We start from the raw sequence: 121,896 nt of genomic DNA on the forward strand, positions 1-121,896 counted from the left end.
AGGAGCTGCGGCGCATATTGCAGCCACTGCCAGAAACACCAGGGCAAACCCTTTCTCTTAGCGATAAGCGTTACTGGGTTCTTTAACGTGCATTACACAACACACGGGACCTACGGCTTTACGTCCCATCCGAAGGACGAAGCAATAATGGTAAAGTGCCTTGCTTAAGAGCACAAGCATCATGTTCCCACGGTCAGGATTCGAACCCATGTACCACGGCACACGAGTCGAACACCGTAACCATTGGACCACAGCAACCTATGATTTTCTTTTCTTAGGACAGGACAGCAAGTGGAAGAAAAGGACCAACTTTAACTCCTGAAAATGGGGGGAGACTCTGCTGCAAATTAAATAAAGTTTCAAATAAAAAAATAAAAAATTTAAACAATTTACTTCATCAGTTGTTTTCTCCTTTTCATAGTACAGCACCGTTGCGTAGGTGACAATTCCCCCAACAGTGAGAGGAACGATGAATTGAAGGACGTCCGCCAGGGTTTTCAGAAGGAACGCCGCCACTTGCCAGCCAAGATAAGCCCTGAAGAGGACACGGTATAAGGAGAAGTGCTCCGGACCACCCAACTTGGCAGCTCTCTCCTGCCAAAAAAAAGGCGAAAGAAATGTAATTCTAACTTCCTTGACTCTTTTGCTAGGATGTAGCATCAATCCTGCAAAATCTTGCAATTGGCCTCAATAGGCCTATTAGCCTCAATCCTGCAAATTCCTCCATTATTTCTTGAATATAGTCCATGGAGGGGTGACCACTGCCTGAATCCTGCAAAATCCTGCGGCAGTGACTGTCAATATGTTGAGGCTTGACCAGTGACATCCTGGAGCAGTACGGAGGATTTCAAGCATAATCCAGGCCTATATTTATGCATGGCTGAGCAAAAACAACACAAGGTTTGGCCCAAAACCTTGACAAATTGAATCCTAGGAAATCAGTAACGCACTTTTGCCATGTAACCTCAATCCTCCAAATTCCTCTGCCTTGGCAAAAAGGTTTTTGAAGGATTCAGGACGATTAGGGTTAATCATTAAATGTGAAGTTGCAGCATTCTGTGACCACTAGCAGTCCAAAATATTAATACTGTCAATTAATTAACCTTAGCTCAAGAGCTGGCCTAGGCTGTGGAAGTTGGGGTGGGAGGGGACATATTGCCTCTCCCCCCTCCCTCTCCTAAACTGAATATTTTTTCTTCAACAATCTACTGTAACGGAGATATATAAATAGCGTCCCTTCCTCCCCCCCCCCTGTCAAAAATGTTCCATCTACACTGCCCTACACTGGCAACTTTTGCTGAGAAACGTCTTGAGTCCTCCAAAATTCAGCACTAATGTGAAGGGACCCATTGGTCTATTCTTTGCACTAACATCTTTCAAGGGCCATCAAAAAAAAAAAAAAAAACTAGCAATGGTTCCTTGGGCTGCCTTCCTCCATCCTGAAAAAAAAATCCTCCCCAAACCTCCTAGCGTTTTTTTGGGGGCGGGGGAGGGGGGCATTTGGATGATATATGATTAATTAGGGAGCAAAGTCTCATCCCTCTACAGGTATAAAGCTAAGGCATTTTTGTCGAATGTATCGAAAATAATATAAAAATTGTTTGCAGTTTATGAAGGCCTCAGTCAGAAATGAGTGCCTGGATTTGTAAATAGTTCGGAATATTCACTTCAGATGCATGTAATTCCAAAATGATACTTTGGGCCTTCACATACATCTCTGCAGGAGTGCTACAGGGCGATACCCTCGCTCCTTATCTCTTCATCATTGTGCTGGATTATGCTTTGAGGAGGGCCATTGACGGGAGAGAGGTGGAGTTAGGTTTCACCTTGACACAGCGCAAGAGCCGGAGAGTGCCTCCAGTAACAGTCACCAATCTGGACTTCGCCGATGACATAGTACTGATCTCAAACACTGTGGAACAGGCTCGTACCCTTCTCCTCTCAGTGGAGGAAGAATGTTTGAAGATGGGATTACATCTCAACACTGAGAAGACCAAAGTGCTGGCATACAACACGACTGACGCTACCATCCACACCAGAGACGGCACGCTGCTGAAGATCGTTCCGATTTCAAATATCTTGGAGCGTATGTCGACTCAAGCGGAAAAGACATCAAGACCAGACGAGGATTGGCGTGGTCAGCACTTCACAGCATGAAAAAGGTATGGATGTCAGCCATCAGTACGATTGAGTACGTTCTGCTCTATGGTGCAGAGACGTGGACCCTCACAACCAAGGAGGAGAAGTCACTGGATGGATGCTACACTCGCATGCTACGTATAGCCCTCAACGTATCGTGGCAGGATCGTATGAGGAATGATGACCTCTACAACGGCATGCAGAGAGTGACTCACAAGATCAGATCTTGCTGGCCACTGCGTCCGCCACCCTGAACTTGCTGCTCACCCAACCATACTGTGGGAGCCCACCCAGGGCACTGCCTCAAGACGGAGAAGAAGTCTGACCTTTGTGGACCAGCTCAAGAGGGACACTGATCTCACATCTGCAGAGGAGCTGCGCACCTGCATGGTAGATCGAGACAGCTGGAGGAAGAGGACTCAGGGACTGGCTCGTGATGTCGTCACAACCCAGGCGATCCTGACATGATGATGATGATGATGATGATGATATGTGATGCGATCCAGCTAAATGAGTTGCTTGTTGACCCTGGTAATTTTCTTTTTACAGATTTGAAAAAAGCACAATCTCAGCATTACTGCTGTGAAAACTGCATGCTGGTACCATCTTTACTTCAAAATTAATGGAAGTCGGAACACCAAAAGATGTGATGAAGCGATACGATGAAGTGGCCCTATTTTGGCCTGTATCTCCAAATGAAAGTTCCTGACAAACGACTCATTTAGCTTGATCGCATCACATATGGTGTTTTACATGTACATGTACTTTGACTTTAAGATGCACTTCAACATTACATAAACCTTGGTATGGTTTTCGCACAGATCAAACAAGTGACACTGGTGATGTATGAAATACATTCATCAGAAAAAATGGAATGATCTTTTCAAATGTTGAAATCATGCATGCATGTAAAAAGAGTCACTTTACAGTCCGAAAAGCATATACATGTATACCTTTTCTTTCTGCAGATAAAACTCAAAGTTTTTCTCATTGGAGCGGGAGGTACTCATTTCGGGCAAACTGCCTAAATCTTTTATCTCCAGAGGGTGTTGGTAACCCACACGTAACAGCCAACCCGGCCAGGTGAAGAATATCAGCGACGGAAAACTCACATATCTGTCGGGAAAAGTGAATTTGAATTCAATGGTATAAATCTGATTAATAACCACAAACTTCAATAATGAGGTAAGAGGGGAACGCAAAATAAAAGAGGGGGCGGGGGAAGCAGTTACTGGGAGGGGGCATTATTATCATTCATTTACCTCATGTAATATTTCATGTCCGGCTTCAACAGATCATCTGGTAGACTCTTGTGTTTGGATCGCCTCAGAAACTGATTGACAAAATTAAATGCAAGTTAGATATAAAAAGCCTGAAGAAAGGAGAAAAATACAAGAAAAGATTAAAATACTCGTGAAGATGTACATGTACGTACAAGCATAATTTCGTCGTCTCAGTTCTAAAAGGTCCTTGGTTCAAATGTTTTGGGTTTTTTTAATCAAATACAAATAAAAAGGAGAAAAATTGCTGCATTGAGAATTTACGTAAGTGTTTTCATCACTGCAACAGCAAATCGAGAAGGGAACTTGTAATCGCATAGGGAACTTCTAAAAATAATGGATGTTTCTAGGAATAGTATTTTTGACGTAAAAGGTTGCTGAAAGGCGTTTGGGAAAACAAAACAAAAAACAGGATTTTTTTTTCAATTTTTTTTTTTTTTTTAAGTCGCCGATAAACATTTTAGGGTCGCAGTCGTAAAAATAGGGTAGGTCAGGTAACCGTAAGCAGAAATATGTAATATTTTGTGGGCTTTAGTGAATCACTGACCCTAGCACTTACCATCGTGACTATCATTGCACATAGCTCAACAAGAAACAATACTGCATATGTAGAAACCATAAATACGATAGCATCAAAGCGAACGATTCTAACGTCGATGTTGTCAAGGTCTTCCATCCAGCTAGACAGTCTGAAGCCTTCCCAACTAGAGCAAGCCCCCAGTAAGCCAGCAAGAGCCAGGCGAACCCTGGTCTCAACCAGGCCTCTGCATGATGGTAGTACACACAGGCCAGCGCAACCGCCAGGAAGGCACAACTTGCCGGAAGGTACAGGTGGGGCTGGGTTTGGCTTCGGGGGGACTTGAAATCCGACAGCACCCCTTCCAGGATGAAGAACGTCAAGGCGAAGAGGAGGGTGAACAGCAGGAGCCAGCGGGTGTGGTGGCAGGGGTAGTGGAGGGTGTACGGTGTCTTGTCCCGTCTGAGTCTGGGAAAACATCCGTAGACAAGCAGGAGGATGGAGGTGAGGAGGATGAAGCCAAGATGCGGGATGCAGCTCAAGTAGTCTGCCCGGCAAACTGAGACGCTGTACCATGACGATGCATTCCCTACTTGGCCAGGGCACAAGTAAGATGCCATGTCCTCTATAGCTGCTTCATTCATCTTTGAATGCTGCGTGGTAAATGTACATTGTAAATATGAGGTGTTAAAGGGAATATACATCATTTGCTTTTGCTGTAATTTTCAGAAATGGATGGAATTGGGGGGTTGGAAATATATAGCAAATATAGTTACACTGACTTTTTTTGAGGTTTTGGGTTCGAAAATGCTATAAAAACCAAGAAAAACGATCATTTTCCTGTAGTCTGGTTCCCTGACTCCATATAAGAAGAAACAGAGCAGTTTACATACATTGGGGAATTGTAAGGTCAGGGAACCAGTCTAGCTGGCTCGTACCCGTTCATAGGTTTGTAATCGATTGCAAACAAGTGCAATGGTCAATTGGGGCCAGTATTTGAAAAAAAGCCAGTTGTTTCCAACGCTGATCGGCCGATCAGCGTTGGAAATGGATACAAAAATACCACTTTTCTTGAAAATTACAGTATACCAGGTGCCATAATTTTACAGGATGCTTTAGACTGTCATTTACCAACATCCTATTAAGGTATTTCGCCAAAACTTGGTAGTTTTATTTTTCGATGTTTGCAAATGTTGTATATTCCCTTTAAATGAAGAGGATAGATACCGTAAATGTTCAGGATGCATCAAATTGAAGGATGGCAAAGAATTGGTATTGAACATAAGAAAATACAGCAATGTTAGCACTTTCAAGACTCACTAAAAAAATTTCAAAAATAGGCCTACTCAGTTCAAGTTCAAGTGCGTCAAGTTAAAGCATGTTAAGAACACTCAGCTGATTTTGGGCTGAATTTGGCAATGATATAAAGCAGGAAAAGTCACTTTATGTCTTTGGAATCATCTGAATAGTTCACTTAAGATAACACACTGAATATCAGCAAGCTTAATTCTGTGGAAAGAGGGCAGGGTTTTGATATACATGTAATTTAGAGGAAAATTATGGGGCTAAAACTGCAATGAAGACAACCTGCCTGACCCGGAAAAAAAAGATGGAGACTATGTCCACGCCGTTTGTAAACACGCTGCTCATTGGCTAAAACAAAACTTTAGTGACAAAATGCGAAAATAACGTGGTTTTTGATTGGTTGAGAATAACAGGGAGATAGGGTTAGAATAGCCAATGCCAATAGCCAATAGCCAAATGACCATGCTTTTACATGAATATTGTATGAACGGCCATGAAGGCTTTTTTTCATCATTTGGGCGATTATAAGTTTACATTTGTAGGGAACACTGTTTCTGATTACTTTAATTGGGAGTAATGTTAATGAACAGAATTAATTTTAAAATGTACACATTTCATGGGAATAAAAATCAGGCTGTCCAAAAATGTTCTTTTGTGTCTGCACATGTTTTTCGGGGAGTGTTCCACAACATGGAACAGCAGGCCCGTGCGGTCTCACATAAAATGTTGAGAACTTTTGGAACTCGCACGTCTCTGGCCTTGGTGCAAAAAAGGTAAAGAAGTCTCCATTTCTCCATCCATCTGTTTATATACATGTAGTCCGTCTGTCCCCGTACTCGAGGGTTGGACTCCATGATGATCAAAGAAGTCTCATTAACTTCAAAAGTACTTATCAAAATTACAAAAAACATGATTTAAGGCCGAATAAAAATTTTTAAAAAAAAAACATGGCTTGTCCGGGGTTTTTAAAAAAAAGGAGGAAGCGGGGCTTTTTATTTTCTATTTTTAATTTTTTTTCAAGGTGGACGCCATTTTAAAATTTCCTACAACCGTTGGTGTTCCACTGTTCAAAGACACTTCTTAAATGAAAGACAAGTTGGACAAGAGAACCGAACATATTTACAGTGTCATTTAGAGTTGTATTGGTATTTTTTGCCGATGAATTTGTGGACTTTTTTGGTGTTTTTTTACTGCATTTTTCAAAAATAAAAAATAATAAAAAAATCCAGGCGGCCTCCAAAAAGGAAGCAGGCGGGGACGAGAAACATTTTTTTTTTTACTTCGCCTAATCTACAGAGAAAAATGAGTGCTTGAGGCTGCAAAAGTCATTTTGGAATTAACTGTGATTTGCAAAAATCATTTTTGAATGCAACATGTAGAAAACAGAGGTTTCCTACAACTACAGTGTTATAGGGAACCGGGCCAGTGACTACACGATTGCCCCAAATTGACATTGACCATGTTGACAAAGATATGAAACTTGAAAATGAAAGAGGTTTGGCAACACTGTATGCGAAAGTCCAGGGAAATGTCAAAGTACAGTGCGCGTTAGCCAATAGCCACATACTGTGTTACTACATAAATATCCTCGATCTTCCTATTTCTGCGCAGATAAGGCTTTGCAACCAAGTACATGCTTAAAAATAGCAAAGCAACCACTCTTTTCCTCAACAAAACTTATATTGTTGGCTTAATTACGATCATCCACTATACCAAAAAGGCAACAAAAAAAAGCTTCTGCTTCCGATTACATGGCATTTGAAAATAGGGTAGGTAGGTAGGGAAACTTTTTTTTTTGCCAATTTTTAGTGTGTACGATCATATGGATGCATCTGCATGTAGTCAAGGGTAAAAGATAGAAATTGATGGTTTTGGGATATTTTTTTCTCATTTTCCCCATAAAAAAATGAGGGTAGGGACCTGTCAGAATAGGGTAGGTACATGTAGGGAAACCGGAAGCAGAACTATTTTTTTTGGGGGGGGGGGCGCCTTAACAAAGCGAAATCTCTTTATTTGTGGCAGCAAGCGGGATTTTCTAAAGCGTGCAGTTTTGGCGCGGTAGAAAAAAATCCTGCCTAATTCTACACAGGGGACGCTTCATGAAAACTCTGTGCTGCAGTGCTGTCCGAGCTATGTAAAGTTCTCAATATAATTTTTTTTTTTTTTTAAACGAGTTAGACTCCTTGGTTTAAGGAAAATTGAGCTATTCAAACATTTTCTTTCTTTTTCCTTTTTTTTTATGCCAATACACTTTTTATAATTTCAAGATTAATTTCGGCAGGCCTATATTGACATATTTACATAAATACATTTTATACATATTTACCTATTTATTGTAGATCCCACTTTTACATTGTTATTTTGATGATCCCAATAAACAGAGACAAATGTCAAGATGTCAGATTTTAATAGTTCCGACAAAAAAAAATCCAAAATAATATAAGAAACGAGTCTTTTTGGTTGCACCGTAAGTTTTTACACCCCTGTAAAAATGCAAAGTATTATCTATGATATATAAACTTTAATACTGACGACAGTGGGAGACCAAGAAAGGTCATCGTATGGTCATATTTTCAACTTCTGCCAGGCCCGGAAGCATCGATCTGCCTGCATTTGTTGTAGTAGCTGTACAAAGCAAATTTTTTTAATTATTTTTTGCCTGAAATCCCGGTAAAACCTGCACTTTCCTAATGCCTTTTTTTCGCCTGCTGGTTAAAGGTCGTGCATCAAAGGATACGATCCGAGTGAAAGTATGTCATTTTTAGGATGCATGCGTTGCAAAATATAAGCTAAACATGAGTGCGTAGAAATAGGAGCGCGTAGTTTTTAGCTAGTCTGCTAAGGACTTTTAATTGTCTGACGATATCACTATTTATTTAGGCCTATTTATTTATTTATATTTCATTTTCCGGGATATTACAAACAGTGAACTACAGACAACACAACTACATGTACAAATAACACTGAGTAGTAAACATAACAGAAAACATAACAGAAAACGGAAAGATTTCCATATACTAGCTGGAGTTACCCAGCCCTAAATTTTATCATTGGGTTGTACAACCCAATGATAAAATTTAGGGCTGGGTAACTCCAGCTATCCATATATACAAAGTTCACTAATTTTCCTCTGTATTACTATTAACAAGCCCCCAGATAGCAATTTCATGTCATCAAAGTCAATTTGAGCAGTGAGAAAATACAAGCATTTTCTTAGAAAACACTTACAATTTTTCAGTCCAATCTCATAGGGTTTGTACACAGGGTGTTGAGTGAACTTCGTCATGTTCGTACATGGAAATCTTTCCCAGAAAACAACACCCAAAAAGCTCCCGCAGCTCAGGATTACCCAAAAGAAACAAGTTTCTGTCGAGGGGCTCTCCAAACTAGGCCTAGGCCTAATTGGATATCAGTTTTATGCAATGGTTTCACAACTTACAGGCACCCTTTCTAATCAAAGGAAAGGATTCTAATCAGCGATACCGCGTAGTCAGCCGTCTCACAGTGTATGAAAACCTCTTTGTGATCAGACATTACATAATGCAGCAGGGCGCAGCCATCTTGATTTATTGATGGACACGTGATTGGAGTGCGTTTTCCAAAATTCGGTTTCGTTTCAGTTACAATACTTTAATCCTGAGCTAGGAGCGTGCCCAATACTCGCAACTAGCCCAGCAGACTCCGTTGTGTACAGTCGTAATGCAATGAAGACGTCGTCCAACCTGGGCTAACTCGCAACATACAATTAAATGTATTATCTGGAGTCTGAAGCCGAAACCAATATTTGGAAAAACGAGTCTTAAGATTTTGTTTTCACTAAAAATAAGTATTAATATTAGTGAAAAAAAGTAAAACTGCTGCAAACTGCTTACTGACTGGATGGACCTGAAATATATAAATCTTAAAATTAATGTGGCCTGACGTTGCGAACTTAGCAAGTTCTTCTTCAGAGGCTAAAACAGAAATGACAGAGATACATACATTAACATGGGGGTGCACACAAACATGCAGGGCTGAAAGAAGAAACACAAAAGGAGGATTAGGTGCGAAAGGTGTGGAAAGATGCAGGGGAGGGTGGATGAGAGAACAAAGAAACAAAGGGAGATGGCAAACCACAAGGGGTCTGGTATGAACAGGGGAGGGACCAGAAAGGGGAAGGATCAAAGGTCACAGGGAGTGGGAACGGACAAAAGAGTGTGAGAGTGAAGGGATGATGCGGGGGGGGGGAACAGTATGGAGGTGGAAAGGGATGAAAGATGGCGGGAGATGTGTAAACACAAACAAGGAAGACCAGATGGATTATCTGTAACAGAGGACAATGGAGGAAGAAAAGGATTAATCATTTCCAAGTTGGATGTTGAGACCATGTGGTTGAATAGTTCGAAGACGATTCATCCACACCTTCTCTCTGCTGAGGCGAACTGACTCTTTGCGATGGCCAAGAGATTCAATGCCCTGCAAAATCATATCAGAAATGGAGTGGTTAGGCAGGTTGAAGTGATGACCAACAGGGGTGTCTAGTTTCTTGGTGTTGACCGTTGACCGATGGGCATAGAAACGCTTCTTGAGCGTATTCTTAGTCTCACCTACATACTGCACTCCACAGACCCTGCAAGAAATGAGATATATGACATTAGAGGTGTTACAAGTGATGTTACCAATGGTTCTGTGGGTAGTGACAGAAGAGTGGCCAGAAAAGGAGTCAGACTCCTGGATATGAATCTGGCAGACAACACATCTGGAACTGCACTTGAAAGTACCATGCTGGGTGGGAGGGGATGCATCTAAGGAAGGGACTTCAGCTCGAACAATCAAGTCCCGTAGATTTCGAGGACGCCTGTAAGCCAATGTGGGGCCGTTGGGGATGGCGCGGGCAAGGCGATCTGAAGTATGGAGGATATGATGATTGTCATTAGTGATTTTGCGGAGGGGAGGGAGATTGGGGTGAAACGTGGTAACCAAGGGAATCATGGGTTTGGCCATGGCATCAGGGGCCTTTCCCGTGAGAGCTAGATTTCTGGGGATAGCTTTAGCTCTGGCAATGGCACGATGAACTTGGCGAGAGCTGTGACCCCTGGCCACCAAGTTGTTCTTCAGTATCTGTGTATGGCGGGAGAAATCGGAATCATTAGAACAAATTCTTCTGAGTCTGAGTGCCTGGCTAAACGCTATGCCAGTTTTGCAGTGCCTGGGGTGACAGCTGGAGGAGTGGAGGTACTGGTGGGTGTCTGTGGGTTTGGAATACAGGTCAGTGGTTAGTGAGTTGCCTTGCTTGCGGACGGTGACATCCAGAAAGTGGGTTTGGTGAGCCGAGAACTCCGATGTGAATTTGATGGTTCTGTGGAAGGAATTGATGTGGTTAGTGAAGGTCAAGAGACTGTCCTCATCACTGGTCCAGATGAAGAAAACATCATCAATATATCTCCACCAGATCCAAGGGCGACATGGGGCCGAGGCAAGAATGCGTTCTTCGAGGTCACCCATGAAGAGGCAAGCCATCGACGGGGCCATGCGAGTGCCCATTGCAGTGCCGTGTACCTGTAGATAGTGTTCACCAAGGAAGGAAAAATTGTTCTTCGTTAGTATAAGTCTCATGAGGGTGGCAACATCACTGATGGGAGGAGTCGTGTGTCCTGCCTTGGCCAGAGCCAAGGAGCAAGCACGAACACCCTCCTCATGTGGGATGTTGGTGTACAGAGATGAGACGTCGAAAGTCCCAATGATGGCTGTGCTGGGAATCTGGTCCTTGATTCCTTCAAGCTTGCGTAGGAAGTCTGGGGTGTCGTGAATGTATGACGAAATCTGTGGGACAAGGGGTTTGAGAAAACTGTCAATGAACAGGGAGATGCGTTCCGTGGGTGAGCCATTACCGGAGATGATGGGTCTACCGGGGTTGCCAGCCTTGTGAATCTTGGGTAGAAGGTAAAATCTGGCAGTCCTACAATCACAGGGAGAAAGAAATTTGTGAGCTTTCTTCGACAACTGGTCACGTGATCGCATATCGTCAAGTACCTGTTGTATATCTTGACAGAAAGTGCCTGTGGGGTCAGAGTCAAGGCGGGTATAGTTAGTGCGATTATCCAACTGGCGGTGGGCCTCATCAATGTACTGCTGACGATCCATGATGACCACAGCTGAACCTTTATCTGCTGGCTTGATGATGATGTCGGTGCGAGATGATAATCTCCCCAGAGAGGAGCGCCTGGCTCTCAACTCCTTGCGCTCTCGCACCGACATCATCATCAAGCCAGCAGATAAAGGTTCAGCTGTGGTCATCATGGATCGTCAGCAGTACATTGATGAGGCCCACCGCCAGTTGGATAATCGCACTAACTATACCCGCCTTGACTCTGACCCCACAGGCACTTTCTGTCAAGATATACAACAGGTACTTGACGATATGCGATCACGTGACCAGTTGTCGAAGAAAGCTCACAAATTTCTTTCTCCCTGTGATTGTAGGACTGCCAGATTTTACCTTCTACCCAAGATTCACAAGGCTGGCAACCCCGGTAGACCCATCATCTCCGGTAATGGCTCACCCACGGAACGCATCTCCCTGTTCATTGACAGTTTTCTCAAACCCCTTGTCCCACAGATTTCGTCATACATTCACGACACCCCAGACTTCCTACGCAAGCTTGAAGGAATCAAGGACCAGATTCCCAGCACAGCCATCATTGGGACTTTCGACGTCTCATCTCTGTACACCAACATCCCACATGAGGAGGGTGTTCGTGCTTGCTCCTTGGCTCTGGCCAAGGCAGGACACACGACTCCTCCCATCAGTGATGTTGCCACCCTCATGAGACTTATACTAACGAAGAACAATTTTTCCTTCCTTGGTGAACACTATCTACAGGTACACGGCACTGCAATGGGCACTCGCATGGCCCCGTCGATGGCTTGCCTCTTCATGGGTGACCTCGAAGAACGCATTCTTGCCTCGGCCCCATGTCGCCCTTGGATCTGGTGGAGATATATTGATGATGTTTTCTTCATCTGGACCAGTGATGAGGACAGTCTCTTGACCTTCACTAACCACATCAATTCCTTCCACAGAACCATCAAATTCACATCGGAGTTCTCGGCTCACCAAACCCACTTTCTGGATGTCACCGTCCGCAAGCAAGGCAACTCACTAACCACTGACCTGTATTCCAAACCCACAGACACCCACCAGTACCTCCACTCCTCCAGCTGTCACCCCAGGCACTGCAAAACTGGCATAGCGTTTAGCCAGGCACTCAGACTCAGAAGAATTTGTTCTAATGATTCCGATTTCTCCCGCCATACACAGATACTGAAGAACAACTTGGTGGCCAGGGGTCACAGCTCTCGCCAAGTTCATCGTGCCATTGCCAGAGCTAAAGCTATCCCCAGAAATCTAGCTCTCACGGGAAAGGCCCCTGATGCCATGGCCAAACCCATGATTCCCTTGGTTACCACGTTTCACCCCAATCTCCCTCCCCTCCGCAAAATCACTAATGACAATCATCATATCCTCCATACTTCAGATCGCCTTGCCCGCGCCATCCCCAACGGCCCCACATTGGCTTACAGGCGTCCTCGAAATCTACGGGACTTGATTGTTCGAGCTGAAGTCCCTTCCTTAGATGCATCCCCTCCCACCCAGCATGGTACTTTCAAGTGCAGTTCCAGATGTGTTGTCTGCCAGATTCATATCCAGGAGTCTGACTCCTTTTCTGGCCACTCTTCTGTCACTACCCACAGAACCATTGGTAACATCACTTGTAACACCTCTAATGTCATATATCTCATTTCTTGCAGGGTCTGTGGAGTGCAGTATGTAGGTGAGACTAAGAATACGCTCAAGAAGCGTTTCTATGCCCATCGGTCAACGGTCAACACCAAGAAACTAGACACCCCTGTTGGTCATCACTTCAACCTGCCTAACCACTCCATTTCTGATATGATTTTGCAGGGCATTGAATCTCTTGGCCATCGCAAAGAGTCAGTTCGCCTCAGCAGAGAGAAGGTGTGGATGAATCGTCTTCGAACTATTCAACCACATGGTCTCAACATCCAACTTGGAAATGATTAATCCTTTTCTTCCTCCATTGTCCTCTGTTACAGATAATCCATCTGGTCTTCCTTGTTTGTGTTTACACATCTCCCGCCATCTTTCATCCCTTTCCACCTCCATACTGTCCCCCCCCCCCCGCATCATCCCTTCACTCTCACACTCTTTTGTCCGTTCCCACTCCCTGTGACCTTTGATCCTTCCCCTTTCTGGTCCCTCCCCTGTTCATACCAGACCCCTTGTGGTTTGCCATCACCCTTTGTTTCTTTGTTCTCTCATCCACCCTCCCCTGCATCTTTCCACACCTTTCGCACCTAATCCTCCTTTTGTGTTTCTTCTTTCAGCCCTGCATGTTTGTGTGCACCCCCATGTTAATGTATGTATCTCTGTCATTTCTGTTTTAGCCTCTGAAGAAGAACTTGCTAAGTTCGCAACGTCAGGCCACATTAATTTTAAGATATTAATATTAGTATTAGAGCATACTTTTTTTATATATATCTTTGGTTCTCATTTCCGACCGATCCTATTTTGGGCTCTCGACCAAAGAAAAAAACTTTATATTCATTTCCGCCGAAATGGACTCAATTTACAAAAACACAGCAAATAAAAAAACCCATAATGCTCTGTGTAGTGTGTTTATTTAAAAAGCTATATTGAAAATGAAATATTGCAATCCGGCGTTGGTATAGAAACCAGTGGCATCTCAGGAGGTATTTAAAAAGTTTTTTTCAGGGGCAGATTTCTCAAATTTGAGGAGACATATTCAACTTGTTTAGGGTATTCCGACTATTCAAGATCTTGGTGGTATACGGTGCCAAACTGCGTTGAAAATAAGGCTGAAGTTAAGAAATAGCGGCCATTTACAAAAAGATGGTCAAAACTTGGTAGTTCAGTGTCCACGCATACATTTATGGCATGTTGCATGTTCTTTGTGTTGTCTAGCTCCGTGCACCATGTTCACCATAGACTTGCGTGTGGCCCGGGTTTTTAAACACCATCACCACTTTATTTAGACTTTATTTTCAGCGCCGTTTTGACCATATAAAGATCATAGGAATATCTTAAAACAATGTTAACATAATTATATCCCCAATCTGCCTCTGAAAAAAGTGTAAATTTCGATTTTCTTTTCCTGCAACACATACATTTGCTTGTTTAGTTTTGCAGGCCTTTATACAGTTTCAAAAAGTGGTTTTAAATGGCGCGGCGCGCTCCAGTTCAGAAATTGCGCACACTATTCAGAACGAGTTGGGAGCGTCCCGCTCTTTAGTTGACATTAATTAATTGAATTCTTGTCGTGGGCTGATTTTTTCTTGCGATGTCTCATTGGAAAGCTCATAACTAATGTAATGCTAGAAAATTATAAATTCAAACCATTTTTCAAGGCGCCACACCCAAAAAGCATGTATGCCTACAGATACACTAACTTTAACCATCTATTCGGGTGCAACTGCGCCATTTTCTTTTCTTAAACAGGCACCTAAACATGAACCTGAAAAGGGGTGGGGCGGAACGAGGATGTCAGAGATTGGTATGGGTGCATTTAATCTGCTTTTCTCAAATAACAACCCCACCAGATACCCTTTCCTTATTTTGCCTCCCATCTAATCATTCACTACATTAAATGAAACAAAATTCTCCAAAAATCCACATCCTGAGTCTTAGTTTGAGACATGAACGATTTTATTAACTTCGCAATAGGAAAAAAATATATCTATAATTAACTACTAGAGAAAGAGGTTTTTTGACACTCGAGAAACAGAGCTTAGAATTTTTAATGTTAGTCCAGCAAGAAACAAATGAAGACTACCCTGACATTTTGGTGACAGTTATTGACACTCCAAAAAAAATGCAACCAAAATCAATCTTGCGGGAAAGATTTAAAGTTGGCGTATACGTGCTTTTTTGGTGTGGCACCTTGACAAACAGAGTTTCAAATTGAATTGATTATTGTCTAGTACATTAGTTATGAGCTTTCCGATCAATTCCACTTTTTAAGACTGTATAGAGACCTGCAAAAACAAAAGCAAATTTATTTGTTACAGGGCGTTATATTCCTTTAAATTTCGTTTGGAAAAAATAAACAAAATTTTGAAAAAGCATGTACATACCCACTTAAATCAATTTAAAAAACAAAAACAAAAGGAATGTACAATTTGAAAAGCATGTATTCCGACACAGCGAAATCCTACTCTTTGATTCGTTGGACAAGGATCCTTGCCCCTGCATTATAAAATTAAACCTATGGCAAGGACGATTATTAACTTAATTAAATATTTTGAAAGAGCATTCAGTTAAGAACATCATAACTGAATGCCGTTTTCAAAATAATTTTGGTCGTTGATTAATTTTGTTGATTTAAAGTTGTTAATAATCATTGTCATTATCGTCAAACTACAAATTTGCAAAAATGGCTACTCTCCTCAAAACTTTTCAAGTAGATGACCCTAATAGAAACCGAAAAACCGATCCATCCAGTTTATGGTATTGTGACGTGTCATGCCAGCTCTCCTGCGTCAGGCTGGTTCGGTTCACTGATCTCTATATAAAGACTGGATAGCGGATATGCATACGACATTCACACAGTAGACTTTGCATATTGACCAATTCGCCCCCGGTCTCACGAAGATGGCCGCGTATATACGAACGTTCTACGCGTAAATACGCGCGCGTTGTATCAACAGTTGACGCGCATTTTGGTCACGTACACATATTATGATGTTCTAAAAAGGACACATTTCCGTAGTGATTATTATTTCAAAAACGCCGAAAAAGTGATTTGCGGCATTATAAAAGTAACCACGACGTTAAAAAAATTGTAGTAAACCTTGGTCAGTTGGTCAGTGGTGGTGGCCAAAATATAAGTTGGGTGAACCGCGACGTTACAAAATAAATCATGCTGTCTATAAAGACGGCAACTTGTCCTTTGTAGATCACCAGCCGGTCTCACCAATATGGCGTCAAATTCGTACATTGCGCGGCTCTTTATTAGCTATCCAGTCTTTATATAGAGATCAGTGGTTCGGTTGGTAGCGTGCCGTCCCGATGGTGTCCTATCCCTGCATTGGTGGGCCACAGCACCAGGCTATCCCCTCTTCTCGGTTGACCGGATCAGCCAGCAAGGGCGGATCCAGAACACAATTTCTTGGGGGGGGCAAAAAAAAATTTGGTCCCCCAAAAAAGTGGGTCAAAAAAATTACGGCGTGGGGTTCGGGGCCCGTTTAAGCGATCTGGGGCAATTTCTGACCACTTTAACCAATGGATTTTTGAGGAAAAGATGGTGGTGTACTCATTGCCTGCCTTTATTGCGATGTCACATAAAAAATAAAAAAAATTGGTTTCGTTTTTTTTGGGGGGGGGGGGGCATGGCCCCCTTTGGCCCCCCTGGATCCGCCCTTGTCAGCCAGTAGTGGTCAGGGCAGTGGAATGGGAGTGGGAACCGGGAATCGGAATGTGGAGTCGTAGGAAGTGGGTGGAGTCGGAATGTGGGTGGAGTAGGAATGGGGCGGAATAGGCGGAGTCGGAATGTAGGCGGAGTCGGAATGTGGGTGGAGCCACTTATCTTCTTTGGGACTTTGCCCTGGACTTAGTCCTAAGTCGACTCTATACCCTAAGACAGACTAGTAATTGGTGAACAGAAACAGTAATCAAGTACGGTGGTCATGCCTTTAACAGAGTTGCTGACTCGAGTCATGTGACTTGTACTCGAGTCGGACTCGAGTCGCTATTTTTGTGACTTGTGACTTGACTTGTAAATACCAGCTTTGACTTGTGACTTGACTTGGACTTGCAAACAATGACTTGTGACTTGACTTGGACTTGCAAAAAATGACTTGCTGCCACCTCTGGCCTTTAATCATCATCATCCATCATATGTCATTCCACTTAATCAAGAACCCTAGCAATTATTCTAATCATTGGAGAATCAAGCAATCAGGAGACTAAATCCTAGCCCTGCAACCCCTTTTATAGACTTTGGCCCCATAAGCTAGTGTACAACTTCTCTTTGCCATACAACAGTGCATAAACTCAATTGACCAATCAGAAACAAGGATTCCTTACATGCAAAGTGTGGGTGATTCAGTGTGCTAGTGTATTTAAAACGTACAGTTGGTGACTTAATTCCTATTCCGTCACAGTTATAAATCGAGGATTTTCTTTTGTTCCCTTAACTTTTTCTCAACAGCTCTCATTTGCTTTGTTTATACACGTTTTCTAATCGAGGTCGTCTTCGATTTGGTTTCTGTCCTCGATTCATCGATGATGTTGCACGTTTGTGTCCTCGATTTACACCCTACACTCCAGTGGCGTAGCACGGTCATTTTTATTGGAGGGGGGGGGGGCCGGGGGGGGGTAATTTTTTTTGAAAAGGGCACTTGCACATTCGTGGTGAAATGTAGACAGGTTTTTTCCCCCCGGACACTTGGCCTCCGTAAAATCAAAAACCGGGGGGGGGGGGGGGGGGGGGGGGGGGGAGGGGGGAGGGGGAGGGGGAGGCGGGAGTACCATCTGTCGGTGGCGGCGCTGTTCAAAACCGACGATTATGCACACCAACGAGTATATGGTGCTTTTCAGGGCGATACATGTGCGAAATTCAGAAAAAGGCACCCAAAATGGCAGATGCCAAAAATAGGGCCCCACTACTTTTTTTTTGAAAAGGGCACTAGTTCAGAAAAAGGCGCATCTTAAAAAAAAGGGCACTCTTCACAAATTATTTGGGGGTAAGCCCGTAAAAAAAAAGGTCATTTGAATGGAAAAGGCAGTCTTTACAAAATATTGGGGGGGGGGGGTAAATACCCCCTTACCCCCCCCCCCCCCCGGTTACGCCTATGCACTCTTGTTCCCAACCCTAACCATACCCCCCCCCCCCCCCCTCACAATTTGGAGAGACAGAAATTAGCTTTTTATCGTTACAATTAATCGAGTGCACCAAATGAAAATGAGGCCACCTTTAAGTGCATTTTTTTGGGGGGGGGGGCTAAAGCTCCCCCTAGCACCCCGTAGAACCGCCACTGCCTAAGTGCCCCCATGCAAAAACTTACAAAAGCGCAAAAACGTACAAAGACACAATTACTCTGTAGCGACCGCCTGTCATCCGGCTTGTATTAAAACCTAGTGCTGTGCTAAACCATCAAGAAATGCGCACTTTAATGGAAAGGATATGCGTTTTGCCATTCCTATAAAATTAATACATTGAGGTATTGAATCGAAAATTCGTAGGGTGTAACAAAATGTAGCATCTTTCAGACGTTGAATTGGATTTGTTTGTCATTCGTCATCATTTGTGACCTACTGAGGCAAAATGAGGAATGTCCCCCAAACCTTGTTTTGAGTAGTCGACGCCTGAAGTCGGAAATTCATGCGTGTGTTTTTTTAAGCCGTTTTTCTCGAAATGAGGTTAGCGAAACTTAACAGGGCACTGTTGAAGTTCCTGCGTCACATCTTTGGAATAAATTAAGCCACAGAAATAAATTTGGTATCATTTGAAAGCCAATTCTTTGAGCTTTATGATGATGTACACATCTACAGTCAAAGGTGGGGGTTATTCCTCATTATACCATGGCAGGTTACATTTTTCCGTTACAGGTTCTTCTGTAAATCTCCCTGAACTGAGCAGGATAAAAGTATATCCTACCCTACACAATGTTAAAACATTTCCACAGCAGAAAAAAAATGGGTAAACATTTGTGGAAAAGACCGTTAAAACCATTCAGGGTAGGTTTTTGTTAACAGAAAATGTACTCTCAAATATATCACATGAAAACTTAAAATGACATAATAAGAGTGGGTTTGTCTGGCTCGATAAAATGACCACCTACTTAATATTGTAAAAATATGGCGATATTAAGTAGGTGGTCATGTAATTACAACTGGCTTCATGATAAGCTTAACGTGCAAAGCTGCCATGCATGCTTTGGAACCTGACCAACTTATAGATGAGCCTGCATTGGCCAAGCATTGCTCCTCCTTTATAGGTATTGGGTCATATGATATTTCGGGCGTATTTTCAAGAGCTTAAAACCATACAGCAAAGAATAGTTCATTTTTGTGTGTTCACGGCAACCAAATAAAAATGTTTGAGTATGAAAATTACACTTTCAAAACGAGCTGCTCAGTTGGAGCAAATTTGCAAAAGATATTTATGTAAGCTTTAATAATAAACTAAGTTTTAATAATAAGGAGCGGCTATAGGCCTACGAAGTTTCTACCTCTGACTAATAACATCGCTGCTTTATGGCTTTTTTTGGCAGAAGCTGAATCCATCTTGATGAATCCAGCCAAACCATATTGCTGATTTTCCAAGATAAATCCAAATCACAGATTACATCAAATGCGACCTAAAGCTTTAGTTACTACGGTATATTTGGGCTCAACAGCTAATCATGCATGCTATTCAGCTATTATGACAGATCCAGAACTATTTCTCTCTTTTGCTTGAAATTATGAAATAACGACCAATATCGAGCATTATGGGGAATGTAGTTCATTATTCTTGGATGTTAAAATGACTATACAACTCTACTTTCAGGTTAACATATCCAACATTAGTATGGGCCAAGCAGCGGCCAAGCTCCCTGGCTTGGGTTGGTCCGTCCTTGCCTCCACGCAGCTCATCACGCCATTCAACCAGCATCTCGTAAATCTGCATCGTTGCGTCACCGGGGTATTTCGCAGCTAAAGTGGCCAGACGTGCGTTTGAGAACCCCAGCAAAAGACCCAAGGGGATCCTGCGCTCCGGACCAATGTTCCGGGCAAGGTCATTGAGGTAGACGTTGTCCAAAGACACTGGAAAAAAGTTGGCAGATTTATACACAGTTGCATTTATGAATATCACAAAAGGGAAAAAATATCGAATAGGGCCTAAGCTTCCGTGGTTTGCGATGGCGTGAACTGTTTCTTTTACCTTGAATGATTCGAATGCGTGAAACACCCTTACAAAAATGTCCCATGACCCCATGGTGAACCCATGGGAATCAAAGGGATACACATGGTGGTCTCTTAAAACACCATGACGATCTTTTAAAACACCATGGTGTCGCATGGGAACACCATGGACAGCTACAGAAACGCCATGTTGCCCCATGGGAACACCATCAGCAGCTACTGTAAACCCATGGCACCCCCATGTGGTCTCATGGTGGTCTTTTTAAATACCATGGTGGTCTTATAAAACACCATGGTGGCCCATTTGAACGCCATGTCTAGTCAAAGTAACGCCACTGTCCCATGTGAACATAACATCATGGCACCATGAGGTTTCAAAACCACCATAAAAGTACCAACGTGAAATGTTGGGGTGACCACCATGGGGGCCATGAACAATTGCATCGCCACGGAAAAGCTTTTCTATACTCAACGGAATATGCACGCATGGGGAAATACCATGGGGATTAACACCATGGGATCGATGGACACCATGGAGATGAACACCATATGGGGATGAACACCATGGGGATGAACACCATGGAGATGATTACCATGGGGATGAACACCATGGAGATGAATACCATGGGGATGAACACCATGGGGATGAACACCATGGAGATGAACACCATGGGGATGAACATCATGGGAACACCATGAAACCTTTTTTTGAAGAAATGTGTCAATTATGAGTGGTATGGAAGCCGGATACATCTTTTTAGTCGTAGAGTGGTTCGACACTCCCCTAAATGCCGTACGTGGGAAAATCATGTACATTCGGAGTCCAATGATGGCCACTCCCCAATGTGTGATTATAATTGACATGGGGTAAAACCATAATGCAGATATTGGACGCTGCTATGGAAAAAGATACCAGGGAAATATAATAAGGTATGTTCTGAAACAAGCCATGGGGAAAACCCCACAGTGAAAATTCCATGGGAAGAGTCCCATGTGCATGTGGTACATGGGGGTAATTCCATGGGGAAAATCCCATGTGATACATGTGGTTAATTCCATGGGAAAAGTCCCATGTGGTACATTGGGTCCAAAACCCCATGTACCACCGTGGGAAACCGCCATGGCGATCCCATGGGAATTCGCCATGGCGATCCCATGGGAAATCACCTTGGCGATCCCATGGGAAATCGCCATGGGACATTTGTGTAAGGGACATGTATCGTGTGAATTGATTATTTCATGTATTGTGATTTTAGGTAACTTGTAGAGCTTTTAAAATTCAGAACTAATAAAGTCGATAAGTTTTATATGCCTGGATCAATCCCCAGTCAATCAGTTAAAAAAAAAGAACGGTATTCTGTTAATTTCTGCATTTTTACCCAGTGTATCACGTATGGCCTATTGTGAGTCCTACCCCTTAATTATATCCATTTTTCTTTATGTAACTCAAGACTACAAATATCATTTGAGTACTTTCGTATTTTCGGAGCATGTCTGCAGAAAAAGAATTATTTTCATTTTTCACCCACATATTGGCAGATCGGGGTGCCCTTTACATGCCCTACCAATGATTGTCATATAATTCAATATCACCCCCTAGTCTGGTTCCTATTCTCACCCTGCTGTTGGTTCCTTGGTGGTATGTTCGCTTCAGCCATAACTATTGCCTATACTCTTTCACAACTGCGAATAAAGACAAAGCGGTAACGTGTTACTGATACCAGTTGGGTAAAACGGGGGTTGTACGGTTGTCTAGTCACTCTTCTTAGTAGCTATATATTTATACTCAGTCTAATGGTTGCGAGGGCCGATTGGTAAACCCTTACATGTAAACATGTAAATAAAGGGTAAGCTATAAATAACGCACCCACTTGGCAGTTGGGCCTTAGCGACCCCTAAGACATTATTATTTTTAAGATGAAGTAATGGGTGTATTCGAGTAGCTGACCCGGACCAGGTAAAGGCAGACGGGTTAACTACGACAGCCGGGCTAATCGAACGCTAGTTTGTCAACTTCCAATACCTCGGGAAGCAAGTCGACTGTCCACCCTCAAACCATGTTATATTTGTACACATAACCAGCTTCTAACAAAATTGCAATGTCGCTGTGCATGCAGTGCATGACTGTGGTTTTCATTGATTATGTTTTCCGCCATTGATATTGATAGCGTATTATATGCAATAATGTAATGTTGCCTAATTTCCTTCAACATCATGAGTATTATGTTGTAGTTAACGTTTTTTATGACTTGTTCGAAAAGGCTGATTTCAGACAGACGATCCCGGGCTCCTCTATCGTGACAAAAATTACAGAAACAAACTAAATTTTCTATTAAAAAATCACTATGCAGTACGTTTGAAATTCAAAACATAAAAGTGGAGAGGCGGAAGGATAATTAATGTCGTGGACCTTGCCCTGCTATATACTAATACATGTACTATGATCATCATTGTACTCCGCGCTTTCACATGGAGACGTAAGAAAAAATGATAAATTGATTTTTCAAACCTTATTTTAGTCGTATAGTTCGTCAGGGAGTCTAGCCTGATGTCCGCGGAGTGGTATAGTTGTTTTTTCAGTCTTTGGTATAAAAACATGTAAAGGGTGCGCCTTTTTTGGCGTGTACACTGCGGCGTAACAGACCTGGTCGAACTGGTATACCAGGTCCCGATTGTTTTTCATACAACATTCGCTGTGTGGGCGGATGGGTACCAGCCAGCTAGACTGGTTCCCTGACATTACAATTCCCCAATGTCTATGACTTGCTCGTTTCATCTTAAATGGAGTCAGGGAACCAGACTATAGGAAAATTGTTGGTTTTCTTGGGGTTTTTTTTATAGGTGCACCTACGAACCCAAAATGTCAACAAAGTCAGTGTAACAATATTTGCTATATCATTACCAACCCCCAAATCCATCCATTTCTGAAAAATACAGCAAAAGCGAATGATGTATATTCTCTTTAAAGCATTTGTGGACCATGAACTTGAAGGTTTGTTTAAAAAAAAAAGGAACTTGTATGAATCGTTGGGCCTAAAATGGCTCTATTTTGCCGCTGTGGAGCGTAGGCGTCCTTTTTATAATGGTGATGGGCATCAGGACTTCTTTCAGGGGCGATCATCTTTGGGTGGAAATTTCTCCCGAAGTTCATGGGTTAACCCCAAGCAATTGAACAGAAAAGGAAAGATGATGAAATAAGCTTTAATTTGATGTGTGTCTCAAACACATTGGAGAGTTGAGAGTATTGTAAATAATGTTGGGGTTGAAGTGCGCGTTATTATCACTGAGGTCTATGAAAGTCTATTTTTGGTCTGCAACCCTAACGAATCGAGGCTGAAAGAAAGCAAAGATGGGACAGGGCGCCCATATCGTCAAAATAGGTCCTCGACCAACCACATCCAAACTCTAAGGCGGTGTCCGAATTATTTGGCATGCGGCTTGAAAATCACACACGTGTCTATATGCAGCGGCTGCAGCCACTTCACATAGACGCGTGTATAATATCAAGCCGTAGCCAAGTAATTCGGACACGGTTTTACTCTCATTGGATGTAGGTGATTCCATAAATGCGGGGCCACTGAATATTGGTGTCCCTCTGTACATTGTGATATTTGTTTTCCTAGCATTATACCAATAGTGAAGCAAAGCGACACGTGTGCGTCGGTTCACTGTGGTACGTGCGTAGTTAGCCCACGTGGGTTGAGGTCTTACTCCTCGGTAATGAGGAAGACTATACATGTATATCATGACACAACTACTATAAGGACATTTTACTGGGGCTTTATTCCACCAAACGATGACAAGAAAATCCCAGCAAAAAGGCGAAACAAAATCACAGCAAGATGAAATTCCACCAAGATAAAGTCCCAGCAGAAGAACATTTCCAGTAGAAAGAAAATCCCGAATAGACAATCGACATGTGTTTATAAAATAATTAACCATAATCAATACAATAATAAATACACGCGGTTTGAATTAAATTTTTAAGATATTTTCAGTGGGCGATAAGTAACTTACCCAGCATATCGTCTCCACAGCTAGCTACAGGGAACGGTACCGGTAGGTAGGCTACATGTACATGCACATGTATTCCAGCGCTGCCTTGCGATCAGTTTGGTATTAGATGCCAAAATAGCGGGTTGTCAAAGACCATCCTCCAAGGTACAGTGCAGGGAAGGAGGAGACGGGGCAGACAGAGGGAAAAGTGGACAGACAACATCGCCGAATGGACCAGGGAAAGCTTTGCCACAACACAGGCCCTTGCTCACAACCGTCAGAGGTGGAACCAGTTGATCCAATGCTCATCCATGCAGCGCCCCTACGACCCCGGCGGGTTACGGGACCAGTAAGCAGTAAGTAAATAGTTTACAGTTTCAATATACTGATTAACATTAATTAACGTTTGTTATGCTTAATGGGTTAAAACCGGAAAATGCGGTTAAACTGCGTGTAAACTGCCTGCACACCACGTCAAAAACGGGTTTTGCGTTTTCACGATATAGCACAAATGTCACGTGATATGTGCGACTCAATTCTGGCGTTTTCACGTAGTCAGTCACGGGTAGCGTCACTTCGTGAAAACTCGAACGCAGCGTTATCTGATACGTTTTCACGAAGTGTACTTAATGATTAATTAGTTTGATAACTCATGAATAAATATCTTTGCACAATGATAATCATACATTAGCGTGTCATTCAATATCCCACCTTTAAGACAATGCAACAAAATATGAATTTTGAGGCTAAAACGATATTCAGATCACCGTTTCAAAACATCGTCAACTTAAACCGCTTGTAGCTCGAAACACACACACATTTTCCACTTTGCGGGGGTTAAGGTCACTTCGTGGTGACGGTGACGAAATGTCACAAGTTGGCACCCTATTATTTAAGGAATTCTTTTCTTAAACAGGCACCTAAACATGAACCTGAAAAGGGGTGGGGCGGAACAAGGATGTCAGAGATTGGTATGGGTGCATTCAATCTGCTTTTCTCAAATAACATCCCCACCAGATACCCTTTCCTTATTTTGCCTCCCATCTAATCATTAATCACTACAAATAAAACCAAATTCTCCAAAAATCCACATCCTGAGTATTAGTTTGAGACATGAACGATTTTATTAACTTCGCAATAGGAAAAAAATATATATCTATAATTAAGCTACTAAAGAAAGAGGTTTTTTGACACTCGAGAAACAGAACTTAGAATTTGTAATGTTAGTCCAGCAAGAAACATGTGAAGACTACCCTGACATTTTGGTGACAATTATTGACACTCCAAAAAAAAATGCAACCAAAATCAATCTTGCGGGAAAGATTTAAAGTTGGTGTATACGTGCTTTTTTGGTGTGGAACCTTGAAAAACAGATTTTAAATTGAATTGATTATTGTCTAGCACAATAGTTATGAGCTTTCCGATAAATTCCACTTTTTAAGACTGTATAAAGGCCTGCAAAAATAAAAGCAAATTTATTTGTTACAGGGTGTTATATTCCTTTAAATTTCGTTTGGAAAAAATAAACAAAATTTTAAAAAAGCATGTACATACCCACTAAAATCAATTTAAAAAAACCCAGCAATGTACAATTTGAAAAGCATGTATTCTGACACAGCGAAATTCTTCTCTTTGATTAGTTGGACAAGGATCCTTGCCCCTGCATTATAAAATGAAACCTATGGCAAGGACGATTATTAACTTAATTTTAAAAAAATAGTTTGAAAGAGCATTCAGTTAAGAACTTCATAACTGAATGCCGTTTTCAAAATAATTTTGGTCGTTGATTAATTTTGTTGATTTAAAGTTGTTAATAATCATTGTCATTATCGTCAAAATACAAATTTGCAAAAATGGCTACTCTCCTCGAAACTTTTCAAGTAGATGACCCTAATAGAAACCGAAAAACCGATACATCCAGTTTATGGTATTGTGACGTGTCGTGCCAGCTCTCCTGCGTCAGGCTGGTTGGGTTGGTAGCGTGCCGTCCCGATGGTGTCCTATCCCTGCAGTGGTGGGCCACAGCACCAGGCTATCCCCGCTTCTCGGTTGATCGGATCAGCCAGTAGTGGTCAGGGCAGTGGAATGGGAGTGGGAACCCGGGAATCGGAAATGTGGAGTCGTAGGAAGTGGGTAAAGTCGTAATGTCTTTTGAGTCGGAATGTCAGTGGAGTCAGAATGTGGATTCGTAGGAAGTGGGTAAAGTCTTAATGTCATTTGAGTCGGAATGTCAGTGGAGTCAGAATGTGGATTCGTAGGAAGTGGGTAAAGTCTTAATGTCATTTGAGTCGGAATGTCAGTGGAGTCAGAATGTGGATTCGTAGGAAGTGGGTAAAGTCTTAATGTCATTTGAGTCGGAATGTCAGTGGAGTCAGAATGTGGATTCGTAGGAAGTGGGTAAAGTCTTAATGTCATTTGAGTCGGAATGTCAGTGGAGTCAGAATGTGGAGTCGTAGGAAGTGGGTGAAGTCGTAATGTCATTTGAGTCGTAATGTCAGTGTTTTTTTTTTTTAAAGGGCACTAGTTCAGAAAAAAGGCGCATCTTAAAAAAAGGGCACTCTTTACAAATTATTGGGGGTAAGCCCGTTAAAAAAAGGTCATTTGAATGGAAAAGCAGTCTTTACAAAATATTGGGGGAGGGGTAAATACCCCCTTACCCCCATCCCCCCCCCCCCCCCCCCCCCCCCGCTGGTTACGCCTTTGCAAAATTTGCTTTATTTTGCAAAATTATTGCTTTATTTCCCAAAATTATTGCATTATTTTGCAAAATTACTGCATTATTTCGCCAAACTATTGCGTTATTTCACAAAACTGAGTTAGTTTTTTTTTTTCGCTTTTAAAACCTAGCACGAACCGGCTTTCGTATATATTAAATAATAAATATCGACAATTGAAAATATGTCTTCGTTATTTTTAAAGAAGTGTTGGACGAGTTGCACGTTGAAATCATTAGTGCCGGCGTGGATGGTACCTCGAAGCACACGGTTATTTCTTGGCACTCGTGCAGAAAGGAGCTCTGCTATTTTCCGCGGACCTCGTACGCACGAGACGAAGAAAAAGATTTTATTTTGTACCAAAAAAAAACCACTTAGACCAAAAAATAATAGAGATGTCGATTTCAGGGACTTTTTCCAAAGACAAATGGGACAAATCCTGGAGAAATTAACAGAAAATGACAAAACTATTTAGACCCCTGCAGTGTACATTTTCAATGGCCGCTTTCGCTCGCGTATGCACATGCGTGCATTAATTTGAAGTTATACGTGAACTGAGTATAGCATATAAACTCATCTACAGTGCTAAAGGTCACGATCACAGCGAAACAATTTCTCTAACAAACACTCTTAGGCGAGATTTTCAAGCCTTATTTTGATATTAAAGTACACTCAGGTAGATTTTAATTTTCCACGACCAGTAAGACTTGATTTGCTTACACATTTGTTGCTTTGATTTGATTTGATTTTGTAAATAAGGACTGGTTGTTTCATTTTAGAAAGTAGGCAGGATTAAACTTGTCAAATCTATAAATTCTTTGATTTTGCTATACATTTGCCGCTTTAATTTGTAAAAGCAAGCTGGATTCACCATGATAAATTCTTAAAATCAAAACCATTGGGGAATGCGACGGGGGAAATAATGCAACATAAATATTTCATATAACTCTGTCGTTAATGTAAAGCATAAATTGGCACGTGATTTGTACAAGACTAGGTCTATTATGGTATTTTTATGCCCAATGTTACACAGTATAATGTAAATAACAGTCGCCTTTGTTTACCTTAGTTCGGATTTTATTAATAAACATTGCAACCGCAATATAGAGTTAGTTCTCTTAACTGATAGCTATAGAAATAGAATAGTTAATCGTAGTGGACATAATTTTCAATCATGTCAAAACGAAACTGTCAAAAATTTATGAAATGTCCTAAATGATTGTACTTAAAAAACGGGATCAAGCGTTCTGTGAAATCATCGCGGCTATGTTATGTTGTAATTTCAAGAAAAGAAAGTACTATCATATCCTCGCGATTATTAGGACTTAATCGTCTAGAGAAAGAAGGTTTTGTTAAATATTGCTCCCTGCTCACCGAATTTAGTTAAGCCTGCTATCCGTTACATATCCGTGAATGATAATTATTATCCCAAGCAACAAATTGGGATCCTACTACTCAGAGGGTGCAAGTGAACATTTTGGAAGGGAGGGCTTTCATCGGAACCACAATTTGCGTCGAGAAGAATTTTATGAAATATCGTGGCGATGTATCGTGGCGATGTATAATAATAAAGGGAGCTGTGATCAGTGTATCCTAAGGTATAATTCATGACGGCACAATGTCTCCTTAATGTACCTGTACAGGTGTAATACAAGCATTTATAAAGCGAAGTTTTCAAAGGTTGCAATGTGTTGATGTATTCACATGATAGTATACTTTACTGTTCAATGATGGGTGACATACATGTATTCTATATTCTGTATTTTATTTCTCGGGATACATCAACAAACACACAGATCACCAATATCAAAAGGAATACATAAAAAGAAAGCCTCAGATACCAAAAACAAAGACAAGACCAAAATACCATTGAGCTCCGGAAGGATTACCCAGAAGAAACACTGTTTCTGTCGAGGGGTTTTCCAACTGAAGCTGGTTGAAAACAGTTTTGCTCCTGAATATGTTTATGGACCATAAGCGTAAAATAAACAGGCATTCAAAAACCCTGGAAAATAGCAATAAGAGGATTAAAAGGAAAGTTCTCAGAGAAACGTTTTCAATCATTTCATTAAAATAGGTTTAGTTTTATTTCCTTATTAGATGATGTAAATACTATATTATTATTGATTTAGAAATCTACGATGTGGCGAAAAGGTGTGTTTGCTTAATGGATGACAATTCTGTCTTGCTGAAGAGTTTTGTGTCATCGTTATATTTGCTATGTACAATAAATGTGCAAGATATGTTTGTCATGGGATATTAATTAATAGCAATTATCATTAATAATGATAATTGCTGAAGGATGAATTTACTTTCTTTTAACTTGTCTACACAATAACATTTTCAATTTGTGTAACATGGATCTGGTGACCTTCCTAAGATGGCACCCAAAGTTATACTGCAGTTTTGGGTTTATACAACCTGCTCCAAGGTTGCATTCTTATTGTAACTTTGTTCTACTCCTTTTATGTAACCCATGCACACACAGCAATTTTTATTGAAACTCTTTGTTTTAGAATTTATGTAACAATTATGTGAACTTTTACATAATACAAAATAAGGCTATATAAGTGAGAGCAAACTGAGTCTAAGGACCGATTTTGAGAACCTTGGCCGGAAAGGACTGAATCAAGATACCAGAATCTTCAATTCCTGCTGGCAAGATTGCCAGACAGTTTCTGCCAATGGACCAAGACATGGAGATCGACCATCGAACTCAAAACTCAGCTTCAATTTCTGTAGCTGAAGTTTTGGATCTTGGCATGCTAAAAGCCAAGACTCATCTGTGCACAAGGCAGTGTCATCGCTTCACTCAAGGCAAGCAGTCCAAGACAAGAGTTCACAGCCAAGTCAAGTCAAGAGCTATAGCAACGAGACAGCATCTTGAGGAGTCGTCTCTTCACCAGTTCAAGCAAGCAAGCAAGCAAGCAAGCAAGCAAGCAAGCAAGCAAGCAAGCAAGCTCAGCTAAGTGCATGTACATGAACATGAACTCAAATGAACAATCTAACGTCGGCTCTTGCTCTCAATTCAATGACAATGTTTCTACAATGCTTTGTAAACTGTAATCCGATTAATGTACAATTACTGTAAATATGTAGTAGAAAAGGTTAAAACAATATATAACCGATAGTAATAGCAAAGTACCTTTCTTTTGTTTATGTGTGATGATTTTGTTGTTGATTGCCAAGCGCAGTCGTTAGTATTCATACGTAACAATGTTCTACAATAATTTAGTACGGTGATGGTCTTCTTTGCAAAATAGACTTTATGTGTAACGGGCATCGTAGAGGGCATCTTTTTTAGTGGTCTTTTTTGAGTGGTCGGGCACAACCCGACGATTGATATCCTTTTTATAATTTTTTGTTTCTTTTCCCGGACAATAATTCTCCGTGGGTTTTCTCCTAGTAAATGGTTTATGGTGTAAATGTCAACATATATCTACCCTTGGCCTCATTCCGAGTGGTACATATTACTCTGACGTCATAATGACGTTATCAAGTATCAAATTACATTCGATTTTTTTCTCTCTCAAAATGGGACATTTATTTGGTCATTTATAACTCAAGAACAATATGAACGATCACGTTCATAATTTGTAATCTAGTGGACCATACCTTGATAAACATTTTTGAAGTCTGACCTTTTCCTTCCGGGGCTACCTGAAAGTCAAAGTTAGGTGAATTCAAAATATAGAAATGAGCCTTAATAAAAAGAAAACAGTATTTCTTCCTAACGGTTGACGTGGTGATAATAAAACATAGTATGAACTTCGAACCCAGTACGAAGATGTAAACAATTTTTGTGACGTCATGATAAAAAAAATACGAGGGAGAGAGTATCGTGATGTTGTAGACGGTGCCTTGGGCAACATGTCTTATTCCCAGGCACAAAACCGCTTGACCTTCACATCCGGTGTTACCGGAAGTGCAATAAAAATTAAATATAACTCCCAAGAGGAAGCAGTTACTATAGACAAATACAAAACACAAGTGTTGAGTGAGGAATGCCAGCGGCACATCAAAAAGAGTCTGCTTTATCATTTCGACAGCATTGTACAGTATAGAAAGTATCATCCTTATTTAGGTATCCCTGCGTGCAGCAGCAACCGAGCATGATGGCCCAGTGTTTTATTTACAATCGTTCAATATTTTGAACCTAACAGACTTGATGTAAGCATACTTTACATAAGTATCGTTCAGGCGTAAGAGCCTTTCCAATGTTCCTTTTCAGTATTTGCGTAATACCCCCGTCACACCGGAGGCGCGGTGCCACTACGGTTTTTGGTCAAAACCGCCATCACCGTAGTGACACCGGCAGTAGTTTTTCATAGTTTTCCCCTACCCGTCAATACCCCCGTCACACCGGAGGTGCGGTGCTTGTACGGCATAAACCGTAGTGGCACCGCCATGATCGCCGTGGTTCCGCAGTGGTTCCGTCATTGATCGCCGAAGCACCGCGGAAAACTGTCAAAACCGCGGACCTTCGCGATTGCACGGCGGTTGTACTGCGGAGGCACGGCGGTGATAGAGGTCCTACTGCGGTCCTTGTACGGTGCCACGGCGGTCATGGCGGTGCCGCGGCGATCCCACTGCGGATTGGCCCAACCCGCGGTGGCACTGCGGAAGTTTTGAACATGTTCAAAGTTTACGCCGTGCCACCGCGAAGGTCCGCGGTTTTGACAGTTTTCCGCGGTGCTACGGCGATCAATGACGGAACCATTGCGGAACCACGGCGATCATGGCGGTGCCACTGCGGTTTGTGCCGTACAAGCACCGCAGTGGCACCGCACCTCCGGTGTGACGGGGGTATATGCAATTCGTTATTCAGTTTATTTAATTCATTAAAAGCATTTTGTTATACAGAGTATTAAAACATGAGATATCACTCTTCTTTACGGTTGTTATTAATAATCGTACAACGTTTGATGTTTCGTTTGATCACATTGCTGTGTTGACTGCCGGATACGAAAAACCACCAAAAAACCCACATTTTTGGAAAAGTGGAAACGTTCACCTGAGCTTAGCCTTTCGCCAGGGCCATCGTGGCTTAACTTGTCGGCATTAGACAAAGCATATCACTGCTAAAGTAGATTTATTCTAATTCGCTCCAGTACTTAACCAAATAATCAATATTGTTTTAATTTTAAAACCATCCGTGCATATTTTACCAAATCGCCCCTTTATATTCTTTGATTAACCACAGATAAGTTTTAAAAATCATGACGTCGTCAAACCGGAAGTTACTGTAGGGAGAATTTGAAAACGATCTTTCTTTATTTAATTATATCATTTGATCCTTGTCTTATGACTATGTTCGTAGCCCAAATAATGATGATATAGGTTACAATGTTGACCTTTGGATCCCTAATGCTGCGACGTCATCAAACCGGAAGTTAGGTGCTATTAATACATACACTTATATTTTCCATATTTTCATACGTTATTTCTACTTCATAATAAACATGTATCCTCTCCGAACTAAATCAGCATTCACTTCCCCATTTTGTGACTGACAACTTGTTCATTTACATAAAATGTATACTAAATATTAAAATACCATAAAAATGCATTATTTTTTTTCAAAACACAAAAAATGTACTGGAAAGGTTCAATTTCGTGATCCATGATTCTGACATAAAAATATTTATAACTTAATCTAATCTAATCTAATCTAATCTAATCAAATCTAATCTTGCACCATGTCCCGAAGGACGGTTGGCTCCATGATTTTTCGCTCTCCACTCCTGTCTATCTTGCGCTCTACGGAGTTCCAGGTAGAGGGCGCTGTCAACCATGATGTCATTTTCCCATCTCGTCCTTGGCCTACCCCGTCTATTTTTCCCAGTCACTGTTTCTATTAATGATGTGCAAAACCGAACCGAAACCGAGCCGACCCGACCCGAAACCGACTTCGGGTCAAGTCGGGTCGGTTTGTTCATCTTTTCAGTCGTGTCGAGTCGGTTTCGGTTTAGCATTTACATTTTCGGGTTGGGTCGGGTCGTTTTAGCCATCTTTTGAAAAACCGAAATAAACCGAAATAAACCGAAACAGTTGAGAAATTCAGGTGATGCAATATTATTGATAGTCACTGTGACCGTAGCCCTAGTGTGGTGTGGCCACCGAGCCCACTATCATGTTCCCACGGTATTAATTTCTCCAGTCGGATCGGGACTTACAGTGAAATGGATAGATTGTAACAGTTTTCATGATACCCACTGAGTATGACAGAGAGAGAGAGAGACGACGGTTTTGCAAAAGAATTCATGCCACGTGGGTGAGGGCAGGCACAAAAAAGTGATCACTTTGTCAAGCCAGGTATTCGGGGGGTTTTTCGGGGTTTTTTTTACGGATTAGCCATCTTTGGAATATATATATATTTTTCGGTTTATTTCGACCTGACTGAAAAGATGGACGAACCGACCCGACCCGACCCGAAGTTGGTTTCGGGTCGGGTCGGTTTTGCACATCATTAGTGTAAGGTGATTAACTCAAGTGGCATAATGAAAAGTTTGGGGCCCAAACGCGCTAAAGATCAATGTGTGTGAGACAGCTCCACAGCTTGCCCAATTGACCTTGCAGTTTGCACACCACATGCAACACGCTGGCCACGTGCACTCACACAACTGACCTCTGCAAGAAATCCAGTCATTGGGGGAAAACTTTGACGAAAAAAATGAGCAGTGGTTTCTTAACCAATGAAATCGAATCTTATATGAATGGAAAGAAAACTTCATCCTTTTTACAAAACGCTACCCCCAGTGTTCTCTGACATTGGGTTCTCAATATACGTTGAGATAAACAACCAAAGGTCTGTCACAAACGGTCATTTTCTGTTCCACTCCATAGGCAATTGCCTCATACCCAACATTTTCAATAAAAAAACGATCAGGGTTTTTTTTGCCTTTCCAAATCAGACATAGATAGACTTAAAGCCAGAAGAATGAATTTTCATAATCTGCAACCCCCAAATATATGTACGACCGTCCGCTCTTAAGATGGGCCTACAAGGAATTTAGTGTACTGTGAGATATCTTTGTGGTCATTTCCCCACGTTATAAAGCTTGTGTGGACATTTCCGGTTGAGCAGATGCGGGCTACTTTTTATTATGTTGCCGTCAACCGAAATTCTCCTCCACACCTCGTCATTTCGTACCTTGTGTTCGGGGTTTTACGATAGCAGCACATCTGGAAAGCTTCTAATTCCTTTTCTTCGGCCTTCCTTATGGCCCAGGCTGCTGAGCCATATAGGAGAACAGAATACGAGTGCATTTACAAGACGCAGCTTTGTTTTCTGTGAGACATCTAACTTAACTGGGCAGTGTTTAACTTAACTGGGCAGTGTTTAATGAAATAGTTGTCTGCCCGACCACTCTGCGTTTTTAACTCAACAAATGCGAACCTCTTATTATTATTTGGTTTTTGTATTACATTGCACTTTATTTGTTTATTATGAGTTTTTTTTTATTAGCGCACGACAGCAATTGCCTAAGATGAGCTATACATTTTAAGATTATTTTTCACTTTGTGTAAACAATTACTGCTTATAGTTTTATTTACAGCCATGATTTTCCTATAATATAGGGTGGCAAGTAAAAAGCATGGTTGTTGAGAAAGATTTAGAAATAAAATAAAGAAAAACTAAATAAGTTGGGGAAATGTTTCTCGATACCTTTTAGTCTTTAGTTCGCGGGATTAACATTGGGAATTACTCTATTGCGAGTTTTCTTTGCGACATTCTTTCTTGTAACTCTAAAGGCCAAGTACGAATCACTTCGCACTACCAGTGGCGGATCTGGGAGGGGGTAGCACCCTCCCATCCCCCGTTCAGCCGCTGACTAATGTTATGATACTGATAAAATGGGGCCAAAATAATAAATGCAATGAATTTCAAATCTATTCCCAAATTGCCTTAGAATGCAGCAGAGAGCACCGTATAGATTTCAATGTTCTGTGGGTATGCCCTGGATGCGGCCGTCAGCCTTCACTGAGCCCCACATCTTCACTCCCGCCCCCCCCCCCTTTATATCATCCCCGCCCCGTGTCCGGGACAGCTAGAATCACCCCGGACTACGTTTTTAAAACATGCCCTTCACCTAATTTTATAATTATTCGATACTAATTGTTTTTGACACTTCGGGAAAAGGACGTCAAGACCTTTTACAATGTAACCCTTTCACTTTCAGATATACCTTGAGCTTATGACGCTTTGTTTCTGCGACTCCATCCCCCGTTTTAGGTCAATACACGTTCAAACACTAATTTATACATTTGAAAAAGATCTGATCGGAATTTGTGGTTTTTTTTTAAAAATCGTCATTTCTTCAAAGTATTATTCTATCGCCAAGATAACATTCTGCCGCTGACATTACCTTCTTTTGTTGTTTTCTTCAAAATGACATCATGCCAGAAATAATAAGTTCACAGTGAGTTTAGTGCCATTACTATCTTTAAACCAAGTAGGTATGCATTTCAACAACCATTTCGTCAGTTACTTATCGCTGCAGATGGTCTACTCTACCTTTCAGCCTTGGTGTAGAAACAGCTACACTTCTCGTTTAATATATCATGGCGACGTCAGGAAAGTTCACATCATTTGCGCATTCAGGGGCGGCGGAACCGGGGGGGGGGGGGCTGGGGGCATTGCCCCCCCCCCCCGATTTTCCCAAGTGCCCCTTTTGCGGCCATAAATGTGCCCCCTCGCGCATAAAAGTGCCCCTCAGAAAATGCCCTTAAAGTATCTTACTATTTCTTAAAGTAACCAATAATGGTATAGATAGTTTTGATATAAATGAGGAATATGAAAACCAATCCCCAAAACCCATACAATACGCCCTGAAAATGGGCACATAATGTATAGTTAGCATATAGGCCCCTAATCACCAGTTTTGAAGAGCGCCCCCTACGTTTGAAGATGGTACCCCCCCCCCCCCCCTTTTTTTCGGAGGCCAAGTGTCCGGTGAAAAACACGTGTCGACCTTTCAGCACCGATGTGCAAAAAAAAACCAAAAGGCTGAGCAAGTGCCCCTTTTTGGTGATGCCCCCCCCCCCCCCCGTTTCAAACCTGTTCCGCCGCCGCTGTTTGCGATGACTGAAATAAATCTAGCCCTTTCCTAAAAAAAAAATAACCCAACACCTTATTTTTTTGTTCAGTTATATGTAGATTATATGTAGAAATCCGAGTTTTGTTCACTTTAAAGTTGCATTGGTATTCGCTGATGCATGCCGTGCTGCTAAAGCGCAGCCTGTTCAGGTCACCTATACTGTAGTAATAAAATCGAATAAATGTACAAAGACCCCGATTATCGTTTCTGGCGCTCAGTCATACGAAACGGCACGGTGTCTCATGCCGAATCTGAAACTATTGTGGACCTTTCAAAATACTTAAATATACATGTACCTGGTTGACGGTATACAGCTTAGTTGTGTACGGGTATTCTGACGGGTTTGCTGAATTCTTAGACGCCAACTTAGTTCCAATGACTGCAGAGAAATCGAAGCACTAGACTTGAGGGCAACAAAGTTGAAAGTGGTTTGATGGAATGCCGAGCTGACGATTCTTGATTATTAATGGGTCGGTGTTGATGTTAGGCCTACATGCGTTTGGAAATTGTTGAGTTCTTCCAAGTCGTCCATCGTGCTATGAGTGCATTGATATCAGGATGAAGAATGTATTGAAGGTAAGGTCTACAGCTGATCAGTGCCTGTTGTTAAATTATTTTGTATTTCAGCAAATTCAATGCATACTTTTTACGCCAAATAAATCTAAACGATATTTTGATCGTAACCTACAATAAGGCATCATTTTCAGCAAAGTTTTTGCATGACGTGTCATTGGCGGATCGGGGGTGCGTATAGGCGGTTTTAATCCCATCCGCACCCCTTAGGCTGCAAAAGGGAAAAACAGAAAGCTCATGTGGCCTAGTGGTTAGGGTTCCTGATATCAGAAGGTTAGAGTTAGAGTAAAGTCTTAATGTCATTTGAGTCGGAATGTCAGTGGAGTCAGAATGTGGATTCGTAGGAAGTGGGTAAAGTCTTAATGTCATTTGAGTCGGAATGTCAGTGGAGTCAGAATGTGGATTCGTAGGAAGTGGGTAAAGTCTTAATGTCATTTGAGTCGGAATGTCAGTGGAGTCAGAATGTGGAGTCGTAGGAAGTGGGTGAAGTCGTAATGTCATTTGAGTCGTAATGTCAGTGTTTTTTTTTTTAAAGGGCACTAGTTCAGAAAAAAGGCGCATCTTAAAAAAAGGGCACTCTTTACAAATTATTGGGGGTAAGCCCGTTAAAAAAAGGTCATTTGAATGGAAAAGCAGTCTTTACAAAATATTGGGGGAGGGGTAAATACCCCCTTACCCCCATCCCCCCCCCCCCCCCCCCCCGCTGGTTACGCCTTTGCAAAATTAGCTTTTTATCGTTAAAGTTAATCGAGTGCACCTAATGAAAATTAGGTCACCTTAAGTGCAGGCGCAGTTCTAGAGCCAATATTTTTTTTGGGGGGGGGGCCTAGCAGGGTGGATCTAGAATTTTTTCCAGGTAGGCGTGCTGAAATGTAGACCGGTTATTTTCTCCGGACACTTAGGCCTCCGAAAATCAAATCAAGGGTGGGGGGGGGGGGGGGGGTCCTGCCATATTTTCAATGGGGAGCGCTGATAAAATCCTTCAATCACGCACACTATATTAACTAAAAGTGTACAAATGCACCCTTTTCACGACTATTTATCTAGGGGGGACCGTTCGTATGTGCGTCACATTCTTACATTTTGCTAGTGCTATTTTTTTTTCTGCTGGGGGGGGGGCTAAAGCTCCCCTTGCCCCCCCCCCCCCCCCCAGAACCGCCACTGCCTAAGTGCCCCCATGCAAAAACTTACAAAAGCGCAAAAACGTACAAAGACACAATTACTCTGTAGCGACTGCCTGCCATCTGGCTTGTATTAAAACCTAGTGCTGTGCTAAACCATCAAGAAATGCGCACTTTAATGGAAAGGATATGCATTTTGCCATTCCTATAAAATTAATACATTGAAGTATTGAATCGAAAATTCGTTGGGTGTAACAAAATGTAGCATCTTCCAGACGTTGAATTGGCAAAATGAGGAATGTCCCCCAAAACCTTGTTTTGAGTAGTCGACGCCTGAAGTCGGAAATTCATGTCAAATTCGATATTGATTGTTTTGTATTTTTGAGTAGCCGAGGTATCAAAGATTCACACTATATGCATTTTCGTTTGGAAAAAAATACCCACCAAAGAGGACAAAATTGAAGAACGTTTTTCACTGCCATTAGCGGCGCAATGCGTGTTTTTTTAGGCCGTTTTTCTCGAGGTTAGCGAAACTTAACAGGGCACTGTTGAAATTCTGCATCATATCTTTGGAATAAATTAAGCCACAGAAATAATGTTGGTATCACTGGAAAGCCAATGCTTTACGCTTTATGACGATGTACACATTTACGTTAAAAGTCAAAGGTGGGGGTTATTCCTCATTACACCGTGGCAGGTTAAATTTTTTCGTTACAGGTTCTTCTATAAATCTCCCTGAACTGAGCAGTATAAAAAGTATATCCTATCCCACTCAATGTTAAAACATTTCCACAGCAGAAAAACAATGGATAAACCTTAATTGGTGGAAAAAAAGTCGTTAAACTATTCAGGGTAGGTTTTTGTTAACAGAAAATGTACTCTAAAAAAAAATCTCATGAAAACTTAAAATGACATAATAACAGTGGGATTGTCTGGCTCGATAAAATAATATTAATTCAGTAAAAATATGGCAATATTAAGTAGGTGGTCATGTTATTACAACTGGCTTCATGATAAGCTTAACGTGCAAAGCTGCCATGCATGCTTTGGAACCTGACCAACTTAGATGAGCCTGCATTGGCCAAGCATTGCTCCTCCTTATAGGTATTGGGTCATAGGATATTTCGGGCGTATTTTCAAGAGCTTAACATCATAAGGCCAGAAAAAAAGTCTCCGGTTTCTGGTATGGAGCTTGCCCAAAAAGTGGTGCGGCAACGCGGCTTTTTTTTTTTTCTTACCAGTTTTTTTTTTTTGTTCAAATGTCGGCTGATGACTGCAATGGTGCCCGACTAAACTTAGTGCAAATGTATGGGAGTCCAGAGAGGCCACATAAAGCTTATTCTTGATCATAACCCCATCTAGAAACACGTTAAAATTGCGCAGCAGCAGGATTCAAGTCAAACCAGTGAGTTTGGCGGGTTTGAGACATCATTTTTTATTGAAAAAAAAACTTTTTCATTTTGCCAACGCGCATGGCTACGGCGACGCGCGCACATACCAGAAACCGGAGACTTTTTTTGGCCTAAAGCAAAGAATAGTTCATATTTTTCTGTGTGTTCACGACAACCAAATAAAAATGTTTGAGTATAAAAATTAGACCTTCTAAACGAGTTGCTGAGTTGGAGCAAATTTGCAAAAGATATTTATGTAAGCTTTAATAATAAACTAAGTTTTAATAATAAGGAGCGGCTATAGGCCTACGAAGTTTCTACCTCTGACTAATGACATCGCTGCTTTATGGCTTTTTTTGGCAGAAGCTGAATCCATTTTGATGAATCCAGCCAAACCATATTGATTATTTTCCAAGATAAATGCAAATCCAAACATAAATCACAGATTACATCAATCAATCAATCAATCTTCACTTTATTTCCAATTCCAACGCTGAACAATAAACATGTGTAAAGAGATAGTATGGATAAGAGTATAACATAAAATAATAAGAATGAAAACAAAGCTTGGAAATGGAGGGGGTCCATAAGAAGCACAGCTTGTCAAGTATGGGCCCCCTTAAAGTTGTGCTGTTTGTAGATTGGGTGCACACAATGATAGAAAGGACCCAAGCTACAAGCAACACAACAAAGTAAACATAGAAGGAATCAAACGAGACATATTAAGGCAAACAATAGGATGGCCAAAGAGAAATGCATAAACTTAGAATATTAAACATAAGGGTAAACAAACAAAAACAAAAGTGTAAATCATGTGAACATGCAAAAATATTGGATAGGTAAATCAAAATAAACACGTCAATAATAATGAACGCAAAAGATGCGACTGACAGATACATTATATATATAAATAAATATATAGTCAGGATACAGGACAACAGGCATAAAAAATTAATGAGTAATAAGGCCAAGGAAGAACATAAATGACATTAAGACATATTAAAGTTATTAAGAACGTGACGCTTGAACTTACTTTTAAAATGACTAAGGGAACGAGCAGTATGAAAAGATATGTCTAAAGAATTCCAGAGTTTGGGACCTGCAAACTTGACGGTATTATATGAGAGGCTGGTACGGGTAAGGGGAAGATGGTATTGTAGAGCTTGGCGAGTGGAATGAGAGTGGATGGAACCATATCTAGTAAACAAAGAGGCAAGGCTATTCGGAAGTTCGTTATGAGCCATTTGAAACATGAATGCACCCAGCTGAAGATTGAAAAGGTCAGCGACCTTTAAAGCTTGATGATGGCTGAAGACAGGATCGGTATGGGCTAGATAATGAGAATTACTAACAACACGGATAGACCTTTTCTGTAGAAGAAGAATTCTATTAGTTGTGGAGCGGGAAGCATTACCCCAGGCTAAAATGCCATAATTAATGTATGATAAGACCAGAGTGTTATACAAAGAAAGTAGAATGTGTTGAGGAAGAAAAGATCTAAGCCTATTAATAATACCAATATTACGAGCAATAATTTTACATAAATAATCAATGTGAGGTTTCCATGAAAGCTTGTTATCAATGAACAGACCAAGAAATTTAGTACAATAAGTATAGTTAATAATGGAATTACCAATAACAATATTGCTGGGAGGAACATCGTACACATTACTAAATAACATACATTTGGTCTTATGGATATTGAGGAAAAGCTTGTTAGATTTGATCCAGTTACAGATAAGTACGAGTTGAGAGTTCATTATTTCGACCAGCGTATTAATGTTTTTATGACTGTAAAATAAGTTAGAGTCCGTCTGCAAAGAGGATAAAAGAGACGACATCACTCGATTTGCAAATATCATTTATGTAGATAAGGAAAAGAAGCGGCCCAAGAATCGAGCCCTGGGGAACTCCACATGTAAGAGGACGTTGGGTGGAAGCATTGCCGTCAATGGAGACATATTGATTCCTGTTAGAAAGATAACTTCTAAACCACTCTAGGCAACTTCCTCGAATACCATAATAATTCAGCTTGTACAACAGTATATAGTGGTCCAAGGTATCAAAAGCTTTAGAAAAATCAAGGAAGATGCCCAGAGTGTGTTTAGAGTCATCCAAACCATTCACAACTTTGTCAATTAGATGAAGAATAGCATGAGTAGTAAGTGTTTGGCCCGAAAGCCAAACTGTGAATTAGAAAGGATGTTGTGTTTTTGAAGAAAGCCAGTGGTACGGGTGTAAACCAGTTTTTCGAGTATTTTGGAGAAACAGCGAATGCGACCTAAAGCTTTAGTTACTACAGTATATTTGGGCTCAACAGCTAATCCTGCATGGTATTCAGCTATTATGACAGATCCAGAATCAGTCCTCTCTTTTGCTTGAAACAATGAAATCACGATCAATATCGAGCATTATGGGGAATGTAGTTCATTATTCTTGGATGTTAAAATGACCATACAACTCTACTTTCAGGTTAACATATCCAACATCAGCCAAGCAGCGGCCAAGCTCCCTGGCTTGGGTCGGTCCGTTCATATCTCCATGCAGCCGACGCCATTCAACCAGCATCTTGTAAATCTGCAGCGTTGCGTCACCGCGGTAATTCGCAGCTAAAGTGTCCAGCCGTTCGTCTAAGAACCCAAGCGCAAGACCCAAGGGGATCCTGCGCTCCGGAGCAATGTTCCGGGCAAGGTCATTGAGGTAGACGTCTTCCAACACTGGAAAAAAGTTTTATGAATATCACCAAAGGGAAAAATATCGAATAGGGCCTAAGCTTCCGTGGCTTGCGATGGCGTGAACTGTTTCTTTTACCTTGAATGATTCGAATGCGTGAAACACCCTTACAAAAATGTCCCATGGTGAAGCCATGGGATCCCCATGGGACCCCATGGGGAACCCATGGGAATCAAAGGGATACACATGGCGGTCTCTTAAAACACCATGGCGATCTTTTAAAACACCATGGAGTCGCATGGGAACACCATGGACAGCTACAGAAACGCCATGGTGCCCCATGGGAACACCATCAGCAGCTACTGTAAACCCATGGCACCCCCATGTGGTCTCATGGTGGTCTTTTTAAATACCATGGTGGTCTTATAAAACACCATGGTGGCCCATCTGAACGCCATGTCTAGTCAAAGTAACGCCACTGTCCCATGGGAACATAAAATCATGGACAGCTGTTGTAACACCATGGCACCACCATGAGGTTTCAAAACCACCATGAAAGTACCACCGTGAAATGTTGGGGTGACCACCATGGGGAACATGGTGAACAATTGCATCGCCACAGAAAAGCTTTTCTATTCTCAACGGATATGCACGCATGGGAAAATACCATGGGGATGAACACCATGGGGATGAACACCATGGAGATGATTACCATGGGGATGAACACCATGGAGGTGAATACCATGGGGATGAACACCATGGGGATGAACACCATGGAGATGAACACCATGGAAATGAACACCATGGGGATGAACATCATGGGAACACCATATGGGGATGAACACCATGGGGATGGACACCATGGGAACACCATGAGACCTTTTTTGAAGAAATGTGTCAATTATGAGTGGTATGGAAGCCGGATACATCTTTTTAGTCGTAGAGTGGTTCGACACTCCCCTAAATGCCGTACGTGGGAAAATCACGTACATTCGGAGTCCAATGATGGCCACTCCCTAATGTGTGATTATAATTGACATGGGGTAAAACCATAATGCAGATATTGGACGCTGCTATGGAAAGATACCAGGGAAATATAATAAGGTATATGTTCTGGAACAAGCCATGGGGAAAACCCCACGGTGAAAATTCCATGGGAAGAGTCCCATGTGCATGTGGTACATGGGGGTAATTCCATGGGAAAAATCCCATGTGGTACATGGGGTCCAAAACCCCATGTACCACCGTGGGAAACCGCCATGGCGATCCCATGGGAAATCGCCATGGCGATCCCATGGGAAATCACCATGGCGATCCCATGGGAAATCGCCATGGGACATTTTTGTAAGGGACATGTATCGCGTGAATTGATTATTTCGTGTATTGTGATTTTAGGTAACTTGTAGAGCTTTTAAAATTCAGAACTAATAAAGTCGAATAAGTATTATATGCCTGGATCAATCCCAATCAATCAGTTAAAAAAAAAGTACGGCATTCTGTTAATTTCTGCATTGTTACCCGGTGTGTCACGTATGGCCTGTTGTGAGTCCTACCCCTTAATTATATCGATTTTTTTATGTAACTCAAGAATACAAATATCATTTGAGTACTTTCGTATTTTCGGAGCATGTCTGCAGAAAAAGAATTATTTTCATTTTCTCCCCACATATTAGCAGCGATCGGGGTGCCCTTTACATGCCCTCACAATGATTGTCATATAAATCAATTTCACCCCTAGTCTGGTTCCTATTCTCACCCTGCTGTTGGTTCCTTGGTGGTATGTACGCTTCAGCCATAACTATTGCCTATACTCTTTCACAACTGCGATAAAGACAAAGCGGTACGTGTTACTGATACTAGTGGGGTAAAACGGAAGTTTCTCGGTTGCACTGTAACAGTGACGACATCAGAATCCACCATTGAAGACCCGTTAACAGATGCACAGTCCAAGAAGAGCAGGTCTATGTTCTTTCAACTCTTCAATTACATCTCAGGCAAGAATGAAAAAGGTAAGAAACTTCTGTTGTTTTCGCAGTCATTTCTCATTGTGAGTCAGGTTGGCGTAGCGGTACTTGCTCGCTTTCCACCGCTGTGACCCGGGTTCGAATCCCGCCTGGGCCAATATGTGGATTGGGTTTTCAGTCCCTGCCTGATTCCGTGGGTTTTCCCCAGAATATTCTTCTGGGCTTTTCCTCCCACCTCTAAAAAATGTAACTTCTTCTCATTGTCTTCTCTCCATAGGTTTTTTCAGGCTTGCGAGCTACAGTGCCTAGGGCGCTTTTGAGGAATCCTTGGTTTCATAACCAGAATAATAATAGTACGGTTGTATAGTCACTCTTGTTAGCAGCTATATATTTATACTCAGTCTAATGGTTGCGAGGGCCGATTGGTAAACCCTTACATGTAAACAGGTAAATAAAGGGTAAGCTATAAATAACGCACCCACTTGGCAGTTGGGCCTTAGCGACCTCTAAGACATTATTATTTTTTAGATGAAGTAATGGGTGTATTCGAGTAGCTCACCCGGATCGGGTAAAAGCAGACAGGTTAACTACGACAGCCGGACTAATCGACCGCTAGTTTGTCAACTTCCAATACCTCGGGAAGCAAGTCGACTGTCCCCCCTCAAACCATGTTATATTTGTAAAATAACCAACTTCAAACAAAATTGCAATGTCGCTGTGCATGCAGCGCATGACTGTGGTTTTGATTGATTATGTTTTCCGCCATTGATATTGATAGCGTATTATATGCAATTATGTAAATATGCCTAATTTCCTTCAACATCATGAGTATTATGTTGTAGTTAACGTTTTTTATGACTTGTTTAAAAGGCTGATTTCAGACAGACGATCCTGGGCTCCTCTATCGTGACAAAAATTACAGAAACAAACTAAATTTTCTATTAAAAAATCACTATGCAGTACGTTTGAAATTCACAATATAAAAGTGCAGAGGCAGAAGGATAATTAATGTCGTGGACCTTGCCCTGCTATATACTAATACATGTACTATGATCATCATTGTACTCCGCGCTTTCACATGGAGACGTAAGAAAAAATGATAAATTGATTTTTTCAAACCTTATTTTAGTCGTATAGTTCGTCAGGGAGTCTAGCCTGTAGTCCGCGGAGTGGTATAGTTGTTTTTTCAGTCTTTGGCATAAAAACATGTAAAGGGTGCGCCTTTTTTGGCGTGTACACTGCGGCGTAACAGACCTGGTCGAACTGGTATACCAGGTCCCGATTGTTTTTCATACAACATTCGCTGTGTGGGCGGATGGGTACCAGCCAGCTAGACTGGTTCCCTGACATTACAATTCCCCAATGTCTATAACTTGCTCGTTTCATCTTAAATGGAGTTAGGGAACCAGACTATAGGAAAATGGTTGGTTTTCTTGGGGGTTTTTTTTATAGGTGCACCTACGAACCCAAAACGTCAACAAAGTCAGTGTAACAATATTTGCTATATCATTACCAACCCCCAAATCCATCCATTTCTGAAAAATACTGAGCAAATGATGTATATTCTCTTTAAAGCATTTGTGGACCATGAACTTGAAGGTTTGTTTTAAAAAAAAAAAGGAACTTGGATGAATCGTTGGGCCTAAAATGGCTCTATTTTGCCGCTGTGGAGCGTAGGCGTCCTTTTTCAAAATGGTGATGGGCTTCAGGACTTCTTTAAGGGGCGATCATCTTTGGGTGGAAATTTCCCCCAAAGTTCATGGGTTAACCCCAAGCAATTGAACAGAAAAGGAAAGATGGTGAAATAAGCTTTAATTTGATGTGTGTCTAAAACACATTGGAGAGTTGAGAGTATTGTAAATAATTTTTGGGTTGAAGTGCGCGTTATTTTGTTTTCCTAGCATTATACCAATAGTGAAGCAAAGCGACACGTGTGCGTCGGTTCACTGTGGTACGTGCGTAGATAGCCCACATGGGTTGAGGTCTTACTCCTCGGTAATGAGGAAGACTATATCATGACACAACTACTATAAGGACATTTTACTGGGGCTTTATTCCACCAAACGATGACAAGAAAATCCCAGCAAAAAGGCGAAACAAAATCACAGCAAGATGAAAGTCCACCAAGATAAAGTCCCAGCAAAAGAACATTTCCAGCAGAAAGAAAATCCCGAATAGACAATCGACATGTGTTTATAAAATAATTAACTATAATCAATACAATAATAAATACACGTGATTTGAATTAAATTATTAAGATGTTTTCAGTGGGCGATAAGTAACTTACCCAGCACATCGTCTCCACAGCTAGCTACAGGGAACGGTACCGGTAGGTAGGCTACGTGTACATGCACAAACGGTATTCCAGCGCTGCCTTGCGATCAGTTTGGTATATGAGATGCCAAATAGGTTCCTGGAAAAAGCATAGTTTTTGGCAGATACTTTTTGAAGCTGTGGACGTCGCTTATCAAGACGGGAAAAGTGGGCGAAGCGTCCGGTGACGGCTTATCAATTCAATTCATGAGCCCTATATATATACACATGATTTTTGTTGCTCAAAGTACGTACTTGTATCTGGTAGCAATCCAGTACGTCCTTTGGCTACAGGCCTATCGTTATAGTTTCGATGCGTTCAATTCTGTATACCTTCCCGTTGTCGGTGTGGTTATCCAATAGCGCATAAACAATAGTCTGTTTACAATTCCCAGCAATCTTAAACTTCTTTAAGTTAATTTCAATGATTGTTTAACTTCTCTGGGAAAGTACGAAGGCGAACAGGTTCCCAAGTAGATACGAAGTGTAGAGGCTACATGATAAAATGTCGGTTTTATAGCGCCCTCAGTGACCTCAAGAGGGTCAGTACCGTATGTCGTGATTGGATGCACACACTAACGTCATAGGTTCATCAATGCCGCTGCAAGTTCATTTGCTCTGACAGTCGTTCATATCTGGTCAGGCTTATTTCCTCGACAGAAGTCCAGTATTAAACTTACCGGTGCCGTCATGCGAGAGCAGCTAGTGATAGCGTACTGCTCAACGCCATTGCGACGAGGTTGCTCCTACGCGCCACATGTCCAAGGGTGACAAAATCTTGTAAACCGCTGACGTATACCGTCACAAAATATTGTGGGTACAAGGTCTATAAGTCTAAGCGCCATTTTGTATGGGCTACGGCAGGCATTTTATTAAAGCCGTGGTTGGCAACATAAATTATTGTTTTTCCCAAAAAGTCCTCATACACCATCATTACTGAAGAAAAAGGCATTTAGACAGTATTTTGTTGCGGTTGTGGATTATTTTGTATTTTCCACAATCTCTCTCCTCAAGTGCAGCTGCCCGAATGTTATTTGCCAATGGTTGTCTGGCAAAGCCTAGCCACATCACCGCTGAGAGCTGAGAGGCTGAGAGGCCGCATTGGAACTGCCGATCAGAGGCAATTTACTCAAGAAGAGTCAGGTTAAACCATGCCAAAGCTAACTACCTAGAAATGGGATAGAAATTCAGAAGCATAGACTGTGACTCCAAGCTTGAATCTGTGAAATGCGAGGAAGCATGGGAAACTTTTAAGGAGGACTACCAAAGAAGAGAAAACCCAAACAACGGAAATGCATGCAAACCACTTTGGATGAAAGCATATCATGTTAAGAAATCAGTAAAAAGGAAGCAAAAGCTGTATATACGAAGTACAGAAAAACACAGCGATACAAAGATTACGAGGAGTATGCAAAACGGAGAAACAAAACAGAGAAACTTGTTGACAAAGCCCAAGCCACCTATACGAAGAGAAACTGGTGAAAGAATTTAAGCAGAAACCAAAACAGCTCTTTAATTACGTTAGAGCCAAGCAAAAAGCAAAAGTTGGAATCTCCAGATTAGAGAGAGAGAATGGAGAGTTGACAGATACAGATGAGGAGGCAGCAAACGTCTTGAATGGATTCTTTGACTCTGCCTTCACTAAAGAACCAGCGGGAAACGTTCCAGAGCTACAACCAAGACACGGAGGAGTACTTTTAAATAATTGTGAGTTCACTGTGGAGGGTGTAAAAGAGCAGCTGAAAAATTTGAAGGTAGACAAATCCCCGGGGTTAGATGGTATCCACCCTGCATGTGCTGAGCATGTGCGCTGATGAAATGGCAAAACCACTGTAACTTAATCTATAGAAAATCTCTGGATGAAGGTAAACTACCAAGAGAATGGAAAAATGCTCGAGTTGTTCCTATCTACAAGAAAGGCTCCAAGAAATCTCCAGGGAACTACAGGCCAGTCAGCCTCACATCAATTCCATGCAAAATGATGGAAGGCATCATCAGGAAAAGTATCCTAAATCACGTTGAAAATCTTGGTCTACTATCAGAAGAACAAAATGATTTCATGAAAGGCCGCTCATGTCTCACCAACCTGTTAGAAACCCTTGAAGATATCACAAGAATGTTGAATGAGGGAGGAGGCGTAGACATGATCTATACCTCGACTACTCGAAGGCATTCGACTCTGTCCTACACAGGAGACTAATGACCAAGCTGAAGTCATATGGAGTGGAAAGGAATATATGGAGTTGGCTTGAAGATTTTCTTGTTCGAAGGATGCAGAAAGTTTCGGTGGGAGACGCCGAGTCTATGGGCCGATGTGAGCAATACAGTGCCCCAAGGCTCAGTCCTAGGTCCGATTTTGTTTGTCCTGTACATAAATGACTTACCCGATAATGTGGATTCAGAAGTTAAGATGTTTGCTGATGACACCAAGTTATAGGTATATAGTCAGCGAAGAGGACAGCAGAATTCTTCAGGAGGACCTTCATGCCTTACAAACCTGGTCCGATACCTGGCTGCTTAGGTTCAATGCGGGGAAGTGCAAAAGGATGCACATGGCCCACTCAAACAATGGAACAGAATTCCACCCGGGAGATGAAGAGATACCACATGATACTGAAGAAAAGGATCTGGGTGTGATTATTACTGAGGACTGCAAAACAAGTAAGCAATGTGCAGCAGCAACAAACAAAGCCGGCCATGACCAAGCTGAGAATAATAAAGAGAACTTTGAAGTACTTTGACAAGAGCTGTTTCACGACGCTGTACAAGACCTATATACGCCCTCAGCTCGAATACTGCATCCAAGCATGGAGACCAAGCCTCAAAAAAGATATCGAGATGATGAAAAAAGTTCAAAGAAGAGCAACCAAGCTAATCCCTTGTCTCAAGTCCAACCCGTACCCAGAAAGGCTAACGGCCGAAGCTAAAGCTGTATATCCTGGAGGAAAGAAGGGTGAGAGGAGACTAACTGAGGTCTTTAAGATCCTAAATGGGCTGGAAGGAATAGAAGCAGGAAAGTTCTTCCAAAGAACTTAAGCCATAACCTGGGCAAATTAAGGGGCCACGCTGACAAATTATCATAACCAGCCTTAAAGAAAGGACTAAACATCAGAAAGAATTTCTTCTCAATCAGGGTCATCAATGAGTGGAACAGTCTCCCCTGCAGTAGCTGTGAAGGCTAGATCAACAAATGTATTCAAGAACAATGATGCATACTGGAACAAACAAAGATATGGGGTCAAAAAGGCTTAAGCCTATTATATTACCCATCAACCTAGGTCATGATAATAAATTACCCAGAATGCCAACACCATTTCCTTCACAAGATTCTGTGAAGCTCATCTGCCCTTCAATTTCAAAATGGCGCCTTCCATCGTTTGTTGTCAAAATAATGTGTGCGCCTGCGCTTTACATTCCACGACAGTGGTTTTTTTTTTCAGGGGGGGCGGGACCTGGGGGAGGGGCAGCGTTTCAAAAGGGGTCACCAATGGCGATTCCGCAACAAATGCGCCCAAAATCTGAATGGGGCCGATGGACCGTCGTCCGATCACAGCAATTTCGAGCCAACAAGGGGGGGGGGGCGTAATTTGGGGTTGGGAGGAGCAAAAACTCAATTAATTCCCGTTGGGGGCGCCCTACAGCAAGGCAGCCGCAAACAGAGGGCTTGTTTTCAGGCCAGAAATCGCAGTCAGAGATTTTTTTTCTCGCAATTTTTTGATGAAATATGAGTCATCCATCCTTCCTCGTGCCGTACAAGTGGTTTGGGGGAAGTTTTCAAAACCTTGCTTCTTTATAGGTTGCAGACCAGTAAATCGGTCCGAAATTGCCTACGCCGGCCAAATCACGATTTGCATGCCCTCAAAATCTTCTGTATTTCAGCATGCTGTGGGCCATGAACTTAAGGGTTTGTAAAAAAATATTTGTGGAAGCCGTGCATAGGACTGTGAGCTTGTAGTTCCGTTCAATTTGGATGAAATTGGGGCCCTTAAAGCGCTCTATTTTGAAATGGAGTGCATCGTTTTTCAAAATGGCGATGGGCTTCAGGACTATTTTCAGGGTTGATCATCTTCGGATGGAAATTTCTCCTAAAAGTCATTGTTGACCCCCAAAAAAATTGAAAAGAAAATTAAAGATGATGAAATAAGCTTTAATTTGATGTGTGTCTCGAACACCTTGGAGAGTTGTGAGTATTTTCCCCGAATTTCTGTTGGGGTCTATGGAAGTTTACTTACTGGTCTGCAACCTTCAGCGCCTGGTTTGCAGGGCGGGGGGTACGAACAAAGTACAATCTTTTGCCACAGCGACCACATGAGGGCGCTGTAAAAAGTACCCTGTAACTACATGACGATGACGTACCATTAAAAATAAATGTTAAATCAACCTTTCGCGTCACTTCAGTTGATTACAATGACGTTAGGTTTAATCAAAACCCAGGATCACCGAGCAAATACAAAATTAAAAGAGAACTCAAAGAATCGGAGCACACAGGGTGGTACCCGCGGGCATGACATGATATTTGATTCCAATTTGTGTACATTAACTGTACAATCCACCCTATGGGCTTAAAACGCGAAAAAAAAAAATCCACAGAGAATGCTGTTATTATTAAATCTTAAGAATATATGTTGTTTCATTACATAAAACTTGCATAGTGGCAAACACTTTGTTTTTGTGCGGTTTTACATTTCCATCTTTTCGATTTAATGAGCATACAGTGTATACAGACTGATCCGCTATTACGTTTCATCTTGAGATGAAAAAAGGGCCAGCTATATAGAAGTCCTTCATCAATCTTCAAAATTTGTGTTACACGTACGTCACTCACTCATATATTTATATTTCCCCGATTTATCACATGTCTTTTAGTGGACTTCGTAAATGTAAAACACCTGCACTCCGTTTTGTTTTTGCTGGTATTGGGAGTATATCCTTCCGCGAAAACAAAAGCAAAGTACTTTTGGTCGACATTTCGACATTCGTGTTTTCTATTTATTTGGTAATGGAACATTGAACAAAAAGGTACTCTATCAGCCATTTCGTTTTATTTTAATGGATTAATTGTTTACAAAAGGGAACTATTTTCTTCTTTAACCATTGAAGGTGGGGGACCGGTAGCAGCCATCTTGGATTTTCCAAGGCAAATCAGGAAGTGGGCAGAGACGGGATTTTCTAATCGAATAAAACTGTTTTGTGCTCCACCCCTTGCTTTAGCCAAAAACGAACGCGATTCTCTGACACAATGGATGAAGAATATGACGCTATCATTTTGGGTACTGGGCTGAAGGTAAGGGTTTTGATTGATTTTCCCTTAGCTTTTAATTTAGTTTTATCCATTTAAAAAACCTTCGGTTGTCATGCATGTGTGCCCGTGCAAGTGCAACGTAGGCGGACCGGCATGACCGGCCCCATATTCCACACGTCACGGTCATTGTATCATTTTATTGGAAATATTTCCATATACGAAGTTCACTCAACACCCTGTGTACAAACCCTGTGAGATTGAACTGAAAAATTCTAAGTGTTTTCTAAGAAAATGCTTGTATTTTCTCACTGCTCAAATTGACTTAGCCCTAGCTGGAGTTACCCAGCCCTGAGTTTTATCATTGGGTTGTCATCTAGGGCTGGAGCGCATTTTTCTCAAAACTTGTAGTATTTGCAAAAAAAATTTGGAAAATGTTCAATTTTGTCCCCGTTACACACTAATTGCAACTGCAACTCACCCCAAACTTGCCTGGAATAACCATTACACAGGTCCTTGAAGTAAAAAACGATCCACGATGAAGATTCAGCCTACAATTGCAGTGAAAACAGGAGGAATAACCGCTAACTTGACAACCTTGCTGGATTGGCCAGGACCGCTATTGGTTTGTGCACAAAAAAAAATGTGTACAATGAATGGCGGTCGATTAACAGGCACAGAGAGCGATCGCTGTCAACTACTCGTTTTTGCCGGCTGCGCTGGCTGTTGGCGCATGACGTCACGCGGAAGCGTAACACCCGATGACTGTTTCATGCACTAGTAATAAGGTTTACCACTCGCATCACAGCTTTGGTACTGGAACCGCAACCAATAGTGCATGAAACAGTCATCGGGTGTTACGCTTCTGCGTGACGTCATGCGCCAACAGCCAGCGCAGCCGGCAAAAACGAGTAGTTGACAGCGATCGCTCTCTGTGCCTGTTAATCGACCGCCATTCATTGTACACAATTTTTTTTGTGCACAAACCAATAGCGGTCCTGGCCAATCCAGCAAGGTTGTCAAGTTAGCGGTTATTCCTCCTGTTTTCACTGCAATTTGTAGGCTGAATCTTCATCGTGGATCGTTTTTTACTTCAAGGACCTGTGTAATGGTTATTCCAGGCAAGTTTGGGGTGAGTTGCAGTTGCAATTAGTGTGTAACGGGGACAAAATTGAACATTTTCCAAATTTTTTTTGCAAATACTACAAGTTTTGAGAAAAATGCGCTCCAGCCCTAATAGACAACCCAATGATAAAACTCAGGGCTGGGTAACTCCAGCTAACTTAGCCCCATAAATGTGGCCTATTTTATACTGGACTGCCTCCGTGAACATAGGCCACACATCCACCTGTACAAAAACGTGTCGACTTTGCCAAATTTTGATTTTCACATTTAGGCTTACTTTGTAGGTTTTTTTTGCTTTAGAAGCATTCTCACCCTCTATATACATGTAGGCTAATCAGAAAGTGCTGCCTTTTTCAGATGTCCATTTTTCGTGAAATTTCCAGATAGGCCTACATTTGCACACATTTGCGTATCAAAATTTCAACATGAAATTTCACAAAAATTAGACATCTGAAAAAGGCAGCACTTTCTGATTAGCCTATATAGAGGGTGAGAATGCTTCTAAAGCAAAAAAACCTACAAAGTAAGCCTAAATGTGAAAATCAAAATTTGGCGAAGTCGACACGTTTTTGTACATGTGGATGTGTGGCCTATGTTTACGGAGGCAGTCCAGTAAATAGGCCACATTTATGGGGCTAAAATTGACTTTGATGACATGAAATTGCTATCTGGGGGCTAGCCCCATAAATGTGGCCAATTTACTGGACTACCTCCGTAAACATAGGGATTTTCCAACATAGGCCACAGGTCCACATGTACAAAAACATGTCGCACTTTGTCAAATTTTGATTTTCACATTTAGGCTTAGTTTGTAAGGTTTTTCTGCTTTAGAAGCATACTTACCCTCTTTATAGGCTAATCAGAAAGTGCTGCCTTTTTCAGATGTCTATTTTTCGTGAAATTTCCAGATTCATTTGCACACATTTGCGTATCAAAATTTCAACGTGAAATTAAAAAAAATTAGACATCTGAAAAAGGAAGCTCTTTCTGATTAGCCTATAAAGAGGGTAAGTATGCTTCTAAAGCAAAAAAACCTACAAACTAAGCCTAAATGTGAAAATCAAAATTTGGCAAAGTGCGACACGTTTTTGTACATGTGGACGTGTGGCCTATGTTTACGGAGGTAGTCCAGTAAATTGGCCACATTTATGGGGCTATCTGGGGGCTTGTTAGTCAATACAGAAGAAAATAAGTGAACTTCACATATGGTAATCTTGCCGGTGAGTATGCTTCTAAAGCAAAAATAACCTAAAAAATGAGTCAAATGTGAAAATCAAAATTTGACAAAGTTCGACATGTTTTTGTAGGCCTACATGGTGGAAGTGTGGCCTTTATTTACGGAGGTAGTCCAGTTAGTCCCATAAATGTGACTGAAATACTTGACTACCTCCGTATATCAGTCACAGAGCCACGTACGGCCTGTGAGCGGAGCTTCCCGTTGCTAGGGGAGCCGAAAATTAATTAAAGATCAAAATTATTTTGTCAGCAGAAAATCAACCCAGCTATAGTATGACTGCTAAATAGCACAAAATCGTTAAATTCTGTACCTTCAGAGGTCTAGTTATCCAAAAATTATGGTAATTTGTCAAAGAATGCAGACGGTTTTGAACAAGCATGGCATCTCTGCTATTTACCAGACTGTGCCCCGGCCACCCTAATAATAGTCAAGAGGCCAATGGGGTCAGGGAACCAGACAAGAGCTTTAATCATCTACTGAGCGTGCGTCAACTTTGGCAAAGCGTACCGCAGCTGTTACCTGTCATTCCAAAATCTTTGAAGCTCTCCGCAGTGAAGCGCGCCCTCTTGTGTGTGCTCTTCATCCGCGGTTGCGTATTGCATCCGGGCACTTCACAGAGCGCCAAAGATTTTGGAATGACAGGCAACAGCCGCGGTGCGCTTTGCCAAAGTTGACGCACGCTCAGTAGATGATTAAAGCTCTTGTCTGGTTCCTTGACCCCTTTGGCCTCTTGACTATTACGCATTCTAAATTGACAAAAAAGGCATAGAACTGTTAACTTTAGACTTAAAAAAAGGATTTTAAAGCCTGGCAGCGACTTTTGAAGCATGGCGGGTGCCGCAGAAGGCATGGCGAGACACTAGGTCTGTTTTACAGGTTGGAAAAATACTGGTTTCACCAACCAATCAGAAACAGGTTTCCATAACAGGTTTTGCACTGTCACCATTAGGCGAAGTAAAAATAAAACCATGTTTTTTGTCCCTGCCCGCTTCCTTTTTGGAGGCTGCCTGGATTTTTTTATAATTTTTTATTTTTGAAAAATGCAGTAAAAAAAACACCGAAAAAGTACACAAATTGGCGGTTAAAGCAAATGCATCTAAACCTGTTCATTGTAGACCAATACAACTCTAAATGACACTGTAAATATGTTAAGTTCTCTTGTCCAACTTGTCTTTGAACAGTGAAAACACCAACGGTTGCAGGAAATTTTAAAATGGTGGCCATCTTGAAAAAAAAATTAAAAATAACAAGCCCCTCTTCCTCCTTTTTTTTTCAAAAACCCGGACGAGAAACATGTTTTTGTTTTTGTTTTGGCCTTATTTGTATTCGTGTGTGCATTTTTGACCTCCGCCAGGAGGTATATGTTTTCATCGGCGTTGGTTTGTCTGTGAATAGGATAACTCAAAAAGTTATTGACGGATTCTCATGAAATTTGTTTTAGGGGGGAGGGTCCTTGGTAAAAGTAGGAACCGATTAGATTTTGGACGTGATCCGGATGTGGGATTTATTTAAAGGATTCTTCACCATTTTGTATACATGTACAAATATGCCATAGACCATGAAATTGGGGCACCCCTCCCCCAAAAAACACAATAATGGAATATCTGCACACAGTGCAAGTGACAGGCCGTGTGTGTTAAAGTCGTTATATTACTAGGGCACTGGTCCCTCTAGAGTTAAGTACAGACCTCGCGGCTAGCTGCAATCCCCTGTTTTACAAGCCTACATTTCAACAGTGACCCTATGGAAATGGCACGATTCTGCTACATAATCATTCTGTATTCAACAAGTGAAAAATACATATTAATACAGAGTTTTTCTGCCCTTTGATTTCAGAACATGATGGAGCATTTTTAAAGTTCCTCATGTTGGATGTACTAACAATATATCAGGAAATTGTTTAGCCTTGGCGGAGGTCAAGTGTGCTCTCCGAGTGCTTTCTAGTTTCATTATTGTTTGCCCTGTAATTTCCGTGAAATATCAAAAACCCTTCCCTCTCTCCACAAAACAATCCATCTCATGATTATGATGTCAAAGGTGCATGTTTCAGGCCTGCAACTTTTCCTCGGATCCGCTGATTTCCTCGTTTTTAACTTCTCATGAATGCCATTAGAAATTGAAAAACACTGTACAAAGTCTTGTGTGGTTTGGAGTTTCCTCGTTTTTTCTAAATTCCCAGTTGTATGCCTGATGTTTATATCACGAGTAATAATGCCTTGGTTTTACTCATGTTTTCTCTTCAATTTTTTTCATTTTTTTTTTTTAGGAATGTGTCATCAGTGGCCTGCTGTCTGTGGCTGGGAAGAAGGTGCTTCACATGGACAGAAACTCCTACTATGGTGGCGATAGTGCATCAATTACACCTCTTTCAGAAGTAAGGAGTTTACAAACCAATATGCCCCGATTTTGTCAAAATCATCGACCTGTGCAAAATTACCAGAGAGCTTTAAACATGTTTGCAGTATGCAGTGGCACGGCTGGGCATAGAGCTTTGTGCACGGACAGTTTGGAAAGAGTTCCATACCTGGACATCACTTGATACCCTGTGCACAAACCCTATGAGTATGAAGACTAAATTACAAGTGTTTTCTCAGTAAATGCTTCAATATTCTCCCTGCTAAATTTGAGGTTTAGGATATTTTCTCACTTTCTGATGGCTGATAGGTCACTGCAGGGATAAATTAGTGATGTCCATATATGGAATTCTTCCTGACAGTTTTTAAAAAAATATATATTGCATTTTGTATTCCAAAGCAATGTGTCAAAGTGAAGCCGATATGCCCGAAACCAAAAACAAACGTACAGTATTTGTACATGTACTCAGTAATGGGCCTTATTCACAAGTTGGCCATTGTTGTCAAGTTCCCAGAATGTATTTCATGAAAACTGTTGAATGGTATGGCGCCAGACTATTTATGCAGGCACAATGCAGCCTTATTTTACTCAGTGGCCCACCCAGGATTTGGCTTGGGGAAGGGGGGACCCCCATTTTTTTTTTTTTTGGAAAAATTTTACCCAAAATTTTTGGCCCAAGAAAAAAATTGGGTTTTTTTGTTTGGGGGGGACCTATTTTGATGTTGGTGGCACCACTTACACCCTATCATACTACTCTAAAATAGGCCACATAGGTATCACCAAGGTCAAATCGTGGGACTAACAAAAACAATTGACAACCTCGGGGGGGGGGGGGGGCCTCAAGCCCCCCAAGGCCCCCCTCCTCCCCCTTGGGTGCGCCACTGATTTTACTGTCTTTTTTTTTTTAAACATTAAACATAAAGGGAATGTTTAATTATAAATTTTCAATTATTCATTGAAGCAGACTGGAATTTTATTATAAATTAACTTGCTTTCATTTCTCTTCGCAAGTTCCAAAATTTAAGATTTTACCTAAGGCCAAAAAAAAATAATAGTTCTGCTTCCGATTACATGCCTTTCCAAAATAGGGTCGGTCGGTCGGAAATTTTTTTTTTTTAGCCAATTTTTTTTATGCAGCTTGAATGGGGTATTCAATTATATGCGAAGTTTTAGCCTGAACTATTTCTATTGCACTACGAAAGCTATACACGAAATGGCAACAAAAAGTGAGTAAAACCTACCTTTAATTATTGTCAATATATTTACGTTCGATAATTTCAAAAAATAACGGAAAATTCAGGCCGTTCGCACCATATGCACAACGCTAGTCAAGACGCGGGGAGCTGGCCAAAACTCCGAGGTGTGTGATGCGTGCATGTGTGGCGACTGGCCCACCATGGGCCGACAGACCTGTTTTTGCCGTCAACAATTTCGGGAAACACGCGGCATGTATCACTCCAAATACGAGTAGTGCGATCTCAAAATGAACTCTTGAACACGGAAAATACATACACAGACAAGCTAGATCAATTCTGTAAATTAACTCCTTTTTTTGGAATTGCCGATAACAATTTTAGGGTCGCAGCCTAAAAATAGGGTCGGTCGGGTAACCGGAAGCAGAACTATTCTTTTTTTTGGCCTAACTTTCAATTAAATATGGCCGACTCGTGAATAAGGCCCATTGTGCATTATTTTCATCTCGCTGTGCATAAACAGTAATCATGGGTGCATGTGGCTGAAATTATTTTTGATCATATCAATAAAATCTGCGCATCTGCAACTATGTTTGACGTACTTTAGTGTTGCACTTAAGAGTACCCATTCTATATAATTTTGATATAAAGGCACTCAGAAAATTGAAATGTCTATGCCTAGGACCTTGCCATAAGTATCATGCACGAGTGATTACGAACTTAACCTTAAGCCTCCTAAATCCTCCAAAATCCTCATGGTGGTTTTGGAGGATTTTGGTGGATTTAGGATGAATAGTGTTTGAGAAACATGAGAATTTTGGAGGATTGAGGCTGAATGGTGTTTTAGCACATGAGGATTTTGGAGGATGAGGATGAATGGTGTTTGAAGAAGAGTAGCATTTTGGAGGATTGAGGATGAATGCATTTTTAGAGGCAGGACTGTCTGACGATTTTGAAGGATTGAGGCGCTGGGTATCCTTCTTTTGAACATGCATGTGAGTGCCAAATGTTGGTGGATTTTGGAGGATTGAGGATAACGGTTCCTAGAAAAAAATTTTTTTCATTGCCAAGATTGGCGGTATTTCGATGAATCGAAGACTGTAGAGACCAAACTAAACCACTTTACATGAGGTGAATGACAATTTTCATTCAAACTATGATATCTCTATCTTGGCATAATTTATTCACGGCTAAGCACAAACAACACACGGGGCAGCTTCTGACCCTGACACTCTGCATCCCACAAAGTCAAATGGCGCAGACACGCCATACAGCCTCAGTCCACCAAAACGTATTGATTTTTTGGAGGATTGCGGAGGGTCATGGTTAATGGGATGTGGGTGATTCCTCTCCTCTACAGATGTTTAAAAGATACGGGAGGGGGGATGAACTCAGCGAAGAAAAAAACTACGGAAAAGACAATAGCTGGAACGTGGACCTCATCCCAAAGCTCATCATGGCAAATGGTAGGTGCATGTGTGTATGTAAGCCATCGTACTGCAGTAGAAGTTCACTACAGTGGAACGCCGCTATAACGAACACCGCAGGATCCACACAAATTGTTCGTAATAATGATCGTTCAGTATAGCGATTTTAAGGTGGCGATGCTCCGGTACTCACTTTTTAATAAATAGTGCTCCCTTCAGAACTTCAGCCTGCATGCCCTGGAACATGTACATGTAGTTACTCAAAGACGACTTTGAACTCATGCCAACAATTGAATTATTTAATAACACAATTTTTTAGCTTTACTGCCTACAGCAATGGGTGGCTTTCCCCTTCTATTCCTTGGGGAAAGAATAGCCACTTGTCAGTTTCTGTTGATATTTTTCAACAACAATATTCAGTACGTTTTGTACACAAAAATTGGGAGCCAAAGAAGATGTTCGGTATAGCCGAATGTTCGGTATAGCGGTGTTCGGTATAGCGACGTTCCACTGTATAACAAACGCAGTGGGGCCACAAAGGATTGTTTCGTATAGCGAGGGGGATGGTCAGTGTAGCTGAAGACTTGGTGTTTGTGGTGCTCGCTATTGTGGTGTTCTGTTTTTAATACGTAATTTATCCCTCTTGTGCACAGGGTGGTCACTAGCGAAACATGATAAATCTCTGCATCTAATCCAAATAATATGTTTACCGAATGGTTAAACTCAGTTCAATTTGAAGTGACATTTTAATTTCCAGACTTTTTTGAAAAATACACCATAACATTACTTCTTATAAGAGAGCGGGGGAAATGAGCCTGTGTCTGTAAAGTGTCGTGCTTCAAATTTCGAAAATTTTGTTTAGATGTGTAATTTCAAAATTTCTCAAAACCTTGTATATACTTTCTAAAAATGTTGGAGAATTTTATTGGCCTGAGCACAATTTCATGCCTCTGCTTAACGTTAGCAGACAAATCCCTGCTTACTTTAGCAAAAAATTATGTGCTTACGGTAAGCGTATTTCACAAGTTAGCGAGGAATTTTGGCGTACATCCCATTACTAAGGATTCTGTGCTTATAGGGTTAGCACAGAGTTTTTCTGCTAGCGCGGTTAGCACCAAATGGTGATCATACCGTGTCATAAGCACGGAATTCTGTGGTTAACAGAGCCGTGAAATTGGGCCCTGAATGTTTAGCAACTGCTGTCACAGACTGAATAGACCTAATGACGTAATGGCTTTGTTTACATATGTGCTTTCCTATGGGAGCGAAGTCGGGACGCCAGCCGAAGTCGGGACCGTCTACCACATAAGAAACTGCACATGTAAACAAAGCCTGACGTCATTAGATCTCGGGCCTATTTAACCCTTCTGATGTTTGATACATTTTTTGCCCCCCCCCCCCCCCTCCCCCTCTCCACCCCACAGGAGAGCTGGTGAGAATGTTGGTACTCTCTGGGGTGACAAGATACCTGGAGTTTAAAACCATTGAAAGCAGTTATGTTTTCTACAACGGCAAAATTTCCAAGCTTCCTGCAACTGACGCGGAGGCACTCAAAACTGGTAAGTATGTCGTGCTTTCAAGTAGTCATACTTTTCCTACTTTTTCTGACTTTCTTTTTTACCTTACTTCAAATTTTTGTCTCGAAATTCCAACTTTTTCCTACTTTTTTTGTAATACAACTCTGAAAAATGAAATCTCATGGGATATTTTTAAATAAGTGTTAGACACTGTCATTTGTAAGTCACACAATGAAGGGCTTGGGTATGCTTCCAAGAGCTTAGTTGAGGATGGAGCACAAGTGTTGTGAGTACAGAACATGCCAAATGAGGCTTATGATGCTGAGGACATGGGTGAGTATCAATGGAGACTACTCCTGAAAGCCTGCAAAAGTCCTACTTTTATCCTGATTTTTTTTTTATTTTTAAAATTTGATCCTACTAGTCTCCTATTTTTTGTTTGCCTCAGTGTGCTTGAAAGCCTGATACTGGTATGTCCCTCGCTTGGTTGAGACTTTTCATGCAAATTTCCCTTGGTTGAGCTTCCAGTGATAATGGACCAAATTTTAAGAAGTCTGTTGTAGCTCAGAACTTTCTTGTTTCGTTATCTCAGAAGACCAAGTTACATGTCTGGAACATTTGCCACATTTTGCCGTAAAAGTATTTCATCCACTGCATCGGGCAAAAATTTGTAAGTCTTATCCTCTCTAAATGTGAAAGACCTGATGACATCTCTTGATTGTTTGTTGGTAATTCCTCCCCTGTGTAGAACTGGTCAGCTTTTTCGCCAAAAAGCGGTTTGGCAACCTCGTCAAGAACATAATGCATTCCACAGAGGATGGGGCTATTGCAGAAAAGGGCTACGTCAAGGGCATGACCACGGAAGATATGATCAAGCTCTTCGATATCTCAAACGTAAAGGATGTCATCGGGCACGCCATTGCGCTGCATCTTGATGACGAGTGAGTCTTGGACATGTAATCCTTCGCAACACTGCACCAGTGCTCTACCATCTGAACTTATCCTTCCCCAGTTTGGGAAGTTCCGAATATGGGCTCCGTGTCTGAAGAAGAATGGACGCTTTAGTTTTTTCCATAAACGGGACACACTGCATGCACGTACTGGTTTGCGTGCCTATGCGCACAATTTATTTTATTCTGAATGCGCACCAAGTCAAAGTGTTTTTGCGTAAGCATAAGGCGTCTTCAACAATGTGTCCGAATGTCTATCCCAGCGGTCCCCCCCAACTCTCCCTTTATTGCCCCTTGAGGGGGTACTTGTGCACGGAGCCCATAAGGCTGGATGGTTCAGTTGGTAGACTGCCAGTGCGGTATTCGGCTGATCATAGTTTTTGAGTCTAACTAAAACTTGAGCCATTTCTCTGTATTAAATAACCCTAACTCCCTTGGCATTTTGGCTAGAATGTAACCTCAATCCTGCAAAGTCCTCCAACTGCCTCCATGTAAAAATTACATACAGCCTCAATCCTGCAAAATCCTCCGTTATTTTTTGGCCCTGCCTCAATCTTTCAAAATCTTCCGGCAACACTGTCAATATGTTGAGGCAGAGCCAGTGACATCTGGGAGCATTTCAAGTATAATCTAGGCGTAAATTTATGCACGGCTGAGCATAAACAACACAATCTCCGGGCCAAGACCTTGACACAGTGCATCCTCCGAAATGAGCAACACACATTTGCCATGTAGCCTCAATCCTGCAAAATCCTCCATTTTGCAAAAAAGGATTTTGGAAAGTTTGGGAAGGTTAAGGTTAAAGAAACAACTTGTCCTTTTTGCAGTTATTTGCAGCAGCCTTGCGAGGAAACAGTGAAGCGACTAAAGCTGTACTTCGATTCCGTGGCAAAATACGGGAAGAGCCCGTACCTGTACCCATTGTATGGCCTGGGGGAACTGCCACAAGGATTTGCCAGGTAAGATTATTGGTGGTTTATTCTGACACCTGTCCTATATAAACCCTGCCCCCTTCAAATATTAATGCGTAGTGAATTTGACATCATAATTAATACGCAGCAAAATTTGCTTGGGTTGGAATGTGCTACAAATCTGACATTACGAATTCATGTAAGTATTCGCTGTCACGCCTGTTATGAACCGAGCTTTCACCACTTCGCGCCAGGAAATGGCCTTCTTTTATTGTTGTCTTCAAGATGACAGCATGCCAGAAGGAAAAGTTTCACACGGATTTTAATGCCATTTCTCTCTTTTAACAAAGCTTTTCAACAACAATTTCATAAGTTAGTATTTGGATAGCTGCAAATGATCTACTCTACCTTTAAGGCAACGTGATGCCGAAGTCATCTTCTGTAATCCTTTTCCCTGTGTCCATTTTGTTTTTGTTTAGGTTGAGTGCCATCTATGGGGGAACCTACATGCTGAACAAGCCCATTGAGGAGGTTGTGATGGAGGACGGCAAGGTGGTGGGTGTCAAGTCGCAGGGGGAGACCGCTCGCACTAAGCTGGTGGTGGGAGACCCCTCTTACTTCCCGGACCTGGTCAAGCAAACTGGCGAGGTGGTGCGGGCCATCTGCATACTAGATCACCCAGTCTGCACAAAGAAGGGCAGTCCTGTAGGCGTATCCACGCAAATCATCTTCCCTTGCAGTCAGGTGGCGGGACGAAAATCAGGTAGGTAGCATCGTTGTGTGACTAATGCCATCACAATGTCGCCCCTACGGCCGTAAGGCTATGGGACAGAAGGAGGGAAGGAAGCATCGTTGTGAGCGCTTGAACAAGAACTTTGACCATGCGTTAAGAGTACCATTGCAAGTAGTGTCTAAGTCCGTAGCCAGTTTAGTGGAACATCGCTATACCAAACACTGCTTTACCAAACATGGTGCTTGGCTCCCGATTTTTGTGTGTAAACGTACCGAACATTATGCAAAGTTTCAAATCTTACTTCAAAAAAAATGACTGAAGACCTTAAGCTGCCCCTCAGGTCGACCTAGCGACGACACAGATCAGTCGGTGACTGACTTTTCAGGATCAAGCTGCGTCTGAGCTACGACCGCCGGGAACATTTTAGTCGCCGATTTTTTTGCGACCTGCGTGTAACTGCGATGAGATTAAGACGATCGGAATTAGTCGGCGCTAGAAAAAATCAACCATCACAAGAGTAGAAACTTTTCTACTTCTACGACGATGTCGTGCGCGCATCAGGATCATCCTTCATTTTGTAGCCAATCAGCACACTACACTGGCGCTCCGCATTCTGCGCAACATCATGCAGTATGCACCACGCGCGCGTCAGTCACCATATAAGGAGATGGTTTACTACTACTCGTGAGAGGATATTCCACATCATAGCTAGAGGGGTGTTGAAAAAAAAATGAAGTAAAATTGTTCAACAAAATCGTTGGAAATGTATAATTTTTGACTTGTGTCGACTTTTTGAGGTATTTGTGAATGGGAATTCAATACATTTACGGCCGTATCAGGGGAATGCGCGCTGATAATGGCTCGAGCCGAACCGGCCAAACATTATTTATTCCCTTAATGTTAAAGAAGTCACATGACTGTCTATGCTGTGGAATGGTGGTGGATCGTCGCGTCTTGGGTGACATGGTTGGGATTATACTGCGTCGGGATGCCGCTTGCTTCAAGAGAATCACATGATTTCTCAGTTTTGTGACCTGAGCATTATTTTTCTGCTTGATGCCGACGGTTCCGTCGTAGCGCAAGCAAATTGCAGGTCAACCTGAGGCCGGCTTTAGAAGTCAATGCTGACACGACGGGGTTTTCCCTGCGTGTAACTGATGGGACCGTGATTAACACTCCACAAAGTCTTCTCTTGGGTCTTCTCGTTTGTTATCCCCCTGGCTTTTAGGCCAATAAAGGGGGATCTTGCGATAGTGTATTCCTTCTGTGTGTCTGTCTGTCCGTGTGTTCCATTTTGGTTAAGTTCACTGTTTAGGCCCAAAAAAAAAGTCTCCGGTTTCTGGTATGGAGCTTGCCCAAAAAGTGATGCGGCGACGCGGCTTTTTTTTTTTTTTTTACCTGACTTTTTTGCTTCAAATGTGTGCTGATGACTGCAAATGGTGTCCGACTAAACTTAGTGCAAATATATGGGAGTCCAGTGAGGCCACATAAAGCTTATTCTCGACCATAACCCAATCTAAAAACACGTTAAAATTGTGCAGCAGCAGTATTCCAGTCAAACCAGTGAGTTTGGCGGTTTTGGGACATCATCTTTCATTTAAAAAAAAACTTTTTCATTTTGCCGACGCGCATGGCTACGGCGACGCGCGCACATACCAGAAACCAGAGACTTTTTTTTTTGGCCTTAGTGCTGTCATATGAAAAGTCAGACTTTACTCTCAACCAAACTTGGTGACAATAATCTTTGGGTAGGGGGACTTCAGATGACTTGAGACATTTAAAGTCAAAGGTTATCTAGGGGTCAATAAGGTCATTGTTGATTTTGGTTAGGTCATCTGAAAAGTGTTCTTACTAAACTGACTGTATAAACACTGCCAGCATGCCAGGGGGGTCGAGCAAGTTTAGACTGGTATTGAATAAACTTACTCTGAGCACAGAGAGTATCTTGGAACTGCTGAATGAACAATATAGGCATGTCCATCCAATGTGTTTTGGACTATGTATTTATTCCACAGATATATATGTCTGCTGCGTGTCCTTTGCTCACAACGTGGCCTCCAAGGGTCACTACGTGGCCATCGCCTCCTGCAAGGTAGAGACTGACGATCCTATCAAAGAGCTGGACATTGCGCTAGAGGTCCTGAAACCTATCAAGGCTCAGTTCAACTCGGTGGACAAAATCTATGAGCCCATCAATGACGGCACAGAAAACAATGTAAGCATTCTGTTTCAGATTTTTTTTTTCTTTTTACCCTGATACACTCAGATTCTACCAAATTCTCCCTGGGGCAGACACATTCCAGAGAACTGGTACTTCAAATCCCTACACACATATTTTGTGTGGTTAAGCTCAGGGTACACGTGCAGATTCGGTCACGCTTCATTGCTCTCCACAGTGCTGTTTTTGTGTGCACTGACTCTCTGTGTGACACAGTTACTTTAACTCCTGAAACTGACCTGAAAGCTTTTAAAGGATTTTACATATTGCTCTGACTATTGAATTTCCCACTAGAAGGGGCAATGTCCGACAGGTGTGCGCCTCAAGAGGCGCACATGTTGTTCGGTCTCTTTTATAACCCTAACGACCCCCATCCAGTCAAGCAGTAACCCCAGGGTTTGTTGTACTGCACTTAACTGATTATGCTTTACATGGGGTCAGGCATACCACTATAATCAGAGTCCAACAGTTTGGGTGTTGAGTTTACCACATGGTGTTGGAATTTGCAAGGTTGAGGAAGGTTCCTAATAAATCGGCCTAAAGGGGTTAGGGTTTAAAGTGACATTTTATCTTCCGACCGTTTCAACAGGTTTTCATCACCACATCGTACGATGCCACTACTCATTTCGAGTCTACCTGCGCCAACATCCACGACGTTTACAAGAGGGTGACGGGTCAACCAATGGACTTCTCCAAAGTCAAAGTGGACTTGGAAGTCGAAAATTAACACCCATGCCATATAGAGACCAACCCATTCCATCGGAGGAGTTCACTGCATGTAGGACATTAATGTTGTAGTAGCCCTGTATATTCCCACTCTCTCCCTCCCCCTCATGATCCGTGTTGCTGGCCAGTTTCTATGTTACAAATCATGTGTGGCTTGCACCCGATTTCATGGAACTCTTGGTAACTTACGATGCATCGCAGCACTGCGACGCGTCGTATCCCTACGATGCAATTCATTTCACAAAAGACCTCGTTAGTGCGAAGCGTCGTAGGTGTATTTATAGTACAACACGGTGACTGTTATATGTATTTATGCAACGTACAGTAAATAGTCGTCTGATATTCAGCAAAGAGTTGTTGGATAAAACAAAATGGCCGACGTACGATGCAGCTTTGTTAAAGGAAAACAAGCCCGCGATGGACTGTATAGCTACTTTCAAATTTAAACTGCAACATTTCATGCCGATTCAAATTTCCTTCAATGCATTTTCCATTTACTACTTCACACTGATTGTCTCGGTACTATAGTCTCGTTTATGTAATGTTTATGGCATAAAACTGGCTAAGAAAAGGACGCTTCTTATTTTGCGATGACCACTAGACACGTCATAACTTGGGACGTGTTTTAAGCCGGTGTAAAGGAACTGACGACGCGTTTAACACATCGTAACTTTTGTGAAATGGATCATACAACGCATTGCAAGTTGCGTCGCAACGCATCTCAACACTTCGTGAAATCGGGTGCAGATATCATAAAGGAAGTTGGAGGCCCCATACAAATGTTGGTGGTGTTTCAAATGGCCTTAAGTATGTATTATCAGTATGCAACAACTGTGAAGATTTTTTAGGAAGATTCTTTTGTTAAGGAAAATAGTAGTCCTTTTTCCCGTTTCTTAAAAAGAATCAAATACTGAGGCAGTTGAGTGTCATTTTGTGTCAAAAAAATGTCAGAAACTGGATAAACTCTTACCTTGGCAATAGAGATGGGGAACTGGAAAGACAAAAGAATTTTATGGGCCTCACTTTGTTTAAAAGGTATTCGATGCTAATCCATTGTAAAATGTGCATGATTTTTTCATAAGATGGAATTTGCGTCGGGGTGATGTAAATCAATAATAGGTTTTTGCCCTTCACCGACGTATAAACACTGTACACTCAGTGTTACCTCCGGGGCTCGAGTCCCACCCGAGTGATTTTTTCCAACTTTCACTGGGGAGGTAACACACTTCAGTATACAGTGTTTATACGTCGGTTAAGGGCAAAAACCTATTATTGATGTGCATGATCTTGTTTTGTGGAATTGCTGAAAGTGGGGCTAAGACAAGCTATTGGTTATCAGGCAACAGCTCCGATAATGGATCACTCACAGTTCACATGTAATAGGACGGATCGCTATAGATATAAACTCACTTCAATCATTCACTGTAGTTAGCAAATTTAAAAAAAAAAAAATTAAGAAAAAAAATCTCTTGATTTTAATACCAAAACAGTGGTGTGGTATATTTAAAAGCATTTTTTTGGTTCTTTTTGTATGACATTGTGCAAAGCGCTTTAACAAATTGATAAAAAATCCTTAATCAGCAAGGATACAAATTGACATTGCTGCAAATTATTATTATATATTTTTTTTCCTACTTAAACGTTGAGGGGATATAAGTGTGATTTGTTACTTTGTTTTGCCAAAGCTCGTGGGTTTTTTTGCCCAATTTTCATGAAGCTCTTCAGTACAGAAATGTGTTAAGCACAGACAATTATTTGCTTAACAAATAAAAACCGGATACCAGCCATAATTATCATGTTACGCATAAGTATTACAGGTGACTGGTTTCCCGACACTATTTTCTTGCTTAGCACTTCCACAGATTGGGCTGTGGTTAGTTTTCCTTAGACAATCCATTAAGCCCTGCCCCCATGATATTTTAACCAATCACATTCATGCATCTTGTCCAACGTTCGCGCACACAAGTCTGACATGCATGTACATGTGTTTCGTACATACATCCCGAGGACAGCCAGACAAAGGGAGAACAACAGATTCTTTGTTGTCAATCGAGCCTTCATCATTTGTTGAAAACAATCCTCGATCGTGAGTGTGCTTATAGAATGCATGTGTATGGTGTAAATCAAAGACACACCGTGCAACATCATCGATGAGTCGAGGACAGGCACCAAATCGAGGACGACCTCAATTAGAAAACTGTACACGACCAATGAGAGCCGTTGCAAAAAAGTATAAACAGAGGAAAAGGGAAGAGGAACAATAGAAAATCCTTGATTTACACCATAAACAAACGTGGGTAAATGGGGGAGTGTTTTATTGTAGTGACAAAGGGAAAAACAAAGCCTTGTCCTCGAGAGTAAAGTAAAACACAACACGCCTCATTGAGCAGTCTATTTCGGCCTTGCTCAGTGCTACTACTGCTCTGAATGCATTATGCTGTGGCTGCACTTGAAAAAGTGCTTGTACATTGAAAGAGCGATGCGAGTGGCCATTATCAATAGCTTGCTTTCAAGGTCGCGTTCAATGCGTGTGCGCTTTATGCTGTGCATGCTGATGCCATGTTTTGCCCACATTTTACCCATGTCGCAATTGAACTAACTGTTCAATATTGTTGCAGCACCCCAGCCCTGATCTTGCTTAATTTTTTTCAAAAAATTAACTTTTTTTCGTCTGTGATGTTTAAATTGCAAACATTTTGTAAAGGAGTAAACTTGTCGCCCCTAAATTGCTGACGCCTTTGTTTTCTCAACAAGCAGAGACATTTTTTGTTGTCGCTGGACAAACATGTCGCGTCAAATACATGCGTGTATCTATCAGTGTGCTCCAGAGTCGAGATATAAGAAGAAAATGATTTACTTAAATTCTCAAATGAGTATAATGTGATCTTCGTAGCTAGTATTCTGGTTATATTATGATTCCTGTAAAAGAGGGAGAGAATTAAAAAAAAAAAAAAAAAACACTGTAATATATTTACTGTATCAAATGAGTTCTTCCAATACGCTGGGTTTTTGGAAGTTTTGTAACGTCTCGGCTGCAATAGCACTGGCACAGAAAAAAAATGAAAAAGTAATTTTCCCTGTATTGTATGTGTATTTGTGTAATAGTACCGATAGTCAATGTGATGCTCATAAAAACAGTGCAGAAGCACGGATGTTAGAATCAAGATAGCGTTGTCTGTGGTCAGCTTAGTGTACCTATATGGAGATACGCAGATTGTACAAATATTACTTGCAGTACAGTTTGCAAGACGTTGATTCCTTGAAATTGAAAAAAAATGCACGAAATTTTCTAACTGAAGTCTGGTGAATTTTTTTTTTTTTTTTTTTTTCCAAATTAAAATGTAGATCAGTACATCTGGATTGTAATTGTTCAAATTACACCGATACTTTCTTTCAAATACTGCATTATTCTATACTATAGGCTTTAGATCACAATAATATGTATCTCTATATATTCAACTTGAGAATGAATGTGTACAACTCATTCTTTGCATGGAATCAATGATATGAAGTCGTAACAGTTGTCTCCAAGTAATAATTGCAGGTGGTGTTTCAAATTTAAACCAATCACGTGATTTCAACTCTTCTACTGACTAAGGATCTAATTACAAAAAAAACTTACAGCTATCACTCAAATATATAATTTCCAAATGTTTTGTAATTTACTCAAAGGTGAGTTGAACTATAACACATAAATGTATGCTTATCAGTTGAAAGAAAAAAAATTTAAAAAAAAAGGTAAAAAATCAAATTGTAGCAGAATTTCAGACCGGCAAGTCTGGGGAAAATGTCATTTTGTAGTATTCAGTAAGATTAGAAATGGAAGTCGTATAAATGAAGCATACTTACAAAACCTGATTTAATCTGCAGTTGATATTGATGCAATGGTCTTTTCTAGGAACAGAAGAACTCTCAAATGCTAGTGGAAACATTCCTGGTGTTAATTTCTATATCTGGGCTGAATTTTGTTTTTGCTTCGTAAAACATGCATGTACATGTATATGCAAATTTGTCAAATTTGAATAATTGTGGATTTTCTGCAAAAGGAAAAAAAAAGCTTGGCAAAGAAAGGTCTGTTGCCACTATGAAATAGGTTATTAACTTGTATATGTATTTGGTTAATACAATTTCTTGATTAAAATAAAATCCTTTTTTTTTTTCTTGTTTCAATTATTAATGGTTCATTATCTCATGAATTGAGGTCGAGGTTAATATTGTCATCGGTAAATTCAGGAGGTACTGCTGGCTACTTTACATTTTCAGCTTCATGTGGATTGTGATATTACACAAAAAAATTGCGCCTCAATAAAATTCAAAACCAAAAGGATAACTAATGTCTGTAAAGCGTCTTGTCTGTCCCATTTTATACCTGTGTTCTGAATTTGTCCCCGTGCTCTCCAACAAATTAATTTTTTTTCCTTCTATTAACCCTAACCACCCCAATTCCATCAAAATCCATGCCCCCATTTTGGGGGACTTGGTCCAGAAGGCCTGGCGTGACTAAATATTGATGGAGTATGATGGACTTGGGCTTAATGGCCTGAAGCAGTGCTAGGGGTATCCGCTTCATTTTGCATAGCTTCCTGTACTGCTATTGTGATAAAAGCCATGTGTAGCAAGTCCATGAATGTCAACCAGTGTGTCAGTGGATTTCATTTTGTCATGTACATGTTTGTATTGGAAGCACAGTGATTGATGGATTTGGATGGACTTGGTCCAGTTCCTAGTAAGACGCTAGGGAGTTACAGTTAATAAAATTTCGACTTTTAGGAAAGAAATCTTTTTGGGGGGGATAAAACTTGAAAATAGCACAAGCAATGCATCTTACTTTTTAATACATTTGTAATTTCTGCATCATCTGACATTATTTAAAGGGAAGATACAACATTTGCAACATCAAAAAACGAAATGATCAAATTATCACGAAATACCTTACTGGATTGTTAGGGAATGACGGTCTAAAGCATCCTGTAAAATTGAGTATCCTGGTGTGCCAACATTTTCAAGCAAATTTGTATTTTTCCAACGCTGGTCAGCTGACCAGCATTGGAGAAAACTGGCTTTTTTCAAAAACGTTCCAAATCTTTCAAAACAGTTGTTCTGTATTTTCTTTGCAATTGATTACACACCTGTGAAGGGGTACAAGCCTGCTAGACTGATTCTCTGACCTTACAATTACCCAGAGTCTATAAATTTCTCTGTTTCATCTTAAGTGGGTCAGGGAACCAGAAAAACATAATTGGTTTTCTTGGTTTTTTTCAGCATCTACAAGCCCAAAACGTGAAACAAGTCAATTTAACAATATTTGCTATAAACATACTAATCCTCCAAATCCATTTATTTCTGAAAATTGCATCAAAAGAAAATGTTGTACATTCCCTTAAAGGTAACGTAAGCCGGGGCTATTTTAATTTCAAGACAAATGAGCTAAGATTAATTTATTTGTAAAGTATCAGTTTCTAAACGAAATGACATAAAAGCTTAATGTCAAAGTCCAGTTTAAATCCCTGTACAAAAAGGCACGTGAATTTTTTTTTCAATATTTCAGACAGTCGTTAAGTTTTTAACTGCCACAACAAACAAAAGTTTCAGTTTTGTTTTTGTTTTTTAAAACTATTTTTTAGCATCTGCATCGGTGTAAAATAAAAGAAGCTTTTGATTTGGGTTCGTTTACAGTTCTAACTCACAAAAAGAACACCCAAATTATTGTTGGGCTGCAGATAGTTCTCCAGTGTCATCTTAACGAAAGAAATACACACTGCCTAGAAAAAAAAGTTCCATAAACAATGTGTGTTAACAACTGTAAACTCGGTGACAAATTTTGATCTTCGAAAAGGAAATTTTTTTACTAACAAAAAACCCTTATGCATGAACTGATACAAAAACACATTCTACAACACTCGCCCAATTCCTTTGCCAAAAAAAGAAGCCAATATCAAAAGTGTCAGTGTTAAATTTAGGAAATATGTATTTCCTTTAAAAAGCTTTCTTTCGTTACACTATTTACAGTAGTTGTGCTAAATATTTACAGATATACGTACCCATATTTGCATAGACGTCTTGTGGGTTGTTCAATTGTTGGGCACAATATAGCAAACCAGGTAGGAAAAAAATTCCTCTTGATACTAAATATAAATACTATGTACATACTGTGTACAACTGTAAATTTCTACGATTTTTCTACAGGCTTTGTACCGGTACTCAAATATTCACCATACGTCTCCCTGATACGGAGCTCTGGAAATGCCATCCGACTTGTTCAAATCCTGACTTAATTTATCCCAGGATGACGACATATTACATGCAAGATGACATCCTCGGATGATTTATCAAAGGATGATGATATCCGGAAAGTAGAATGTAGACATCTCGAGATAATTTATCATGGGATGACGACATCCTGAAAGTAGAATGACGTTATCCTGAGATCCCTTCGAATGCTGTTTAGTGGAGTTATGAGAAAGCAATACTACTTTCAGGACGTCGTCATCCTGTGATGAAGTTACTCAGGTTGTCGACATCCTACCATTGGGACGTCGTTATCCCTAGATACATTATCTGAGGATGTCGACATCCTATTTTTACGGTGTCATCATCCCATGATAAAATATAATCAGGATGATGTCGTCATCCCGTGAAGTTATCTTAGCATCTCAACATCTCGGATGGCACCTCCAGAGCTCCGTTCCCTGACCTTAATTCCCATCATACACAAATCCATGTGGCTAGTCATCTGCATATTAGAGCTGTCCCGAACATACAGAATATTCGAAAAATCGATCGTGAACCGGATATTCAAATGTTCGATCCTCGACCGAATATTCAAATAGCTTTTTACCGGTTCGAATATTCAAAAGAAAAACACAAAAACTGCGCATGTACAGCCACGACTGTGATGTTACTTGAATCATAAGGTTGTGACGCTTTGTCAAATGCCACTTTTTGTAGCCAGTAACTTTTTTGTCGATGGCGATTCATTGTTCTTATCCTTTTGGCAGGTTAAATCCCATAACATCAGTCACTGCAAGAACATTTTTATCGGCGCGCAACTTTTGACAGGTGTGGCATGCAGTTGCCAATAGCACGTATAAAGTTGATCAGCAAGTTTTGAATATTCGGTCAAACGCAGTTTTGAATAAACGAATACTAAATTATTCGAAAATTGACAGCTCTACTGTACATTTCACAAGCTCATCAATCCAACAAATTGCTTCCAAACATTCCGTTATTAATGCATTCTTGTTCTAAATCTCATGTTCATATACACAAATCTGGACACGTGATCACTGAACACACACACGAGGCCCCCTTCAATGGAGAAACCACAGATAGTTAGTAATAATAGCTAATAGTACAATGGTTTCGCCATTGCAAGGGGCCTTCGTGATAGAACTGATACAATGCTCAGATTGTCTATAGGTAGGTTGCATTGGTGTTCGAATGCTGGGCTAGAAAAATTCTCCCAGCAAGAATCTGTCATTATAGACCAAAAAAAAAAAGACCAAATCTGACAAAACACAACAGCCCCATGAGATTGCCTACGATACACGTATCAGAACTACTAGGTGCAGATTCAGCTTGGTGCACTTCTTGTATCCAACTACTTATTAAACTTTGCAGTTTACTGCTTACGACATAATAAAACATGAGGCAAATCAGAAAGAGAAAGCAATTAATCAAAATATTACAAAAGATGCACCAACTTTTTGATTTAACAGAAATCCTGAAGAATGAAATGTAATGAACTCAACACATCCCTCTTTCAAATGTATGAGTGCTTAGTAATTCAGGCCTTAAATTGCCAGGGGTACCAAGTCCTTCCAAATTTGCAAATACAATGCACAAAACTTTAGCCTCCCTTCCCCCCCCCCCCCCCAATAAAATGGGGACAATAAATAATGCTGATAGATTACAGCCACAGAGCTATGTTAAATAACTAGAGCGCTAGCTTCTCAATTCTTCTAGCTTCTTGTAGATACTTTGAAGCCGTCCTGGGCCCAGACAATTTGAATTCACGTGCGTCTTTGTGGAACATAATAATGGATTTCAAATACTGTTTTCTAAATGCAACGCGCTAGTACAACATACGCGAACAACGTTAAGTGTGTATTCTGTGAGTATGGCGGTTAAAAAACATCAAAGCAAAAATCGTCTGCAACGCTTACGCACACTCGTTTGCGTTTGCGCAAGTTTGCGCAGAGAAAATAAAACGTTCACTTACTTATTGTACATTTTGGGTTTGGGCGTATCAACTTCGATACAACTGGTGTAGAAAACAAACACAGATATGCAAATAGCCGTACTAAAGCCATACTAAATTTTAAGTTTTCCGTAGGTTTGTGCACAAACATGGATGCACCCAGCAGGCTTCATTGTGTACAGTGAGTTAGCGCTCTAGTAATTTAATATAGCTCTATGGTTACAGCACCCTATAAATAAAGACTTATAGCAGTCAAGACTTCAAATTGCAGAATCCACTTGCAAGGCCTGTTTTTTTAGCAAATCTAAAGATGCTTCTTCAACACAAAATCAGTTTGATCAGAGTCCTTTCCACAGCAATGACACAAGTGGAAGTCAAATCTCATCTGACAGAGCCAGGTTGCACTGCTTGATTAGCTGTGTGTTCATCTAATGCTGGAGTTTGTACACACATCTCTGTGCATGGGCATCCCCTGTCCATGAAGGACGCTTTCCCAGTTGACGACAACTCTTAAAATGTCATCGTTTGATAACAGGACATTTAAAAGAGTTGAGATAAAAGTGCTCTCACTTCAAGTCTAGCTCCCTGGACTTCCTCTTTTCGAAACTTGAAAAATGATGACCAGGAACCAGCCTATTGCTGTTCCTAATTTCAACTTTCGCTGCATCCTCTTTAGTGCATGCACAGAGATGATATAGTCTATTGCTCGTGATTGGTATTCAGCTTTTGTTTGCTTAGCATGAAAATCACATGGAGTTTTAGCTGGTAACCTGCTTTTATAAGCCAGACTTTTTTTGTGCTCAGCAAATTTGTGTGCTTAGCAGTGCCGTGAAATTGACCCCTAGGCTAAATGTCAGCATGTGGCATAGTCTTGTATGCCGTATACGTCTTGACCCAGAATTGCATATGGCACTGAGCACAACTTCCTGCATTGACACTTCACAACACAACGCTGGGATTAGTTGGAAAGACCAAAGGTTTATCTACGTTGACTGGATCCATTTTTGTTCCAATCCAGGGTCAGTACTTGGCTTTTAGGTTCTTGTTTTCTTCCCGCAATCTCTCCAGCTCCGTCAGGAGGCCCTCGTTGACGGAGTACTTCTGGAGCAGTTCGTGCATCTCATTCTGAAAGAAAAAAATGAAAAATCTGAATTCTTTAACATCCCTTACAGACAAGCACAGGGTGAAATTGGAGTCAGATTCAAGACATTTCCCAAAACCATTTATTATATTTGTGAGGCGTTCTGGCAAAATGAGACGGAACTGGGCACAGGCTGTAGCAGGGTTCGAAATTAGCGGTAGCCAGCTAGCCAAACGCTAGTCAAAACTGCGGCGGGCTAGTCAAACTATTCCTTTAGTAGCCCGGCTGGCAAGTCAAAAAAATTATTGGGACACGGCAAAATGAAAGGACAGGAAGAACTGCTGTATCAATTTGTGTATAATTTTATCAACTGTTTTAAAGGGTTAAATTGTTAGATCTGTTTATTAAAAAAAACTCAGACAAAATTGCCTCAGAATAGATAAAAAATCAGTTGGAAATGGGTAAAAATGATTTTACTTACGACCTACTTCATATCGCGTACTTGCGTGAGAACGAAAATGATATCGACGCGAAGATTTACCAACGTACATCTGATTGATTCTAGATTTATTCAGGCTCGTTTGGACCACGTTTTAAAACAGTTCTTATCAACGGTCATTTTAGATTTGTTTGTAAATGAAAACTCAATCCTTCAAGTTAATCAACAGAATTGTCGGTCCCAAAAGACATTTGAGTCTCCTGTTTAAGTTTAAGCCTATAACCCAGTGACCGCCACAAAATTATTTCATAAATGTTCATGCTTGAATGAGTGATCGAGTTCCACGAGTCCACACGCAAGTTTTAGGAAGTGAGAGGTCAATTTTTGGTACGATATTTGTCTTTCATGTCATGTGATTGTTTTCAGTTTCCATAGAATCCGAGGGTGATTTTCTTAAGAAATCAGTGTACCAAAACTAATTTCAAAAACTCTTGACTTTTACGCGTTGATTTTCCTTTTCGAGGGGCCCTGAAGCGCGCCACCAGGGGTCAACTTTCAGGCTCTATACACGTTTTACATGTATGCACATTGTTGTTAATGAGACACTCTAAAAGAAAAAAGCATGCGGGCTAGTGAAAATGCCCGCGGGCTAGTTAAGAGTCTCTTTCAGTAGCCTGGCTGGCTAGTGAAAATAAAAGTTAAGGTCGAACCCTGGCTATAGTGGAGAAAAATGCAGAAAAAAAGAAATGGAGAAAAAAAATCTATTTTCAGACATTGATATTCGTAATCTTTTATATATCTACACATTTGTTTAAATAACTAGTTTAAAATTTGTGGGATAAACTTGTTTTTAAGGTAAAATGATTGGCATCTTTCATTTTCACGACTGCAAAACTTGAAACTTTAAAGGCTTTTTTTCTCAGTATTTTACTTTTTTTGACAAGTTGATAAATGCGAACTTTAAACAGCCATAACATTAATGTCCGATTTAAGAACAACAAACAGTAAGGTAAGGATAATTTTATTCTCGTTCCTTACACCCCTAAATTCTCATTTTGAACTCTGCTCAGTTCTGTCTCATTTTCCCAGAACGCTCACATTTATCTGAACAAAAAAATGCATTGTAAAGTATTGAAGGAACTTGACGCTAAAGACAGATCAACACTGAGTTTGAATGTTGATTTTAGTCTAAGCACCTTCTTGACGTGAAATGTTATGCAGTCCCACATTCACTCCTATGTCTTTCAAGTTTGATGCATTCAATGGCAAAAAAATCCAATTTTGACAAATTTTGGGTATTTCTAGAGCTTTCAAGTACATATATGTGTACTCCCATTGATTTGAACAGTCCAAATTGAAAAGCTTTTTTTTTCTGTACCCTTGTTCGGTCACTATTTTACATATATACTTGGCGTGATGTTATATATCATGGGTTCTCCCGAGTTCTGCACGACACAAGACCAAACACAGGGTCAACTGTCCATGAGACACTGCAACTTTGGCCTAGATGTACCGAATCTATGAACCTACCTGCTGGATCTGAAACTGCCGGACCATCTCCCGTTGTAAATGCAAAATCTCCCTGTGAAATGACTCCCTGGAAAATAATAATACCAAAAAAAATGGATGAATAGAAATAAAAGTAAGAAATACACACTACAAATAAATAACTCTCCGATTCACACTAAGAAGAAATTAATAATAATAATAATAATAATAATAATCGGAATTTAAGAACGCTCTTATTAGTAAACTAAATCACGGCGCTTACAGTATTATTATTACCCCTGATCATTGGGTCATTTAAACATTCCAAATACCATCTCAGCTCCCTGGGGAGTATACAGCTCGATGCAGCCTGTTAGGAGCAAGAGAGCTAATTCAATCACAATAACCATCTCTGCCCTCACAGGTACCCATTTACTCCTGGGTGGAGAGAAGCAATGAGTGACAAAGTGCCTTGCTCAAGGGCACACGCACCATGACCCCGGCTGGACTCGAACCCACAACCTGCAGCTTTACCCACAGGCCACAAATCCAGTGCCGTTAAACCATGAGGCCACAGCACTCCACTGTACCATTGTACCATTGTACACAAAGCTGGACATCAAGGCAGGCAAGTTGGGCATTTCTGTGGTCAGGTGCACAAGGCAAGACTGTTGTGTCTCAAATCTTGATAATTTTTAAGTTGAACAAAGAAATTTAAACCTGCGACCTCCGGATTGCCGTTCCAGCGCTCTACCAACTGAGCTATCCAGCCCTATATTGGCAGTTTGCCATTTTGTTAGTGTCTTTGCTCAAGGGGCACTAGTCCGAAAGCCAAACTCGATAAATTACTGAAAAGTGCAACCAAAACAAATTCAAATACAAAAAAAAATATTGTGTGTTTTTTTTTTTTGTAAACCTATAAATGCTCCGTTATAAGCTACTGCTACTCTGAATGTACGGATAAGTCAACCTTGCAAGTGAAATAATATACAAATATTGAGTGGCTCAGCGTGGAATGGGAGGAATATTATCGCTCGGTAAAATCTGGACTTTTCCATTTCACGAGGCGAAGCCGAGTGAACTGGAAAAGTCCAGATTTTACCAATATATACTCAATATTTGTTTTATATAACTGACATATAGATCCTTGTCATTTGATATATTTGAACTTTCATTTCAATATAAAACTGAAGGAAAATCCATTTCTCTATTCCACACCACCCCTTCACGAAAATGTTTGAACCTAACGCTGTAGCGCTGGCTCTTTGGAACAATACGCGCTACGCTGAACGCGCACACCAGCATGCATTTGCACACAAGTACCGCGTCATGATCCTAACTGTTGAATAGTATTTCCCATTCCACATGGGCGGATAGTACTTTTTGAGCCGCGGCGTGAATGGGAGCAATAACGAATGTCATGTGATGTGAGTTCCACCAATCAAATGACTAGGATCTGTATGTCAGTTATATAAATCACAATATCAGTTCCTTTTTTAACATAATTTTGCCAGATAAGATTTGACGGTTTGCATGATGAAGATAGCAATATGATTATGATTACGGTTAAACAATGTAACAAATCCCTGCTGTGACTTTGTGGGGTTCTGAACAGAACCGTGGGAAACTCAAGGTTTTGGGACAGTGTGCTCACTGATTCCCTTCGGTCTCCTGACAGTGTGGGCTCCGTGCACAAGTACCCCTTCAATGGCCAGAAAAGGAGAGTTGGGGGAGACCTAGACTGGTTCCCGGTCCATCCACTGCGTATTTCAAATGATCCAAAGTTATTGGAGGCGGGGATTAGTCTGGGTGACCATCGCAAGTTAAATTTTAACGTATTTGCACGCCGACGACGCCTGACGCTCATGCAAAGACACTGTGGCTAATAGCTTTGGCACATTCAGGAAGTCGTGCGTACTTCGCGTGCAAACGAGCACAGTACAGTACGCGCACGCTGTGTGTCATGTCTACGGGGCTCTCAAAACGGGCCCTCTTTTGTTGGCGCACGGAGCCCATACTGTCCGAAACGTTGAGTTTCCCTCCGTTCTTTTCAGAACCTCTGAAAATCACAAAAGAGATTTGTTAAATGACGCAACCATTAACTTAGTCTTATTATTATAAGTTGGACTCTTACTTGAATTCCTCTAAGGAGTCATCGATCATGTTCTTGATGAACTGGACCTGAAAGGGTTGCAGATCGGCACCCCCTGATGCAAGCCTGGACCCCTCCTCCCTAGGGTCGACGATGGTGACGGGGGGACCCACCCTCGACAATGCCCCCATGTTACCGTTCATGACTCTGGGTGCAGCGTCTGACGAACCCCCCAACAGACCCCGGGCAGGGGAGCCTCCCCTGCGTGGTGTCACACCTGGGGACATGAAACAATGAGATGCTAGTTAGGGACTATCGAAAATTAACAATGTTATTAAAGGGCCCATGCAATGTCATTTTTTTTAAATGCCATCCTTGAAAATACACCTTTGCGCCCCATTTAACCTCATTTTTAAATTTCGTTGCGCCAACGTCTAGGCCGAATCGTATGGGTTGTGTAATGCGCGCACACCTATTTGGCCTAATATATGCGGCGTGCATCCAAAACATTTCATAGTAATTCTGAACCAAACTCTTATTTCTTCCAGTAGCACACAAGATGCAGCAAGACTTTTGTGCAACTTCACTGGTCAGCTCTTTTGTGGTGTGAAGTATAAGTGAGACTGAGAATGGACCGTAATTGCCTGCGGAAGTATCGCATACGCACTCCTTTCCCCCATTTAAGCAGATGGCCTAGACGTTGTTTCTCGCGGGTTCGTGGGCGATATGGTTGGTCGTGATAACGCCCTCTTGTGGCGGCGGGTTATCGCAGCCACGGGTTATCTGGTATCAAAGAAACAATGTCTAGCCCCAAGACTTTTCTTAGTTATGCGATGACCACTTTGCACGCACACCAAAAACAATGGAATGCGCTAACCGCTAGCGGCAGAATTTTCTGCCATAGTTGGCAGAGATTCTTTGCCCTCGTCATTTCGGCAGGGACTTACCAGTACCAATTGGCTTGGCATCCACTTCCACCATGGAGTGGATCCCTGTGTTCACCGGTACCCTGCCTGACCCTAATCCAGCGGTCGCCGACAACCCTGCACTCCCTGACCTCGCCGACTCGTTCTCGGGGCTCAAGTTAAATTCCAGTGCACCCCCTGCAGGGAAGTCGCCCCCCAGTAATGGCGTCCGTGGACTCGTAAGCGACTTGCTTCGCTCCCTCACCGGGCTAGTTCCCTGCCGGGTCTGCAGGTCCAGACTGAATTCCGGCTTGCTTGTGGTTTTCGGCTGACTGGTTAAGGAGCTTGTTCGCAATGGCTGTTACAAAAACAAACACAAAATTGAGAAATTTGAGGACAATAACCAATTCACCTCCGAGTGCATGTTTCTGTTTGAGAAGGTAATGACCATGGGACAATGCAGTTTTGCTATAGGCAAAGAGGATGTATTTGTAACAGTGCAGCAATCCCAACGATGCATGGGTACTGTTTATGTTAATAAATTTTATAATTTCACTAAATTAACCATCCTGCTATTTTAACAGTCATAAACAGTCACAGACAGTCAAAATTGACTTCCACTTCCCCTGCTGCACTATTAACAAAGGCTAGTCACCAGCAGTCAGATCACATGTCAAAATCAGTCAACAGACAAAGCAGGCAAGTTGTGGTCACAAGTGTTTTATCACTCACCCGGAGTCAAAGCATAGCTGTATCAAGTTACTTAAACAGTTCCAGCCAGTCAATCCTGCTTTATGTAGGCTGGGAATTCTTAACTGTTAAAAACAGTCACTGGTTGGATTTTGACTGAAATGACTACTTGGCACAGAATGTATGTTTGCATAGGAAGGTTCACGACTGAATTATCCAAAGATCAATTTTGGTGTCAAATTATTATTTTTTTTTTTGGCATTTTAGTGATGAAGACGTTGTCACACATAGACTAGTTACTTACCGAGACCGGATTGAAAGATGTGGCATTAGCACCATTCTGGTCATTAGGAAGGCCCTTTGTGATTGGCTGAGGGGCAATGAGGGATGGCTGTGGCGCTAATTCGACCGAGCCAATCGGATTCCGCCTTAGAGAGATGTTGGACGCGTTCTCCGACAGCGGGGAGAAAAAATCTGGAAAGTTAAAATGATAAACAGCCTGGTCACCAATTTGGATATTGTTTTAAAAAATTTTGAAGAAGGCCTCTTTTTTTATAATTGGATAAAAGAATTTTAAGATGCCGATCTGTACTTCACTAGGCTAAAAAATAATAACAACTGCTATGGACTGTGGACAGAAGCTGTAGATTACACCCCGTGGCCAACTCATCAGCTTGTGAAGCACACGTTATAAATTCCAGCATTTTAAAAGGAAGTGTTATGTCCATGACAGGGCCCATTAACCATGACATTTAATTAATGATTCAGAGAAACGATCCAAAAGTCCTAGTCTGTAATCTCCTTGACCATTACTAGATGATGGATGTTTCAGTTTTTGAAAATACATTTCAGGTTTATCCACTGAGCTCTTAACCCCATGCGCTCGGGAAGCGGTCATGGCCGCGGCCGCTATTCCTCATTGGAATGCAGTTGCCAGCTGTGGTATGTCGTGGCACATGGCTAGTGGGTAGTTCCACAGCTGCTGCTTTTGTGCAGTCCCGCTACCACACAAAGGCTGTGCAGTCATGCGGGCCACTTGCTCCATGTGTGGAGGAATGTCCCCATTATAACCCGTGCTTAAGGGGTTAAAAGCTTAGTCACAGACATGACACTGGAATTGCCCAGCCATTCTTTTTGATAAAACTAAACCACAGTGCTTATAGAAGACCTTTGTGTGATTCGGTAAAGTAAATAATCACATTGAAAAAGACGAAGTGAACAAATAACAAGTGAAAAAGATTGGTTTCGATAGATGAGCTCAAGACTTTTGACAACCATGCCACTATGCTGCAGTGACTGCGAATCGGGACAGTTTGATGAATAAAACCGCAGTTTTAGGACAAACCAAAGCCAGAGATAACTAAGGCTTACCTGGTAAGCTGTCTCTGGATTGGGCTGGGGTACCCTCCGCCTTGCCCATGGTGTCAGGCCGGCTGAGGCGGTCCATGCTTTCTGGGTACTTGACCGAAGACACTGTGCCTAAATTAATATGATTAAATTGTTTTTAAGACAATATATTAATTACACACATGCAACTGGGAAGTAGTAAGAAAACAATAGGAAATCCCAAGCTGTACAAGACATAATTACATAAGTGTGAAGTAAAAAATGAGGAAAGGAGTTAATCAAAGGAAATGATTTGCATGAGGGTAATCGACAACAGTTATCTGTTAAGATCTGTAATAGATATTACCCACCAATTTTAAAGGTAATATACAACATTTGCAAACATAAAAACAAAACTACCAAATTATTAGTAAATACCTTTCTTCACTCAAATTAGGTTTTGCCCTTCACCGACGTTTAAACACTGTATACTCAGTGTGTTACCTCCCGAGTGAAAACAGGAAAAAATCACTCGGGTGGGACTCGAACCCACGACCTCCTGCTTTCTAGTGCAGATGTCTTGCCACAAGAAAAGTGGAATTTCGTATTTATTTCCAACGATGGTCGGCCAAGGTTTTTTTCAAATACTGCCCCCAATTTACCAAATTTAGTATAGTCCACATTTTGTTGCAATCAGTTACACATCCGTGAATGGGTGCAAGCCAGCTAGTCTGGTTCTCTGACCTGACAATTCTGACGTCTATGTACTATGTGTCCATGTACAACGTGTCGAGAAAAAATGTGTCCCACTTTTGATCCTGTCTGTTGTTTACTAATGGAATTAAACCAAAATTTCAGATCATGGAAACAAGGCATGACAAATTTTATGGAGCGAGTTTCATCAATTTTGTGCCAGAGGGTGAGATTTAAACAAAACACTTTCAGAATCTGCCACTTTCAACTTAGCGTCCTCCAATATCAATACAGCGCTGGAGACGGTGGCGGAAGGCAGATGCTGCAGCTGAAGGCTTCTGAAGGAATGTAGGATCACCCCTGATGTCATTGCACACCTCCTTGATCGTTTGGCACAACACAAGATCAAGGAGGTGTGCAATGACATCAGGGGTGATCCTGCATTCCTTCAGAAGCTTGGCTGCAGCATGCGCCTTCCACCACCGTCTCTAGTGCTGTATCGACATTCTCAAAGTGAGTATTTGTTTCGTATGCTGATGAAAGCTGATGAAACTCGCTCCATAAAGTTTGTCTACATGATCTAAACTTGTGGGTTAACTTTATTGGTAAACAACAGAGTATTTGAGGATCAAAAGTAGGACATGTTTTATTGACATTTAGTATAAGAGGGACTAAACCAGACTGCCTGCTCTCTTATGCGTGAAGGGAAAATCATAGCTACCTTCTCTTATCGGCGATATGATGTCCTGATTTTCAATGTCCTCCCGGGGCGTTGGTCGGTTCGTGTTCCCTCTTGTTTCTTCCAGTGATTTGCCCGCATCCATGTCTGTGGACGTCATGCTGCCCCTCTGGACGGTGGGATTGACCATGGCCACCCCCGGGGTCACCTGTGGAAGCTTCCGACTGCCTGCTACTGGCTGCACTGGCTTGCTGCCCTTGCTGCTCACTCCATTGCTCTACGGGTGAATGAGGGGCAAAATAAGCCAGTTCTATCAGGCATGATATTTGAAACTTTGGCCGGGCGTCAGAGGCCCCCTTAGTCCCCAGCAAAATCAAGGTGCAGTCAAACCCCTTTCTCATAAATTAGACTTTACTGAACATGTAGAGTTTTCCAAGGGTTTCTTTTTTTTTAATACATTCAGATGTTAGAGTGCTCTGTCCTGTCAGAATTTAGCTCGTGATTTCAGCGTGTGATTGTGTCAAAATACTGGCAGTTTTTGCGTCCTCCTTGCATGGAGATTCTAAATGTACGACTGAATGTGCGGCTGGATCGCAGCATGGAAATGCTGATTCGCGTGCTGAATCGCGTGAATGAACTACGTGCTGAACGGCGGGCTATGCCTGACAGGTATTCGTCATGTTAGTTACAGCATTGGCTTAACCGGTTTTAATGTTACACTGATTAAAAAAGTGAACCAAGTCAGTTTTGATTTGTGGTTTATTTCATTAAACCTCCTGCTATCTGAACAGTCAAAGACAGTTACAAAATCGATCCTCTTCCCCTGCCATGCCTTTTACAGGCTAGTCACCAACAGTCAGATCATATTTCAAGCAAGCACTGTGGCTAGTCAAATTCAGTCAACAGACACAAACAGGAAAGTGGTAGGCAAAGCTGGCTTATCAATCGCCTACAGTCCAAGCATAGCTGTATCAATTTACATAAACAGTCACAGCCAGTCAATCCTGCCAGTCAACAGCTACCCTATCCGGGAGCTGTTGAAAACAGTCACCTGATTGATTTTGACTGAAATGACAACTTGGCACTGAATGTGCGTTTGCATAGGAGGGTTAACAAACTAACATACCCTTGTTGTTGGGCTGTTCTGGAATTGCACACACTGCACCGATGACTTGTGGCCGTGCAGCACCTTGAGAGGGCTGGACCCCGTCCGCAGGTCGAAGATGTAGACCTTGCCTCGCGTGGATCCAACGGCTAGCGTGGCACCGTCGTGCATACAGGAAATAGAGGTCAAGGGTGACTCCACCGTCATGCTCTTGATTACGCTGATGAGGGCCAATCAGGATAGAATGGCGTAAATTTGACTCGAAGGTTGATCAAAGCCAAAGTCATATACTGGGCAATAAGCCATTTGCGAGTTAAATTTGAATAAAATCTGGGACGCTGACTTAATCCAATGCTTTACACGTTTTAACTTTGCATTCTCCCGACCAAAGAGACTGTTGCTATATCACGTGATTCGGGGCAAGCCTTTTGCTAGTAACCCCCAGCTCCGGCATGGTCTGGTGTGTTTGTGCCATTCTCACCCATTGTGAATAATGTATTGGTGCTGAGCGTCTCTTATGTAACTATGCAAGAGCTTGCCCCGAATCATGTGATTAGCAATGGTGTCTTTGGACTGGAGAATTCAAAGTTAAAATGTGCCAAGCATTCTGAGCAAGCCAGTGTACCAGAAATTTTTCAAATGTAAATCCCACTCGCAAATGGCTTACTCCATAAAATCAAACGAACATCCAACCACATGATGTACATGTACAAGGTCGTTAAGGTGGTGGTACCTTACTTTGTTCTGTAATTGTTTTCTACTCATTAGATGTCACATATTAGTGATGTATCACATTCACTTTTGCAACTGCAGCTCATTAAAGTGTCCGACATGTACGTCCAAATTTACGGAATTGCCCTACTGTGGCTTTTATTGCAAACTCAGGCAGTGTCCTAATAACATTTGCTTTGTCCGGCAATAACACAATGGAAATCGGATGTGAATTTGACCACTTCCACTGGTGCATGTGTTATAGCAAGCCACAGCCAAGTCAATCAGACGCAGCGTTATTTAACGATAGACCTTCATACTTTGGTGGTGCAGCTAATGACTCCAATCTAAGTCTTGAGATTAATACCGAGGCATTAGCTATGAATAAGGTGATGCATAGTTGTATTTAACCCTCCTACTGATAGAACTGTCACAAACTGTCATAAAAACCAACCCACTTCCTCTCCCATAGCTTTTGTACAGGCTGGTCACCAACTGCCAAAACCCCTATGGATTAAAGCTACAGTCCATCATTTGCAGCCATCCGAAAAAGTAGCTGGCGTATTATTGTTGAAAAACATACTTGGTTGAAAGATAGTAAGGGGACTAAACTCCCTGTGAAATTATTCTTTCTGGCAAGCTGTCATTTTGAAGTAATCAACGAAAGAAGGACTTTCCAACGGTGCGTCTTAAGACGCACCGTAGGAAAATTTAAATTAGTAGTTCGTTTTGTTATTCGGCGCAGCGCGCGCAAGCATTGGCACGACGTACAGGCGCGCGCGGTTGCTATAATTTGTCGGATCAGTGCGCGACATCGCGTATAGTTTCAATTCAAAACAATTCAAAACATGATTCAGCAACTTTTGATTTGAAATTGAGATCTTAGAATGCTGTTTTTCTCGGAATATACAGCTGAAGCTGAGCTGAAACTTCATCAGGTTAGTTGTTCAGTATCCTTCATTAGATTTTGAACACTTTTGTTGCTTCAAACGAACAAAAGTAATATGTCTTGCTTAGGGCATGAAAAACACTATCTCTGGATTTCACTTACTAAGAACACCCCTTACTACCTGCCCAAGACATAAAAAAATGACCTTCTAAAATGATCTTTACCTCTTTCCAATGACGTCGTAGCATACAATCCTCTTGTCCAAACCGGTGCTCATCAGGAGCATGTCGTTGACCGGGGAGAAGACCAGGGCCGTTGCCGGCGCCCGGTGGGCATCCCTGAACGTGGAGATTGCCTTGCGGGAGTTGGTGTCCCACATGGTGAGGCCGCCGTCATCCGACACAGAGGCCAGGAGGGATTTCTTGAAGAGGGAGTACTCCAGACCACGAATGCTCTGGGAAAAAGCAACGAAAGAAAAAATGCACGTCAACGGCAATTTCTATAGTGACTGCGATTTCCCTAAGGCCTTAAAACAAAATTTCAAGCAAGCACTGCAACTAGTCAAACTCAGTCAACAGACAAAAAGGCAAGCGGTGGGCACAGCTAACTTATCAATCACAAACAGTCAAAGCACAGCTGCATCAAATTCAGAGATGCCACAGGGTCTGCTTGAAAAACCGGAAATGTGTCTGCTGGAAAAAAAAACAGAACAGCTGCTTCAAAAAAAACGGAACTTTATTTTTTTGTTGTAAAAAAGCCACCAAGTCCCCGTTGTCATCTTTCTCTTGTACTTGTTGTAGCCAAGCCAAGTTCCATTTATTTTTTCTGCCTTCCCGAATTTCCAACGTAATATTCGACACGAAACATTGGAAACATGCACGATTCCACAACACTGTTGGTGTACATGACCTTTGCACTACGCGATGCGCGCGACTAAAACATGGTCGGTACCCGGCGTTTTTTGTGTTCACATATATCACTGCGATTGGGAACCACCGATAGCTAAAATGATAGACTTGATTTCCAGGCTGAATGCTATGTGTGCTTAGCACACAACATGCCCGCACGCGGTAAATGAAGCACGTGAGGCGCCGTTGTATACGTGCAAGTATGTACATGTACGTCGGCCGCCTGGTCGCATGCAGGCTCGGCAACAACAAAGACAACGTCGTGCGAGAGCGCTATTAAAAACGAGGTAAAAATCAACGCATTTCCACAGTTTTTCTTCTCTTTTTCCAGTTTTTTCCAGGCCGGAAAAAAGCAGAATTTTGTGAGATTTAAAAAAAACAACGGAATTCCGGTTTAAACCAGAAAAGTGGCATCTCTGCAAGTTACATAAACAGTTCCAGCCAGCCAATCCTGCTTTACGCAGGCTGGGAATTCTTAACTGTTGAAAACCAATGACTCGACTGAAAGGACAACTTGGCACAGAATGCATGTTTGCATAGGAGGGTTAAATGCTAGCTTTCAGTTACCTGTGCTTTGGGGGCCAGTAGCGGGCTGCTGGCCTGACCAGAGACCACATTGTGCAGTAGGATCTCCCCACTGGCTGACCCAGACGCAATGTAGGTGTCGTTCCAATTAAACGTTGTGTAGGTCACTGCGTCTTGGTGGCCCTGAGAGGTCAAAGGTTAGAGGTTACTTCGATATTTGTTTTTGCCTATCATTATTTCGGGCAGGCTGAGCAATTTCACAACAACTAACTGATAATAATTTATACCCATCAAGCACTTTTAACAAAGATCAAAGCATTTTACATTAACCCTAGCCCCGTAGTAGCTCCCCACGACTACCCTGCTAAATCTAACAGAGTTTGACAGTTACTCATATGAGTTGACAGTTACTCATATGACTGGCATGCTCAATCCAACAGAATTCAACTGTCCCTCATTTTTCTGTTTGCTGCTGGATCCAACGGAGTCCAAATTGGTGTTATTTACCAGCACCCAACAGAATCCGACTCTGAATGTATTCAGTTGCCTGAATCCAACAGATTTCAACAGGAATAGATGCAGGGGGTTTACTGCTCAATCAAACAGGACCCAACAGATATGTGAAATAGTTGGATCCCGTTGGATTGAGCAGGGTTAGGGTTAATTATTACCCCTGCTCATTGGACCCTCAAAATATCCCTAATACCATCTCAGCTCCCTGGGGAATATGAGACTTGATTCTACCAATTACCTGGGCAAACATCTCAACAATAACCATCTCTGCTCTGACAGGTTCCTTTTTTAAAAACTCTTTCAGGAGAAGAAATTAGTGCCACAAGTCTTTCCCGTGAACACATGCACAGTAATCTACCTAGAATTATCCACAGGATCTTGGATTGGCCGTGTCAGACCACAGCGTTCCACATTTCATCAGATAAACCATAATGGTAATAAGTGACTGTTTTTACTGTTTATCAATGTTCACTTGAATAAAACAGGTAATTGAGTTATTAAACCAATTTCTATTGACAGTTTAACGTTACAAAGGTAAAAACCTTAATTTCTATTTTCTTTTTTTTTTCATTTTCAAGGGTATTTTGGTGCCTTTTTGATTATTGTGCTAGAAAGCAAATTTCCATATTCATGAGCAAAACTGTGATGTCATTTCAGGCAGAGATCTCAATTGCCAGAATTTTGGATATTTTGCATTTATATTTTGCATTTATATTTTGTCTGTATATATTTATATACAGACCACTTGTTCATGTCTTGCTCACTGATACAGAGCGCTGTGGTCCAATGGTTACGGTGTTTGACTCGTGTGCTGTGGTACATGGGTTCGAACCCTGACAAGGAACATGGTGCTTGTGTTTTTGGGCAAGACACTTTACTACAATTGCCTCTCTCCACCCAGGAGTACAAATGGGTACCTGTGAGGGTAGAGACCAGAATGCGCTGATCTCGAGCTGCTGCAAAAACGGGTCTCATGACCTGATGAACCTGAAATAATTGTGAAGCGCTTTGAGACCGTTGGTATAAAGTGCTATATAAGCACATTATTATTATTATTATTATTTTTATTAAGGTTTACTGTTACTCACTGTGTAGGTTTTCTTGAGTTTCCTGGACTTGAGATCCCAGATGCTGACGATGCGATTCTTGCCACCTGTCAGGAGGTAGCGGGAGGTGGAGTTGAAGGCTACACAGGTTTGCTTCTCCTGATACAGACAGAATTCAAGTTTTAACGCCCAACAAATTGGGATATCAACCCAGAGAAGTACAGTGGTTAGGCTAGACAATCCTGACTCAATTAAAATGCCAGATTTGGGATTTCAACCACGAAGTTTTCTTGGGTCGGGGTGGGAAGGAGGGGGGTGGGGAAGGAGGGGGCTGGGGAGGGAGGGGGGTGGGGAAGGAAGGGGGTGGGGAAGGAAGGGGGTGGGGAAGGAGGGGGCTGGGGAGGGAGGGGGGTGGGGAAGGAAGGGGGTGGGGAAGGAAGGGGGTGGGAAAGGAGGGGTGTGGGGAAGGAAGGGGGTGGGGAAGGAGGGGTGTGGGAAAGGAGGGGTGTGGGAAAGGAGGGGGGGGGAGGAAGGGACACTTTCAAGTTGATAAGGACTCAGTGTGCAAGTACCCCGTCAACAATGACAGAGAGAAATTTAGGCGGGACCTTTGAACCACATTCCAACTATCTACTGGCATTGAAATTGGTCTGGCGCACATCTTCTTTGCACAATACACGGGCAAAGCGGTGCTTGCAATGCACGTACAATGTCCCGCACACAAAGCTCATGTGAGTGGTCATTTAGCACCAACTACATGTACTATAAACAGAGCCCATAGCAGTGGGGCACCAAACTCAGCGACTGCTGCATTAGTGAGCACAAAGTTATGTCTGAGTCCCATCTCAGTAGGCCTGGGACTTTTTTTTCTCTCATACTCACAGTGGCACCAAGTATAAAGTCCATATAAATAAACATCAGAGAAGGGCAAAACCCTATACAGTGTAAAGCGTGAGTCAGAGTGATCTGGACCCAATTTAAAGAAAATTTAATTGAAATCGCGTACTGATGTGACAGTATTTCAAACTATGCAGTCAAATCAGTATGCGATTTCAATCAATTTGTTGAACCATGGAACCGTGGTCAGAGTGTTTTTAGCGCGTGTTCTTTGCTTGCGCTTTTCTTCAAAACGGAACAATGGATATATACATGAAACTTTCACCAAATATGTCCAAAATGCCAGCCTTTAACATATCTCATTTGCACTTGTTTTGATAATTGCTACATATATTTTCATATTTTCTTTAATCAATTTGGGTCCAGATCATTCTGACTCACCCTGTATTACAATTTAAATCTCGCTAAAGACAAACAAATCTGCTTACATCATGTCCAAGTATGAAGTGTTTACGACAAGACAACCAACTAGATAAAGAACATTTTTTTAGGACGAACAAATTTCTGGATTTTCGTTCTTGAAAAAATCCCGAACATTCTTAAAGGAATGGTCTCAGCCATTCTTAAAGGAATGGTCTCAGCCATTACAACAGAAATCTGTAATGGCTGAGACCATTCCTTTAAGAATGTTCGGGATTTTTTCAAGAACGAAAATCCAGAAATTTGTTCCTCCTCAAAAAAAGCTTAATGATTTTTGATTAAGCTACTCACCTCTTCTGCTATTTCGATGATGTTAGATGCTGCATTCTTGATGAACGTCAGCACCACTTTGTCCCCCGAACTCCCTGCACTCGCTAATATCTGATGTGATCGCAGCAGTTAAAGATTGAAACACATTCTTATGGTTCAGATGTTGGGAAATTCTCATAGAAACATAAATCATCGACAGGCTTGGCCAAATACTTTGCAACTCCAATTTCTGTACTAGCTGCTTTTATTTTTCACTGGAGAAACTGCACAATGTGGATCAACCGCCTTTTCCTGTTTATAAAATTTAGCCTTAAATTGCGAACATAAACATCTGTTCATTGAAAGCATTAGTGAGAAAAGATTGCTCATTGGCTTACTGCCATGTACTGACACAAAGATATCAAACATTCTGGTAACTTGTGCTGCTGAAATAGCTGTAACATTGAGGTTTCTGCCTAAAATGGCATCACACTTTGCTCATATATTTACATGTGCATTAGCATATTATGCTAATTATTATCCTTGAAAATTTTGCCATTTCCAAGGATATTGTGGTGTCTTTTGGTTTTTATCATAAAAACCAAAAAGACACCACAATATCCTTGAAAATGGCAAAATGGAAATTGAAAATCAGGTTAAATGGTATACAAATGTGCATTTTTATTCATGGACTGCATTAAAAAAATCATTATGGCCCTTAAAAGTTTTAAGTAACTTGGCATTAGACTGGGGCTGGCAGGGATTGAATGATTTTCTCCGGCCAAAGGATATTGTTATGACTCCAGCTGATGGAAGAGATTGCGCTGGAATGCGGACAGAACTGATGTAAAGGGGCGGAGCTAGCTGCTACATCCCACAGCTTGATGTCATCCCCGCCGGTGGCTAGCTTAAGCCCATCCTCCATGGTGGGACTCTGATGACTCTGTGCTGGATGTGCTCAGGGGATCGGCATGAGGGCGTGCTATACTACACGACGACCATGAACAGTCAGGTAGTTCAAAATTAGACTACAAACAGTGACCTGAAGAAGGAAAAAACAGTGCAATATTATGACAGAAAATCATTAAGTTTGAGTAAAATGTCAAAATCTAATATTGCTCTGTTTTATAGTCAGTGGTCAGTCACCTGGTAATAAGTAAATGTATACGACAAACAAAACTGGCATGCAAAGCTCTCACTTTAAACATGGGTCATCATGAAGTCTGTTTGGGACACTGTTCCAATACAAGAGAACATAAATCCACTGTAGTCTGCTGTTTTGAACTAAAATGCGTACGAAAGTTGCATGTTTTTTTACCCAAAGTACTGTTCAAAATGATAAAACCCAAGTGTAAATATAATTTTAAAAGACTACTGTAACTAAAAAAAAAAAAAAAAAGACTGTATAGACCTATGAATTGATTTTCAAAAACTGTTTATTTCGCGCAATGAATGAAAGAGTTGGTCAGTATTCTAGCAATATTATTCTGGTAAATTTCACATTTTTGTTTGACATTGGGGATATCAATATGTAGATGGGTAATTTTTGAAAGGTATTAGGCTTAATCAATGTTAATTGAAAATTTTCGTCTGCAAATTTACAAATACTCAATTGAGTTGTGTGGATGATTGGTAAGGCCGTTTTTTTTTAATTACTTGGATTACGGAATCGCCGCCGGAAAAAATCGGAATTTTGAAAAAAATTTTAAAAATCGCCGCCGGAAATTGTCGATTCTGACTACCCCAAAAAAAAAAAAAAAAAAAAAAAAATGTGCCTATCGTACAAAAAACTCTATATTGCGCGCTGTCCAGGCCTGTAAACCATAGTATTAGTACTGGTTTGATCGAACGACACCAGTGTTCTCCAACTTTGTAGAACAAACCTGGCGCCCCGCCATGCTTTCTGCAGCGCCCGCCATGTTTAAGAAGTCCCCGCCAAGCTTTAAAATCCTGCCGCCAGGTTTAATTTTTTTGACTCTACAGTGTACATTTACAACTAAAATAATTGATTTCAGTTGTTTTTCCACACATTAACAATGTGTTTCGATGTCATCCCAGCCCGATCGGGGTTGTCTTAAAATCTCGCTGAATCAATCACACCCACGGTACGGCCGGCCGTGCGAACACCAGCGATTCCCCATGCACTGTACGTACTATACTATTAGGTACGCGCGATGTACAAGTACACACTGACAACTGAATCCCCAGTTCCGGAGTGTGCCGATACTTCAAGTAGCGACAACCCCGCCGCAAAAATATATATCTGTATTAGTACACACACACACCAGCAGGAGTACGTACGGCAGATCTTACGTGCAGCCAACCGACTTTCTTTTTCTCAGTGCTTCCACGCGCGGTACACTATATAATACGCATTGATGTTTTTGTACGAGGAAAACGAGCTCGAGGCCAAAACACGCGTGCACATGGTGTCCGGACGATCATGCCGATTGTCAAAAGTTATAAATGGCGATCGTGTATGGGCCTGGTTCTCAAAGAGAACAAAATCCACTTTTAATTTATTTGACTTACCAAACTAGTTGTCGACATTTAAGAACATACAGGTAGGTCATAAATAGAGGGAAATTTGGGGGGAAAATGACGATGACAACGTCAAAACGCAACATGAAAATAAAGATGACGATCGCACGGCACCGGCACCACCCATAAAATCGCGTTAAAAAAAACGTAATTTGTATCCCATTTTGTTTTTCACAATTACAAAAAGGTGTCATTTGATCTGAGAGAAGTCTGCTTTAGGTTGAAAAGGAGATTTTTGAATGCTAAAAAAATCGGGGGAACTGGCCTGGTCACTCCATGGTCACTATTTCTTTGAAACCGTGGTTTTGAAAATGCAGTGACTGTTCATTCTCGTGCCCGTTTTTGTTTCTTCATGTCTCTATGGGCGCCGCCATGTTGGATGATAGGGCGCCCCCATTTTTTTTTTTTTTTTTTTTTTTTTTTCATTTCCCGCTCGCCGCCGGAAATGGGGACCCAAAAATTCCGTAATCCAAGTAATTAAAAAAAAACGGCCTAATATAGCAACCTGAAAACTCCTTGTTGATGGGTGTAAAAGAGGGTGGGAAGATTTGGAAAATTGTTGAGACAAATCAATACTTTAAAGTTAAAAAAAAATTAAAAATCTGATTTAAATCAAAAAAATTGCCAACCCTGCATTTGAGGAATTTCAACCCACCCTAGAGCACTTATCCACATCAAAATAATACATGTGAAACTCAGGGGCCGAACATTTCATGACAGGAGAATTTGGAGGTCAAAGGAAAATTGAAACTTTTCTGCTACAGGCTAGCAAGTTACTTTGCCCTGGTTGGTTCTGTACTAGTCACAGCGAAAAATACCCTACATGAATTGGCACGGAACGGCCGCGAGAGGGCGTCACAGCGATCTCATTATATGACGTCATCATACTGACCATAAAAGGCAGTTTTCATGAATGAAACTGTTGCGCATGCGCACATGCTTCACGTCTGTACCTCGAGTCGTTTCCACTTCGACAGAGTTCACGACGATCTTTCGAATGGTACCAAAATCGTATGAATTCGTGGTTTTCTTCGACTTTATATTCCATTTCTTTGGTGTCAACCTGAGGCGCAACAACTCGCGGATTCCTTGGTGGTATTTGAATTTTGGTAGGTCATATTTTTGTTGCGATTTTAGTGTGAAACCGCGCCACTGGCTGAAGGTGTTCGTTAATCATTGGAAAATCATATGCAACGTGTTTTGTGTGTGGGGGTTGAGTGTATTGAGTGCGCCACGTCAATATGCATGGCGACGACGACGTTGATGCGTACGTCGTACGTCAAATCGTGCGTGGCCGTTACACATATACGACCTGACCCCGACGCGTACAGTCTATATCTAGGCGGCGCGGGCGCGGTACATGCACGTGCGGTTTGTTGAATGTAAATTGACATTCGTGCAAGCGATGAAAATGCAAGATTCAGATTTAATACTGATTCAGATTTGATAATCCAGGCGTGCGATTTGTCAGGATTTCAAGAATTTTTGTGTGGATTTTTCCTGATTTCAGGCATTTTTGACAGGATTTTTTCTTGTAAAAACTTTTGGAATTTTTTGGGGTCAGGATTTCCTGATTTAATTTAGGAACTTTTTGTCTTTTTTTTCTGATTTCCGGATTCTTTAAGATTTTTTTTAGGAATTTGGAATTCCTGAATATTGTTCACTTTTAAAAGTTTATTAAGGACAGATGAAGAGATGTAAATTAAGGGAGCCTTATACAAATTAAAACATTAATAGACCCTTAATTGCTTTTTAACCATCATCGGCGACCTGTACCTTCAAACCCTTTACCAATTATTTTATGGATTTTAATTTTTTTTCAGGTTGGCGGGAAGTGTCGTGCCCTTGTCGCGATGTCGTCTTTCGGTCCAGAGTTTCTACATACGTCACCTGAAATTGCAGCGCCATGAAGAGGTGGAAGCGTGCCTCCTGTGACAGCGACAACATTTAATACATTGCCGTTATTAATGAATAGTTTTCCCCACCCAATTTTAACTCTTTCAGTGCCCGCGACATTTCAAAAGTTTAACCCTAAAGCGCCCAACTTCGAGCTTTTGTGTTAATTATTCAAAATTCTATAAAAAAAAAGTAAATAAGTTGTAATCACCAAACTTGTTGTATCTTGCTCTCTGGTATATTCTTGTTACCTTCAAAAGTCAATATTAGTCATGCACCTAGTAATAAACCCTGAAACACTCTCCTGAACACAGGGGAATTCCGCACTTTTGCAGAATATACGTGTGTCGCGTCTGATACCCCTCCTCGTACAAACTCTGTTCATTATCATAAATATTGCCATGATTGTCACTTTTAGCACCATCATTATCATTTGTATCGGTATCCCAATGTTCGTCTTCTGACTCACCATCCAGTTCTGAAATATCCATGGATTATTCTGAATCAGAAAAGTAATCCCTTACCCTGTCCAAATCGGCGTAAAAATACACTGATTTTCTCTGGAGATAACACGCGAGCTCGGTTTATGGGCGCCGCCATTTTGTCAACAAATCGAAACTCAGTGTGACGCCCTCTCACAAGAACTCGAATATAAAAATAAATACAGGTCGTACATGCATATAATTGGTACCATTAGAAAGAGCGAGAACGCCCCCTTTTGATAACATGTTACTCTACCTCGTACATGTACGAGGTTTGGCGATTTTAAGCACGAACATTACCTCGTACATGTACGAGGTTGGCGCTTTTGGACTAACAAAAATACCTCGTACATGTACGAGTTTGGCACTGAAAGAGTTAACAAAAAAATATTTTAATATCGTGCGACATGAAGTTTTTATTTCAAACTGTCTTTATCGCTCCCCATTTTGACGGTAGCATAACAATTCAAAGAGAAGAGCTTACATGACTACACAAACTAATACAAGTAATTCAAAACTTACCGTTATACGAGAGAAAACTAAGCTTCTTGGAGGCTATGCAATGGGTTAAGCCGTATCTTAATTAGGTTTGAACCTGCCATTGTTTCCCTTAATCCTGCTGAGCTGAGTGGGGTGTGAAGGGGGCTGTTTATTGAGGAGGGAAGTCACATTGCTGTTTACGTGTTGTACATGTAGGTTAAATTTCAGTCTTAATTATTCAGGTACCGGTCGAAACCACAAGAACAATGCTATACACATAGAAAACGGGTTGAATGTTTATTGAAAAAAGCTAAAATTTACAATTACAATAATGCACTTGGTAAAAATAAAGCCCTGGGAATGGACAGCAAGGAAAGCACTATTGTGAAAAGAGTTTATAAACAATCTTTAGATTTAAATGTATAACTCGAGTGTTTGGGTCAAGAGATCTTCCACTATTTTTCCAAGTGAATTGTATACTAACCAAAAACAACCAAGTTGTAATACACAAAATATCAGGTATTACGAACATGCGTATAATAAAATGAACATAGGCCAAACTTTTCTATTAAAAACGAGTCTCTGATGTCTCTGAATTTGTATCCCGAGTCATTTCTTTGTATATTTTAGACAACTAAGAGTTAGAAAATATAGTTTACAAAATGCTCCTATTTTAACCAGAATTTCCTGGGATGAAAGGAGGACTTCCCTTACTTAAAATACTTCAATTTGCGACTATCAACACGCCTTGGAAATGGCAATTGTTTGAGTAAAATCCGTAATCTATTTCGTGATAAACTTGCGGGAAGTCAGCAGGTCAGCCCGCTCGACAGTGCGAAGTTCTCCGCGGCTCGGAATGCACCGGCCGTACGTGCCTGCACAGGCCGTGCGTGCGTGCGTAAACGAATCCCTGACATGTGGTTTCTGTGACGTCACGGGCCCGGCCGGGCACGTCCACCAATGAGCGCCGCGCTTGTCGCCCACGCCCCCATTCCCATCCGTGTTACACGGCCAATGGGGAATTTTTCGCTAGTACGGCAATGTGGGAATCTTACATGTACCAATGGGTACTTTGAACGTGTCGTCATTTTGGTTTTCGAACACATTTTCTGGTTGTCGTTGTTGTCTTTTACCTTGTAATTTCCCTCATAAATCAAAGCCCTGGCTCCTGCCCTCTTTGTCTTTCAGCACCAAGTTAAACCTGCCGTCATGGCTGTGCTGTTCAGACAGACATGTCACTTGTCAGACATGTCATGCATGCCAGTCAGACATGTCAGATGTGTCAAGAAATATCAGAATGTCACCTTTGACTTGAGTGTCATTTACCTTAAAGGAACAAAATCCCGAAATTCTTAAGTCAGAGCTTTCGAATCCGGTGTGTCGGAAACAGACGCTATTGCAATGACTTCATGCACAATTTTGAAGTTGAATGAAATCCATTCGGTTGACAGTCCCATCAAAAACAGTAATATTAATTGATGACGAATCATTATTTTACATAACATCAATCTTAAAACTTAACACCTACTCACCTGTATGTCAGTCGTAAAGAGTGATTATTTGCTTCATCCAACTCGGATATTTCGTGGACGTTTTTGTCCGCATAAAAAGTTGTTTCCAACTACCGCCAGTTTTCCAGATTGCAAAATACGCAATAGCGCCCTCTTCGTTGGAGGGAATACATGAACAGCGCCCTCTAGCTCTTGAGTCATGGGTTTTTTTTTTAGTAATCACGGAGCGTGCGTGTTTCATATTCTGGGGGTTTTTTTGGTCAAATCCATGGTCAAATCAAGGACAGAAACCACTCCATGAATTGGAAAATGGAATAGTATTAATTGAAGGGGGGGAACAATCATATTCTTGATTTGTTACTAATGAACAAGATAATAGAATTTGACTGATAAAATGCATAGTTGACTAGCATAGTCTGTCATATACATGTACATCAAGTTCCTCGGCACTCCACTTATGGACGTTGCTGAGTACCGCTGTAGTAGTAGTAGAAGTAGAAGAAGTAGCGTGATGGGAGAAGTTTGCACATGCGGAATTAAAGGGCGGAGAATTTTCAACTGTGTTCAGAGGATTTCGACTCTATCAATGCGGTGCCATTTTTAAATCAAAAGCAACCGCCCTCAAAAAAGTAAGAGCATATGAAAACCAATTTTAAAAAGGATAAGCTATAAGTCCACTCAACTAAGTTGACTCAAGACATCGAAGTCGAACTCGTACGAAAGACCCGCAGCCGGCCGGCAGCTTCATTCGAAAGCGGGGGGGGGGGGGGGGGTATCATCGTATATATCCGACTCTAGGGGCACTGTTTAAAGATGTACGTAAATACAAAAGAACAGATATCTGAGTCCAAAACTAAACTAAACAACTATCACTGAGCCTTTTCTATTATTATTTTTTTGGGGGAGGGGGGTGCGTACACACCCGGCGCACCCCATCTCCAGGGAATTGGCCTGAAGCTCACATTTATAATAAAGCATCCTAGACCTTGACGGGTCTTTCTCATTTTCTTGCAACTTGGCGAGATGTCCCCGGTTTAGTTTAAAACTACGAAATAAATTAACAACAGCATATGATCTGTATCCCTATATACTGTAAAAACACCAAGATATGACTAGATAACAGTCAGGCTTGCACCCCGCTGATACAGCTAGGGTCAGACGGGTACATTATTTGACAAATTCTAGACAAATTAACTAGGATATTTTCAGAGTCTATAAAAACAAGTACGATATTGAACTACAGTTAGCCACTGTCTGACCATTGTTTGTCCATTCGACTAACTCCGAATTTGCGCTAGATTTTAAAATTAAAGAGCGCCCTCATTCTGAAGACGTCTCAGCCGATCCTCCATCCAAGGAGGCGGAAACATTCTCGGAGGCAAAATGCATGGTGTAACGCTATCCTCTCATTATACCCGAACAAAAATGCTTCCAAATTGTCCACACTTGCAACGTTGCAAATTGATCCACTCTCCAATATCACGAATATTAAAAACAGTTTTATAATAATTGTTTCAAGTCTCTTTGTTGACTGGCTTCAGTTACGACTGTGCCAATTTTAAACTGTGATGTTTCAAAATCCAAAAGAAAAGTTTACTCTATACATATTTATTTTCAATTTCCACGCGTTCCGTAATTCTTAACCTCTTTCGGAATAAAAGAACACGGCGGCTGCAACTTCTGTGTGAGCCTTGGGCGTTGTTTCTTTGAAGTGCCCCTTCAACCCCAACCGATAATTAGGCTAATTCGCAGCTTCTGCCCGACTTAACTAAAATTAAACCAATCAATGCGTTCGATCGGATACCACCAAATGTTTGCTCTCTTGCCCCTCAGAATGAGGGAATGAAGAGGGAGGGGGAATGGTTCCAAAAAAATGTGTTGGCACTCCAAGTCAGACTAGCTGGCGCGGGCTGGCCACTCGAAGAAGAATGGTGTCATTCATCTTGACTTGTTCAGCTTACTCAGACCTAAAGTGTCGGCGACTCCGGCCTGGTAGAACGCGACCCGTCTTGTTGCCAGCAGTGGTCCGAGAGCCACTCAAGGGCCGGCCACTCACAGTGACCGGACAATACCGAGTGGCTGTCGGCCGGAGTGGGACTGCGTATTGCCCGGCTCTCGTTCTTTTGTGGCGCGCGGTGCGGTGGCAGCGTGTGCCGTGTGGCCCGGCCTTTTTACCGGGGACACACCAGCGTGTCCCTGGACTGGAGTGGGTGGGGGAAATGACCCCCAAAGTTCCAGCTGCCGCACGCTAGCTGCTGCAGGGCTGGCTGCCGTGAAACAAAACCTGTTGAAGTATGCCTCCTTTCAATGTGTGATCGTGCACAGTTTCAGTGATGAGCGATTGTATTGATGAATGACCATACAGTATATAAAGAGCTATTCAATTAAGGATTTATTGTTCTTGTTCGTGACACAGTTCACCCAAAATAACACTCGGAGGAAAAGATCAGTATTTCTAGAAAAACATATTTTAAATGAATTACTGTCGAAAATTCTGATCAGCTTGATACGAAACATTTCCTCTTTAAAAAAAAAATTAAATTCAAGAGAATAAGTTTGGGAGAACAAGGATCATTTTACGGTAATAGGCCTTATCCAATTATTGCTGCAAAGACCAGTTCATACTTCATGCGATGCGAATTTGACGTCACGAAATTCGCCGGAGTTGAAATGTGTTCAACTTTTGCGGATTCGCAGCGCGAAAAGTTGCCCTGACGTCACAAATTTGCGTTCGAACGGTTCGCGGCTTTCGCGCCAAATATGAACATGCCTTCAGATGGCGAAAAAACCTAAAATTTTGGAAATAAATCGCAATTTCTTGTATCATCTCAATAAATTGTGTACCTTCACGAACGAAATCGCAATTGGCGTGCAATAAGTAGAAGATGTGCTCCTATACTATTAATCTCCACGCCAGAGCATAGTGAACACATAATTCCAGAGCTGATAGTTAGGTTTTTTTTCTTAGGTGTCACAATATTAATTTCTTCAGCAAGTTTTTTTTTTTTTGGCAGGGAGAAATCAGTACAATGAAAGTTGTCACCAGAGCACGACTTCCTGAGATTTTGAATTCAACATAAAAGATTGAGTTTTGGACCACGATTTTTGAGTAGAATCTCATGATAAAGAAAGAAATTTCAATTTCAAACCAGTCATTTTGCCCCCCCCCCTCCCATACCCCCGTTGGAAATTGAACGATTTCAATTAAAACGAAATATCTATCTTGAAAACCACACTTTATCCGTCGCGTGTCTTGGTAATGTATGGGGGCGAGTCAAGAAAAGCGGAACCCAAACCCCAACAATTATATTTCATATTTAAAAAAAATATGTAGCACTAAACATAATAATGACTGGAAAGCCAATTTCATAAGCAACTTTTAGATGAAAAAATACTGAAATTGCTCAATCTGTTCAAAGAATATCACCATTTAAATGCAGTGACCCTAAAACCTCTTTCGTCCAAAAATGCGATTTCAAGAATCGTCGTCACAATTGTCTTGAAACATTACCAGCGATAAAACCTCAGTTTAGAAGTTAAAAATATTTAACAAAGTCCTTTTAAAGGCCCGTCTTTAAAAAAAAAAAGGATTTTATAAATCATACTGTTTGCCTAACCAGGGTTGTCAATAAAGATATTGTGTGCTGCAGTTGTTGACAGTTGTTGAAACAAGTATTCTGTGTCATTTTCTTCGTTCCAAAAAGTCAGAATACACACTAAACTGCTTTTTTTGGACGCAACAGGCTTTAGGGTCATTGCGTTTAAATGGTGATATTCTTTGAAAGGATTGAGCAATTTCAGTATTTTTTTTTCATCAAACTGGCTTTCCAGTCATTATTATGTTTGGTGCTACATATTTGTTTTAAATACGAAATATATTTTTGGGGATTTGGGATCCACTTTTTTTTGACTCACCCTGTATAAACGGCAAACATCACGATATACTTTGGCTAAGGGCAGTTTTCCTTGCGAAAACAGTCCTTTACAAATACTTCAATTTGGACTTCCATAATTTATCTTCTGAACAGAACTTGCTCATCGTATTCCTTTCTATAAAAAAAGTTTCTTTTATACTCTCGACTCAATTAAGAGTTAAGAAAAAGGGGAAGAACTCATCGGAAGCTGTTCCCATCTGTCACCGAACACAAATAACTTTCCGTCACTGAGCCACTTTGCAAGACTACATTGAAATCGAGGTTGTATTGACAAGATAATATTACATTTACCATATAGTAAGCTACATATAACGCAAAAGAATCTTTATTTTGACCATCCAGCCTCGCTTCTATGCCAACATGGCGATTCCACGCAAAGAGCGAATGTCCTGCAGGTCGTTCGTTTCCCGTTTTTTTTCTCAAACACGTCGGCAGTAATTTGGCGACCTTCCGTTCGATGTTTCTCTCCTCCAGTCAATCATCACTCGACCTCGAGTCGGCCAAGCGACAATTTATCATTTTGTGTTATTACATATTAGCCTTTACAGGTTGGCAGTCTGGCAAGCTGTCCTCTTTAATTAATCAGTGTGTGAATGCCTTGTGTGTGTGCCGGCCTAATTAAGAGGAAAAATCCAAGGTGTTGTTACGTTTTGGTATCCTGTCACGGCCGTCTCGTCTATGGACCGGTCACAGGTTGGGCCATTAGCGGTCTTTGACGGCCGCGCCTCCCCGCTGTTTCCCATTGTCACCGGTGTTCGATTATCACTTGTTGAAGGTGTGAACTGAATGGTCAACCCAATGCCATCTCCAGGCCAAACATCCAAATTACAGACGAGGCTATAACCTTTCCCACGATTCCAAATCCATATTTTATTCAAAATCCTTTAAAAAAAAAAGAAGCCTCAATGATGCCGGAACGTCTGTACCAACTTCATTATAGAAGGGAAGCAATTCGCAGATCAGTGATCACCATTTTTATTTTTCCCTCTTTTGGGGATAATTTGTGAACAAGTCGCAAGAAACTATAGTACACGACATGTTTGTTAGCAACCAATTTGCTCTTTTTAGGACAAAGTAGTTTTGTGCGTTTGCCATGCTGTGAGATTTTGGCCCACTTAGTTTAACGTTTTACGTTTTGATAAACCCACTCATAATCAATCGTTCGAAAAATATAGAGAGAACTCCAATCAGCTCATTTAGCTTGACTTATTACATCAGTTTTTGTATAATTATACCTTGGAATCATAATGCCTCTATATGCCTATATGATTGTAGGCTTCTCCACATGTCTTATTTTGAATCAAGACACGACATAATTATGACACATAGTATTAATAGAAATATAGGTCAATGGCATGCTGATTCCATTTGGTATATGGTTCGAGACGCCGAAAGAAATGTTCTTAAGGCGTTACCTTGGGATGAAGGATTGAAGAAAACAAACATTCGGAGGGATTATTAATGTTCATTTAAATTCTTTGACACCAACATAATGAAACCAGAATGTTCATCACAAATGGAAAGGCACTGAAGCCTGGAGAGAAACCGACAATCACATTGTCTTTTGAGAGGTGGAAAAAAGGGGGAGTTAGGGAATCCGGGGTGGGGGAGGAACAAAATTCAGCTTTCCTAACACGACGGTTTTTAACCCAGCAGCGCAAATGCATGGACCTTTTCACCAATCACAGAGCTTCATTGCGAGGATCGGCATTGCGCATGCACGGACGAACTTGCTGTTGGCTGTGAGTTCATTCACCCGTTGGCAGGGGCCTTACGACCGGCCTTCACTCCTCTGGCTAACAACCCATCGCCTCCATCTGCTGGCTGCATCCGAGTGGGTTTTTGTCTTTTTTTTCTTCTTCTCTTTTCTCAATGCTCACCCCGTAGTAGTTATCTCCGCGAGAACGTCTGAATCCCGCGCTGCAATTTGGCGGTGCCTGCCGCGCGCCGAGCTAGCCCGACCCCGCGTCAAGCGATCGAAGGGCAAACCGTAACTACAGCGGCATAACCAGCCGGGGGATACCGGGCGGGCAAATTGCAGTACGACCTCGGCACATTGTCGCGGTATTGTTACGTCGGCCATGTTGTTGTTTGGCCGGGCATCCTTCAGTTCCCGGCGTGACTACATCATCTTCTGGTCAAACAAACGAATAACATGACGCGGGAAGGATACAAGCTGCTAATTTCAGTTTTGCGTCCTTTCCTTTTTTTTTAAATGAAAAGTGACGGCCATGTGGTCAACGACTTGAGCGGCGGTCGAGCCGCCAAAATGACGATCCACACTCAGCGGCTTGTGACCCAGCATGTATTGATGTACTTACCGCCCAAAACAATTACTCTCCCCAAAAACAATTACTTTCTAAACTTAAGAATTGTTAGGATCAGCAACAGTTACAACCAATAAGTCCCGAAATGCAGTCAGTAAAAAAATCAGTCAAAAAAGGAATGTCAAAGGGTTTTTTTACAGTCCACACACCTTTAAGTTATGGTGTCAATTTTAAGTAATGGTATCAATTTTCTGAAAGAAAAAAAATCAGTTCTGAAAAATGAAATAAATAAAAACACTTCTGAGTTTAATATGCATCAATTGGCAGAATTCCATATGTGGAATGATAATAATAAATAAATAAACAATAATGTGAAAAAAATCGGGACAAAATTGACAATCTAATAGCTGTTATTACAAAAATATATGCTAAGAGAACTTTGAAAAAAATGCCAAATAAATATCGTTATGAATGACTTCACACGTTCGCCCATGTAGTCTCAGTCTGAATGTGGGGAAAAAAAACACAGCGAAAAATCAAAATGTTAGATGCAATTGGGACCAAAACGTATCGTAAACTTCATGACAATGACCCCTCTGTTAATCGGCAAATCCTCAATAGAGGGCAGCATTTACTGTCTCAAGAGTTAAGTAAGAAGACGAGAGATATCCTTGGTTTTAAAAAGTAATGAAATTTCCAGCTGTTTTCGCTTAGATTGTAGCTGGGGATAGCATGTCCTTTATGTTGATGTAGCTACTCCTTGATAGTTTTCTAGCATTTAGGCATACACCCGAGTTATGAGCTTTCCGAAGAGACGTCACACGAGGAAAAAAGTTTCAAATTTTGAATTAGGACCCCTCCTTATATGCCAACAGTAATAGATGTGCATCATTCTTCACACGTACAGTACATAATGAAAACATCATCTTTGGAAATCAAAATGAAGTGCCGACTAGGCTATAGTAAAAACAAAAGAATTGTTTTAAAGATTTATTTAAAAATCAGTAATCGTAAAGTGAAACAAAGAAATTGACTGGAGCGGGGTTTGAACCCTGGGATCCTCGGATTGCCATTCCGATGCTCTACTAACGGAGCTATCCACTACTAACGGAGCCCTGTGTTTAACGGTTCCCCATTTTTGGTTTGTTTAGAAAAGCAGTTGTCTTCCATAATTCGTCACCTCGAAGAAATTCATCGGATTCATTTTTTTTCAGGACATACTGCCTTTAAAGTTGCTCCATGTGCTTTTCAACGTATTTGACGTTTTCCCTCCTAATTTTCAATAAGTTAAAAAAAATCGTTTTCTTATTTTTGGGTGCCTGCAAACCTCTACAAAATATCCTGCCTGCAAACCTTTACAAAATATATGTATCCCAGTGTATGGAATAGACTTCTTTATTTTATTCGAAATTCACCTTCTTTTTTATCTTTTAAGTCAGCACTAAAACATATTATTTCCGTCAGGTTTTTAAGTAATGTTCCAGTGATTGTGATTTTCAATGTATTTCTAATAAGTCTTACTGTGCATTTTAATCAATGTTTCTGATCCACCGTCATTTTTTAATGAGCTTTAAATGTACTATTATGACTTTTTTATGCGATTTATTTTGTAAAGCGCATTGAGAGTTTTCTTTTGATGTAATGCGCTATATAAGAATGCATTATTACATCAGTATTATTATTTTGGACTGCTTCTTTGCCGGCACCATCGTACAAAATGATCGAATTTCGTTATGTTATTATTCCGTAACTAGAGGTGGGTGTATGTTTTTTCATCTGATATCTCAATCAAACTTGAATAGCATTTGATTTCCTAGGGGAAAAAAGCAATTCAATCAAACCTCTTTTTCGGTGAAACTCAACAATGGTACGGGGAGAACAACTTCAACACATTATGCTTCAAGGAGTATACTTTTTTATTTAAATATTTCTTGAGAACTCTGATAAGAACTATTGATCATCCTTCAGAAACATCGATGCATCTCCCAGCCAGACTTGCTCTTTAAGTGGGAAAGGCTCCCCCATTTATAAATACATGCACCACAGCAACAAAAAAAAGGAGATCAACATTATTAGCCCACGGTAGCCGGGCCTTTTGTTGGGCAATTCAGGCGGAGAATGGAAGGGTGTAGAATGCTCATTCGCCGGGGTGTCGTGGAGGGATTAGCCCGCTATTGTCATCCTAAAGCGGCGTGTCATCTTTTCCCCTTTTTTCTCATTCAGGATTTCAGATCACAGCGAGCGATGAACTCCGCATGTGGGCGAGCCTGTGACGTAACAGCTCAAAGATGGAGGTTGCTCTGCAAGTCGCATTGTGGTGTCGTACAACACCGTTAAACGCGCACCAAACTTGGAACCACGACCTTTTTCACCATCTGTTCGACAAAAAAAAACAATCAGCTCCGAACAATATAAACAAGACATCATCATCAGTCTCCTCATGATGACGAGCAGAGCACACTGTTCGAAACGTCGAGTTAAACCAACTGTTCTTCTCGATCAGAACCACACAAGTCACTAAGCGATATCATTCATATGGTGTTACCGCAAACCTCCCATTCATTGATCATGTCCAGCATGCAAACTCTTTAGTCTTATTTAACATAATTATTATCATTGAACAATTTTAGTCAATTTCGTTTTGGCGTTTACCATTTTTTTGCACGGGAAAATGGAGTGGCCACACTGAAAAATTGCCTGGGTTAATTTTACCCAAGAAAGGGTGAAAACTGGAACTACCCAAACTTGGGTTGTTCTATAACCAATTGTTTGGGTTTGAACAACCAAAACCTGTGGTAATTCAAGACCAAATTTAATTCTGTCTTGTAGTTTTGGTTGAATTTAGCAGAAATTCTAACCCAAACAATTGGTTACAGAACAACCCAAAGTTTGGGTAGTTCCAGTTTTCACCCTTTCTTGGGTAAAATTAACCCGGGCAATTTTTCAGTGCATAGCATCGATGGTCGTGCTGATAAATTAGTCATGCAAGTAAATACTCCTTAGTTTGTCAATCGGCGCAAACAAAAATAGAAGACTGATCGTCCTTTCCGTTTGCAAATAACATTCTGCATGTCAACATTCGAATTCGCAAAACACTTCATTCTTCACACTGTACTATAGTCGTTGATTACATTGGATAATCTTTCAATTTGCATGACTGACAATAACATGATCAACGAGTTATTTGAATCAATGCTCACTTGATTATGAATGAGTACTTGAATTTGACATTTGAAAAAAAAAGTCAAGGTTAACAATAAAAATCCGTGACTCCGTTTTACGAGTAAGCCACCAAAACAAATTCCGTTTAATCGGAATTGACCAAACAATCACGACACCGGTGTGTAAAATTAAAATACTTCAGTCAACTCAATTACTCGGAACTATTTGGAAAACAACTTGAACAACAAGAAAAATGGCCCACAAGACTTCATTACCACTTGACGGTTAAAATTCTGGGAAAAACTTCGATAAAGTGAGAATAAAAACCAAATAACCACATCTAAGGAATTTCCAGCCGTCAAGAATACCACAAAATTCCTGAGTGTTATAGTCCACGGTCCTGTAGGATTAAGCACGCACTCGAAGAACCTCAAAAAAAATTAAAACACTTTCACCTTTTTATTAAAAAAAATACCTTCACGCCTCCTTGCTTTGTAATTAAATCTCATAATTCTTGACCTTTTTTCCTCTGTGAATGGTTTTTAGTGGATAACGATACTGGAAAACAAGCTATACAAAGGCTTCAGGGCGGATGTGAAGCACGCTACTTGGAACCAACAATGTTGGTTTGCAAAATCAAGGATATTCAATTATAATTGGAAAGTTAAGGCCAGAAATATTGAATTTTGAATCCTGGAGAATTTTTTTTTAAATAGCATATAAACTGTATGTTTGTAACTAATTTAAAAACACAATAATAAACCCAATAAGCTCAATTTGTAAAACACAAACGATGTACACAACAAAACATCAATAAAACAACCAACACACAACAGCAACAAACGAATAATAAGATCAGCAACAACATCATGTTTCCTGAACAGTATCATCTTCATTTTCGATGCAGTCAACAAAAGAACACATCAACAACAACAGCTATAATAAACAAACAAACAAACAAATAAACACACAACTGCAGCAATAGAAAACAACAACATGTACATTATCATGAACAACGAAAGAGACTCTTTTTTCAATTTTCAAGTTGAAACTTTACTTCAAACAAAAGGGAAACTCAAATGTAAATATGACAAAAGAATATTCAAAGACAACAACAACAACAACAACAACAACAGCAACACCGACACAGAATAAGAAGCAAATGCATCTATACAAATCGTCGTTAAACAATAAAACGCGATCAAGTTACTTTCACTGATATAAACTTCTGCAGTGTATCGTGCACATGTTTATAAGTCACTGCAAATTGAATCGCGTTGTTTTTTCGTTCTCTTTTTATCCCATAGCCCACAAACAAATGACATTTTGGCATTATCAAGGTATTGAAGAAGACATCATCAATGCAAGCACTCATCGATCGATCGTTATTTCGGCCAAGAACGGTGTAAATTCGTTGGCGGCCCGAGCGCGAAGCCCGAGCTAAATTCTTCGAGTGGTTTGTTGAAGTAGGCCTACATGCCACTATCTCATCAACTTGTTTGCACATCTACCGCCCTGACAAACACACCAAGTACCTTTTCGCTTGCTTCAATAACAAACTCGACAGTCATTTCACGGCGGACTATTGATTTTTCCCCCTTTTTTTCTTCCGTGCCTGCTCCTATAGGAAGTTCTTGATATCAAAGAAGATACCACAAAAAACCCACATACTATAGTTCCTTGGCAGATATCTAGAGGCACGTGAAGTTTAGGGGGACAATGATCCAAGTGATGGAGAGATTTTATGTGGGTTATCGCGAGTCGAAGGGTGTTTTGAGCACTTCGACATTTTAGTGCTCGAACCATCAGAACCCCTCAAGTCAGTTTGAATATGTTTAATTTAAGAAAAGCACTCAAGTGACTATACTGCTTGTGGCATTACATTTTTGGGTATCTTTCCGTGATGTCTCGACCGGTTGCATGCGACGTTTGAGGGCAAAATAAAGGACACATCTGCTGTTCTTTCACGAGAATGTTCGAATTGTGAGGAAAAGATGATATCGTCGTTGTGTGAAGAATGAAGAACAACCTGACTTGTGCTTTCAAATCTACAAGGCTTTCTTTATCATTTAAGGAAACAGTTTGAAAGGTTTTTGTGGTATGATCGAGATCGAATCTGAAGAATGTGTCACTTGTTCTTCTGAATGGTTCACAGCATAACCCTGCAAGGCTGATTTCGTAGGTGGAAACAAAATGCGGGTTAAGTCTTCGTTTGTTTAGATAGAGCCTACATGAATCAGAATGATCTCTTATTCTATTTCAAAACAAAAACATGTCAAAAACCATTGGGGGGGAACTAAAAACCTAAAATGTGATGTGTTTATTTTGAAGTAGAAATAAGTTTTTTTGTTATTGTTGTTGGGAAACCCTTTTAATTAGTGATTTAGTTCGATTTTATGCAATCCTCAGGCTGTATGAATTTCTCAGTGTTGTTTTATTGTATGCCTGAAATAAATAAATAAATAAAATAACTAAATAAATAAACAACGGGAATGAAAAACAAATCAACTATACTCAATCTTTTTCCAATTAAAAATACCTCGATGAAAAATAAGAGAATTACAGACTCACCTTCCAGCGGGTACAGCGCACCACCGCTCCGCCGTCCATGTCGTGCCACAGCCCCCGCTAATTCGCCCTGACATCTAGCCAGCTAATTAGTGCTCGCGCAATCGAATCGGGACAGTTAGGCTTATTATAAATTTGCAAATGGAGGTTGGGGAACAAAAGACAAAACAAAGAAAGACAACAGCCGCTTGTTATGTTTGGAACGATAGAAGGATTATCTCTGCTAATGATCTAACGTTGGTGTTTGAGTAAATCGGCAATTAATGCTATAAATGTGGCACGACGCATCTGACTTTATAGTCTACCTCCATGTGCTAGCGGTAATATTGGTGTTACAATGACGTTTCACGGAGTTGAAGAAATTTGATAAATCATGAACGTTCAACGATTCGCACTTGGTCAATACAATTTTGTTTAGATTAAAAACATATTAGGATCATATAGTCTTTGTAGTTGCAAACATCTGAAGGTATACAATACATGTACAGTCGAACACCTTTATAACAAGGTCCTTGGGACTTTACAAATTACCTCGTTATAACAGGTAGGCCTACCTTGTATTAACAGTTATGGAAAACAAAGAAAACAAGCACTTGGGACCTTACATTGTCCTTGTTATAAGCAGGATGTTGCATTAACAGTGCTCTTCTCATCAGGGTTCGACTGTACATGCAATACCCTTTCGATCGTGCACACATATACGAAATTCAAATTCAGCACTTACAGTTGAAGAAATGCTTCAGATCAGTTTGTTATTGTTGAAAAAGAGGAATGTTAAGAAGCAGTGATTTCACGCAAGACTTCAATTGTTCATTTTTTCAGTTTGCGTAATTTATTTGTCAATACCATGCATGCACTCGTACACTTTATAATGTACCACAGACTAGGTCGTCCTCTGAAATATGTCTTATTTAACACTATCATACAGAACATTGACGATGTAAGTTTAACTTCAAAATTTCAGATAATTATATAGCCGGGTGAAGCTTACACCACTCATTAATAATACAACACTTGAACAACATATACTTAAGCACATGTACTGTCAAATAACCATACAATTTGTAGCCACTGGCCTGAGTCAATTTTGGGGGGAATTCTTATCGAAAAACTTTTTATAATCCAACGCGTGAATCTTATGACGTGATAATCTGAGAATTGGATTTTAAAAAAATCTTGATTTGCAAATTTTTGCTGAAGGCTGAGCCACGAGATGAAGTAAAGACAAATAAAGAATCAAATCTAAAGATGGATCAATGACAATGGATTCTACTCCATCATGTTTTGGTACTGATAAAAAAACACGATTTAAACCCTCTAGATTTAAACATAATACTTCTAAATTATCGTACTTTTTCCCTAAAACTTGGCATCTCGGAAGGGCAAATCGTCAATAAAAGCATATAGTGGAGATTCCAATTTCGGCAGTGCGCCTGAAATGCAATCTATCAGTGAAACAGATTTTGATTTAAAGTGCCTTATTTGTTACGATATCCTTGGAATAATCCATTTATATATCTTCGTGCTGGGTTTGCAACTGTGCCGAATAAGTATGCTAGCCGTACGGCACATGTGCGAATGCACAAACCGCACATTCTCAGCTACAGATACACATCCAGCACGGGTGCAAACTCAGAACGCGACTACGGCTCGTTAATATAATTTTGGACCGAGAAGAGTGACGTACAATGAAAACAGCCCAAAAAAAAATCATATTAATATGAGGTTGACGTTTTAAGCCGGAGAAGTCGCCCTGGGCCGGTCCGACACAACGGACGCGCGGGCGGGGAAAACTCAAGGACGCACGGTAGGCTGTTTTCACAGATCACGCTGCGGGCCAGTCCTCGTAAAAGCGAGTAAAGCATTAGTGTGCGAGATGTGTGGGGGACTGATGACATTAGAAAAATAACCTCCGTCGCAAATAAATACAATTATAATGGTAATGGCATACTTCATGTGCCACTGTAGCGTTGGCGAGAGAACACATTGTTTAGAATACCAAGATTATTAAACTTTGGTATGGGTAAGTTTTTATAGAATGTTACCGGTACATGTAAAAAATGGAAATACATGTCACATACACTTAAACTTTTATTAATACAGCAGAAAAAAACAAAATGTGTTCATATCAAATTAAACCTTGCAACTGATAATACAGGTTCGTAGAAAGGCATTTTTGTTCTTACTGCACGATATTTACTTTTCGTGTAACTCAAGCATGAAAAATTCACACTTTCATGATGACATATCTTCACTGATCCACAATTAAATCAGTTGGAAATGTCAAAATTTAAACATGTATTTCTTGTTTTGATTTGAAATGATAAACTTGTGTACTGCGTACCCCTCCCGTTTTTGTTCGGCCTCAGGCGAGCAGTTGACATCTCTTTCAATAAACCATCAGTTTGTATAACACTGGTCACAAAAGACTTGGGACACGAATTGTGCATGCATTATCGCGAGGTTAACGCCACGCACAATACATAACGGAAGCCGGACTTAAAGTTTTTTTGTACACAAATTTGGCGCAATATCAGCCAACCGTGGTGTAATTCGTCAAATGTAAAATCATCCCTGCCGGGTTACAGTTTCTTAAAGCCTACAAGCCACAAAGTTCCTAAAAAATATAATGTCAGCAATAAACTATAGAGTTTTCACCGGTTGTGCACTGGCCAGTAAAATTGATTTTAAGCCATATTTTAATCTTTTGGTGCATTACAATACAAATCGACTCACTGGATAACTTAAGACAAGTCTGAGCTACTTCGTGAAATCTTCAAATCGATTACTTTTTGCCTATATCGTGTTAGATTCGTTCGCACAAAAACATGCAGTGGTGTATAAAGTCAAAGTTAATTGTTTGGCTGGTGAGTTTAAGTGACAATGGTTACAGTGTTGTGACGAGATCAGTTTAACAAGTCAGAATCAAATCAGTCATTTATACCATTTCGAGATGGGATGAAATTAAAAGGGAATTCGTTTTTTTTTTTTTTAAATATGACAACTTTAATCCACAGCCGGCGGTTGAGTGTTTGGAATGATTGCATGTCAACGCGGTGGGTCGATGCTGCCTGATGTACGGCACTTCGTTCATCTGGGTTTTCTGAAGGGGCGCCGCAGGAGTTAGGTTACATCCCGTTTACTACCCCCAATCGAAATGTCTGAGCACTGGACCCGGATCCCGTTTCAAACGAAATTATGCCCAATGGAATTTACACTTCGTATTTACTTTTGGGTAATACTAGAATTGAAATCTCGAGCAGGCAAGGTTTGGAATTGAGTACATTTCAATTTTGTTCCGTTACTTGGAAAGCGATTGAAACTAACGGAATAGTGCATTAGCCTGGATGTCACTTGTTTATTTTTTTTTAACGGAACTGGAATTTAAGCAAATGGTAGAAAACATGTTGTTATACGACAATCATTGATACGATGATACAAGGGCATGTGGCTACTGGAATTAATACAAAAATAACAACATTTTGTCTAACGTCAGATTTTTAACAACACTGTTTCCTCTAGTGCCTTTTTTTTTATAAATAAACAATACACAATCTCATGGGTAACGACAAAGTCGTGAAAATTACAGATTTACGCTAATGTACATGATTTAACGAAAAAAAGCAAGTGTGCGGCTGAATTTGGCAGTTTTTGTCTTCTGAACAGTCAAGTGCGAGTTCTTTGTGAATGTGCTGAATCAAAGAACGCAGTGTTCTCCGATTAAATCCGCGGGGAGCGCGGACGTACCTTTAGCGTAGCTGACGGGGCTGGGTGACTCGCTGGACGTGTCAGAACACGGGGAAGGCAGGGACGTCACGCTGTTCTCGTGAAGTTTCCGGACGTGCTTCTTGAGATCGAAGTTGCGGCAGAATCCCTTACCGCAGACGCTGCAGGTGAAGGGCTTCTTCTCCTGGTGAGTGTGCATGTGGAAAGTCAGATTGTAGACCTGATGGAAAGCTTTGTGGCAAATGTGACACTTGTAGGCCTTTTCTCCGCTGTGGGTTAGCCGATGGTTCTTGTAGTTGCCCTTCTGGTGGAACCCTTTACCGCAAAACTCACAGATGAAGGGCTTGAAGTTGGCGTGGATCCTCATGTGGGTGTTGAGCGTGGAGCTCCGGTTGAACGCTTTGCCGCACTCCCGGCATTTGTGCGGCTTTTCGTTGGTGTGGATGATCTTGTGCCGGCACAGCGTGCTGGCCTGCCGGAATCCCTTGCCGCAGATTTTGCAGATGAACGGCCGTGCGCCGGTGTGCACCGGCATGTGTCGCGTCAGGTTGTAGTGGGCGTTGAACACCTTACCGCAGTCCAGACAGGTGAAGGCTTTCTGCTGCCCGTTCTGGGCTCGCTTGGTCCTCTGCTGCGTGTTCGATGGGGAGGTTTTCTCCGACTTGACTTCGACCGGGCGCGGTGACGAGGCGGTGCCGGGGTTACGGGGAAACTTGGGGGCATAGCTGTCGATCCTCGTACGCGCAGTCGCTGGGTCTGCTGTCCACATCCGCTCGGCCAGGCTGGAAATTGGGCTTTCAAAGTCTGCCGTGGTCTTGAAAGCCGACGGCGAGAACAACCCGGCGAAGGGAAGGGAAGCGTGGGCCGTCAAACCCAGCCTCGCATCAGGAAGGGATTTGACCGGGAAACCTTCGAGTTTTTGTCCGTTGATATTTGACGCCAACCACTTGGTGAGATACTGGCCCGAGGCGGTGGTGGAGTAGAAGGGGTGTGGCCGGGCTAAGGTTCCCGTTCTGCTGTTCATGTACAGCGGTAGGCAAGCCATGTTCAAATAGTGTTGGTATTTGGCCGTTTGGATGTCCAGCTCGCTCGGGTCCACCATACCGAACATGCGGGGTCTGGTGACCTGAGCTTGGTCCCTGGGCAGAACGGCAAGAGTTGGCCGGATGGTGGTGCCCCTTCTGGCCGATTCGATGGCGCCGACGGGTGACAACGAGGATCGTGACGGGGAGATCTTTGCCGGAGCGCTGGGCGGAGGTGAGGCAGAGGAAGTCGCGACAGCAGACGGGGAATCGTTCCCCATGATCCGGTCGATGGAGAAACTCAAGCCCCGTCGTGTCGTTGACGCGGACAGAGACGACGTGCCTCCACTACCAGCGCGTCCAGCCGACATCTTGGGCGGTCTGTTCACGGCCTGAGCTGCTCCAACGGCCACGGTAGGCCGCGGTAAGATGACGTCCACGACGCAGTCCATCACTTCAACCCCGGCTGATTCTTGACGATTTCCCTCGTTGGTCCCCGCAGATCGCCTCAACGGCAGTGTTGAGATGACTTACGACGATGATAGTGAAGACGATGATGATGATGGTTCTAGACCGATGGGGCACTGCGCCTACAGGGTTCAATGCACGCTCGAGACGACATCTCCAAGCGATATGGTAATCTGCAACATAGATAGAGAGCCGTGAAAATTAATGGAGCGAACGCAAATGACTCGACACTCTCTCCAAGCAGTAACTTTCTGATGGCGCAGTCGGCGTGCTCACGGCGGGGCCACTGTGTACGGAGCACTCACCACGCTACCTATGAATAAATCCTACAAATTTCACCGTGCAATCTTTACGAATCGACAATTCCGCAAGGTTTTTTTTCCGAAGAGGGAATGCTAAACAACAAACTAAAAGAACTGTCAGTTCATTGACTCCTAAAAATAATGACAGATAATGGTGAGGACACTTCAATTTGAATATTGTCATCTTTCACGGGGCGGCCACCGCGTGCTATGTACATACAAATTGATCCATTATGAAAGTGGCTTGAGGCCAGCGTTTTCGAAGCGATATTAATTTTGTTTTGCGGTTCCTGATCAACACGAATTGATTTCAGATACAACAGTCATTCGAAGTGTAAATGAAGGAACGTTCCGATCATTATACATGTTTTAGTGTTGGCAGTATAGGCTACATTTTTTAATTATCTCGTTCGCTAGCCAACAAAAAAACACGAATCAAAAGCCAAATATTTGAAGCTAAAATTTACAAAATGGAAATAAATAAATCAAATATCCGCTTTGTCTAAAAAATAATAGTGCAACGTACATCCATAATATTTCAATTAAATTAACAATTTGACGCTTGAATCGGAAGAGGACGCACATTGTGATATACATGAATGTGATTACTTTTCAAATGGCATTTTGTAGCATGTTTGAAGCACGAATAAACTAAACTTTGCTCGCAAATGGACAAAAGCAAGAAATTTAAAAAGCAGATATTCGAATCGACGGATTGTTCTTCAAATTTTGAGGGGAAAGTACTGAAAGTGTTTTCTTATAATCCAACTGAGAGAAGAAAACACAACCTCAGATTTTGGAGAGTTAAAACACAAGTTAAAAATGTTATATAAGTGCGTTAAAGTTGACACGATGGCAAACGCCACAATTTGGGGGTGGGGGAAGTCAGAATTAAATGTCGACCATTAAGAATCCAAAATTTTGTTTGAAAATCATCAACCGTTGTCTCTTACAACTTAAGGCCTACACAATTATTTATACCAGTTTGTTCATTTTCGGGAAAATATTGAATGTGGGAAAGTTAACAGAAAGATAACTCGCCGCTGATCAAAAATCAAAATTCTCTCCTCAACGCAGAGATCCCGGGTTTTTTTTCAGTAAGTAATAGCAAAATCAAATTGAACTGTTAAACCAATGATAACAATTATGAAGATATACAGTTTCATATTCTTGACGGAACGCCATCTTTGAATAAAATCAGACAACAAATGTACGCTTCGTTTCAAAAGCGCATCGAAGTTCAAAAGCCTCTTTTGGTACTAGAAGAGCTGAACAAACATGACCAATTCATTTTGAAAATACACGATAACGTTCCGCATTAAAATCTAACTTACATTAACCACGAATGAAGTGCAGGAACCGAATAACTGACCAACAACGATGATGTCCACCTCACCACCTTCGCAGAGAGAAGCTTTATGAGTTTTGTAATCCACAAAATGCTGACAGAATACACAACAGCCCAGCTCAGGAGACAGTCATTTTGCCATGGGGACCTAGACAAGTGTTACGAAGAGACTGATGCGGATGCACCTTTAGTAGTGTGGTGGGGCGAAAGGCTCGCCGAGTCCCCCCGTTGCCTGGCTGTCAATCACCCACCGCAGATGACCAGGGCAGACAAACGCACAATGATAAATATTATTCTCCGCGTACTTTGCTCGCACGCCCCTGCTACATCATAACACGCGGGCTAATCCGCTGTCAGCCAATCACGGACAACCTTTACATCACCGTTGCCATTATTTTTCGCGTCATTTTTTTTTTCATCTCCTGGTTTTTTTTTCTTGGTTTTCTCTGAGCTCTCGCGGTTTGACTGCGTGTGCGCGTGGTGAGAGCATCCTGGTAACAGTTTGGCACTTTTGACATACTCGAATATACAACAGTCGAACAATCATTTTACACAATAAAAGATTGAACTATAAAAATGAACGAGAAAATGAAAAATTATTGTGCTTGCGTCTTGGGTAGCCTATCAAGACAAGATTAGCCTGCAGTATATACAATCTCATTTGTGGAGAACAGTTCTAATAATATCATTACTGAAGTATCTGTTTATCTCAGTATATAATTAACCAAGAAATAGGATTTTTTCAAACATTCTTAACTGATGATACACTTAAACATTAACCATAATATTTTGCTCTATTCTAGTAACACACGAAAGAGGACCGAACGTTTTTACCTTTTTTTTTTAATTGGTAGCTTTATGTCTTAATTTCCATTACTATTTTGTGTTATTTTTTTCCAATTCAAAAAGAGGATACGAGACCGAAATCCAAAATTTGACATTACGATAAAAAATAGATAATCATGCTCAGGGGTATAGTACTAGACTGGGACATTGAGTGCAGACAAAAACATGCAAAACAAAATCAGGCTAATTTTACTCACTCTTTAGCCGACAAAATTCTCCAATTTTTTTCATGAGGCAAAGACAAGGTCCTCAGTATTTCACCAGCCAAGTTTGAGGTCTCAATTCAAATTTTCAAAGGAGACTTTTCTTCAACATTTTGCACCAGAGAGTAAAGCCAAGTGAGTTCAATTTGAAGCGTAAGACTTAGACTGGTACATATCAAACTTTCTGAAAAGATTGACCCTTTTGTAGTCTGGTGGCATGACTATGGAGAGAATGTGTAGAAATAGAAACTAGGTACCGCTATTTCTTTTGACACAGTTGATTGATGCAGTGTTGGACTGGTTATTTCACGTGCCAGTCTAATTTCTTGTTAGCCCTATTGCATGTTTTACTATCTGGCGTTTTGTGACTGTCATACACAGTATCGAGAGTCCCACATTTTCGGACTGCAGGGGTAGTACATGTGCTTCTGGACTATAAGTTATACCAACCGGTGTTTATAAGTTCATATTTCTGTTATTTTTATTCCAAATCTTCCTAACTTTTTAGGGGAGGATGGGGTAGTGGGATTGGAACTGCTCTGTGTTCCTTTTATTTGCCAAAAATACATGTCAATGTTTTGAACTCTTACTTTCATTGTCAGAAAGATAAAACACAATCCGTCTCGATCACCAAATTGACAAAAAAGGACGAAACCCTGCCATACCAAAACCACAAAATGTACTGTCTGGGGTGCGTGCTGCATATAATGTCAATTCCATAATATTCTGTACATGATGGATGAGAAGATATATGAGCACCTGCAAAATAAGGCCACTTCATACTTTACCGATGAATTCGGCATCTGCAGTTTGGCCAATTTTGACCACCGATCCCGCTAGAACCGTATACAAGGTTTTAAACAGGATCAAGAAGGGATTGTAAAGGGTTAAGATCATTTGCAACTACGGACGACACTGTCGTCCGTTCCTGGTACACACAAAGACTGCATGACCAATATAGGTTCAGCAATTAGAACACAGTAAAAATCTGGATAATACATCATTGCGTAACATAACGACCTGTCACTGTTCATATTATGACAAGAGAAAAATGACGATTTATGGGAATCGAGTAAGTGTAGGGTGAGGAAAAAGGTGTGAAAATGGGATGCAAGGTCTGAAAGATGCATTTCTTTCTACCCTGATAATGTCTATCTCTGAGATTAAAAACAAATTGATTTCCGGACATAAGTCCGGAAAATCTCCTGCTCGTAAATGCCGGAATATCACTCACGGCTGCCCGATGAAAATAAACTTTATACCAAACACACTGACGGTTACCATATTGTATTCCTTTATCATGTAGCCTTAATTTGCAGGAGACTCATGAGATGTTAACATTAGATCAGGAGAGGAACGTGGATAACTAAAAGAGGATGCCTCACCTTTGATTATAGTTTAATGCAATGGTCAATGGTCTGGGCCGGTCGGTAAGGAACGATGTTTTTGACGTGGCACTTGGAAGAAGTTGTTTTCCACCTAAACCCCTCCCTGATCTCCTGATAACTGAACAATCGTTGACAGGAGCATTAGATCTTTTTAAGTAAAATCCAAATGCCAGAATGCCACCCAGTTATCCTGGGGTTGTGGCTTTTTCTTCGTCTGCCTCTTCTTCTTTTTGTATAAAGGACCACTAGAGGCATCGGCTGGCTATCTTGCGAGGTGTGTATACAGTCGCTATGAAAAGGCCAACAAGGCAGCCCAATTAGGGCTGCTAGCGAGCAGGCACGCCACACAACGGCCGGCTAACACGGGAACAATCGGGTGGACAATAGGGGCACAATTTGGACCGCTTGTCGTAAATTGCTGGGGTGGAGTCGCTCCCCTGATCTTGTTTGCATAGACGCGTCATTGCATGTCAAAACCGGAGGGGCCTCAATAGGCAACACGGCACAGGGTGCATGGATGCTTGCGGGTTTGGAGGAGGGAGAGTGCTGAAAGGACAGCAATGCAACGTTAAACAATCGGTCCGGGATAGAGATGCGGCTTGTATCTCACTTTCGCAGAAAGCTCAAAGGAGAGTGTCATAAACTTCCCCCTCTTCAAAAAAAAGAAATGCCCAGTCGATGATGGCTCTGACTGGCAGCTGTCAAAGTGGTGTTGACTCTCCTTGTTTTTGGCGGGACGCACGAGATACCAAAGGTCGCACTTCAAGTTCTTCACCTGAACGCTTTCGCCTGGAACACGGAGCAAGGAATGTCCCCTATCATAATCCCACCACGCAGAACCATGTTTCTTCTATAGAATGCAAAAGATATGTTAAACATCTCCTTTTTTTTCGTGGGCTTTCAGGCCTCGGGCCAAGCCCAGCTAAAACTCAAATGACCACAGCAAGTTAAGTCCGTCAAAAACCCATAATAGTGTACATGCGCAATTATGTCATTTGCAGCAACACCTCATTAGTGTCCCTTAACAGGATCCCTTTTTTTCTTTTTTTTTCTTTTCTTTCTTCTTTTTTCTTTCTTCAATATCACGCACAGGTGGGCCAGGCCTCCACCATGGCTGCAGGTCTGATTCAGAAATATGGACTAGCATACAAGCACGCCCCGGCGCGGGCCTTCTCTATCCTCGCGTTGTTGAGAAAGTTAGGGGAGCATCGTGTTGTTATCCAGGCAGACTTTGGTTGGTTATCTGAGAGGGCCTTTCGGTTGTATTAGTCTGGTTTCCAGACCAAACGATCCTGACTAATCAGACAAATCGTAGGTCAGGTACGTAAGCGCCACCCCGCGCGTGACCAAACCGGGCAGGATCTTGCCCATTTCCGGAAATGTCCGAAATAAATTTCGTTGACACTCGGATATGTTCGCGATAGCTCGGGTGTTTCCGGGTATACAATGGTTTTTACTCACCAACAAAATATCTGTCATGCTTGGTATCGGTTGTGAACATTTTGAGTTCATAAATTCATGGCCTGCATTTCAAAATGACAATACCAGGCGTATTACCCAGTCTTGTACTAATGTAGACTTTGTGCCTCAAGTATACACTCGTATATATACGAGGGGTGGGCTTTGCTGCGTCATGTTCTAGTTTTGAATGGGGTCTACCCGATGTTCCCCAATACCAAAATTCCCAAATACCTATGTTCCCCCAAAATCCTCAGGGTTAGGGTTAGATGGTTAGGGTTTAGGGTTGGGGAACAAAACATTGGTATTTGGGAACAGAGGTATTGGGGAACATTATAGGTATGCACCCGTTTTAAATGTGCCGGTTTAATACCTGACACTGATCTCTATAAAAAAAAAACAACAACAACAACAACAATCTGGATAGCCCATCGGCTGTCAGAAGTAAAGTCACCGTCCACCATTATTATCACTCCTACAACAATACAATTCTAAACAAATCTATCCCAATTTAACCGCAATCTTTATTTTTCAATTAAAGGTATTCATTTTTTTAAAATAGTAAACATTATTCTGTGACTTAAATATTTTTTAGTTAAATTCTGTTAAGATAAAAAAAATAATATTTTTTTAACTTTTATTATAAATGTACAATGGGAGTGGTTATACTGGTTCCCGTACCATTATTCGATTTGGGAGAATCGGAACCAGCGCGTGGCTTCAAATGTGTCTGCAGCGTGCAATGGCCATTGAGCTATCGGGAGACGCTGGGATCGCCTGGTCAGGGAACCAGACTATCGGTTTATTTTCTCCGAAAGTATCGGACGCACGGGGCTCTCATTCGGGTTAGAGACCCCGGTATATGTCCCCAAGGGACTGTCCTCTCCACGAGGCATAAAGGAAGGCGGATCGGCTAATGCGGGGGAATTGTCCATATTAAAGTGGGTTTTTCTTTTCAGATAAACTGGAGACGGGCCTGGGTGTATGAGGGCATGACCGCGTTACAGTTTTCCTCCCGGAGGCTTGCGAAATTGCGGAGTAAATAAAACGATGGGTTTGAAAGGACGTTAGGGATGGTCAACCCGGGGCTTGGGTGTTGTGTCAACCAGCCCTTTCTGTCGGACCAGTATTTGTTATTTGTTTTTCGATGAAATAACGCCATACAATATTTCAAATGGCATTTATTAAGTTTATTGTTCTGTGTTGTCTTGGTTAGTTAGCACAATGCACCAGTCCCCACTTGAAAACATCCTGGACTTAAGTATCTCAGCAATGAATGGTATAACGACCCATACAAGAGTAGAACGCCCTTATAACGAGCATGATGATGTCTGTCATAGTTGTCGTTGGTTCTTATAGTGATTATGCACGGTAGCCAAAGTGATGGTTCGTTACTGTGCCAACCTTCAAGAAGGCTCTCAAAACCCATTTTTTCCCCACACCATAGCTGGTCGTACGCCCTTGTTGTTTTTCTGTTGTTCTTTCTGTAGTTCTTCTTTCTTTGTTTCAGCGCCTTGTATCCTTTGGCAATTTGGCGCTCTATAAATCCAGTTATTATTAGTATTATTATTAAAGCAAATTTCTTCGTTATAGTGGAGTTCGTTATAACGGAGTTTTATACTTGTAGGCCTACTCCGTTTCTAATAATGACTGAACAGAAAAGAAAGTTGTTTTGACAACCAAAACATAAGACAGGTTGTAAATTAACATTTCCGCATCACAAACCTCTACTCCTTGCTGTAACCCCCCCCCCCCCCCCAAAAAAAAAAATTACCCACCTTTCTCTAAAA

The 121,896-nt window shown here is 41.3% G+C and overlaps 4 protein-coding genes and 1 long non-coding RNA gene across 8 annotated transcripts in view; 2 read left to right on the forward strand and 3 right to left on the reverse strand.

Annotated features, from left to right (window-relative positions):
- Positions 1-8,829, reverse strand: part of LOC119738419 (ATP-binding cassette sub-family C member 9-like) — a gene marked incomplete at its 3' end in the record, with an annotated part of 15,131 nt that extends 6,302 nt beyond the window's left edge. Inside the window, 5 exon segments of the mRNA XM_038213317.1 lie at positions 394-594; positions 3,093-3,255; positions 3,402-3,472; positions 3,979-4,589; positions 8,681-8,829. Of these exon segments, the coding sequence (XP_038069245.1) occupies positions 394-594; positions 3,093-3,255; positions 3,402-3,472; positions 3,979-4,512 (969 nt within the window).
- A 42,282-nt stretch (positions 8,830-51,111) lies between these two features.
- Positions 51,112-66,625, forward strand: LOC119737435 (rab GDP dissociation inhibitor alpha-like). Its single transcript, XM_038211790.1, has 9 exons — positions 51,112-51,300; positions 55,884-55,991; positions 58,526-58,631; positions 60,017-60,151; positions 60,858-61,050; positions 61,887-62,018; positions 62,450-62,733; positions 64,719-64,918; positions 65,511-66,625. Exons 1-9 carry the CDS (start codon positions 51,256-51,258, stop codon positions 65,646-65,648), a joined length of 1,341 nt encoding a protein of 446 aa, XP_038067718.1. The 5' UTR covers positions 51,112-51,255; the 3' UTR covers positions 65,649-66,625.
- A 7,354-nt stretch (positions 66,626-73,979) lies between these two features.
- LOC119737437 (protein NEDD1-like) lies at positions 73,980-97,544 on the reverse strand. 2 transcript variants are annotated; one of them, XM_038211791.1, is made up of 14 exons: positions 97,435-97,544; positions 91,296-91,545; positions 90,546-90,640; positions 88,980-89,096; positions 87,421-87,561; positions 86,170-86,399; positions 84,367-84,565; positions 83,283-83,517; positions 81,914-82,021; positions 80,847-81,016; positions 79,895-80,213; positions 78,990-79,224; positions 76,898-76,964; positions 73,980-74,972 (listed from the first exon to the last, which is right to left on the reverse strand). In XM_038211791.1, exons 2-14 carry the CDS (start codon positions 91,426-91,428, stop codon positions 74,868-74,870), a joined length of 2,154 nt encoding a protein of 717 aa, XP_038067719.1. In that variant the 5' UTR covers positions 91,429-91,545; positions 97,435-97,544; the 3' UTR covers positions 73,980-74,867. The 2 variants fall into 2 exon arrangements, with proteins under 2 accessions (XP_038067719.1, XP_038067720.1); XM_038211792.1 differs by having other exon boundaries at positions 73,981-74,972; positions 79,895-80,210.
- Positions 93,854-95,040, forward strand: LOC119737438. Its single transcript, XR_005272379.1, has 2 exons — positions 93,854-94,153; positions 94,868-95,040. It is a non-coding gene; the product is annotated as an uncharacterized LOC119737438 (long non-coding RNA).
- Positions 97,545-110,158: 12,614 nt separating the features above from the next.
- On the reverse strand, positions 110,159-119,639 carry LOC119737439 (zinc finger protein Gfi-1b-like). Of its 3 annotated transcripts, none has more exons than XM_038211795.1 (2): positions 118,646-119,639; positions 110,159-114,734 (listed from the first exon to the last, which is right to left on the reverse strand). In XM_038211795.1, the coding sequence occupies exon 2, from the start codon at positions 114,543-114,545 to the stop codon at positions 113,043-113,045; it is 1,503 nt and encodes a 500-aa protein (XP_038067723.1). In that variant the 5' UTR covers positions 114,546-114,734; positions 118,646-119,639; the 3' UTR covers positions 110,159-113,042. The 3 variants fall into 3 exon arrangements, with proteins under 3 accessions (XP_038067723.1, XP_038067724.1, XP_038067721.1); XM_038211796.1 differs by lacking the exon at positions 118,646-119,639 and adding an exon at positions 116,236-116,503; XM_038211793.1 differs by lacking the exon at positions 118,646-119,639 and adding an exon at positions 116,198-116,503.
- Positions 119,640-121,896: the final 2,257 nt, after the last annotated feature.

This window comes from Patiria miniata, unplaced genomic scaffold, assembly GCF_015706575.1.
Source record: "Patiria miniata isolate m_02_andy unplaced genomic scaffold, ASM1570657v1 HiC_scaffold_3, whole genome shotgun sequence".
NCBI lineage: Eukaryota > Metazoa > Echinodermata > Asteroidea > Valvatida > Asterinidae > Patiria > Patiria miniata.

Bases quoted from the DNA above. Each gene is read 5' to 3' on its own strand.
- LOC119737435 (XM_038211790.1), top strand. From the start codon at position 51,256: ATGGATGAAGAATATGACGCTATCATTTTGGGTACTGGGCTGAAG. The intron at 51,301-55,883 runs GTAAGGGTTTTG...TTTTTTTTTTAG, and splicing joins TTTTGGGTACTGGGCTGAAG to GAATGTGTCATCAGTGGCCT. The intron at 61,051-61,886 runs GTGAGTCTTGGA...TCCTTTTTGCAG, and splicing joins GCGCTGCATCTTGATGACGA to TTATTTGCAGCAGCCTTGCG.
- LOC119737437 (XM_038211791.1), bottom strand. From the start codon at position 91,428: ATGGAGGATGGGCTTAAGCTAGCCACCGGCGGGGATGACATCAAGCTG. The intron at 86,400-87,420 runs GTAACTGAAAGC...GCTTTTTCCCAG, and splicing joins TACTGGCCCCCAAAGCACAG to AGCATTCGTGGTCTGGAGTA. The intron at 76,965-78,989 runs GTAAGAGTCCAA...ATTATTTTCCAG, and splicing joins GACTCCTTAGAGGAATTCAA to GGAGTCATTTCACAGGGAGA.
- LOC119737439 (XM_038211795.1), bottom strand. From the start codon at position 114,545: ATGGACTGCGTCGTGGACGTCATCTTACCGCGGCCTACCGTGGCCGTT.